The 142,037-nt window shown below is 50.2% G+C and overlaps 1 protein-coding gene across 1 annotated transcript; it reads left to right on the top strand.

Annotated features, from left to right (window-relative positions):
* The first annotated feature begins 45,639 nt into the window (after positions 1-45,639).
* Positions 45,640-114,460, top strand: ADCY5 (adenylate cyclase 5). The gene is made up of 20 exons (XM_027106594.1): positions 45,640-45,787; positions 49,667-49,788; positions 63,949-64,060; positions 65,580-65,707; positions 67,729-67,887; positions 68,763-68,904; positions 70,848-70,988; positions 77,605-77,627; positions 78,601-78,745; positions 80,030-80,127; positions 83,585-83,672; positions 94,843-94,959; positions 95,396-95,560; positions 98,309-98,484; positions 100,581-100,610; positions 101,625-101,757; positions 107,986-108,249; positions 109,307-109,511; positions 112,359-112,483; positions 114,163-114,460. Exons 2-20 carry the CDS (start codon positions 49,706-49,708, stop codon positions 114,289-114,291), a joined length of 2,463 nt encoding a protein of 820 aa, XP_026962395.1. The 5' UTR covers positions 45,640-45,787; positions 49,667-49,705; the 3' UTR covers positions 114,292-114,460.
* Positions 114,461-142,037: the final 27,577 nt, after the last annotated feature.

The raw sequence follows: 142,037 nt of genomic DNA, 5'->3' as shown, positions 1-142,037 counted from the left end.
TGCATTATGGTGAATTTCCTTTGAGTTTTTGTGAACATATAGGTGTTGCACCCCCCATATAGGGGTGCAGAACTTCTTTTTTATTTCATTTATTTTTTATTTGTTTGTTTATTTATTTATTTTTGCGGTACGCGGACCTCTCACTGTTGTGGCCTCTCCCGCTGCGGAGCACAGGCTCCGGACACTCAGGCTCAGCGGCCATGGCTCATGGGCCCAGCCGCTCCACGGCATGTGGGATCCTCCTGGACCGGGGCACAAACCTGCATCCCCTGCATCGGCAGGCGGACTCTCAACCACTGCCCCACCAGGGGAGCCCAAAACTTCTTTTTTTAAAAAATTTAATTACAGTTATACAGTACCAGCCTTTTAATATCCGGTTTTTTTTTTCATGTGGCCAAAAGCACAGTCTATGTCAGTGCTCTGTTTTTTCAAATAACTGCATAATATTTCATTAAATGAAATGGCCATATCATAGTTTAGACATTCTCCTACTATTAGACTCTAGCTCATTATTAGTATTTTAGTGTCAGAAGTAGCGCTGAGATGAAAGTCCTTGCACATAAAGCTTTTTGCTTATTTAGGATTATTTCCTTAGGGTTCTCGGAAGTGGAATTACTGGGTCAAAGAGTTTGAACACTTCTAAGGCTCTTGACACATATTGCCAAATTGCTGTACAAAAGGATTGAGCTGGTTTGCATTCCCAATAGCAGGGTAAGCGGGTGCCTATCCAGCTGCTTCTCAAAGCATCCAGCTCCTATGTTACCGATGAGGAAACTGAAGTGCAGAGATGTGAGAAGAGTGGTGATCCAGGGGCGCACAGTTCCTTGAGCGCAGAGGTGATTCTGGAATCAAGGCCCATAGACTCCCACTTTAGACCTCTTAACTGTCCTCACTGCCTACTCCTGTTTTAATAATGTTTCCTTTCCTTTTATTGAGTTATGTCCTAGTCTTTCCTGTGGAAACAGGAGAGCATATAGTTCTGCTGCTTATGAACCATGTCTACTGCCCTTCCTGCATGTGTGCACTGGAAGGCGTCCAGGTGTCAAGGGTTTGGGTCCTAGTCCTGACACCACCTTTGCACACACCTGACTTAACCCCCCCTGACCTCTGTCCCCTTACCTCTTTTCCGAGGCTGTCAGTGCCTGACCTGCCTGCTTCACAGGGTCAGTGTGCAGAAAGCACCACAATACAGTAAGGAACAATCCAAACGAAACATGCTGTTACGATTATGGTTATTCTGAAAGTATTCCTGGGATGGGAGATTCAGCATTAGGACACTAAAGGTCTAACTTAATTAACTCATTTATAATACCAGTTTGTTCCAGAGAGAATATGAAGCATCTATCAGAGAGGGTATACATGAAGATAAATAAAACTAAGAAAAGTGATGCTGTATAACAAAGTGCATAAAGTTAACAGTGCGGTACCGTAGACATAAAATTTTGTTTAAAAAGGTAATTTCATGTTATGTGGTTTTTACCACATTAAGCAATATGGAGAGGGAGAAAAAAAAGTGAGACATGGGGACAGTTCGAAAGGAACACTCATTATACCCTTCAGAGGTCAACGAGAGACTATTTTATGTGAATTTCTTTTTGCTGCGGACGCGGAGGCCCAGCGGCCATGGCTCACGGGCCCAGCCCGCGGCATGTGGGATCTTCCTGGACCGGGGCTCAAACCCGTGTCCCCTGCATTGGCAGGCGGACTCTCAACCACCGCGCCACCAGGGAAGCCCCGAAGAGACTATTTTAACTAAAAGGTACAGACCAGTAAACACACCCAGAGCTCCCTAGACTGCCACTGTCCAGTAGGAACATAACATTAACCACATGTGTAATTAAAAATTTTTCCAGTAGCCACATTTTTAAAAAATGAAAAGAAACAGGGAATTCCCCAGCAGTCCAGTGGTTACGACTCGGCGCTTTCACTGCTGAGGGCCTGGGTTCAGTCCCTGGTCGGGGAACTAAGATCCCACAGGCCATACGACGCGGCCACAAAAAAAAAGAGAAGAAAAGAAACAGGTGGATTTATACTAGCACTATATTTGATGTAACCCAACATATCCAAAGTATTATCATTTTAATATGTAGCCAATATAGAAAATTATCAATGAGATGTTTTGCATCTTTACTAAGTCTTTGAAATTGGTGTCTGTATTATACTTACAGTACATCTCATTTTAGACTCATCGCATGTCAAGTGCTCAGTACCCACGTGCGACTGTTGAGCAGCTCAGCTACAGAATGTTTGCAGTGCTGCTGGAAGTTCCAGTGAATAGCACTGCTCTACACTTTCACCCCTCGCCTTGCTTTGGAAGCTATGGCTGCGATATAGAGAAGCCCACGAGGGGCTGAGGCCTGGGGGAGGCGGAGAGGGGGCTCCCCAAGCCCTGTCCCTGGGGAATGCTAATGGGATAGTTGCAGTGCTTGTCTAGTGAGTGCCCAGTCTAATGGAGGAAGCTCTGTGTGTCCTCTGGGAGCCCCTAGTCTAACAGGGGGATCTCGCAGCCTAATGAAAGAGGAAGATCCCCCCATGAGTTTGCAGTGAAGTTAGAAATTTGGAACCCACGATCAAATGGTCATTTATAGCAACATCAAGGTAGATGCAAGTATCTATAGTGACAGGATACAGCATGGCTTGTTGACGGAGAGGAATGTGAGCCAGGATGCAAGGACATGGCAGGAGGGGGATAATGGCATGAGCAAAGAGAACATGGCAGGAACAAGGAAATTGAGACAGAGAAGAGATGGGTGTGGCTGGAAAGGCAAGGCCCTGGGTTTGGGATTGGAGTGTGGGGGTGTGTACGTAGTGTAAAGGTTTAGATATGATCTGATAAGCTGGGGCAGGCTATTTTAGGCGCTTGAGCTGAGGAGTGATTGGGTAAAAAGGGTACTTGAAGAAGATTATCCTGGTGGTGGTGGCTGTGAGCGCGATGGTTTAGAACACCGGAGACTGGCCTGGAATCTGGACCAGAGGTGATGAGGGCGGTAGACGGTGTGGTGATGATGGATGGTAAGGTACATTTGGATCCATCCTTGCAAACTCTCAGAGAACTGAGCACCTCCCAGTATCCCCTCAGCCTGGGGATCCCTGAGACAGGCCCCCTAGACCATGTGGTGGCCTGTACGAATGTCCTGAGTGAGGGTGCACGCTGGCCTCTCTCATCACTGTGTAGCTGGGGTGTGTGGGTCCCAGCTGAGGGGCAGGTAAAGCCCTTGGTTTTAGAGGGAAGGGGGCTTTGCTAGAGGTCAACTGGGGGCCTTTTCGCTGATGAGCCCCGCTCTCCAGGTGCTGGGAGAGCTGGTTGCCATGGCAATGGGCACAGGTTGGCAATGCTCTGAGGAGGAGGGCAGCAGACGGCTGCTTGGGTGCTACAAGGCTGAGGAGGGGGGGAACCCAGATGAGGAGGTGTCTGAACCCCAAGATACCTGTGAGCAGCTTTGTTGGTGCCCAACAGTCAGCTAGACTTTGCAACAGGAGGGTTAACCCTTAAGCTTTCCTTCTTACTTTCTCCTGTCCCCTCTTTGCTCTCCACAGTGGCGTCTCTGTGCCGGGTCTCCCCTACGTACCCCCTTCACTGTTTTAGTTTGAGCCAGAGATACCCTTAACTAAGGCCCCCTTTTCCTCATCCCTCTTCATCTCTGGTTTGAAAAGCCCACCACTTAAGATCAGAGGGCAAAAAAAAATGGTTGAGAGTGGGCAAGAAGATCCTTCCCACAGAACAGAAGAAGAGGTTTAAGCTAGATGTCGGGAAGACCTTCCAGACCTGACGATTAGGTGCTGGAATGGGTGAGTCAGTTGTTCCTTTTCTCAGCAGTCTCTGAGCACCAGGGAGACGCCTGCCTGGTCAAGTAGGAGAAAAGAGGGGCTGCGTGATTCTGGATGTTTCTGTGCTTATGCCCCCACTATGCCACAGCAAAGAGTAAGGAAAAAGTCAGTTAGGCAAGGCACAGAGGAAATTGTTGGCAGGACCTCCTTCCCTTCCACCTAGTTCCACCCATTCTCAGGAACACCAGGACAGAGACAAATTTAGCCCTTCTATTTTTCAGAGTTTATGGAGAAAAAAATTAGCATAAAATCCTTCTTGGGCAAGAGGGAATTCCTTCCCAGCTGGACCTCCTGTCATCCTTTCCCAATTCCAGGAGATCACATCCTCCGTGAGTTTCCCCAAAGTGGTGGGAAGGCATGTGTGTGAGGGTGCCTGTAGGCATGCACACCCGTGTGTGCTCCAGAAAGCAGGGCCCCTGATCTGCTGTGGTGTGGACACGGGTCTTCACATCTGACAAAAGTTTACTGAACGCCCATGAGGCGCTGAGCATGCTGTCAGCTGTGGGGACCCAAACAGGCTGCGTGCTGTCTGCACACAGCTTACCGTCAAGCCGAGCAGGGGAGGCGGGTGTGCAGGCAGCGCCAGTCAACACAGGATGGAAAGGAGCTCGAGGGGAGGCCCAGGCCAGGGCATGTGAGGAGGATTTGCAGAGCAGGTGGGACTTTGATGGGGAGAGCAGTGGCAGGCTCTGTGAGGGAACACCGTGGGCAAACGCAGCCGGCAGCGTGAGGGTGTGTGGGCATGGTCAGGGGAGAGCAGGCAGACTGGGGTTGGAGCGTGGGTACGGTAGGCCCTCCTGGGGCCTCAGCGGACCCCAGTTTGGGGATGTTGCATAGACTGAGATTCCGCCTGGACATTGGGCACTGGCCGGATGGGCCCTTTGAGTGGGGAGTAGTCTATGTTATGGCCTTGAGAGCTGGGGCGCCCCTCTCCTCATCGCACAAGGCTGCTCAAAGTGGGGAGAGTCTGAGGGGCAATTCACTTAAGAAATGAAGTTGGCACGGTAACCCCCTTTTCTCCAGAACCCTTGGGGAGTACGCCATTCCGTGTGGCCTGCTTTTCCAGGTAATTAAGTATTTATGCTGCATTTATTATTATAACTATTTCTGATGGAAGTCTTCCTAAAATATGTACTTTGTCCACTCCTTAAATAGTTACTGATACAATGTAACCTTTTCTGGGTAACTCCAGCCATCACTGTGTCAGTTACTGTCTTCTGCTATAATACAGGGCAGACATGCTTGGGGGTTGCAGGGGTGTTTGCTCCTACATGAAATAGTCCAAGTACTGGGTTTTTTGGATAACTTACTCATACTTAAAAAAAATCATTTTCTGTCTTCTTCCTTGGTTAATAGACTGTCACTTGTCACTTCTCAAAGTTATCACAGCGCCTGCCCAAGCAGCTCTTCACCTCTCCCACCCCTATCCCACCACCAGTTCTAATTTGCTATTTCTAAACTGCATGAGCTTGGCAACTATATTATTAGAATTTGTGGAAACTAACAGTTATCAGGTACTTAGAGATAACCTGAGATGATCACTCATGGGTAAACTTTATGAATGTGAGCGCATAGTCTAAGTGCATTTGTTTTGTCCCATATAGGGTATCTTTTTGGCTATTTCTGGGTTCTCAGCTGTGCTATAGAAGGCTAGCGTAAATACGCATTCTTTTTTATTCATTCAAAAACGGTCAGGTCCCTGGAAGGGAAGAGAAAACAGTTGATTGGTTAAGTATTGGAGGCAACATCCTTTATTATTTATAATTCGGGTGAGAAAAAAATATTTTTTAATCAAATTAAGAGGATAAAGACAAGGTAAATACTTTTTAAAGTTAGAAAAGTAAATTTAAAATGTTACTATCTTAAAATTAGTTGTTGTTGTTGTACATAGTCCCTGAGGGTCCTCAGCAGCTGGCGCTGGAGGGAAGGAGGGAGGACTGGGAATGGGCCGGCCCGGGCCTGCGGCTGGTATGGGGGTGGAAGGTGGGTCTGCAGAAGGCCCAAGTTCATGACAACAGTAGCTGCCAGTTAGTGAGCACCTGGCCAGGCCAACTCGAATGGGCACTTGGCTCACGTTATCTAGTTCTCATGTGATACCACGCCCCTAGGAGCAAAAGTTCTCGTCCTCATTTTGCATGGGGTTTCAGAGAAGAGGACTAACATGCCCACAGCCGCAGAGCTCAGCTCCGAGTGAAACAGCTTGAACCAAGGCCCGTGTCGGTACGGTGGGGTGGGGGGCGATTCAGGCAGAAGGTGCGTGGATTTCTGTGCCTGGCTACTCGCTTGTCTGCCTGGTATGTGGCCTGATTTACAGGGACTGAAGTCCTGAGTCTTCCTACTGGGGGCCATTGTCTAGGCCCAGTGCATTTAGAGTCACATGTCCCTTGAGCCACCTGGGGTAGGGGAGACTGGTGGCCTCCCACAAACACGAAAAAAGAGCTTGTTCTATTGGGGGAGTGGGATAGGTAAGGGCTGTGTGTGTGTGTGTGTGTGTGTGTGTGTGTGGTGTGTGTGTGTGTGTGTGTGTGTGTGAAACAGAGACAGAGAGATGCAGAGCAGGGTAACAACAATGTTCTCTGCCTGGGGGTTGAGAGCCCTGGGTTCAGACTCCACTTGGCCGCTAACTCCTGGCTAACCGACTTGAGGCCAGCCTCGTGCCCTCTGGGCCTCGGGCAACCCGTCATAAGCTGAGTGAGCTGGAAATGGTTTCCTTGGTCTCTCTAACTCTGTGGTGTATGAGAATCTCAAGGAACGCGCCCTCACCTGTGATACCTGCAGACAGCAGCCCGTCTTCACCGCTCCTCAGACTTTCTACAAACCCGACAGATTTTGTCGTACCTGGAACTCACAGAATTTTCCACTCAAGGTTTCTCTGAGGAATAAAATCTTTACTGCACGCATAGCTTTCTTTCTCTGATCATAAAAGCTATATATATCCTTTGAAGAAATCTGGAAGATTAAAAAAAAGTCTAAAGGAGAAAATGGAAAATCACCCTTAATTCTACGCATTTTGATACTTCCTTCTAATCATTTAAAACTGAAATTAGTATAATACAGGATATTCTGTTCTGTAACTTGCTTCCCCCATGCCTGCCACGACATAGTGCATCTTTCTTAATAATGTGAAGCAAATTGGACCTGAGGAAGAGGTGGAGCTGGCTGCCCTTCAGCGGCCTGTGTCAGCAGCTGCGCTTCTGAGGCCTCTGGAAACCTGTGGCCCTGCCCTTAGCCTCGGAGTCCTGGTCTGCCAGGACTGACCGTGACAGAGGTGCCATGGCAGGGACCGCAGGGGCACCTGGCCACCCGTTTGCCTGCAGGGCTATGGGGCAAAGCCCTGTAGCTGCAGAGGGAGCTGTTCACACATAATCTGCATTGAGTGGCGCCCCCTGGAGTTGTGCAATGAGAGGTTGTACCAAAGCCCGAGGGACTGCCCGTGTCACTCCTGTGAGTTAAGAGGAGCCCTGGGCCCTGGCAATGGCTCAGCACATCTCACAGGGCAAGGTTATTTCGGTTGTGCTTCCATCCTGTGGTCTTTGGACCTTGGGAAGGGGAGCTGGGGGGTGGGAGCTGGGCTGGAAGAAGGAGACCAGGGATAGCCCCGGTGGGGTTGTTCGGGGGCGTTGCTGCTTCTCAGCCTCCTGGGCTGGGTGGAGGCTGCCTCCTCTCAGGAAGGACATACCCATCTTCCGCCCTCAGGCCTCAGCCCTGGGGTCTCTCCCTCCTGGGTGGGAAGTCAAAATTGTCATTTATAGTCTCTCTTTCCCAAGAGATGATCTTTCACTTTGTTTTGTCTGAGCTGCACTTGCTGTCCCCTGTAAGGCCCTCAAGGACATCTGGAAGTGTTTAGACAGTCTGTGGTCCTCACGCAGTGGCCCCACGAACTGACCGGCAAGGGTGGGTTGGGCCTAGTTTAGTGGCCCAGCGGCCCCAGGGGTGGCACATGCTTTGAAATTCTGAGAATGTAGCTCGCTTTTCTCATCTCAGACCTACATACTTTGGCTTCCTTTCCCATCCATATCCTCCCATCTCACCCACCTGGAGGGATCAGTGTGCCTGTACATCCTTCAAGCTTCCGCGCACCCCGGCCAGTCTGTTTGGGCAGCTGGTCCTTGTGTGCAGGTGCACGGGGCGGCCCCCAAGCCCCTGGAGGGGCGAATGGGAGGTGCACTGGCCCCTACCCACAGCTGGATCAGCGCAAAGTGCTTTAGTGTTTGCTTCTGCTTTTCCAAAGTCATTCCAGGGAGGAGAGGCAGCTCGAAATGCCCCCTTCATGCCCCAAGTCTCTGTAGCACGGTTGAAGGTTGAACAAATACTCTCTTCTCAGGTAGAGATTTTAGGGGACAGACCACAGAAGTGAACCTTCGTGGATGCAAACTCCAGCCTGCTGTCCTGAGCAGGTGAAGGGGAGAGAAGGAACAGGACAAGTCCATTCCAAGGATGTGGCTGGGTGGCCTCACCTTGATGGCCCAGGACCACCAGGGGATTATGAGGAGGGTGCTCTACCCACATCCACAGGAGTCCAGGACCAGCCCTCGTTCCGTGCTCCACAGCACCTCTTAATTCTCTAAAGCAACTTTGTATCCTCCTTTGTGTCTCAGCCCCTCGGAAAAATCTAGGGAAGGCTATTAACCCTCCCTGCAGGGAAATGTACCATTTTAGGGAGACCTGGGCTCCTGAAGACCACCTATACAAGCCTCAGGTAGAGCCCCTGCTAACCAGATCTCACAGAGAGGCTGGCCCTCCGTGGCCCATTCCACTAGCATGCACGTGGGAAACAGGCTTGAAGATGCAGTGGGAGACCTCGCGAGTAAGCACTAGACGGATGCCCAACTGGGTGGTCAAGCAGATTCTGAAGGCTCCTCTGCTTCTGCCACAATGACAGCATTCAGGGACCACCAGCTCCCTCTTCTTTCCCCCTTTTTCTAAGCAGCATAAAAGTCAGGCTTGGCTGTGAGCTGTGTCTGCTGGGGATGAGCAGTAGGGGACGGGTTCTGTTTTCTGAGCCGATGGTTCAAACTGTCTGTCCAGCTTCCCAGCCTGAGACTGAAGCTGGAAGCTCGATGGCCCAGGGATTGGCAGCCACCCTAACCCCCATCACCCAGGGCCACCTGCTCTGTCCCAGTGTCCAGACGTCTGTAGGACGACTCCCCAGGCCCCTCCCCTGGCTCTGCCCCCATTGTACACTCCCCCACCCTGGCCCGCTCTTGGGGAAGGACGCAGGCCATTTTGGACATCTGTGTACCCTCCATGCAATTAGGTTCCGGTCGTATTCACTTCACACTGGAGTTTATCCTGCTCCGAGCCACGGACTGAGAAGCACTTATTCTGGGAGGGTTGATTGACCCTGTGGTCAGCGAGGGGGAAAGTTATAGGTTTTTCTAACCTCAGGGTTAGTGTCCCTCTCATCTGTTTGTCACATGCCTCTCTACATGTGGTGCTGTGCTGGGGGCGTCACCAAGAGCAAGAAACAGATGTGGGCCTGTGCTGGACTGGAGTCCTGGCTGTGGTGTGCAGGGAGTGTGTGTGTGTGTGGGGGGCGGCTAGCTGTCTTTTGTTTGCTTGTTTTTAAGATTTAATTTTCTTTATTTTTGGCTGCGTTGGGTCTTCGTTGCTCTGTGCGGGCTTTCTGTAGTTGCGGCGAGCGGGGGCTACTCTTCGTTGCGGTGCGCAGGCTTCTCATTGCAGTGGCTTCTCTTGTTGCGGAACACGGGCTCTAGGTGGAGGGGCTTCAGTAGTTGTGGCTCACAGGCTCTAGAGCACAGGCTCAGGAGTTGTGGCGCATGGGCTTAGTTGCTCTGCAGCATGTGGGATCTTCCTGGACCAGGGATCAAACCCGTGTCCCCTGCATTGGCAGGCGGATTCTTAACCACTGTGCCACCAGGGAAGTCCCCAGTTAGCTGTCTTTTATGAAAGCTCTCCATGTGCAAAAGGACCCTACTTGTATTGGGGAAAAGGGACTGAAAGGCTTAGGGACAAGACTATAAATCTTAGCCCAGAGGAAACTCTTTAAGTTGTGTTCCTAATTTTTCTGAACCAGTTCCCTTCCCCTCCAGGGCCATTATTTCTTGCAAGGATTTGCTAATGAGGTTCACAGTTTTATCCATATCCTCCTCCCCAGAGTAGCCAGCTGGAGCCCTCCCCACTGTCTCTCTCTGGCTTCCAGTTCTGTGTCACCACTGAGCCCTCATTGTTTGCAGATGAATTTCCTGCCTCCCTGAGGACCCCTCAACCCCTGTGCCTCTCTGTCTCAACTACCTCCTGGGTGCCCTTCCCAGCCCCGACCTTCTCCTGCCTGGGGTGCTCCCTCCACTGGCCTGGCCTCTGTTCTGCTCTTTCTCCATCATTTCTAGTGTCATTCAGCCTCTGCTCCCTCAGATGCTGAGTGAGGACACAGGTTCTCCCGTATCAAACCCACCCTCAGTCTCTTTCAGGCCTCCACCTCTCACGTTCTCTCTCTTCTCTGTTACCACCAGCCCTCTCAACGGGGGAGCTTTCCCTAAACTCAGCAATGCCCCCCCCACGATGAAGGAAGCCCTTGCTTCACATATTGGGGTCTTCTGGCTACCATGTGGTCGAGCCCCCTCAGCTGCTGGTCTCCTGCCTCTTGTCAGCCCGGCCCCGCCTCCTTCCTGACACTGCTGGTTCTCATTCCATCTTCTATCTGGACCTGCGGTCCTCTCCTTCCTCCTTAACACTGAGGTGTTTCCCAGGCTCCGTAGCGGGCCCGCTTCCGGCTGATCTTGCCAGCCTCTGTGATTCAGTTAGTTGTCCCTCATATCTGTCCCTTTGGCCCTGATTTCTCTGGAGATCCACTCGCAGATCTCAAGCTGTCTGTTGCTCCCAGGCTGTTCTCAAATACCTATCGTGGTACTGCCTGATGCATCCACCCCACTTTCCCGACAAGGCCAGCTTCTCTTCTGCATCTTGTTTTCTGGCATCACCCTCCCCTGGTGCCCAGTTGAAAACTGGGAGTCATCCTTGACCACGCCCTCTCCTTGCCTCCCACTTTCACCTGGTCATCTGGTGCTGATGGTTGGGACTCTGAAAACCCTCTCGCCCTTCCTGCACCTCCCACATCGCCTCCGAGCCTGCCCTGCTTAGCCCTCATCATCTCTCATCTACCCCACTGCAACAGCCTTTTAACGGGGTACCCTGACTTGGCTGTTTCCCTCTTTGGCGCACCTTCCACACAGCTGTATTACGCTGCATTTCCATAACTCAGGACTGAGCACATCACTTCCGGGCCATTATGGCTCTGCATGTTGGCTCCCCCCCCAGCCCCCATCTGCCATGCATAGCTCCCTCTCCAAGCTTTCTTGGAAGGCTTTCAGTCCCTCCAACTGCTTCTTGTTCAGCCACTACTCATCTGCATTCCAGAATCCAAGTCAAACTTCACCTCCTCCAGGAAGCCTTCCTGGGCCATACCCCAAGTTGCAGGGTTAGGCTTTTTCCTTCCTTCCTTGGGACCCCTCTCTGACCACATTCACCCAGCTGTTGTGCCCTCCTGGTTCTATTTCTCTTTCTCCCCCTAGACTAGGTGTGTCTCAAGATCTGAGATCGGGCTTTATTTATTGCTGATTTCTCCAGCCCTAGCAGAGTGCCCGGCCTGCCATTGGCCTCAGAACATGTTTGTCTAATTAATGTTGTATGAAGATAAATTCTCACTTGCATCTGCTGATAGACCTTTTTAAAGGAGGTTACTATGTCACTTGGTTTGAATGCCCCATATTTGTGACTGGGCTGGGCTGAGGTCAATGTCCTCCTCAGCTTCCCTCAGGCTTCCTCAGCTGTCCTCAGGCTTCACTCTGCAGGCTGTTGGATTTGCATGTTCTTTTATTCTCGCCTTCGGTTTGCATTTGGTTTACCCCCAGCCTCCTGCATGCTGGTCACATCCTGGGCAATTAATCCATACTTCCAGATTGATAAAGTTGGCCAAATTGATTTTTTTTCCCCTGGCTAACTTCCTCAAGCCCAGGCATTTTCTGAGAATGTAGAAGAGGTCTCGGAATCCAGGCTCATTTGAATAACAATGTACTATCAAATGGGCTAAAACATCATCAAGGAGGAAAAGTATTGAAAAAAAAATATCACCTAATGCATTTCAAAGCCTGATTCCAGTGATTTTCAGATTCCCGGGATAGCTCACAACTCACAAGCACAAATAACTAAATCTCTATATGCATATGTGTGTGTACCTCCATCCTAATTCTATAGGTTGTGTATATACTTTAATTTTGTGGGTTCTGGTTCCACTGACTATAGGACACAGCCTTGAGCCTGGTTGATGTTTTTTTTTTTTTTTTTTTTTTTTGCTGTACGCGGGCCTCTCACTGTTGTGGCCTCTCCCGTTGCGGAGCACAGGCTCCGGACGCGCAGGCCCAGCGGCCATGGCTCACGGGCCCAGCTGCTCCGCGGCATGTGGGATCTTCCCGGACCGGGACACGAACCCGTATCCCCCGCATTGGCAAGCGGACTCTCAACCACTGCGCCACCAGGGAAGCCCCTGGTTGATGTTTAATCAATTTTTGTTGAATGAATGAACAAACAAACAGACTAGAGCTTGAGGGAGTATCTGTTTCTCTCCTTGAAGATACGGTGATTTCTCAAGGATCCTAGCGCGTCCACGAGCAGTGCTGGGTGATACTTCTGGCCGCCTCCTTTCTTCTGGAGTGGCCATTTTCCATTTCCTGCTGGCTTATGACCTTCGGTCACTTATCTGGTGTTGAGAAGGCCCAGCTGGGCCCCTTCTAGAAGTCACAGGCATGGGTGGCTGGCAGGCAGTGTGGGAAGAAAGTTTCTATAGCCTGGAAAATCAAGGAAGCTGGTCAGGGGCATTTCTTAAAGGTCCTTGGAACTGCCCAAGGACGGTGGGCTGCCCCCCTTAAGGGCAGATTTAGGCCCAGGGCTCTGGAGCTGTGCCTGGGGAGTCAGAGTATGGTGTCCATATAATTTAGCATCAAAACCAGGACCCTTTTGGCAGTTAAAGGGGAGGGAACACTGAATAATTGCTCCAGAACATTAGGCATAAACCAGGACTGTCCTGGGCAAATCAGAACAGAGGGCCTCCTGAATGGAAGACAGGCCTGCTCTGAGAGCTCTTCAGTTCCATCCAGAGGACACCCCAGGCAGACTGGGGCATCACGGGCAGTGTGGCGGGAAGCTGAGAAGCTGGCGTGCGAGCTGGAAGCCTGTGGGCGTCCTTCTCCCTGGAACTCAGGGTTCTGACAGAACGCTAGCAGGTCTCCCCTCCCACCCTGTGCACACCTCTGTCTCAGCAGCTAGGTCTCCAGAAAGTAGAGGAGTCGTGATTTCTGGCACTGACACTGCATGTCTGGCTGGGGCTAAGTGGGACTTATTTATAAAAGGTTTTAATAAAATAAGCCTTTTGGCTCTATTGACATTCCCTCTCCTTTCTCCACTGCTCCCCCACCCCTGCCTCTCTCTCTCACACATACACACACACACACAGACACATACACAGATTATAACCCTGGTCGTGAGCGTGTGTGTGTGTGTGTACGTCTGCGACGGACATTTTTTGCCCCTAGAAGGACGTGCTCTCGAGTGGAGTGCAGCGCAGGCTCCAGGGTGACCTCTGCGGGAGGGGCAGCTAGCTTGGCTCCAGCGTCTTGCTTGTTTGTTTGTTTACCGGGGCTGTGGGGGGGGTGCGGAGTATAAGGAGAGGGACCTGTGTTCACATTGTTCAGAGGCATCTGCTGTTTGCTGTAACTTGCCAGCCAGGCGGAGCTGCTGGATGGCTGGCTTTGCAGTGTTCCCTGTAAATATTATGACTTGGAGGAGGGGGCGGGGTCCCAGGGACTTCAAGGAGACTGAAGGGCTGGTCCTGCACTTGGTGGCCGCGTCTCTGAAGTCCTATTTTCCACTCCTTCTTCTGAGCTGAGGGTCACAGAAGGAGTGGTGCCTTTAGGAGCAGCAGGGGGGCCAAGATGGTTATTGGTGGCCTCTCTGCTCCTTAAATTAGAAAAGGTGGGGCTCACAGCTTGTCCCAGAGCCGAGCACCAGAGCGGGAGGTTGGGAGAGAAGAGGTGCCCTTGGGCTTTGGGCCAGTTCCTGTGGCTTTAATGGGGAGGGGCAAAGAAGGAGCAATTTCTTGGGCAGCGAATTTACATGGCCCCTGGAGCTTGGTTCTGGGGTCAGAGAAAGGGCAGTGCGTGTGACAGTGGGCAGGCTTTACAAGGACACACCTGGCTTCAAGTCCCAGCTCTGGCCCTTATGCACTGTGTGCCCTGAGGCAAGGCTCTCAGCATCTCTGAGGTAATGTATGGAAAGGGCACAGCCAGTGATGGCGCAGATACAGCTGGTGTGGTCAAGGGCTCCAAAGGCCATCTACGCCACCCCTCGTCCACAGGTGGGCCACACTTGACCCTGCCCAAGGGAAGAGGCAGCCTTCTGTGAGGCACTCATGCTCCGGGACCAGACTCCGTGACTCAGTGTTTTAGATTTCCCTTGGTTGGACGGCTCATCCTCAAGTCCAACCAAATTCCTTGATAATATGTACTGTTGAGCCGTCCTGCTCTGTTCTCAGCGGGGACAGCTGGTCCCATCTGCAGCTGCGGTCTAAAGGCTGTTTATTATTAAATCTCCCTCAGGGTCTTTTCTTGGGACCTAGACACCTCTGACCCGGGAGTCATATGGTCACGTGGTTAATACTATGTAGTGGGGCCTTACTGGGTTCAGAACTGCAGGGAGTAAAGGATTGACAGATTCCCTTCCTCTCACAGGGCGGGAAGGAGAATTCATGAGGCCCACGGGGAGGAAGGGTGTGCGTGTGCACACGTGCATGTGCACGGGCGCCTGTGCGTGTACATGGTTGTATGTGCACGTGCATGGGTGCATGCATGCATGTGTGTATTTTCTTGCCCTTCTGTGTGGCCCCATAGTGTAAACCTCCCTAGCTGACTTTAACAGGAGCCTTTGCACAGGGAGCTGTCCCTGCTGCTGTGGAGCCTAAAATTAGCCCCGTGGGCAGGCACTTTTCCATCTGGCTTTCCTCTCCCTAAAGAGCTTGTCCATCTCCAGAAGGTGGGAGCCTGGAGCTCAGCTGGGCAACCCCATCCCACCCTGGTTTTGGGGCAGAGCTGTGAGCATCGCAAACTTCCCTGGAGACCAGAAGAATCTGTCTCCCCCCTCTCATCCTTGACCGATGGCTGGTAAAGCCAAAGGGGGAGCCGAGAGTGGGCCTGAGAGCTTGCCGAGTGCAAGGGTCGCGCCGACCCACTTCACATCCCTGCAGCAGCAGCGGGCTGGGCTGCGGAGGGGACGGAGGGCTCCTCCCTTCCTTCTGTCACACACTGTGGCCATGCGTGCCCCTGACTTGGCTTTGCTGAAGCCCACAGTCCTGGAGGCAGAATCAGAGGCCCCCAGATGCCTCACCAGCGACTGCCTTTCCCTTTGCACTTTCCACCCATTCACAAAGCCCCATTTCCTGGGCAAGAGACTTCCCGTGTATCTGTGCCTGAGCGAATGCGGCAGACTAGGGAATGCGGCAGACCCGGAGAACCCCCTTCCCTCTCCAGAGCGGGGCAGCACTCGGCCACCCACTGTGCATGATGGTCAGTGTCACCTGGTAGCAGCATCAGACCCTGGGGCGGGTGTGGAGGAGGCCGAGGGGGTCAGGAGGGAGGGCAAGGTCCAGAATGGTTCCGTGTGCAATTGAGTCTTTTAACCTCATGATTGTTCCTCGACTTTTTGTTATCATGGCAAAATATAAATAACATAAAATTTGTCACTCTAACCGTTTTTAAGTGTACAATTCGATGGCATTAAACACATTCACCATGTTGTACAGCCATCACCCCCTTCCATTTCCATACCTTTTTCTATACTAAACAGAAGCTATATGCCTGTTAAACAATAACTCCCCATTCCTCCCTTCTCCAGCCCCTGGTAACCATTATTCTACTTTCTGCCTTTATGAATTCTACTGATTTTAGGTACCTCGTGTAAGTTGAATCATACAATACCTGTACTTTTGTGTCTGCCCTAGTTCACTTAGCATAGTGTTCTCAGAGTTCATCCACACTGTAGCATGTGTCAGAATTTCATTCCTTTTTAAGGCTGAATAATATTACATTATGTATATAGCACATTTTGTTTATCCATTCATCCATCCATGGGCGTTTGAGTTGTTTCCACCTTTTGGCTATTGTGAATAATGCCACTGTGAACATGGGTGTACAAATACCTGTTTTGAGTCCCTGCTTTCAATTTTTTTGGGTATATACCCAGAGGTTGAATTGCTGGATCAGGTGGTAATTCTATGTTTAATTTTTTGGGGAACTGCCACACTCTTTTCCACAGGGGCTGCACTATTTTACATTCCCACCAGCAATACACAAGGGTTGCAGTTTCTCCACATCCTTACCAACACTCTATGCTTTTTAAAGTCTGGATTAAGTGCAGTCCAGCTTAGGGACAAAGGGATAGGTATGATTTTAGAGGACTTTTCTGACTTGAAAGGGATGTTTGGTCCTCTGTTTGGGGAAGGATATCGGGGTAAGGGTGTCCCGTGCAGAGGTAACAGCCAGAGCAAAGGCCCTGGGGTTAGAATGTGCCTGGTCAGTGAGGGAAGGAGAAGGGTGTAGACTGTGAAAGGCCTCAAGACCACTGTCATGACTTGGCCCTTCCTTTTACTCTGAGTTGGATGAGAGCTACATTTATTAGCACTGTTAGCACTTTATAATACAGTAACTCGTTTAATCCTCATGCTAACCTAGAAGGTGTCCCCATTTCACAGGAGACGAGACTGAGGCACAGTCAGGTTCTTCCCTTGGGTAGAGATGAAGCACCACGGGAGGGGCACCATGCTGTTTGCACTTCTCATGGGGGAAGGATGGGATATGAGGAGGGCCCGTGGTGGTGACCCCATGCCTGGCACTGTGGGTATGTGCCCACCCTAACTTTAGGGAGTCGGGCCCCTGTGGGGCATCCTGACTCCAAGAAAGGGAGCCAGCAATGCTCGTGTTTATAAAGAGGGCAGGTGGGGGGCAGTTTGCAGCACGTGGTTTTGGTTGGTAAGTGAACTGACAAAGCTAACCTAGGTCTCCCCTCTTCTCTCTGCACTCCCCACTCTGGGGCCCAGGATTCACAGTCCCCCAAATGCTGCTCAGACCTTGGCTTTGCTTGACAGGACCAGAATCCTGTTGAGGGCAGAGGGTAGTATAGTCATTTTCCCACCCACCACTAAGCTTGTTCCCCATTTACCTGGCTCCCTGTAAATGTTTGTGGTTGGTAATTATACCAAGGCATTGGTCGTTGTAACCGGGACTTATCTGGCTTATTTTTTCCTGGGAAACCGAAATGTACTCAAGCCTGGATTCACTCTTTCTGAGAAGAGAGGCGAGGGAAGTCCCCTAATTTCTTCTAATTCGGGAATTAGTCCTAACTAGGAGAGTCTGGCCTATTGATGGGTGAGGAAATTCAGACCCAGATGTCTGGCTGTGTCCTTTGGGCTAAAAGGACCTGGACTTGAATTCTCACCCTGCATTTAATATTTTATCTGCGTGTCCTTGGGTTGAGTTGGTTTCTCCTTTGAGTCTCGGTTTCCTCTTCTGCAAAAATTAGGGTAATCTGTTCAAGTTGCTGTAGAGACCTGGGGTAAGATACGTGACAGGAAGGAGAAATGCAGTTCTAGGAACGCTTTTAGCCCGGAGTCTCTCTGCTGTTCAGACAAGGTCTGATCAGAAGTTGGCGGAGACCTGGGGCCTCAGGTTGGGCTTCTCAACTTTGCCGTTGCCGCTCCGCCCCACCCCCCGCCCCGCTCTGAAGTCCCCATGTCTCTGAGCCCCCGTGAGGCGACCCTACCCTCACCCACACACCCTTCCCACACTCTGTGCTGTCACAGAGCTGTTCCTGACAGCCTCCATTGTCTGCCTCGCCCACTCTCTTCTCACACCTTCTCCCCCCACCTGCCCCATTCCCATTGCCCCCACTTCCAAGCAACCCCCCCCCACCTCGCCCCCCAACAGTAATTGCTGTCCTGGAGTCTCCCAGAGTTCCTGCAAACCCACCTGCTCTGTGGGCCTGCAGCCTCTCCCCTCCTGCCCTGTGTCAGTTCCTTTCTTACCTCATAAGACTCCCCCTTCCCAGAGCGGAGAGACTCAGTGCTATTTCAAACAGGCAGAGAGAATTGCCTCAGAAGTCCTCCGTGAGGGGAGCTGATGGGAGGTCTCGACCCAGGGAAGCCAAAGCGTGCCCCAGGCTCAGCCTCCTGGGGGTCTCGAACATTCCCCACCGCACCCCTCGTCCTCTCTATCAGCCCTGCCCTCCAACACCGGAACTTCTGCCAGCAAGAGACCTGACCTTCTGCCAGCACTACGGTCAAGTGCTACGAGTGGTCCTGTGTCCCTCGGCTGGAGGTGGTGGAACCTGTCTGTGAGAGGGTGGGCGAGTGAAGCATGTAGGAAAGTAAACATTTGCGCCTGATGCTCTTTCCAAGGACCATAGGACAATAGCCAGTACCAGGAATTCATTTCACCTGGAGAAGTTCAGCCTGAGTTCCTGGAAACCGGGGACGTGTACCCTGAAAACGAGAGTGTGGGACAGGGCATTGACAACATGGGCCTTTTTGCAGAGTCAGAGGATGGCCAAAGAGAAGGAGCGGCCTTGGAGCTTTAGAGGACTTTCTCTGTTGATAGTAACTGATGTCGTGTTCATCTGAACATTATTCCTCCCCCTCCTCTTGAATCCACACACTAACCCTCGGCCAGTGGAGGATAGGGTGGAGTTGGTGCTGGGCATCTCCAGTTTACCTTTGGGGAAACAAAGGCACGAAGAGACACAACTAAAGACATTTGGCCAGTCAGAGCAGCCCTCGGCATCTCTGGCAGATGACAGGGATAAGAGCCTCCCGTTTCAACACGGTAGTGGGGCTTCCCTAGGACAGTGTCATGCTGCCCTCCTGCAGGATGGGACCAGCTGGACCTTCCGAGGAGTGAGGTCAGGGTGATTGGAGCAGGAGGGCGTGGTCTCCCCACCACCTCAGTCCTTCCGTAGCGACTCCCACACCAGTCGGGAGGACCACATGCTGATCTCTGCCTGGGGCGCTGTGCTCTGGGAAATTGGGCTCCTAGTCAGCGTGTCATCTTGGGATAGGAGGCTTTGTCCTCCCAGTGGGGACATGGGGCCACTAGGTCAGTGGAGGCTGCAGGGCTCTTCAGGACTCTGGACAGAATTAGCCCTAGTTGGGGCCACACAGCAGTGTGGAGATGTGCTCTCCACGTCATTCTCTTTTTGTGGGTACTTGGGAAGACTGTGTTCCTGAGCCTCCCTCACAATTAATTTGGGGCGACGTGACTGAGTGGTAGCCAGTGGAATGTGGGCGAAAGCCATGTACAGCTCGATGTGTACCACCTCTGGGCCTGGTCTATGAAAATACCCAGTGCCTTCTCTTTGCCCCTTCCACAGGGACCTGACATGGACCTTCCACATGGTCCAAATGTGGCCTGTATCACATTTTTTATGAGCCAGAACTCAACTTGTACGGAGCCAAGTGCTGGAGTTGCCGGGGTGTATTTGTTCCTGTAGCATAGCCTTGCCTGTTCTGACTAACACAGCAGCATATTAGAATCAAGGGGCCTGATGTAGTCCTGCTGTCCTGCTGCCTGAAAGTGTGATCTGAGGCGCTGAACCCATCTCCTCATCTGAAAAAGTAGAGCGTCAAGCCCTCTCAGGGTCTGAAATTTGGAGAGGCTGTGAAGATCAGAGTTGAGTAAACATGCTGGAGAAGGAAGGTTTCCTGGGCTCAGGGTGAAAAGAGGCAGGGCAGGTGGCTGCTATGCCCAAGCTGTTTCTCAGCTTCATCCTCAGGTGGAATTATGGATGGCTCTAGCTTTGGAGAATGCCCAGCTCGTAAGTGATTTGATTTTCTTGTCCATTCATTCATTCATCCACTCATTCATTCATGCACAGTTTCTTGAGCATTTATTACATGCCGGGCACCATGCTAGGTGCTGATGTTTCGCTGGTGAGCAGACAGGTCCTACCCTTATGGGGCTCTCACTCTAGTGGGAAAGTTGTACACTGATGAGAAATCACACTGGTAATGGTAAAATTCCAGCCGTACTCGACACAAAAGGGAGAGAGACATGGGCTTTGGTAGCTGTTGGGGGAACGTCACTTTGGGAGGTCAGAAAAGGCTTTTCAGAGGAATTGGATATTTGGCTGCAATCTAAAAGAAGAGTAGGAGGGGGAACTTCCCCGGTGGTCCAGTAGGTAAGACTCCGAGCTCCCAATGCAGGGGCCTGGGTTCTATCCCTGATTGGGGAACCAGATCCCTCATGCATGCTGCAACTAAGAAGTCTGCGTGCCACAACCAAGAAGCCCACATGCCACAACTAAGAGCCGGCGTGCTGCAGCAAAGATCCCGTGTGCCACAACTAAGAGCCAGCACAGCCAAAACAAATAAATAAATGAATATTTTAAAAACTAAAAGAGCAGTAGGAGGTAACTAGGTAGAGAGGGGTGGGAATGGGGTTTTCTTGGGAGAGGGACCAGCATATGCAGAAGCCCTGTGGCCAGATGGAGTGGAATTGAACTTAAGGTAGTGATGGCAAGAGGTGATGTGAGATGAGGCTGGAGATGCAGAAGGAGGCAGATGACACGAGCCCAGGGAGCTGAGTTAGGAGACTGGATTTTATTCCAAGGGACTTGGACGTTATCAGAGTTTGAAGTGGGAGAGGATGTGTAGTTTACACGATCAAATTTGTGTTTTGAAAAGATCACCTTGGCTGCTGTGTACAACTCCAGTTCTTGTGTGTTCTGCCCTCGTCAACTGCAGGTGGACAGGTTATGTGTGGAGGGCGGAACATACGTATGATTTTAGAAAGCCTTCAATCCAAGGCTGCCTGCTTCTTGGTGGTGCACATCTCACCCTGGACTACCTCAGCACAGATTAGACGTGTTCCATGCTTGAAACACCAGAGGATGAAACTTCCCCAGGGAATGACGGGAATTCACCAGAAGCAGATCCTAATTCTGCGAAGAATGCTGGTGGAGAAAGGAACTATTGTCTAAAATTAGGCTTTGGGAATATTTGAGTGAAACTTCTTCCTGACCTTTCCTTGCTGAGGGCTTGGTGCTGGTTCCTCCCTCCTGCCTGCCCAGACCTCTCTTTTCCAGCCTCTCCTCATCCTCTTAGCTCACCCGGCCCCCTCTGCTCTGGAACTAAGGATGAGGGGTTTATTGTTACTTATTTTTTTGTTTTTTATTTTTTTTGCTGCACTGCGCGGCTTGCGGGATCTTAGTCCCCCAACTGGAGATTGAACCTGGGCCCCGCCGAGTCCTAACCACTGGACCACCAGAGGAGTCCCCATTGTTACCTATTTTAGACCTCCCTGGGCATCCAAATAGTGGGCAGACTGGCTATGGGCTGATCGTGATTTTCACTTAGCAGGTTATGTCCTGAGGCCTCGAGTAGAGGAAAGGCCTCTAGGAACAAGTGTTCCCTCCTCCTAATGAGACATTTCTCAAAAACATACAGCCTGGACTGGGAAGCCCCAGGCAGGAAGGACTTACAGTCCTCAGAAGAAATTCTGATTTCTCTTCTGGAAGTGCCAAGGTCCAGAGCCTGCCCCTGGACCCCTTAGCTTAACTGTGACCCCCTGTGCCACACTCTTGGCATTTGCTTGCTCTTCTATCCTGTGGGCCCCCAAACCAAAGACCACCTTAGCCACAGTCCTGCTGAGACAAGCAGAACTGCCAAGCAGTCCTTGAGTCTCCCCTCACCCCACTGTAGCCCCTTGCCCTGGAGAGCAGGCAGATTGAGGAATTCCAGGTCTGCAGCACACATGCCCCCCAACAGCCATGAAGGAAATCAACTTTCGGCTTAAAACCCCTGTACCACTATCACCATCATGACTCCCACCACCATTCTGAAGGCTTTGCATGGAGCCCAGCTGTGGGGCTCTGCTAGGCTTCCTCACTGCGTGTGCCTAAGAATCGCCAGGACAGACGCTGATGTGGATAGGTGAGCAAGGTGTTCGCTTCTTGGGTTTAAACAAGGCCTTTGAAGTCACCCTCCCAGCCTCCCAGCTGTCCCCTGCTGTGTGAGTGCCCTGTCCAGCTTCCCCAGATGCCAGAGTGCCCGGCACACAGGGACCCCTCAGTTAACACTGAAGGATGAAACCAGCTCTTAGAATGGCTGGCCTGCCAGAAGCCTCCTGTCCCTCTGACCCCTCATGCATTCTTGGGGCAAACCCTTAGCTGCAGACATTCTTTCTCAAGAAAGCAAGATGGCGCCTGCTGACCTTGGGTTGTAAATATCCTTCGTTCTCCAGATTTCTCTGAAAACTGGGAACAGAGGGGCCTGTCCCAGATGGGTGGCTGAGCCCAGAGGGGAGTAGGCTGGAATGGGGTGATGCCTTGACACTTGACCGTCAGGGCCCAGAGTCTTGAGGAAGGACACCCTATGCAGAGCCCTCTGGCTGAGATTACTGGCAGCAGGACCTGGGAAAGCTCAGTGCCTGGTTTCTCTCTGTTTGTCGTCCACTGAGGGAAAATGAGAGTGTGCTTCCTTCTTGGAGGCAGAGCTGTTTATATCTGCAGGATCTTGACACATATGTGCATGCTTTCACACGCACAGCCTTGGAAATAATAAGTCCCCCACTTTGGACTCCATGGCAGTGAACAGACACTAACCAGATCCTGTCCGTTTCCCCCGGGGATAGATGTGCTTCCCTGGAGAAGGGACTCTGGTAGAGGTGGACGTGTCATTGAGATGGGGCCTGTGGAAGGGATGAGGGAAGGTGGGAGCTTCGGTCCCCTGGAGGGTAACTTGTGAAAACCTGGGCTGCAGGTGAAGGTTAGGCTATGTGGGAGAAGAACTCAACGAGGAGAGAGACGGCAGTGTCCACTCTGTGGACAACTCACAACTCTTCAGACTGAACCCGTTATCTGCCCCATACTTGGTGCCTTTCTCAACTTCTCCATTCCTGTCAAGGGTCCCCTAAACATTTGAGTCTCCCTGAGGCTTGGTATGGGTTTGTCCCAAATTTTGCCAATACTTTCCTCATGGACTCTCCTGGATTCAGCTCTCCGCTCCAGCCCCATCCTGTTCTCGTCTCCCTGACGTAACAGTATTCCTGGCCTGCAGACACAGGTTCCCAGTGGATGCTGCGGCTCCTCCCTTTTGCCATATCCGTGCCTCTTTGCAACTGCCGACAATGTATTCTTCCTTCTTGGGGGCCAGGTAGCATAGTGGTTAGCCACGTCCTAGCTGTGTGGACTTGAGCACGTTGCTTAACTTGGCCATGCCTCACAAGTCTCCTTGTCTGTAAAATGGGAATTCTAATTGCACCCACCTCATAGGATTGTCCTGAGGATTATAGGAGGTTATATCTGCACATTGTAGTCATTCAATAGACAGTAGTTGGTATTAAAAATCATTTCATCGTGAAACTCCCCCCTCCCCCACCAACCTTCAGTGGCTCCTTATTGCTTGTGATCCCAAGACAAGCTTTCCATCCTGGTAGACCTTGGTTCACACCTGGGCCACAGCTGGGTGCAGCATTGTCACCGGTCACTCTCTGATCCTGCTGGGCAGTCTCTTCACCGCCCCAGCCATGCCAGGATTTTTCCAGGGCTGTCACTTTCATCTGAAAGTTTCCAGGGCTGTCACTTCATCCCCTCCCCATCCAAACCCTAGTCAGCTCCCCACCCAAACCTCGCCCCCCTCCCTGAAGCCTGTCTTGGCCTCTGTGGCCCACAGAGGTGTTTGCAGTCTAAACCCAGCCATCTTGCTCTCCATCATCTATTCCTGTGATTTCTCCCGTGTCATCCACCTAACTGTGAGCACCTTGAAGGCAGGGGCCACATCTTGAAGGTCTCCAGCCTGTCTCATGGGGCCAGCCACGGACTGATTTGACTCCCCTAATGTGGAGAGTTGGGAGTTGACCATAATGATCAGTAGAAACGTGTCCATCAAATATAGGGAAGTCCTGTCCAGATTTGATAGGGGCCAAAAGGTCAAGAAATGTATCCTAAAGTTCCCAAGTGACCATGCAGATGAAATGGGATTGGACTCCAGCCCAGGTCCTGTATTCCCTCAGCCCTGATCCCTTGTTACCTAGGGGCTCCTGGCTTCTTGGCCGAATTCCACAGCTCAGCAAGTGGCAGAGATGAAAGCAGGGACCAGCCCTGCAAGTGCCTGCAGTGGTTTGTTTTGACAGGGCGATTCAGCTCACTTGGCTTGTGCTAGCACTTGAGGTGCTCACCAGGACTCCTGCCCCAACTCCCTCCCCAGGGCCCTTCAGGGCAGGGGGGTCACTGCCGTGAGACCATGGGGTTGGGGTGGGGAGATCTTGTGCCCCCTCAGCCCTCATTCTCCCAGTCCCAGTCTGGCTGCTGGAGCAGCCCAGCTGAGACTGGTCAGCTCCGAGAGAGTCCTCTGTCCCTCTGAGTGTTCATCCAGTTAGCGCCATTAAGCTAGGAAGCCAGAGGCATGGATAATACCAAACAGCAGAGGATTTCTAAATGCATTTGATAGTTTGGAATGCACTGGATGATTTGTAGCAGACTTCCTCTCTTAATTATTTTGGGCTCATGCTGAGGTCAGATCAGTCTGTATTCCTTGTGTACATATCGCTGCCTGGAAATGGCTGTGGTGAGGACGAGCCAGTCATTCCTTGATGTGTTTTCCCATCCTCCTGCCCACCCAGCATTTATCAAGTACCTGTAGCATGCTAAGCACAGCGTGGGGCACTGAGGCTCTGCGAGATATGGTCCCTGTGCCCAGAGAGCAGCCTGGCTGACCCTGGCTCGTCATCTGCTGTAGATAATTCCCACAGTGGATGAGCACCTGAGCTCACCAGGAGAGAACAGGAGGCCGAGTGGTGCAGTGTCCACCTTTCTGAGCCCCTCTGCCCCAGCCTCTGCTTGTCAGGGTTCAAGCTGCTTGGGGTCCAAGGTGGCTTTGCCAGACTCTGCTTTCTGCTGTAGCTGTGGCCCTTTTTAAGAGAGCGCAGTTGACGAACATCCAGACTTGCAAAGCTGATTTATTAGGGGAGTGGCCCTTTGCTTCAGATAGGGTGCGCCTTAGGCTACCTTACCACGGCAGCTCCCTTGGTGCAGACGTTGAGCCACAGGGGACTGTCACATGGCTCTGTTGCCAGACACGAGCCTGGTTGGGCTTTCCTGCCCTCACTGCTGGCGTGGGGCAGGGCGGGGGGGTGGGGGTTGGTGGGGAGGCAGGCTGCTATGTTCTTCTCCTCTCTTGTTCTCACGCTCTGTCACTCCAGGCACATGCACGTGGCCGGAGAATGGAGAGCATCTGGTATTGCTGGCTCAGGTTCCACTCCAGAATCCTTTCCGAGGACTCGGGCTCTCTCCATCCACGTCTGAGCCCTGGGAAGGACTCTGCTTCCCCCAGATGAAGAGGAGAAAGGACTCTCCTGGCTCCTCTCACCCGGGGCCCTCTCAGAATGGGAGTACCGTTCGGGGGGTTGGTATCCTGCCCCACAGGGCATCGTGATGCTTTTCCAGATCCCGTGGTATTCCTGGGAAATGCCCTCTCTGCCTGTGTTCTGGGGGGCAGAGCAGAGTAGTGCTGCCCAGTCTTTGGGGAGAGGTGAGGAGGACCAGCCACGACGGGGCTGGGGCTGGAGCAGGTGTGAGCAGGTGGGACTGAGAAGGCTTGGTATTCTAGCAGGGAGCATGGGGGTAAACCGAGGCAAGAGAAGAGGCGTTGGACTGGCATGGCAGCTCACCTTTCAAGGCTCCTGGACGCACCCCAGGACAGAGAGGCAAAGTCTGCAGGATGGTCATCCGATGGTGCTGCTGGGGTATCAGGGACCCCTCCGGGACCGGGAGGGCGCTGAGCTTGAGTGCACTTTTCTCCACCAACTCAAATAATTTTTTGAAGAAAGAAAAGAGCTTGGATTGTAGAAGGGAGGGAGGAAAAGAATGTCTACGTGTGTATAATGGAGTCACTTTGCTGTACAGCAGAGGTTGGCACAGCATGGTAAATCAACTGTATTTTAATAAAAAAAATAAAATAAAGTAAAATTCAAAGAGAAGGAGGAAAAAGGGCTCAAAGATGAGAAGGGAACCACCGGGCCAGGGGTCCCAGGCCCTCTTTCTAGTCTCACTACAGACCTCAGAGACTTCGCTGCCCCACCCTCTCAAAAATCCCTCATTCTTCCCCAAGGCTGGCTGAGGAGCAGCCCAAGGCCCAGCTGCTCCCGAGGTGAGGCCCTCAGGCACCTTTTGCTTTCCTGTGCTTCACTGTGTGGAAATGCCGAGTGACCATGAGGCAGGAAGCTAAGGTTCAGACGCCTCTGCTGGTGCATGCCTGACAGTTTGCTGAGAGCCCCCTGAGAAGAGAAGCTTTGGTCTTTGCCTTTACTCCCACTCAAGGCCTGTCGTCGCCAGGCTAGAGCCTGCAGTGGCCACTGGACAGAGGAGAGGAGCTCCCTTCTCCAGCTCCTCTCATCCCCTGCCCCCAGGGCTATGGGAGTGACAGCCTTGCCCTAGCCCTTGCCTGGTCCTCCAAGCGTGGGTGAGAGAGGCCAGGCTGCCTGTGCACAGGGTCCTGAGGCTCCAGACTAGACTCTCGGGCGGTTGGCCACGTGTCCCTTTCCCTGGGAGATGCTCTGAGAAGCACTCCCAGCCCCGTTCCTGGTGCCTGACAAATACTGACCGATGTTCTTATCCTCCCCACTCCACTCCCCGCGCTGGGACTGGGCATAGATGGGTCGCGGTTCTCAGTTTCTCGCTTTCACTATAACTAAACCAGGTAGGCGGTGGGAGAATAACTGCTTTTCTGACATTTTATATTATTACCCTGTTTAGTTTATCGAGAAGTTTATTTAGTTTATTTAGTTTACTTGAGAAGTAGATAGTATCTCCCTATTTTCTAGGAGAAGAATCTGAGGCGTTCTAAGGTGAAATGACTCAGTCTGCACCACTCATCTCATAAGTAACTGAGCCAGGACCTGAACCCAGGTCTTCTGATACCAGGTGCCGTGTTCTTTCCCACACCATGCTTCATCTCCTTGAGATAACGCAGAGCCCGTTCCTTCTTTCCTCTGGGCCTCCGTTTCCCACCTTGTGGAGTACAGCCACTCTACTTCCTCCTGCCCTTGAGAATCCAGCCAGTCTGTCTGCTTTGTCTCTGGTCTGGTTTCTGGGCTCAGGCTCAGTTCTTGTCAGGACCACTGCCTCGGAAACCGTCCACTGGTTTTGAAGTGGGCTTCCCATTTTCACACCTCCCATCCCATCCTGCCTTCCCTCATCTTCTGTGCTCTGCGTGTTGTGGTTTCTCCCTTCTGCACTGGAGGAAGTGATGGGAGAGGAGGGGGAAGGACGGGATCAGGCTGTCATTGGACGCTCCAGTCTATGGACCTCTGCTGTTTGCAGGCATGTTAGTGTAACAAAGAGACACCAAGATACAGTCACTTTCAGAAGATGAGAGATTCTTCCTTTCTCAGGTAGTAGTCCCAAAGTGACCTGGTCTGGTCCCATGAGGTTGCTCCACCACTCAAAAGGCCATTATCCTCACTTATATCATCAAAGCTGCGTTTGGGGGCTATCCATGTTCCAGCCTAGAAGAAAGTGAAAAAAGGTGCTGGTCCAGGTAGGGCAAGGGGCTTGTCTGATGGTGGAGAGGGAGATGGCATAGAAGTTGCACACATCACTTCTGTTCACATCCCTTTGACCTGAACATAGTCACATGACCACACCTAGCTGCAACGCTGGCTGAAAAATACTCTAGCTGGGCAGCCATGTGTCCAGCTACGGTGTAATGTTTTGGAAGAAGGGGAGAATGAATTTAGGTGGACAACTAACAGACTCTGTCATGGCCCTTAAAATTATTATTTTTTTCAATTTAGTTCTTATTGGAGTATAGTTGATTTACAATGTTGTGTTAGTTTATGCTGTACAACAAAGTGAATCAGTTATACATATACATATATCTATTCTTTTGCGTTACGCGGGCCTCTCACTGTTGTGGCCTCTCCCGTTGCGGAGCACAGGCTCCGGATGTGCAGGCTCAGCGGTCATGGCTCACGGGCCCAGCCGCTCCGTGGCATGTGGGATCTTCCCAGACCGGGACACGAACTCGTGTCCCCTGCATCGGCAGGCGGACTCTCAACCACTGCGCCACCAGGGAAGCCCTATTCTTTATATAGGTCATTACAGAGTACTGAGAAGAGTTCCCTGTGCTATACAGTAGGTCCTTATTAGTTATCTATTTTATATATAGTGGTGTGTGTATGTCAGTCCCAGTCTCCCAATTTATCTCTCTCCCTGCCCTTTTCCCCCGGTAACCATAAGTTTGTTTTCTACATCTGTGACTATTTCTGTTTTGTAAATAAGTTCATTTGTACCATTTGTTTAGATTTCACATATAAGTGCTGTCATATGATATTTGTCTTTCTCTGTGGGACTTACTTCACTCAGTATGACAATCTCTAGGTCTATCCATGTTGTTGCAAATGTAAAATTAATTTTTAAGTAAAAGGGTTAATCCTAATTATCTACTCTAAAGGGACTTGGTGGGAGGTGGTAGTGTGATAATCTATAGTCCATCAGATGGCCCTCGAGCTGAAAGTACGTTTCTGGGGTTTCAGTTTGCAAATGAACATTTGCTGCACTCTTTCCACTAGGCGCTTTTTATAGACTTGCATCAGTAATGGTTGAGTTTAATGGCTCACCCTTTGGCACCCAGGTCATGTCTCGTGAGGAAGAAGACTTAACTCTTTTTAACTCTTTCGTCCCAAGAATTGGGCTCTTAGTCTCAGTGCCAGCCCCAGTCAACCTTTCTACCTCTCGTTAGCAGGACAGCTGGGAGTAAGTGGCGGCCAGGGCCAACTCTTGGTTTTCTCTCTGGGAGGCTGAGTCACATCACAGAGAAGGCCCCTCCCACCGAGTCCTAGGATGTCAGGGCCCTTGTGAAGCAGCTGAGAGACGTGGGATCGTGTTCTCCTGTTTTACATAAGAAGAAACCTCATGAGGCAGCCCAGCCTGTGCGGAGAAGGGCAGGCCCTGCAGTAATCCAGGTCCTTACGGTTTATCCAGCCTTTTCACAAGCTCATTTCCACATTATCTCATTTCTCCTCCCAGGTCCGGCCTCCAGGGATTTCCCAGTGATCTGCTCAAAGCCAGCCAGCTAGGCAGGGGCCCATCAAGACCACACGTGGGTCTCCCAGGTCCCAGCCCAGCAGAGCTGTGCACCCGCTCACAGGGACACACAGACGTGCTTCCTGGCTCATCTGTCTGGTAGAAACCGTCTCCAAGCCCTTAGCGGCCACGGCACGTAGTGCCACATTCATTTGTCCATCTTTCTCGGCCTTATCTGTGTTCTATTTGATTCTAACTCAGGCCTTTGAATTCCCATGGATGGGGTCCTGTAACCCCCTCTCCTGCCTTGTGCTTGGTGCTCAGCGCCAGAGGCAAAGATGGCTGGGGGTCTGGACTGTCTTCTGACGTGAGCTGGAATAGTCAAGGCCTTGAAAGTACCTTGTAGCCCTCAATGTCCTTCTCATCCATTTATTCGTTTAATAAGTGTTTATTGGTGCCTGATACGTATCAGCCTGTCCTGGAGGATGAGGATGGAATAGTGAGCAGAAGGAGGCGTGGCCAGCCCCTGGAGGGCTTTTATCTAGTTCTCACCCCTCCCAGCCACTCCGGGCATCGCTAGACCAACTTGTACTGCTTTACACCTGTGATGTGTTTGCATTGGCAAAGTCAGCAGGCATCCAAAGCTCCATTTCAGAGCTGGCTCTGGAGCTCATGTGATTTGCCCAAAGTCACAAGGCCAGCAAAGGTCAGTCCGGGTCCCCTGACTCCCAGCAAAGCACTCCTTCCATGGTATCTCCAGGCAACCTCTGGGGTAACGTCTGGAGCCCCCTGAATCCCTGCTGTGGTACCTGACGGAGCTGGGCAAGCCTGCCTTGTCCCGAGCAGCTGCAGGGTGACCCTCCATCCTGGGTCATTCACAGGGTGCCCAAGCCTGCCACACAGACAGACACAGCCCCATACATGTTCTGCGCTCAAGTAGAGGTTAGGTAAGCAGCGTGGCGGCAATTTTACTTTCTCTTTAGTGTTTCTTTCTTCCTTCCAAATTCAGCAGACCTAAAATGGGCCCCTGGAGGTGAGGACTGGAGGGAGGGAGGAGGTGTGGGTAGGGAAGGCACGAGGGAAAGCCGCGCTATACCTGTGTAGGGTGGAAAGCCGAATTCAGTGTTTGGGGAGGGGCTGCTCTGTTCCCTCCCGGCGGGATCTGATTCCAGCATTTTGTCAGCCCCTTCCCTCCACCTACACAGCCCAGCATCATCCTCAGCTGTCACCACTGCTCACCTAGAACAATGAAGGCTTGTCTGATTTTCCTGGAAGGGGGAGGAGGATGCTGAGGGTGGAGGAACCCGGGGAGGTGGGGCTGGATAATTGTTCTCCAGGATGGAGGAGAGGAACTTCATTTGCACTCAGATTATAAATAAACTTCTAGCCCACAGAAACTTCTTGCCAGGCCACAGAGCAAACTCTCCCTCACCGCAGAGGTCAGAGAACTGCGTGGGAAGCAGTTTATGGGTGGCGAAGCCCCATCCAGCTTCTCTAGAAAGCCTTACCAAGGCGCTCCCACTGAGCTAGCCTGTCCATCATCCCCGACCCCTCTGCCCCAACTCATAGCTTTGGTTTGTGTGGGAACGTATCTGCATTTCCACACTGCTTTGTACGTGTGATTCCCACACCTTGGGGGTGCGTGAGGGGGGTCGTTGCCTGGCATAGGTTTTGAAGGACTCCGGCATCCTCTGGGATTCCCCACAGATTCAGCATGGATCAGACGGGAGACTTTTGTATGACTTCCAGGTGTGACCAGCTGTCTTGAAGCTGCAGCTTATATGCTGAAACGTTGGGCATTTTATTGCATTTCAGAAGAACGTGGGACAGAATATTTGAAATCAGGTTTCCCAGAAAACCCTGTAATTGGTGTCCCCATTCATAGTGGTGTGCCCAGGGCGGTTGCGCTGCCAGAGCCCCAGGCCACGGCCACTCCATGGACTGTCCCAGGTGGCAGAGACCTTGGCCATCACCCACTGCCTCTCCGGTTTTATAGATGAGGAAGCTGAGGCCCATAGAGGAAAAGTGACTTGCTTAGAGCCAAAGTGCTATTTTTTTTTTTTTTTTTTTTTTTTTGCGGTACGCGGGCCTCTCACTGGTGTGGCTTCTCCCGTTGCGGAGCACAGGCTCCGGACGCACAGGCTCAGCAGCCATGGCTCACGGGCCCAGCCGCTCCGCGGCATGTGGGATCTTCCCGACCGGGGCACGAACCTGTGTCCCCTGCATCGGCAGGCGGACTCTCAACCACTGAGCCACTAGGGAAGCCCCCAAAGTGCTATTTTTTTTTTCTGTGGCAAATCCAGGATGAGAACTTAGCCTCCTAAGTCCCTAGTACTTTCTTTACACTGTGCTGCTTCCAGACATTTGTTCATTGCTCTCGGGCTGCCCCTTCTCCCCATGGTTTTAAATTCATATACTTTCCCAAAGCCCCCAAGTTTCATGACATGCTAGAAACGTTGACATCCTGTCTTAATACGGTCTTAATACCTCAGTCTATACCTGAGCCCCCCGTGAGAGACTTTCTGGTCCCTTGGGGTCTTATGGTTGAGCCTCAGCGCCCAGAGACCCCTGTCCCTTTTCTCCTGCACATTTCATGCTCCCAAAAGCCAGAGAGAGTGGCTGTCTTGGGGCACACCATCTGAAGTCTGCTCTGAGCCTAGTAGATGAAAGAATCTGAGTCTTTGGAAAATGACCCCCTAAAGGGCAGGGAGGGAGGCCAGTCCCTCTGTGGCCCAAAGGTGGGGCTCTAGGTCAATTCACTGAGTGTCAGCTTTTCAAAAACAGCAGTTTGATATTGTGCAAATCAGCTTGTGGTCTGTCCCCTGTCTACCATGTTCCCAGTCCCTCTTGCTTTGCCTCCCCTTTGTTCTACAGCTATGCTGTCCAACAGAAATATAATGAGAGCTACATACATAATTTTAACTTTTCCAGTAGCCAAAAAAGTTTTTAAAAATGGGTAAAATTTAGACTTCCCTGGTGGCGCAGTGTTTAAGAATCCGCTTGCCAGTGCAGGGGACACGGGTTCGAGCCCTGATCCGGGAAGACCCCACATGCCGCAGAGCAAATAAGCCCGTGCGTCACAACTGCTGAGCCTGCGCTCTAGAGCCCGCAAGCCACAACTACTGAGTTCATGTGCCACAACTACTGAAGCCTGTGCGCCTAGAGCCCATGCTCCGCAATGAGAAGCCACTGCAGTGAGAAGCCCGCGCAACGCAAACGAAGAGTAGCCCCTGCTCGCTGCAACTAGAGAAAGCCTGCGCACAGCAACAAAGACCCAACGTAGCAAGTAATTAATTAAAAAAAAATTTTTAACGGGTGAAATTAATTTTAATAGTGTATTTTTACTTCACCCAGTATCTTTAGTATATCATTTAAACAAGTAATTAAAAAATGATTTCAAACTCGGATGTGTATTTACACTTACAGCACACCGCAGTTCAGACTAGTCACATTTCAAGTGCTCACAGCTGCGTGCAGCTGGTGGCTGCCATTGTGGACAGTGCTGTCCTGCAGCTCAATAGACTTCTGTCCTCCTTTGCCCCTGTAGTCCTCCCCTGCCTCTGCCTTTGGATAAATCTGGTTCTCCCACCTTTCCCTTCATTCCACGCTCCCTCTCAAGCATCCTAAGAAAGAGTCACCTTCACAGCCCCTGTGACTTAATCCGTTGCAGTCTAGACCCCTCTTCTACCCAATCTCCCTCAGCGGTCACCTGTGGGAGGGCCCTAACAATCTTTGATTCATGGTACCTTGTCAGCCTCTTCCACAGACTTGACTCAGTTGGCCCTGCAACTCTTCCTTTAATCTCTCTCTTCCAGTTAGCTTTCGTGACACTGTCTCACTCATTCCACTCACCATGGAAACTTCCCTTCCCCTGGAGAGCTACTTCTGGCAAATGTCTTGCTTGGGACCTCCCAACACGGCTCCCCCTTCCCTTTGCAGGGCCCTAGCCCCCCTCAGGCCCTGGCCTTTCTCATCTGTGCCATTTCCCCACCTCTCCTTTTGGTTTCTCCATCTCTAGCACCTTCCTCTTGACTACCTCTTTCCCAGCTGTCGAATTAATCTTTCTGAAGTGCATCTCTGATCACATTTCCCTGTTGAAAGCCTGCAGCATTAGAAGTTGTAATAACAGGGGAACTTGCTTACACTACAGCGTTGAGTGAAAAAAGCAGGATACCAAATCATAGAAACAGTAAGATCCCAGCTTCACAAAAGCAAAAACAAAAAACTGTGAGTAGATTAGAGAGGAAGGAGGGAAGGAAGGAAGGAACCAGACAGCACTGGTTGTCTTTGGGGGGTAAATTGATTTTTTTTCTATGATTTTGAAATTTTCTCTAATGAAAGCACATTTTATAAGTTGAAAAATTAATATACTTTTTATTTTGGGAAATGCAGCCACCAAGAGGTTTTAATGCTTCCTGGGTCATGTGCCAGCTCCTTACCTGACAAGGATGTCCTTCGTGATCCAGCCACGAACCCCACCCTGTCTCTGCCCAGTTCCCCTTGCTGGCTCTGTCCCAGTCAGCGTTGACTTCCTCGCATTCCACAGGCAGCCTTGCACCTGTCTCCCTCCACCCCTTTATTCAGGTTGTTGCTGCCACCTGGACACCCCTCCCCTGTCACGCTGGCTGCCCGGATGCTGCCCACGCTGCAGGTTCCATCCCCAGACACTTCTAGCCTTCTTGGTCCCCACTGCCCAGACGTGATGTCTTTTTCTTGTTTGAATCTCTTTTCCCATTTGACTTATTCTGCCTGGTTTTGTAGGCATTTGAATTCTGATCTCTTCAATTAGGATAAGAAGTTCCTTCAGCCTGCCATGCTCAGAGTAAAAGCATGTAAGATTTTCCTCTTTTTAAAATAAATTCATCATTTTTCTCTTTTAAGATTCGTACGTATGGTAGAAAAGTAGGAAAGTATTCAGTGGTCTAAAGAAAAAAGGTAAAAATACTTGTAATGCTACCACCTAGAGACAGTCTACCACTGTTAACATACATCTACTTTTAGATTGGGATCATGCTGAATATGCAATTCTGTATTGTCTTTTTACCCCACTTGACATTATATTTTGCAGACTTCCCCATGATGTTGAATCTTCTTCAAATAAAACACTTGAAAGGCCTTGACATGTTCCAGGGTATTGAAGCACCGTAATTTATTTAACTATTCTCTAGTTGTTCAACATTTATCTGTTCCCCATTTTTAAGTTTTCTAATTCTCCTTGGATATAAAGCCCTGCCCAAGCTACTGAGTTTCTGTAGCACAGATTCCTGAGAGGAGACTGAATCTAGGTCAAAGAGTATAAACATTTTTAAAGCTCTTCATACACATGGCCAGATTGCTTTCCAGAAGGGTTGTGCCTTCACATCCCCACTGATGGTATGGTGCCTCTTCTGTTGCATTCTTGCCATCATTATTACCATGAAAAAAAGCTTTGCTAGTTTAATAGGCAAAATATTGTTTTCATTTGTATTTCTTTGCTTACTGGTGAGGTTCACATTTTTCATATCATGTGTTTATAAGTCATTTGTAATTTTACTTCTTTGAAAAGCTTCTTCATCTACGTTATCCATTTCTCTGTGAAATTTTACTTATTCCTTGTTAATGTATAAACCACTTCATATAATAACAGTATTATCTCCTCTGCCATATTTGTTGAGCGTTTGTGGAACTAACTTGGGATTAGCGACACTGCAAGGCCTGCAGAGTTGGTGTCCTCTCAGATGCTTCTGTGCATATGCCTTCCTCCACCACCAGACCTGGAGTCCTGGAGGGCAGGGGCTGAGTGGCCGGGGTTAAGGTTCCCCAGTGCCCCAGTATGGTGCTCTGCACTGGATGCTTAGTCAATGCTTTTTGAGCGAATTCAGAGGATGTCCTGTTCAAATAAGTACTGTTATATGAAAGCTGTTGTTTTTCTCTGGCTGTGTACACAAGGTCTGGAGCCTTCCTAGGAATAAGTGACCAAAGATGACAAAAATAAAGTGTACAGTGTGGCCATTTCTCTCTAAAGGCACAGCTGTTTAAGTTACAGAGTAGACGACCTCACATTTTCTTGTCACTATTTGCTTTAAATTGTAAGGGAATCAAAATCACAATGAGATACCACCTCACTCCCACTAGGATGGCTGTAATAGAAAAGACAGACAAAAAAAGTGTTGGGGAGGATTGTGGAGAGTCAGAACCCTCAGTCACGGCTGGTTGGAATATAAAAGGTGCAGCCACTCTGGAAAACACTTGGGCAGTTCCTCAAAATGTTTAACATAGTGTTACCATGTGACCAGCGTCTTAGTCCATCCAGTTTGCTCTAACAAAATACCATTGCCTGGGTGGCTTAAACAACATTTATTTCTCACATTCAGGAGGCTGGGAAATCAAGTTCAAGTCACCAGCAGATTTGGGTCTGGTGAGAGCCCACTTCCTGGTTCATAATTTTTCACTGTGTACACACTTAGATTAGAGAGTACTCACTTAATTAGAGATTAGAAAACTCTATGAGATCTCTTTTGTAAGGGTGCTAATCCCACTCATGAATGCTCCACCCTCATACCTAATCATCTTCCCAAAGCCCCACCTCCTAATACCATCACACTGGGGGTCAGGATTTTAACGTATGCGTTTAGGGGAAGAGGACACAAACATTCAATCCATAACATCTAGCAATTCCACTTCTAGGTATATACCCAAGAGAATTGAAAACAGATGTCTCTGAAAGAAGCTGTACATAAATGTTCATAGCAACATTATTCGTAACAGTCAAAAAGTAGATACAACCCAAATGTCTATAACTGATGGATGAATAAACAAAATGTGGTATATCTGTACTATGGAATGTTATTTGGCCATAAAAAGGAATGAAGTACTGATACATGCTAAACAGAGATGAATCTTGAAAATATTATGCTAAGTGAAAAGAGCTAGACATGGGAGGCTATTACATGATACCGTTTATATGAAATGTCTAGAACAGGCAAGTCCATCAAAACAGAAAGTAAATTAGTAGTTGACGGAGCTGGGAGTGGGGCTGCGGGGGGAAATAAGCGAGGATTAATGGGTGTGGGATTTCTTTGGGAGGATGTTAATAATGTTCTGGAGTCAGTGGTGAGGGTTGCACAACCTTGAGATTGCATTAAAAGCTACTGAATTGGGCTTCCCTGGTGGCGCAGTGGTTGAGAGTCCGCCTGCCGATGCAGGGGACACGGGTTCGTCCCCCGGTTCGGAAAGATCCCACATGCCGCGGGACGGCTGGGCCCGTGAGCCATGGCTGCTGGGCCTGCGCGTCCGGAGCCTGTGCTCTGCGACGGGAGAGGCCACAACAGTGAGAGGCCCGCGTACCGCAAAAAAAAAAAAAAAAAAAAAAAAAGCTACTGAATTGTATACTCTAAACGGATGAATTCTATGGTATGGTATATGAATTGTATCTCGCTGAAAACATAATTAAAGGACACTCTACGAGGGTAAGGCTTGGCCTCACAAGACAGGCAATAGGCCTTTCTCACCCGCAGGGGCGAGTTCCTGGGAGAGAGCTGGGCTGGAGGCAGCAGCTGGGAGGAGGGCCCTAATCAGCAGCATTTTATGTGACCAGGATCTATGAAGAAGGCCTGGGGCACTTAGGACGAGGGTGAAAGAAAGTCGAGTGTTTCTTTATTAAATAGAATAAAACAAAAGTGGACCTAAATTAAGTTGGGATAAATAACAGCTTTGTACAGTAGAGCAGGACAAGCTCTGAACTCAGAATGAAAATCCGATTGAGTTCTGCCGCCGTCTTGCTGTGTGACTGCCATTGAGGCTCCTGCCTCGAGCCTTAGTTCCTGCATCAGCAGGAGGGGGTGATGCCACCCAACTTGCTTATCTTAGAAGGATGCAATGAGGATGCAATGAAATATTACCTGTGAAGGTGTTTTGAAGGCTGTAAATTGCTGACCCCCATCATTCCTAGATACTTGTCTTTTTTCTACTTTAGTCTACGTTGTCTTTCCTAAATATGGATTAAGCAGATGCTAATTATTGATTTGTTTTTAGTAATAGTAAAATTGTATTAAATAAACATCGTACTTTTATAGATTACTTTTTTTAAAACCATTGAATTACACACTTTATTATTTTTTAAGAATTTTATTTATTTTTGGCTGTGTTGGGTCTTCATTGCTGTGCACGGGCTTTCTATAGTTGTGACGAGAGGGGGCTACTCTTCGTTGCGGTGCGCGGTCTTCTCATTGCAGTGGCTTCTCTTGTTGTGGAGCACGGACTCTAGGCGGGGGCTTCAGTAGTTGCAGCACTCAGGCTCAGTAGTTGCAGCTTGTGGGCCCTAGAGCACGCGGGCTACATTAGTTGCAGCACGTGGGCCTAGTTGCTCTGCAGCGTGTGGGATCTTCCTAGACCAGGGATCGAACCCTTGTTCCCTGCATTGGCAGGCAGATTTTTAACCACTGCACCACCAGGGAAGTCCCAAACATTGTACTTTTAGAATCATATTGTAGATTGGTATTTCCAGAGGCAGTGAGTAGCCCATATGGTTGGGGTAGTGAGGAGAAGGGGAACATGGCCCACAATGAGACTTGTAGAATCTAAATACCAGCACAGGAGTGTGGGCTTTATTTTACTGGTGGGCTTTTGAGCAGGAAAGTGTCATGATATAAGGGGATATGAGGATCACTGACATAGAGGATTCCAGTGCAGGAGACATTGACAAGCACTGAGCAGCTAGATCCTGGCTGGAATGGAGAGGAGGAGGGGGTGCCACCTGGGCAGAACCCTAGCAGGAATGAAGTGAGCGGAGACCCTGGTCTTGTTTGTCCAGAGCCATTGAGTTGGACCAGCCACCTCTATGAAAGAGGACCTCGTCACAGAAACCCTCAGGCAGAGATAATGTGGCTTTGATCACAAAAAAAGTACACAATCTTTATTCTCTGTAAAGGAAAAATTTTAAAAGAGGCATCACTATGATGAAAAAAAGTTAATATATGTAATATTTTTAAAAAACCATTTAGCACCTAATCGAGCATGGTACAATATACAAGAAACCCTGCTGATATGCCTTCTCAGTGTATAATTTAAGATTATCCTTCCCTGATTTATTTTACATCATAATGGGATTCCACTGAGGTCCCCCAAGCTTCCCACCAGCACCACGGAGGAGAAATGAAATCTGGGACAGGCAGAAGGAACCCTTGTCCTGCTTGTCAGCTCCTTTTATTTGGGACTCATTTGGTTGCTAGTTTTGTGTGTTTGTAAACAGAAAAAGGACTAAAACAGAAAGGGTTCTGCCTGTCTTTAAGGCTGGAGTCCCAGGTCACAGCTGCAGAGTACTGGGGAGCTGGTCCTCAGCCCCCAGGGCCCTGAGTTGGTCTAGCCCCCTGGGTCCAGGTGGGTGGATTTGGAAAATTAGATCTCAGCTTTGACTTGCACTTAAGTGGGGTGATTTCAGGCCCTGATGTGAAGAGGAATTACTGTAGTCTATCTGTGCAGGAGCCACTGAGAGTGGAAGAGGATCTGGAAGAGGAAGTGGGGCGGAGTGGGGGCTGGGTCACGCTTAGTGTGCTGGGGCTCAGCCAGGGGGGGCGGTGTCAGCTGGGGGAGGGCAGGTTTGAAAGGGCTCCCTGTTAGCGTTGTCAGTGAAAATACAGTCGCCCAGTTAAACTTGAATTTCAGATAAACAAATAATTTTGTCGTATATGTCCCCAATATTGCATGGGACATACTTATACTAAAAAAAATTGTTGTTTATATGAAATTCAAATATAACTGAACATCTTGCCCCCTCTCCCCAGTCACCAAATCTGGCTCCCTGGGGAATTCTCATTCCCCATCTCCTACCAGATCCACCCGGTGAACCAACTTGCAAGGGCAAGCTGGCTTGTCCAGAACAGAATTCGTGCAAAATAGCAGATTGAGAGGGGGTCTTCCCCAGCTTATTTCCTTCTATTCCAAACTGTTCATTCCTCATTCCTCTTTGCTGTGTGCCTTTCTCAAGACTGGTTAGTAGCAGGCCTATGGCAGCGGGCCCTTGGGTCCCCCCTGAAAACTCAGAGAGAAGAGGCAGCAAGGATGGCAGTGCCCAAGGCAAGCTGCTGGGAGTCCTTTCAACCTTTGCCATGGAGACACTGCGCACACTGAGGACTGTCTCTTCACTTGTGACCAAATGAAACCTGCAGCCTACACACAGCCAAAGATTGGGTTTCTGAAGTGCTGGGGTTTTAGAAATGCCAGCGGAGTTGTACATATGCCTAGGCATCTCCTCTGGGTTTCCACTAGGAGACCAGAATTCCAAACATTCTCCACTCACGGGGTTTCTCCTGGTGTGGTCCTGGGACCTCCCAGACCCAAACCATATGTAGGCCTGATTTTAAAAGCAAATGCTGAGGCCACTGCCAGGACTGAGGTTTGCTGTATTGTCAGGTGTCCCTGTTACTCCACCTGGTGTAACGTAGGTATCCCTTCACACACACACACACACACACACACACGCACGCACGCACGCGCGTGCGCGCCTCTTCCATGTGGTTGGACATGTCCTATGAGGTCGGCCGGCACAAGGAAAACCAACAAACCCTTAATTAGGCCTTGCTTACTTGTTGTGAATGATACCTGCTATTATTTACTAATTAAGTATTTTACATAAAGACATATGAAGGGGCTCAATATTTGATAATTATTTTTAGTAGAGAAGAAAGCTGGTCAGCATTTAGACCCTTGTGCCTGAGGTGTGAGATCATTTTTAAGCTACAAACTCCTTCCTGGAAGGCCGTAAGCAGAATTCCATCAGATTTTACTGACGTTTCCTCTCCATTCATAACCTTAGTGTCTGCACAGTGGCCTTAGCATCTATTAAAACCTGGCACACAGATTCCTGCTTTTTTGATGGGTGGCGTGTGTGGTGTGTGTGTTTGTTTGATATGTTCATCTCTTTTTCACTCTCAGGTCCAATTTGCTGAAATCACCCTTCCCAGTGGGGCCTTGCTCAAGACCCCTCTCTCATACCCAGCACTCTCTTCCTCCTCACCCCATTGTGTGTTTAGTGAATGGGAGAGGGGAACACTGAGGCGTGCTAAGCTTAGCCAAGCCATTTGGACCCTATTGGGTTACGGAGCATCATTTTACCTGGATTTGCACCGTCTGTTGCTATTGGCCTTCTGGCTGCAGGAGGAGTAAGGTTACAGCAGGAGAGGTCAGGAGGATTAGTACTGAGATACAGCATCGGCCAGTTGATAATTACTTCGGAGATCATGTCTCAGAAGAGAGTCTGGTCCCTCTTTCTGGCCTCAGAGAGAGGAAAGGCTGCCCTTTCCCCGTCCAGCCGGCTCCTCGTATTCTCTCTGCTAGTCCCACCTGGATCTTAGTCCTGTCCTTTCTTTATTAAAGTATAACTTACATACAGTAGAATTCAGCTTCTCTGGCGTGCAGTTCTGTGGATTTGGCAAAGGCATATAGATGTGTAACTACCAGCACAATCATGATATGGAACAGTTCCATCACCCTGAAGGATTTCCTCCTGCTGCCCCTTTTAGCCAACCTCTCCTCCTGCCTCCTGGCAACCACTGATCTGTTTTCAGTCCCTGCAGTTTTATCTTTGCCAGAATGCCACATAAATGGAATCATATAGTATGTAGCCTTTTGAGTGTGGCTTCTTTCACTCAGCATAGTGTATTTAAGACTCATTCGTGTTGTGTGTTATCACTAGATTGTTCCATTTTCTAGATGGGTAGTATTCCGTAAACATTCCTGCACAGATTTTTGTGTGAACATAACTTTCCATTTGATTTGGACAGATACCTAGGAGTGAGGTTGCTGGTCACATGGCAGGCATAAGTATGAGAAATGCCAGAATGTTTCCCAAGGTGGCTGTACCATTTTTCATTCCTACTAGCAAGGTATGAGAGTTCCAGTTGCTACACACTCTTACCTGTGCCAGTGTTGGCAGTTCTTTCTTCTTTTCTTTTCGCTTTCTATTTTATTTTAACCATTCTAATAGTGTTTAGTAGTATCTCATTGTTTTAAATTTGCATTTCCCTAATGGCTAATGATTTTGAGCATCTGTCTCTGTGCTTATTTGTCATCTTATATCTTCTTTGGTGAATTGTCTACTTAAATATTTTGCTCTTTTAAAAAGTGGGTTGTTGGTTTTCTTATTTTTGACTTGAGAGCTCTTTATGAATTTTGGGTACAAGTCTTTTTATTAGATATATGGTTTACAAATAATTGTTCCCATTCTGCTGCTTGTCTTTTCATTTTCTTAACAGTGTCTTTTGAAGGCAAATGTTCTTAATTTTGATGAAGTCTGATTTATCAATTTATCATTTCTTTTCTTTTATGGATCATGTTTTGCTGTGGTATATAAGAAATCTTTGCCTAACCCAAAGTCTTGTGTTTTCTTCTGGAAGTTTAATAGTTTTAGGTTTTACGTTCAGGCCTATGAACTGTTCTGAGTAAATTTTTGTATGTTTTGAGTTAATCATATGGGTATCCAATTTTTCTGGCACCGTTTGTTGAGAAGACTTTCCTTTCTCCATTTAGTTGCCTTTGTATATTTGTCAAAATAAAGGTGTGATAAATGATTTGCAGATATTTTCTCCCATTCTGTGGGTTGTCTTTTCACTTTCTTGATGATTCCTTTAGAAGCACAGGACTTCTTAAATTTGATGAAGGGCAGTTTATCTCTTTTTTTATCTTTTATCATTTGTGCTTTTGGTGTAATGTCTAAGAAATCATTGCCTAATCCTAGGTCATGAAAATTTATTCCTATATTTTCTTCTAAGAGTTTTATAACTGTAGCTCTCATGTTTAGGTCTCTGATCCACTTTGAGTTAATTTTGTATATGGTATCAGTTATGAGGTACAACTTCATTTTTTTGCATGTGGATATGAAGTTATCTCAGTATCATTTGCTAAAAAGACTATTCCTTTCCCATTGAATTGTCTTGGTACTCTTGTTAAAAATCAGCAAACCATAAATGTAAGGGTTTATTTCTGGACTCTCAATTCTACTCCATTGATCTATACTTCTATCCTTAGGCCAGTACTGCACTAGATTAATTACTGTACTTTTATAGTCAGTCTTAAAATTGAGTAGTATGAGTCTTCCAACTTGGTTCATCTTCTTTAAAATTGTTTTGGCTATGCTAGTTGTTTTGCTTTTCCATATAAATCTTAGAGTCAGCTTGTCAATTTCTTTTTAAAACCCTGGTTGGGTTTTGATTATGATTACATTGCATCTATACATCAATTTGGGGTGAATTGACATCTGAACAATACTGAGTTTTCCAATACATGCACATGGTATGTCTCTCCATTTATTTAGGTCTTTTAAAATTTCTTTCATTAGTGTTTTATAGTTTTCAGTGAACAGGTTTGCAATATTTTGTTAGATTTATGGATAAATATTTCATAGTTTTGGTGATATATAAATGGCACTTTAAAAAAATTTCGCTTCTGATTGTTGCTTGCCTGTAGAAATACAGTTGCTTTTTTGTATATTGACCTTGTTTCCTGTGATCATGTATCTTTGTATTCTAAACTTGCTTATTAATTCTGGTAGCTGTTTTGGAGATTCTTTGGGATTTTCTACACAGACAAACATGTCATCTGCAAATACAGACAGTTTTATTTCTTCCTTTCCAATCTGTATGCATTTTATTTTTTTCTCTTATCTTATTGCATGGCCTCGGACCTCCAATATGAAGTTGAATACATGTAATGAGAGAGGACAATCTCGCTTTGTTCCTGATCTTAGGGGAAAACATTCAGTCTTTCACCATTAAGTATGATGTTAGCTATAGGTTTTTGTATATGCCATTGATTGGCATATACCAAGATTGAGGAATTTCCCTTCTATTCCTAATTTGTTAGGAGTTAAAAAAAAAAAATCTTGTATAGGGACTTCCCTGGTGGTCCAGCAGTTAAGACTCCACGTTTCCAGTGCAGGGGACACTGGTTCGATCACTGGTGGGGGAACTAAGATCCCAATGCTGCACAGTGCGGCCAAAAAAATAAAAAAATAAAATTAAACTAAAAATCTTGCATAGATGTTAAGTTTTGTCAAATACTTCTTCAGTAACTATTGAAATAACCATATGGTTTTCTATTTAGTCAGTTAATGTGGTGAATTACATTGATTTTTGATGTTGAAACAGCCGTCCATTCGTGGCCATGTTGCATCATCATGCTGCATTATTCTGTCTGAGGGTAACTTTTCATATTCTCCTTTCCAGTTTCTCCTCACTCCTTTTTTTATCATCCGGCACCTTCCTCTCACCTTTCAAAAGATATCCCCTAAAGAGAACATTCTTCAGAATTCCCTGTAGTCTGCACCTTCACCTCCACCTCCTCATCTCCTTCTCTCTCCTTAGCCCTCTCTCAGTGGTCCTCAGCGACTTCCAGGAGGTGTGCCCTTGGGCTCTCCCTTCACAGTCATTGCATTGCTTCCTACTGCAGGCTGCAGTCTGTTTCTTCCCTGCCCTTGGGGGCTCTTCTTTCTGAGTCAGCTCTGCCTTGCCAGCCCCCAGCCTCATGTAGGTCTTTGTTCCCTCATGCTTTGGGCTTCAGTGGTAGCCTCCTGGCCCATCTCTCGACGCCCTGCATTCCTCTTGCCCCGATGAACCTTCCTGAAGCCGTGTGCTCATCCTGCCATTCTTTGCTTCAGCAGTGTTCGTGGCTCCTGTTGTAGGATTGTGGCAGCACTTGTCAGCCTAACATGCAGATGCCTCTTCATTCTGGCTCCAGTCTGCCTTTCCAGCTCCAGCTCCTCTCTGTGGACTTGCCCTCAGGATCAGAGAGCCTGGGTTGTTTACTCAAGGACCCTGAGTACCTCGCAAGCCTGAGCTTCCTGGATGCCCTCCCCAGGGACACCCTTTCTTACGTCTGCCAGCCTCGGCAAACATGCCCCTAACCGCAGGCCCAGGGAGCCCGGGCCTGCCCAGCGGTCTCTCCTCACTCTGTGCTCTCTTCCGCTCCCTCTTGCTTGGCATGAGTCAGCTTCTGCTTCCTGTTGCTGGTTCTCTGTCAGTCTTGACCGCTTATCTCCTCAACTGGACTGTAAGCTTCTGTAGAGCAGGGGTCTTCTTTGCTTGTGATAAATAGGTTGGGGTTTTTCTCTGCAGTACGTTTACATAAGATGACAGTGGTAGGATTCGGGGGTGGCTGAGGTTGGGGTGGGGGCGCTGGGACTGAGCAGCTGAGTTGGTGGAGCTGTGGAGCTGGTAATCTGAGTTTGCCCCTTCCCTGAAACGTCCTCAGGGAGGCATCTGGAGGGGGGCCAGGAGGTGCTTGAGGGGAGCCCACAGTGTCCTTCAGCCAGAAAATCAGAATTTTTTGTGTAGCCGAGGAGAGAGCAAGACTGAGACGGGAGAGGAGAAGTCTCTTTCTGTGCATGGACTGGGACAGACATGGTATAGGATGTCTCCAGGGAAAGACGGCAGCACATCTGGTATGGAGCCCACATGGCTCTGGGCCTGAGAGCCTGGGTGGAGGTCAGGGCCATCTCAGAGCTGGGCTGGGGAAAGCCTTCAGGTAGAATGCAGAGCAGAGCCAAGGACAGGACCTCTAGGTCCAGAGACACCCTGGAAGAAGAGTCGCTGCCAGGCAGCTGAAGTCCCAGAGGGAGGCCCTTTGGGATCCCAATAGACAAGTGGACTAGAGACCAGTGCAGGGCTCCTGGGGGCTGGAGGAGCCGCAGCGGGAGGCGCAGGGGTCGGCCTGGGCTCCCCTTCTGCAGTTGGGACTAAGAACTAAATGTTCGGAGGGAGTGATTGAGGTCTAGAAAGCTGAGCCTCTGTGTGGCTTCTGTCCGGTATGGCCTGAGGCAAGGGCAGGACCAGGATCTGTTTACCCAGATACCCCAGGAGCTGTACCTGCCAAGAGAAGTTCTGAGCAAACAGTACCTTTGCCAGGACCTGGAATGTGCTATGTCAACCCTGCTTTTGTGGGTTGAGTTGTGTTTTCCCTTAGCTTTTCAGTAAGTATTGCTTTCAAAAGAATTGCAGCCTTGTCTCTGACCCGAGGGACAGTGGTCTTTCTCCACACACATCTCTGTCTGCACCGAGGAGGGCATCCGTGAGGAGTGGGGGTAATGGTGGGTGCTTGCCAACAGGTGTGCTGGTGGGGTCGTCAGGAGGCCCTGGTGCTGGTGCAGAGAAAGAGATGAGACCTGTGTGGACACAGCCCTGCTGGTCAGGGACCTCATCCTTCCCTCAGTCCCCAGAGGACTTCACGCAGTGCTGGGTATCAGCAAGTATTTGCTTCTTGGAGCTGATTCCTGGGGAAGAGCCAGCTAAGGCCTCTCTGTGGAAGAGCAGCCCTTTGTCCTATGTGGACCCTGTCGCACTTTCAAACAATGAAACCCTGTCCCCCTCCAGGAGCCTTCCCTGCCGTGCCCTTGCCGCCCCCAACACACACAGCTCTGTCACAGCGTCCCCAAGACACCTAACCTTTTAGCCTTTGGTACCGTGGACGCGGCCAGTGCGAGTATTCAGTGACTCAGCATCCTTGGGGCCATATTCTGTCACAGGCCAGCCAAGCTTTAGCCTCTGAGGACATCAGAGAGCCTGACTGATGACACTTGGCTACTCCCAGCAGTTGGCTGCGGGTGGGTGCCCTTGGCATTTGTTTGCGGGCAGCTAGGTGTGTGTTTGCTACCGTGGGGCCGGGGGGGCTCCGAGCTCTGGGACTGGGAGGGTCATGGCTGAGGCTCCAGGGCCTGGTGCCTGCTCCAGGCCTGAGCTCCGTGTCCTCCTCTCTCCCTCTGCAGCTCGTCTCCAATGTCCTCATTTTCTCCTGCACCAACATCGTGGGCGTCTGCACCCACTACCCGGCTGAGGTCTCCCAGAGACAGGCCTTCCAGGAGACCCGGGAGTGCATCCAGGCTCGGCTGCACTCGCAGCGGGAGAACCAGCAGCAGGTGAGTGAGGCCCTCCTGCCCTGAGCACAGCTGGCAGGGGGCCTGCCTCGGCCCAGCTGCTGCCTGCCCACCAGCTGTGCTCAGGGCAGCTGTCCAGCCCCGCCTCCCTGGGGGGGTGCGCAGCCTATGGGGAACGTTTCCCCTGGAGGGAGCCCAGCGTTCCTGGCTCTGTGGGAATGCTCTAGGGGCGGCTCTGGAGCACCAGCTCTAGCCCTGCCCCTGCCTGTTGCGTCCTCAGTCTCCCTGGGGTTTGCAAGCAAACCAGGCAGCTCGGGCGGCAGGAAGCAGCCCTCCGCCTCTCCCCCGGGGCTGGTGAGTTGGGGTGGTGAGAGCATCAGCCTTCCCTCCTGGGATCAAGGTGCCCGCCAGGCGAGGGGGGAGGGGGGAGGAGAGGAGGCCAAGCTGCCAGCCCCTGTGGCACCCTCACTAGGCACTTCCTCTGTGATGATCTCTGGGGTTTGGTTAGTTCAGAGAAAGGAAGACGACTGTGTCTCACCCTAACCCTCACCCTCAGGAGACTCCTGGGCCGGGAGGCAGGCCATGCATGCAGCTCACAGACTCGGGGGCTTCTCCCCGTGAGCCCCGGGCAGAGGGACCTGCCCCTGTGTACTCCTCTGGCTGAGGCGGGGCAAGGACTGAGGACTTGTCAGGGTTCCCTACCTGGCATCCTGGGGGTGTCCTGTTTGGGGTTCAGGTCTGGCTGGCTCACCACTGTGCCTTCTCCTGTGTGTGAACCAGATAGAAGTTGGGATCTCTGAGACTGTGCATGGCTCCCAGACAGCAGGCCCGGAGGGAGACCCCGGGGGAGAGTGGGCAGGTCAGCAGGGTGCTGGGGCTCCCACTGGACTTGGACTCGTCCTGGCTCTCAGAGATAAGGTTACTCCAAAGCGGAGGGGCCTCCCTCTCTTCTTAGGTTCGTGTCTTGCCAAACCCTGCACGAACACTGGAGGAGGAGTCCTCTTCTGTGCTGCACACCGTGTCGGCCGACGACAGGTGTAAACACGGAGGTCTGCCTTCAATCGTGAGGACAGGGAACCGGAGGCCTGGACGGCAGTAGTCATCTGTGCCCTCCCGCCCAGCACGGCGTGTGCGCTGTGAACACCCCACGAGCACAGAGTTTGCCAAAGTGTGAGGGCCTCTCTGCCTCTGTCTGGATTCAGCCCACGGCTGGTGACATCCAGATGCCTAGCCGGGGGGAGAGCTCTGCTGAGCCTCTCCAGGCCCTCCCCCAGTCACCATCTGCCCCTGCTTCTCTTCCAGCCCCGCGCCCGGCCGCTGTGCCTGGCTAAGTCCCCAGCTCAGGCAGTCCAGTCTGAGGCCTGGCCTTCCCATGTGCTCTCTTAGCCCCATCTGGGCTCCAGGTCCAGCCTCTTGAATGAAACCTGTCCCCAGGGGTGTCCCTGAGTCTTCCCACTGTCTCTTCTTGACAAGCTTACCTCACCAGTCTGCACCCTGCTCACCCCCAAGCTCCTACCTGCCTCAAAAGCCCCCCTCTCATCCCTGTTCGAGACCCCAGCATCTCTCACGTGAGATCAGGATACCTTCCTTCCCCTCTGGATCAGGGAATGTTCCCCCTCACTCCTGGGTCCTGTCCCTTCTCCAGTAAAATTAGCATCTACAGGGCTTCCCTGGTGGCGCAGTGGTTGAGAGTCCGCCTGCGGATGCAGGGGACACGGGTTCGTGCCCCGGTCCGGGAAGATCCCACATGCCGCGGAGCGGCTGGGCCCGTGAGCCATGGCCGCTGAGCCCGTGCATCCGGAGCCTGTGCTCTGCAATGGGAGGGGCCACAACAGTGAGAGGCCCACATACCGCAAAAAAAAAAAAAAAAAAAAAAAAAAAATTAGCATTTACAGTGCCTCACAGTTTACTTGCACTGGCCCTGGCCAGGCTGGACATTCCAGAAATTCCACAGGGATCTGGGGGAGAAAATATGTTTGCCATACCATGTTTCAGGCCAAGGTACTGGGGAGGGGAGGCATGCTTCCAGGGGACAGGACTCCTCACCGAGCCGGGGCCCAGAGTCAGGCATCCCCTGCCCTCTGCAGGAAAGGATGCTCTTGGATCTGAGGATGCTCCCAGGTGCCACCTGACGAGGGGACTCAGCACTGTTCCCCAGCCAGCCCCTGCCCACTCGTCCTGGCCCTCAGCCCCAGAGCCAGTTATAAATGTAGGAAGGTCTCTCATGAATCTATACAATTTGTAGCACACTTTCTCCCAGTCATCCTGTATTTCCACAGAATTGTCCTTTAGCTTGTATTGATATTTTTATCACCAGCAGCTGTTCACTGAGAGTTCAGTAAATATGAAACGGCCTTTAATGGCCGTGTGCACTGATGTCTGGGGTGGCCAGACCAGCCCACAGAGAGCACCATTCCTCACTCGTCCACTAGAGTTTCCTAAGCATAGGCTGTCAGCTCTGGAGCTGAACAAGACGCAGTTCCCACCCTCAGGGAGACCCCAGTAACAGACCATTGACATTGAAATGCAGAGTGATCAGGGGGTCTGTAAGAAGGCCCAGGGTGGCAAGGGGATGCTGGAAGCTGGAGCCAGGACCCTCCTCCTGGGAGAGGGCTGAGCCCGAGGTAGGTTAGCAGCAGTACTTGAGGATGGTGATTCTAGTTGAGGAGCAAGGCCTTGACCTTCGTGATCAGGAGGACGGGGGTGCCATGGACAAAGGCAGGGAACTTGAGAAGAAGGACCATCGGGGGCATGGTGAGCATGGTGTGGGCATGATGTCATCTGCTGGTGGCAAGACATAAGGCGGGCAGCCGGCCGAGGCAGTGGGTGTGGGAGGTGAGCAGCGGAGGCGCTGATGGAAACCTTGCTCCCAGAGGCCAGGAGGAGGGAGGGGAGCAGCAGAAGAGTCTTAGGGCCACGTGAGAGAGTGGCCCAGCTTCCGGTGCTGAAGGAGTGGAGAGAATGAGGACAGCTGGAGACCGCCAGAGGAAAGGCTCCAGATGAGAGGATTCGTGAGCGAGCCTGGCAGAGCTCCTGGTGTGGGGAGGGGGCTACAGAGGGTGCAGGTAGAGGTTGGACCTCTTGGAGCAGGCAGGCCCCGGAGGAGAACACAGAAAGGGGGCCAAGTCCAGACCCCATCAAGGGCTGCCGTGACCCTACCCAACTTCACAGGGTGGCCCTGGCCCCTCTCCTGGCTTTTCTCCAACCTCCCCTTCAGCCGGTCTTAATTTCTTGGTTTCTCAAAGTCGGCAAGCTTTCCCATCCTCCTGGGCCACCACCCCTACGTCGAAATGGAGCCCCCTCCTTCATAGGTCATCCTCTGGTGCCCACGAAGCCTTCTGTGACCACCCTGCTTCTCCCCAGCCTGCGGCAGGTCACCCTGCTCAGTGCCCTGTAGTACCTGTAGCCCCACAAGACTGGGAATTTGTGAAGGAGGAACTTTGCCCGTCTTGTTCACGGTTATCACTCCTGGCACCCGGCATGACGCCAGGAACATGGGCGGTGCTCAGTGAATATTTGGTGACTGAACGAATCTCATCGAGAGCTCCCAACAACCCCATCCCTATTTATAGATAAGGAACTGGAGGCTCAGAGAAGTTCAGTCATTTGCCCAAAGTCTCAGGTGACACCCAGGATTCTGACCCCAGGTGCCTGGTACTACAGATTCACCAGGAGTACTTTTCCCCAGGTACGCGGAAGAACCAGGAGCTGTCCCAGGGAGATGGGGGCCAGGTAGCCCTGGGGCATGACTCCACACCCAGCACATACAAGCGTTAGCTCCATGAGTTTCCGGAGAGCCTGAAAAGTTTTCCAGGGCCCTGTGGGTGGGGGCTCAGGTGGGGAGGAGTGAAGCCTGGGGAGGGGAGGGGACTGCCAGGCAGGGGGAGGAGCTGTGATGAAAGCATCTGCTTCCCTCCCTAGGAGCGGCTCCTGCTGTCTGTCCTTCCCCGTCACGTTGCCATGGAGATGAAAGCAGACATCAATGCCAAACAGGAGGATATGATGTTCCATAAAATTTACATCCAGAAACATGACAACGTGAGGTAGGGGTGAGACTGGGGGGCAAAGGCAGGGTGGGAAGACTGAACCCCAAAAGAGGTGACATGTCCCTTCCCTCCCCTTCACGAGGGCACAGCCCAACGGGGTGGTCTGGTGGCTTTGGAACGTGTGTTGTCCGGGGCACCCCAGCCCTGCCCCTCTAGGTCTGTTAAGTGAATTAGTATCGGTGGGGAGGAGGTGAGGCTGCAGCAAGGAGGAGGAAGGAGAAAGCAACACCACCAGCTCTTGGGGAAACTCCTAGCCTAACAAGGGAGACAGAAAGTACAGACTTGGGACCCACATGTCACCATCATTGTCTCAATCTTCACCACCATCCAGCAGCCTCCATGCCTTCTAAGCCAGTGTGTGCCAGGCACTGTACCAGGCATTATCCACCTCGCTGCTAATCCTGTCAGGAGGCTGACAGCCCTGCAGGGTGGGGACCCTTATTAACATCCCTTGTTTAGAGATTGAGCTCAGAATGGCTAAGACCCCCGGCCAAGGTCACTCAGCCAGGAGTGGTAAAGCGGTGTGTGCCCAGGTCGGCCCACCTTGAAGCCCACGCTCCTTTTAGTGTGTGTTTGTGGCTTCCCTAGACGGAAGCTCTGACAGCAGGGGCGAGCAAACAGATGTAGATTAACAGAGTGCAAAATCTGCCTCTGTGTTCCACGGGGACATGAAGCGACGCAGTGGCCTTCATCCAGCATGGCTTCCTGGAGAGCCTGCTAATTCTCCCACATGCCCAGAAAAGGAGCTGCTGCGTTTGCCTTCGAGAGGGTTGCTTCCTCCCTGGGCGAGTTTTCCTAGGACCCATGAGTCCTCTAAGGTCGGTGTAAAGAGGACATTTTGGAGGTTTGGGCTGAATTTTCAAGTTTGGGTTAAAGAGAATAATACAAATTATTGTGCGTGGGTGCACGTGCCCGCACACACAAATACACACATTCGAGGTGAGGCTGATGGCAGCAGGAGTGGGGAGGGCATGTGTTGTCTTGCAGAGTGGACAGAGCTGCCCAGTCCCCAGGGTGCCCCGGAATCCGACACTGCCCATTCTGCCCGTGTGTCCTCCATCCAACTCCCAAGACAGATTTGAAGCCTTTGGGAGAAAATAGTACCTGGACAATATATTTGTCCTCAGTTTTCAGAGTATCCCAGCCCCATGACGCCCACCCACACTCCACTGTCAGGCAGGGAGAGTGTGGCCAGCAGCAGCCTCAGACTCTCAGGAAGAAAGCTGCCCTGGCCGAGTCTCCACGCCGAGGAGGTGTCCCGAGGGGCTGCGGGCTCACCTCAAGAGGGAGGTGGGGTCCAGGCCTCGGTAGGTGGTGCTGATGCGAGGTCTCCGTCCTCAGCTCGTCACATCTGCCTCTGTCCTCACATGGTGGAATAATCACTGGCAATAGTTAATGCTTGTATAGAGCTTTCTTTAACCCAAGCACTGTTCTAAGCGCTTTTGTATATTCGCTTAATCCCCACAACAAATATAAGAGGTTGGTACTATTGTTATCTCCTTTTAACAGGTGAATAAACAGGCACAGAGATTAACTTGTCCAAGATCCATAACTGGTTAAGTGAGGGAATCGCCCCGAAAGCTTTTTGGTATTGGAGTTTTTACCTGGTCTGACTACTTGACAGATTTATTTCATACGCCAGCAGAAGGGGTTTGTGGATGACTGTAGGAAGGAGGCTTGAGGAGCCCTCAGGGAAGAGGGGACTCAGAGGAGAGGAGGAGAGAGGTTTGGCTTCCCACCTGCGTGTGTGCGACTCAGGAGCCACGGGGCCTTTCCTGTCTGCTGGCTGCCCCTCAAATCTGGGGGGCCCCACCTTAGGACATGTAAAGAAACAGCCTTATTTATCTGAACAAGTCCCAGAGGTCCAAAGTTCAGGTGGGAAGGAGTGACCCGCCAAGTGGTCCCAACACATACAAACCCCTGAGCTCCGCCCTTTGTAATTTTCTCTCTTGGTCCCGTCTTCACCACGCCGCTGGCCCTGGCATGGCTCTGTTCCAGGCAGAGCATGGACAGAAGGTGCTTTCCTTGACTGCTCTTAGCACAGCAGAGCTTTCAGCAGATTTACTAAACTAAAAAGTGGAGCCCAAAGGAAATCCAGAAAATTCACCACTCAGGAACCGTCTGGCGTTCAAGGCACAGGTTCTCAGGCTGGCTTGGCTGGCACGGCTGCCACGTCTGGCTTCCTCTGCATCTCTGTCCAGTACCTTGCCCTCTCACCCCTCTGTCCTCCCAAATGGGGGGGCTTCGTCTCACTTCCCGTCCCTCTGGTGCTGGCTCTTGGACCCACAGCCCTCCAGCAAAAGGGTTTGGTCAGAGAGGCTGACTCAGGCCTCTTCCGCAGTGACTGCCCTACGGAGTGTCCCACGCTCTGGGTGACACCCCCTCCCCCCTCCACTCCCACAAAGGCTGTGACTTCGGGTCCATACAAGAATCACAAGAGTGGCTAGAGCATCGGCACGGCAAGAATCAGAATCAGACCCAGCCATGGGGGGTGGGGATTGTCTGTTCTAGAATGCGCTCAGGATCAATAAGAGCAATCAGGAAAGAGATGAAAGGACAGAAGAGCTAAGATGCCATCATTTTCACGGGGACAGACATAATTCTGGCTCTGAAATTGCCAGGACTAGGGGTGGCTGGTACACATCAGAGGCCAGCCGCAAGCAATCATATGCAAATATCCCGCTGGGGCCCCTTCCCTGTTTCATCAGCCTCCGCGTGCTGCTCTTGGTGGAAACACATTGCTTGCTCTGGTCTCTGGTTTTGGGCTGAACCTTTGGCTTGGGTTGGGGGTTGAGTAGTAGGTGGAGGGATGACATCACAGTGTAGAAATGCACTTTGGGGCTTGACTCAGGGTCCAGTGGTTAACCCTGGGGCCCTAGGCAAGGCGGCCCTTCATGTCATTCTGGCTCTGCTGTGTGGCCAGGGCAAGTTACAGGCATTGAGCCACTCTGAACCTGTTTCCTCATCTGCATAATAGGATAGGAAAAGTACCTACTTAACAGGGTTTGTTAAAGAGGAAATGAAGGGCTTCCCTGGTGGCGCAGTGGTTAAGAATCCGCCTGCCCATGCAGTGGACATACGTTCGAGCCCTGGTCCAGGAAGATCCCACATGCCACGCAGCAACTAAGCCCGTGCGCCACAACTACTGAGCCTGCGCTCTACAACCCGCGAGCCACAAGTACCGAAGCCTGTGCACCTAGAGCCTGTGCTTCTCAACAAAGAGTAGCCCCCACTTACCGCAACTAGAGAAAGCCCGTGCGCAGCAATGAAGACCCAACACAGCCAAAAATAAAATAAATCAATTTATTTAAAAAAAAAGAAAAACAGTAAATGAAATAATATGAGGAAAGCGCTTAGCACAATATCTGGCACAGAACAAGTGTTCACTAATTGGGAGCAGCTATTGTTACTGTTATTATTATGATTATTACCACACTCCTATCAGCAAAGAAAGGCCTGGGGATTCTCAGTGTGGAGTGGAAGGGTGATGAGTCACATTCGTCAATTCTCTGTGGAGTTGTAATATTTAGACAGGGTGATGACATGCTGTTCTCTAACCCCACTGAGAGCAAGGCCACAAGAAAAATAAATCAACTCTGAGGTGTGACAGTATGGGCCTGGATCTAAGGGAGAGAAGAGACTAATGGGTGGCCAGAGAGTTTGGCCTGGGCAGGGAAGGGGGACAGACAGGTGCCCATCACTTTCCGTGGCCTCATTCTCCCCAGGCCCCGAGGAGGATCATTGCACAGTATACAATTCTCAGGATTCCGGGGGGGCCTGTTGGATGCTCTGGTGCTGGGCCACCACTGGCTGTGGGTTGAGGCAGGCCAGAGGCCAAGGAACCCGCAAGACCCCCGTGGAGCCCCCCAGATGCCTCTCCTGTCTGATGTGTCGGGTGGAGATGTTTCAGCCCCCCTTGCTGGACAGCTCAGTTGGGGCTGGGGCCGTGGCTGGATTCAGACCTGTGACTTGAGAGCCCTCCTGCCTACCCTCCCCTCCCCCCAGACATCTGGCCCTGCTGCAGCCACAGCGCCAGGGTGAGAGGAGGGCTGTGCTGTCCCTACTCTTGGGACAAGGGCCTCCGGGACATGTCAGCGGAGGCTGTTCTGGGCTGGGGGCTCCTGGCGCTCTGCTCTGAGGGGAGGGAGATGGGGGTTGGAGGAAGGGACACCCAGAGGACGTACCACATGAGGGAGCAGAGTAAAGGTACTGATGCAGCCAGAACCCAGGTGCCACCGGGTTCCCCCTGCCAAGAGGTCACCATTGTGGAGGAAGATGAGTGTCTGTGTTGAGCAGGCTAGTTCACTCCCCGCTCTGCCACTTAGTAGCTGTGGGCACTTGGGCAGGTCACCTAGTCTAAGCCTCGGTTTCCTCATCTGTGACATGGGAATGGTGATGTCCTTCCATTCATCCATTCAGCAGAGGTTTCACCTCTACCTCCATCGCTGGGAATCACCAGCTGTGCTCTCAGACACTTAGCCAGAGGCAGGACCGTGCTGGCAATGGGAGGGGGGCCACTGTCTCTGTCATGGGGAAGCTCCTCTTCTGTTTGGGAGGACACACAAACAACAGGTTAATTAGTAAATTGGGGATGCATCACATGGGGAGTCGGGGTAGTGACCTGGCGACATGGACTTTGCATTCTGACAGAATACGGTGCTAGACAGCCCACCTCTCAGTCACTGAGGAGCAGAGCCTGTAGGAGGGGGGCCCTGGGGCTTCTTGCAGGGGTGCTGGAAGGGTAGGGCAGCTACAGTGTTCAGTGTGGGAAGCACCAGGCCCAGGAGGTGGCTGCACACTGTTTGTCCTGCGGAAGCCGAGCAGGCTTCTGGGCAGGCTACCAGGTGAGCGTCAAGGTCAGGTAACCCCAGAGGTTTCAGGAGGAAGGGAACACCCAGCCAGGCCTGAGAGGGTACTGAAGGGTCCCCTGCTTCCGCAAGGGTCCCTGCTGGATGAGAAAGACCTGTACGTGATTGGCCAGTACGCTGGAGCCCTTAGGTTTTACAGGTTGCATGGTGGGATCATTCCGGACTCTGCTCTCTGTGGGGGCGGAGAGAAGGCCACCTCCTCCAGGGGGCGCTGGTCCTCTGCTGAAGGAGTGCCGGGGCGGGGCGGGGTGCAGTCTTGACTCACTGGCTTGAATGAGAGCCTCATTCTCAGAGACCCAGGAGCCCTGTGGGGCTGGAGCTGGGGGCCTGGCAGAGGAGCTGCTGTCCCGGGGGTGGAAGTGAGGTTACACCTTCGCCCTACACAGGGTGGGTGTAGCAGGGTCTGGGGAGGGCTGCCCTTCCCCCGCCCTTCCCTTCTTTCCCTGTCTCTCCCCAACCTCCCCCTTTAAGGTTATCGGCTCCTCTCCTGTCTCCTTCAAGGGCTTGGCTGCGTCCCCAGGTCACTCCGGGCGTCTGGCTCAGCTACAGCATGGTTCTGAATTATAATGACCACTCCGCAACGTCTGCGATGCTCTGATACCCGTGGGCGATTGTGCACCCTGTGGGCAGAGACTGAAAATGTTTACCTCCCCATGTCCCCAGCCAGCGGATGGACGAGAGGCGTGGCCCACAAACATGCAGCTTTCCTGTCTCCAGCTTGATATTAAGAAAAGTATTCTTTTCTTGTCATCTTCTGTATCAATTATAGATATAAGTGGTCTTATATTATCCTCTCATTCATTCCACAAACATTGATTGAGCTGCTACTGTGTGCCAGACATGACTCAAGAGGAGATGGAAAAGACACCATGCTCGCCCCTTAAGGAATATCCAGCCCTCACCGGTGAGGTAGGGCTGAGCCGGGTGCTCTGGGAACATGGCTGACGACCCAGCTGGAGCCGCTGGGGTTGGGTCTTTTCTTTCAATCAGTCAATCAATTAATTAATTATTTTCGTTGTGGTAAAATATACATAGTATAAAATGTGCCATTTTAACCATTTTAAGGGTGCAGTTCAGTGGTATTAAGAACATTCACATTGTTGTGCAACCGTCACCACCATCCGTCTCCGGAAGTCTTTTCATCTTGCAGAACTGAAACTCTTTACTCGTTAAATACTAACTCCCCATTCCTCGACTCCCCCCAGCCCCTGGCAACCACCATTCCACTTTCTATGTATTTGGCGGCTTCCAGGTACCACATTTAAATGGGATCATCCAGTATGTGTCCTTTGGTGTCTTGCTTATTTCACTAAATGTCTTCAAGGTTCACTCATGTTATAGGATGTATCCTGTTTTCCTTACTTTTTTAAGGCTGAATACTATTCCACTGTATGTATTCACCACATTTTGTTTATCTGTGCATCCGTAGATGGACACTTGGGTTTCTTCCATCTCTTGGCTATTGTGAACGGTGCTGCTATGAACGTGGGTGTACAAATATCTCCTTGAGTCCCTGCTTTCAAACTTTTGGGTATATGCCTAGAAGTGAAATTGCTATATCATACGGTAATTCTATTTCTGACTTTTTGAAGAGCCCCATACTGTTTTCCGTAGTGGTTCACGATTTTACCTCTGCACCAGCAGTGCACAAAGGTTCCAGTTTCTTCGCAGCCTTGCCTGGGATTGGGTCTTGACAACAGACCTGAGTTTGTCCTGGGACACAGAATGGGGATCAGTGGGGAATGGAGCCAGCACTGCTCTGGACTCAAAATGGGGGGCCCTGGGGAAACTAGAAGAGAGAGAAGTTGGGGCACAGGGTCACTGACCAGTTAAACATGTCAGGCTATCTTGGAAACAGCTGGAATCAGTTGTGCTTTGTGATTCTGATTCTAATAAGAATTCAGACCTAAGAAGGCTGATTCTGGGCAGGGTGAGTCAAAGAAGGCATTGTGAAGGTGGAAGGGTTAGAATCTTCTTTCAGAAGGCCTGAAAGAAGAATGTGATTTATTTTCCATCTTTTAAAAATTAACACTTTTATTATACAAAGGATGTAGTTTCTTTATAGAAAAAGTGGAAAATAAGAGCAGCATGAGAAGAAAATCAAAAGCACCCATCTTCTCACCACTGAGAGGTCCCGACTGCGTCTTGGTTCTGGGGCAGTTCCCCTCCCTTCAGTGTTTCTCCTTTAGGAAGCATTTCCCCAGACTCTGGAAACAGAAAGCCTGCAAGTGCCATGAGGCTTCATTGTCTGGGTGGGGGGAGTAGGATTCGGTGGGCAGAAATAAGAGCGAGGCGCTGGGGCGTTGGAATGGGGTCGGCAGGAGGCCCTGAGGCCGGCAGTGGGGATCCCAGGACATACCTTGATCCCAGACCCCCTGGACCTGGTCCTGGTGGTCAGGCTTGTCACAGAACCCTCTGCTTCCTGAAGGAAGGTGTCCCGTCTCTGTGGGAGTGGAGAGGGCACGGCTGTCCCAGGGCAGATTCTCCCTGTAGGTGGATGTGTACCAACACCCAGTGTGTTCAGCGTCCTCTCGCTGGCTTTCCCCCTTTGCCTCTCGCAGCCTGTGTCCTCGGGCTGGTCCTCTGACTGCTCCCAGTTCAGATGCCCCGCTGATCGTTTTCCACCGCCCCTCAGAAAATGCCCAGTCATCTGGAACCCATTCTCAGCTGGGTGTTAATAGGACCACACCTGACTGTGTTGCTCACCTAGGGCACGGCAGAGGCCCATTGACCCTCCTTTATCTTACAAGGGGCCTGGACCTGGGTGGCTTTCTGGGTGGTAGGGCTTGGAGCAAATGGAGCGATGCTGAGGGGGCAGCCCTCTTGGTCCGGAAGAGACCCCTGGCTTGTGGCTGGGCTTCCCCGAGCTACACACTGGGGGCCTCCAGGGCACTTCCTGCCCTGCTTCCCCAGAACCTTCCGCTGCCTCTGGGCCCACAGTCCCAGGAGTTGGGCTGAGACCTTGCCATGCTCCCTTCCCGGCCCCCACCCCATGACCTCTGTTTCCCCAAGCCCCTGCTCTTCCTGGGCCCACCTGGACGGATGGCTTTCTTCTTGGCATTTCTCAAGTTCCCTCTCCGTGCCAGGTAGGGAGTGCTGGAGTTCAGACGGGTGGGTTCTCATGCTGCTGCCCGCCCAGGCCCCTAGCTCCTGGCTGTTCAGAGATGCTATGGAATGTGGCTTCTGCACAGGAACGGGATCAGATGCCGGCAGTTCCATAAGTCCTAGAGCCTGTTGGCAGTGAGAGGGAGCAACAGTGAGGAAAGGCACTTAACCAAAACTGCATGTGGGAAGGCTGAGCTGAAGCTGTGACAGAGCTGAAGGGCCTGTTGTGGTAATTGGGATGAAGAGCCTGCCCGCTCCTGCCTCTGGAACAGAATGCAGGCGACCATGAGTGATGGACGGCAGGCAATTAGGGAGGAGCGCACAGCCGGAGCGGGCCTACCCAGCTTCCGCAGACCCACCACGAGGGCCTGATCACGTTGCCAAGACGAGCTCTCAAGTGGGAGCTAATCGACGAATTAGTACCTTGCCACGTGTCTGGGCCCCGCGCTGTTGTAAAATGGCCTTCGGAATTACCAAGGAGCGGATCAGGCAATGTTGGCCAGCAGAACAGACAGCCTGCCGTTGGGTAAGCCTCGTAAAACAGAGGAGCCTCCAGAAGTGACAGACACGAAGCAGAATCCTCCCCCGAGGAGGCAGAGGAGTGTGACTTTGCCTGTGACAGGAGGTGGGGGAATGTGGAGGTGGCAGAGTCTCCACCAGCGTGGAGCAGAGGCTGCAGGGCTGAGACGTGGGACCTGTCCCAGCTCTGCACCAGCTAGAAGCCTTGCTTGGAGCAACCTGCTCCCTGGCTGCTGGTCGCTGTCACACCACCTGAAGGAAGGGAACCAGCAACCTGCCCCTCCCTGATTCCTCAGTAGCTGTCCAAAGAACTTCTTTTACGGAAGAATAGGTCCCAGCAGATTGGAGGGAGGGTCAGCCTTTCTTTTTGTTTTCTTTTTAAATTTTAATTAATTAATTTATTTTTTGGCTGCACTGGGTCTTCGTTGCTGTGCGCGGGCTTTCTCTAGTTGTGGCGAGCGGGAGCTACTCTCCATTGCAGTGCGTGAACTTCTCATTGCAGTGGCCTCTCTTGCTGTGGAGCATGGGCTCTAGGCGCGTGGGCTTCAGTGGTTGTGGCACGCAGGCTCAGTAGTTGTGGCTCACGCGCTCTAGAGCGCAGGCTCATTAGTTGTGGCCCACAGGCTTAGTTGCTCTGCGGCATGTGGGATCTTCCCGGACCAGGGTTCAAACCCGTGTCCCCTTCTTTGGCAGGCAGATTCTTAACCACTGCACCACCAGGGAAGTCCCGGAGGGTCAGGCTTTCTAAGGCACCTGGAGGTCCCGTCCACATGGATGTCATTTCCGATGTCCTCTGGCACAGACCAGGAAGATGCCTGGCCTCCATCACTATTCTACCGCTTGTTCCGTGAACACTGCTGGATATCTGCTGGGTGCCAGGCCCGGGGCTCCCCACACTCGTGTCTCAGATAACGTGCTTGGGACCTCAAGAGGCCCAGTGGGATAGAAGGAAGAGCTACTAGAGTTACTGGTCCTGCCTCTTCCTTGCTTTACACTATGAATATTCTCTTCCATTCAACAAATATATATTAGACACTGTGTGGGTTGAACTGTGCCCTCCTAAAAGATACGTTGAAGTGCTAACCCCTCGTATCTGTGAATGTGACCTTATTTGGAAATAGGGTCTTTGTGGATGAAATCAAGTTAAGATGAGGTCATGCTGGAGAGGGTGGGCCCCTGATCCAATATAAGTGGTGTCCTTATAGGAAGAGGAAAATGCCATGCAAAGACACAGATACGCATGGACAATGCCTTATGGGGACAGAGACAGGTTGGAGTGACACAGCTGCAAGGTGAGGAGCACCAGGATTGACAGCCACCACTGGAGGCAGGAAGAAGAAAGGAGGGGTTCTACCCAGAGTCGCAGAGGAGCCTGGCCCTGCCGACACCTTGACTTCAGACTTCCAGCCTCCAGGACTGGGACAGAATAAATTTCTGTTGTCTTAAGTGGCCCAGCTTGTGGTGCGTTGCTATAGCAGCCCTAGGAAACTAACAGGCACCTACTATGTCCTGTGTATTGAGCAGTTCCTCTGTGTGCCAGACACGGTACTAGGGGCCGGGATGTGGTATTGAAAGAAATAGACTAAATCCCTACTTCAGGACTTCCCTGGTGGCGCAGTGGTTAAGAATCTGCCTGCCAATGCAGGGGACACGGGTTCAAGCCCTGGTCCGGGAAGATCCCACATGCTGCGGAGCCACAACTACTGAACCTGCACTCTAGAGCCCGCAATCCACAACTGTTGAGCCCATATGCCACAACTACTTGAAGCCCGCGTGCCTAGAATCTGTGCTCCGCAACGAGAAGGCGCCGCGATGAGAAGCCTACGCACCGCAATGAAGAGTAAGTAGCACAACGAAGAGTAGCCTCCGCTCGCCGCAACTAGAGAAAGCCCGTGCACAGCAACGAAGACCCAATGCAGCCAAAAACAAAAGAACAACAAAAAATCCCTCCTTCAAAGACTACATTCTAGTGGGGAGAGGCAGACAGGAGCGTGATAATAAATAACAACAACACTAATAAATAATATATTAAATGGTGAAAAGTGCAGTGGAGAAAAATACAGTAGATAAGGGACTTAGACATATGGGAGGGGTTGTAGATTTAAATAGGGTGGAGGAAGCCTTGAGAAGGTGACGTTTAAACCAGTACCCTGGTTCTCAACCCTGGCTGCATATTAGAGTCACCAGGGAAGATTACAATAAAACAAAACAAAACAGAACAGAACAAAACCAATCAATAGCAGAGCCCCACCCCAGGCCGATGAAGTCCGAATCTCTGGGGATGGGGCTCCGGGACTTCTCCATATAAAAGCTCCAGGGGGATTCTGATGGACACCAGCTCTGAGAACCACTGGTCTAGCAGATGAACGCTGCAGTGGAGAAAGTGCTCTCCTAGGCCCAGCCAGGTCCCTGTGGAGAAGGAGAAGGGTTGCAGGTCTGCCCATGTGCACACGTGGCAGGCAGAGGCCATGCTGGCTGAGTGGCTAGGTGAGCTCAAGCAGCTGCAGGGCTCAGGGCTCAGTGAAGCGAGGCCCCCGAGCCCTGGTCCACACACGTCTGCCTAGTGCTTCTAGGGGCGGCCCGTGCTTTTCCTCCTTCCCTCTTCTCCCTGGCTTGGTGCTGCGGGTCACCCTGCCCAGTAGCGTTCCTGCCTCTGCCGGGTTTGGAGATTTTTTTTCCTTCCCACCATGGGGGAGGGTCTCATCAGCCCCCAAAGCCAGGCTTCTGCTCTGTAGCCTGGGACCCAGTGTGGAACAGCTGCTGGGCCTGGTGCCTGCGGCTTTGCATTCGAAATACTGACACTTATTAAAGGTGTTCTTGACTCCGGAGCAGCTGTCTTGACCCCAACTCCCCTTGGCTTTGATTATCTAAGTTAAAGAAGAATTTCCAGAACAACTGTGTCATGGTGCTTTCACGTAGACCAGGAGAGACCTTTCCCTTCTTCCCGGGTGGGGTGGGGCTTCTGAGAGACTGAGAGCCAGGGAGGTGGCTGGTGGGCTGGGCTAGGGGTCTAAACGTCCTTGGGGAGCCGGGGTCAGCGTCTGGAGCATGGCCGCTTCCCTTCACGTGCTTCTCTCTCACCAGTGTGGATGCCGGCAGACTCCCCCCGGGCGGGGTTCTGAGCCTGTCTGCCAGACACCAGGCCTCAAAGCCTGATGGGGGGTGGGGGGGCTTCCCTGGTGGCGCAGTGGTTGAGAGTCCGCCTGCCGATGCAGGGGACACGGGTTCGTGCCCCGGTCCAGGAGGATCCCACGTGCCGCGGAGCGGCTGGGCCCGTGAGCCATGGCCGCTGAGCCTGCGCGTCCGGAGCCTGTGCTCCGCAACGGGAGAGGCCACAACGGTGAGAGGCCCGCGTACCACAAAAAAAAAAAAAAAAAAGCCTGATGGGGGCTCCGGCTCCCTTTCATCTTCTGAGCCCCGGCCCCGTGGCTGCCACTCCGGAGCAGCTTGTCTGGTTTCTGAGTCCTGTGGGCTGACAGTCTCTCCTCTCTGCTCCTCCTCCTTACCTTTCCTTCCGTCCCCCTCACTTGTCTCCTCTCTTGCCAGCTCCCCCATTTCTCCCACCCTCTTTGGCTTTCCTCCTGCACTTGTCTGCTGGTCTGAACTGGGGTCAGGATGGCCAGAGGAGCCTCGGAGCCGGGAAACAGCACTGGGCTCGGGGCCTGGGGGCTGCCCTCCTGTACTTTTCTTGTACTTGCCTAGCCCAAGCCCCGAGATGCGCTCCCACTTCCCCTCGTGTAAGCTGGTGCAGAGCGTGTCCCCTCACGATGGAGTCCTGTACTTGCCCGCCTACGGCAGCCCACACCTGTCCCTCCCCCTCCCTCTGCCCCGTATACAATGCCAGACCAGTGAACTGTGCTTTTACTCATTTAAGATGACTATGGGGCCAACAGACAGCATAGTACTTATTGGCTTAACTCCTGGATTGTGGACCCACACGAGCCTGTGTGGCCTTGGGCAGGTGACTCGACCTCTCTGTGCCTCAGTTTTCTTACCTCGAAAAGGATTCCAACCTCAAAGGGTGGTTGTGAGGCTTAAATGAGTTCATACATGTAAAGTGCTTAGAACAATGTCCAACTATTTTAAAATGTAGGTGTTATTATTATCCAGGTATGGTGAGGCCAACAGATCAGGAGACGGCTGCCATTGAAAAGACAGTTTGTTACTCACAGGTCCCGAGGGGAGAGGACGCGTTACGCCATGGGCTGGGGGGCCATACAGGGAAGCACAGGGGTCAGTGAGGAGGCAGCGTGAGGGGAAACATGGGCTAGAGCCTCTGTTGTGGTTTCTGCAGGAAGGAATGGGTGAGGCAGGGTAAGCAGGCTTGGGATTGGCTAGTTTGAATAATGTCGGTGGGCTCTGAGGCATAGGACTGTCCGAGTTACCTGGCACTTGTCCCTCGGGTGAGTAGGGCAGGGGAGTGGTGGGCCAGGTGTGGGAACCTGACTGGGGTGGGAGGCTCTGGACTCCAAGGCGAGTGGTTGACCATCTCTAGGAACTGGCTGGCCTGGGAGAGGCAGGCTCCCCAGGTCAGGAAGACCCCGGATGTCAGATAGCAGAATGAAAAGATATGCTTAATGCATGAACACACATTTTCCAAATAAAATGACAAGGCATGTTTAGTTCTACACTCTAATTTGAAGCGAGACTGTCGGTCCGGAGCCTCGGGAGCCACGTGGATCAGAGGAGAGAGCAGAGGCCGTGGGGAAGAGCCCCCAAGCTACCGTCCGTGGCTCTTCCCCAAGGCTCCTCATCTTGGGATGGGCCCACCGGGCCCCCCTTCAGGGCTGCCTGGAGGGCTCAGTGAGGTGGCAGGTCGGAAACCCCAGTCCCCGGGCCCAGCCACCAGGAGCATCTCAGCCCACAAGAGTTAGTGCATTTCTGTGTCCATTTTAAGAAAAAACTCTTGGGGCCCTTACACATTCTGGCCCTGGGGCCTCACCTCTCGTAGTCTGTTTGGAAAGAAAAGGAAGACACGTTCAGTCTCGGGAACAGATGAAAGATCACAGCGTGCGATGCAGGGACCCGCGGGTACACCCGAGGGCCCCGGGGATGAGGCCGAAGGAGCCGGCAGGACAAGTTGGGGGGCTTCCAGAGACGCCTACTGGCTGTGTCTTCCTCTCCCTCCTCCCTGGGCCTCTTTATTCTGTCTCTTCTAGAGGACTCCCTCGGTATGGAGGGCCTGGGGTTGGATTCCCTGTGTGTGGGTTTGGGAAGTGAGACCTCTGTACGGCCGCCATTAGGGCCTGAAACACTTTCCAGACAAGATGAACCAGAGACCCTTCTCCTGGACCCAGCTACCTTGAGGGGGCTGCTCAGGGGTCAAACGGGGGGCAGGCCTGAGAGGTGGCTGAGGGTGAGGGGAGCAGGCCCTGTTTGCATGGCCTCAGGCAGACGTACGCCCCCCGGCCTCACGCGCCTCGGCCCCCCTTTCCTCCTGGGTGGGAGCGAGGGTGCAGGGAGTTACAGAAAGGAGGGCTGGCCTGGCATTTCCCTACCAGCTGAGAGAGACCACCAGCGTCAGCTCTCTCTCTCCCCTCCCCAGCAGCCGTTTGGAGCTCCCGGGACTCTTGCTGGCTGGCAGCCCTCCTAAGGCGGAGGGTGGCCCCAGCTGCGTCCCCCTGACCTTCCTTCCTCACGGGGGTCTTGCCCCCTGTCTCTCTAGCATCCTGTTTGCTGACATCGAGGGCTTCACCAGCCTGGCGTCCCAGTGCACTGCCCAGGAGCTCGTCATGACCCTCAACGAGCTCTTCGCCCGCTTCGACAAGCTGGCTGCAGTGAGTCACCTTTTGCCCACTGCCCTGGGGACCCTGTGTGCCCGAGCCGGGGCCGGAAGGGTGGCCTGATCTGGGCTGCCTGGGGTAGGGTGCTGCGGAGTCCGCCATCGGGGACTGGGGAGGCGGGGCCGTACAGGCTGTGGCTGCGTGTCCTCACGCCTCACGTCAGCCCCGCCGCACACTCAGAGATGCTCACAGTGTCACCGGTCGCAAGGGAGCAAGCCCTCCATCGGTGGAAAGGGGTGGTGAGGCCTGCAGGAAATGCTGCCCTGACCCCTGAATTTGTGGAATTTGTGTTTGGAGGAGCAAATTCGGTGCCACAGAGCCACGTTGCTGATGAGGGTGGCCAGAGTGATAAAAAAAATAATAAATGAGTCTGAATCTCAACTGGCCTGCAGACAGCTGTGTGTCACCCAAGAGACTTATGGAAAGAGGACTCTTCCACGTTGGGACAGATTGGAAGTGACCCCCTCCCCGGGCATGGAGTGGTGAGGGACACACGTTCGTTAGTCCCTGTTTATACTCTGCCGTCCTTTCCCAGCCTTTGTGGCTCGGAGCGATGCTCTGTGCCTTTGGAGAGTCCTGTGTCGGGGCCCACTTACTGCAGTGTCCACCGAGAGGTGGACACGTCCCCTGGGCCGTCACAGGACACCAGGCAGATCATGGATGAGAGACGGTGCCAAGGGCCTCCAAGGGCATTGATGGTGGGCCTCACACCTCACTGATTTTATCACCGAGTGTGGGCGAGGTGAACGGGGACATGCTCAGCCCTTGGGTTTTGGAAGGGCCTTAAAGGAGAGTCCAGGGCACACAGATACTTGGGTCCCAGCGTACCAGCTTCACGAAGTAACCTCTGGGAAGCAGACTTGGACAGCTCAGAATTGGTGATTAATGACAGTCCATCTCAATCCCAGTTATGCATCGGTTGCGGCCTGAGGGGTGACCTTGCAGCGGGCGGGTGCTTCCGCTCTATGGCTGTCTTAGCACGCACGTGCTTGCTGGCTTAGCAGAACTGTCTTGGATAAAAATCTCAGGCTGGGGGTCAGGCGAGCTTTGGTTATATCTCACTTCTGCTTCAGTCTTTTCATAAAAGGAGAGTCATAAAACTGTTAGTAGAACCGTAGACCAGGAGTCAGAGCGTGTCGCAGGGCTGGGAGTGGGATGGGCCCCTCACTCTCAGCTCGGGGCCTCTCACCCTGATGAGTCTGCCCCATTTGCTGCCACACTGGACCAGCTGTATTCTTCTTGGGCCTCAGCTGTGGCCAAAAGAGTGAGTTCCTGGGCCTGGGGTGGCTGGAATGCTTCTCGAGCGCGGCTCAGCCTGTCCTCCGTCCCCCACGGCTCCCGATAAGCCTGTCCCCAGGCTGGGGCCACACCTCATGCCGGCACTGGGTCTGTGCTCGCTGCCCTAAAAGGCAAGTTATTCCAGGCATGGGGTGAATCTGTTTGCTTCCTGTTTCTTTCCCTCCCACTTCTCTTTCCTACTATTTTTAATTTTTAAAATTAATTTGCTTTCCAGGAGAATCACTGTTTACGTATTAAGATCCTGGGAGATTGTTATTACTGCGTCTCAGGGCTGCCTGAAGCCAGGGCTGACCATGCCCACTGCTGCGTGGAGATGGGCATGGACATGATTGAGGCCATCTCGTAAGTGCCCGTCTCCAGGGTGACTGCCCGCCTGTGGGGACACTGTCCATCTCCAGTGGGACCGTCGGTCTGCAGGGGGACTGTCCCATATCCCGAGTAACTGACTCGTGTTGGACTGATGGAAGCAGGGAAATAGTGGGGCAAAGCCACCTCCCAAGGACCCTGGCCACACCGGAGGGTTGATTCACACCTCCAGGCTCTGAGCCTCCTCCCGGGCTCCTGTGCTCACAGCAGCCTGGGAAGCTCTGCACAGAGGGACATGTCCTGGAAGAAGGGAGGGCTTTGCAGACTCCAGGGCAGCAGGAGGTATGGAGTCACCCCTCCAGGAAAGGAGGACTGGCTGGCGGCTGTGCTGTACCCTGTGCCATGGCAGGGCCTTGCACCCCAGGCCTCATGTCTTCTCACAACCACCCAGCCAGGGGTAGAAGTCACCAGTCCCATGTCTTCACAGATGAGAAAGGTTGGGCTCACAGAGGCTAAACGGCTCCCCAGGGTAATACTGCTAGGCAGGTGGATGCAAACACAGGTGCTCCCGTTTAAGAAAGCCCATCCTCCCTGCAGGCAGTAGCAGCCAGGATCTTTGGCCGATGCTTGGTCACTGCTGACCACAGAAGGAGCCCCAGTCATTAGGCAACATGGACAAGCCCAGCTTACAGGTCAGCCAAGGGAGCAGGCCAGAGATTGCGTCCAGGTTCCAAAACTGGGAGCTTTAGAAGTAGACTGAGTGGGGCAAAGGAAAAGCCACAGTGGGCAAGGTCAGAGGTCAGAGTAACTGGCCCAGAAGGTGGCCGGGTCCATCCTGTTTGGCTCAGTTCCTTTCGGCAGTGTTTGCCGAGTGCCCCTGTGTGCCCGGGCTAGACAGGGGGTCCCTTGCCTGGAAGCACAGAGCCTGTTGAGGGGCCAGGACTCCCGTTGCTCTGATACCAGGCATGCCCAGTGGACACCATCAGGTAAGAGAGGCAAACTGCGGTGGGAGGGGCCGGGAGGGGGCAGTTGATTTCACTGGGAGGACCCAGAAAGGCTTCATGAAGAAGGTGGCCTTGGAGTGAAGCCAAAAAGGTAGAATGAGAGATATCAACCTAAGCCAGTGGCCAGAGGCCCTGTGGATGGAAGGCACAGCTCCAGCAGAGGTATTTGCAGAGTTGATCCCAGGACGAGAGAAATAGATGGATGACATAAATATTCCCTGTGGTAGGTGTCAGCCTCTCAGTGGTGGGGTGGGGTGAGAGCTGGAGCCCACACGGTGGTCCTGCCCACCAGGCCAAGTCAGACTGCCGGCCCCATGGCTGGCTGAGTGGGTCCATCCCCAGGGAGCCAAGGAAGGTCCAGGTCCCCAAGAAGTGCACATTGTGACCCTCCCCCCAGAGCACCGGCTCCCTTTTCCACAGACCCCGGGCCCCAGACGCATACCCAGAGCTGTAGAGCTTCCATCGCACTCCCCCTCCTATAGGCGGCCCGCCCCGAATACGTGCGTGGTACATGTGATGGGGTTGGCGCTGTCTTCTAGCACGTGGAGCACCCCTGGTCCCCCGCACCTGCCCCAGCTCCCCTATCTTTCCTGGGCAGGGCCTATGTTCTCTTTTTCTCCATTATCCTGCTAATGTCGAAGAAGCAGCAATGTGGGTAAATCCGAGAATTACATGAGTGGGGTTTGGAGTGACTATAACTTTCCTGTCGACTCAAATCGGCACTAACGTGCGCTTGCATTTTCAGAACAACTTAATTATTGACTGAGGGTAGCGCGGGCTCAGGTGCCCTCGCTGGGGAGAAGCAGTGGGCCTGGGGCGTAGTGTGAGGCACTGCGCCACCTTGCGGGCAAGCTGGGAAGCAGCGCCTCTCACAACCCTCAGCCCCTGGGCACCAGGGCCCAGCCCTGCCCTTCAGGATGCGCAGTCTCAGACTCTGGATTTGGGCTGGCCTGGAGAGAAATGACTCTTTGACCCCTGCACCTTCTCACGCACCCTGACCTCTCTGCGCATGGCCCTGACCCCCTCCCGGCCTTACCCCTACTCCATCCCTAGGCTGGTCCGGGAGGTGACAGGTGTCAACGTGAACATGCGTGTGGGAATCCACAGCGGGCGAGTGCACTGTGGCGTCCTTGGCCTCAGGAAGTGGCAGTTCGACGTCTGGTCTAACGACGTCACGCTGGCCAACCACATGGAGGCTGGAGGCAAGGCGGGGTGAGTGAGTGAGGGCAGCTTCCCGCCCGGCCCACCCAGGTGGCTGTCATGGGGAAAGGGCTAGGGTGGGCAGGACCGGGTAGCTGCAGCCCTGGGGTTGGCAGAATTTAAGTGGAATTCCTCTAGTAACCAAGCACTGACGCCACACATGGCAACTTGTAGGGAGCGTGGCCCCAACCTTCACCCAGTCTTCACCCAGAAAATATTTACATAGAACCTGGCGGCCTGTCGTGAGACGCAGGAGGTCAGGGTAGGCTTATAGAGGAGGGAGGACCCCTGGATAATTCCGGGGGTGGCCAGGAGGTGGAAGGTCAACTGGCCTGGCAGACGGGGCAGGATGGGGGCAGGTGAGGAAGGTGAGGGTCAGGGGAGCTGCCAGGCTGAGGACAGGCACAGGCAGAGGAAAACACAGTACTTCAGGGAATGCAAGTAGAGCAGATGGCCTTTTAGGAACCAGTGGGAGAAACAGTGCCTGTGTTAAGGACGTGCATGCCAGGCTGGGGAATTTGGACGCAGTCCTGCAGTCAGCAGGAGCCACTGCTGGCTCCTGAGCAGGTTTGCAAAGTTTGTGAGACCGGAGGCCGTGCTCTCCCGGCAGGCCGATGTGTTACATCCCTGTAATAACGTGATGCAGATGTGATGCGGTGTGGTCTCGGTGAACACGAGCTGGCGAGGAGCCCACCTTGCCATCTTGATGAGGTTGGAGGGATACAGTCCATTGAGAGATCCAGGTAGGGGTTAGCATTTGAGTCAGAGTTCGGGGCCCTGGGATTCGAATGCTGACTGAGTTGCTTACAGTTTGGTTCTGCATGGGAGCAGGGGTTCTGAATTCACGTCTGCTGCCCTCCTCTCCCTGCTTCCCCCCCTACCCGTAGACGCATCCACATCACCAAGGCCACACTCAACTACCTGAACGGCGACTACGAAGTGGAGCCGGGCGGTGGGGGCGAGCGCAACGCCTACCTCAAAGAGCACAGTATCGAGACCTTCCTCATCCTGCGCTGCACCCAGAAGCGGGTCCGGGGACCGAGGGCTGGGGTGGGGGGCGGGGGGGTGGGAGGGCTTCATTCTTTGGGGAGGAATGTTGCTTAGCCTGCTGCTTCCTTCTCCTCTTACTCTTTCGTTGAGGCAAGTCCTGAATTTCTTATGCAGTCGTGGTTCCCGCATCTCAGGAAGGACGTGAGAGCTACAGAGGCTTTGTAAAGGCTGGTGGCAAAGAGGGGAGGTTTTCATTTTGCTTCTGTTGCAGAAAAAGCAACAGACCTCAGATCGGTTAGTAACAATACAGCAGAAGGCCACGAGATGGAAAAGAAGCATCAGGGAACTCTGTGTATACCACGTCCTTTATTTCCATCTCGTTCCTTGTCTGTTACCTAAACCAGGTGGATCTCGCTCTCTCTCTGCCTGTCCTTATATACCTCTGTTTCTTGAAACTCTGTCTTTTCCCCTCTTGCACTTTCCAGTCTTTCTTCTTCCTTCTTTTGTCTCAGCCCACACTTGCCAAAATGTAAAACTGAATTATTAGCAGACTTCAGTGTTCTATTTTTAAGAGTGTCACGTTCCACGTTCTTAATTTTTAAAGCAAACGAGAACATTTTATATTTTACATTTTTCCTTAATTAAAATGCCTTTTACTTATAAATCTTTCAATTGAATTTATCTATTGGTCAGAGCCCTTTGATAGAGAAAAGCTTCCCTGTTTCTGTCCTAAGGAATTAGACTGAAGACAAAATTAAGCTGCGAGAAAAGCTCAGAGAAAGTCTTGGAGACAGCAAAAGTAGATTCTTCAAGGTGGGCAGAGCTCTTTGAGGCAGGTGTCCACCCTGCAGGGACATCAGAGGGACACCTCACCCTCCACACATCCCAGCACACAGGACCTGGCTACGGGGTGCCTCTGAGGGAGCGGTGTCAGGCCCTGCCACAGACATCCGGAAAGAGGGATGGGAGGATTTAGGGACTCTGGGGAAAGCACTTAGTGGCTTAATTGACTCATTTTAAAGCATTTGCTTGTTGTTTGGCTGGAGTATAAATGAACCGAAATCCTCCCAGGCCCCCTCCCACACTCCTCCTGTCTGCTGGGCCCATAGCGCCTCTAGCCTCACCTTCCTGCCCCGCCCAGGCTGAAGGGTTACCCTCTGCCCTGGGTCCTCTGGGTCTTGATTCTTCTAGCTTGACAAGTGGCTCAGAAAAGATGAAATGGAGACAGAAAAGGACACCCCCCACCCCTCCAGCCCCGACCCAGAGCAGTGTCTGCTGAAGCAGGCTGTGTCCCCTCCCCTCTGCCTCTGATCTGGCCCGCTCCCTTCCCAGACTCAGGGAGGGAGTTGAAGGGAAGGCCACCCAGGTCCCCCCAGGGCCTCTCCAACCCTCCACCTCGAGCTCATTTGGATGGATGGACAGATAGGTTGTGGTTGGCACATGGAGAGCTGGCTGAGGCCCCGTTGGTGTATTTGTGCAATGCGCGTCAGCCCTTGCATCTCACGTTTTAATGACCCAAACGTCCAGAAGCTGCAGGGCCTGTCCTACTACCCGCTCTGCTAGAACATGCCTGTTTTGGGGTGGAAATTGGAATCTCATGTTTCCTCTCCGTCCATCACCCCCCAAGCACTTTCAGACCCAGGCTCTGCCCACATCTAAAATTCTATGCCAGCAACAGATGTTCCCATGCCCCTTGGCTTTCTGACAAGACAAACCTCGTCATCCTGTTCTGCTGCTCCCACCTGAGGCTCCCAGCTCCCAGCCAGGGCTGGCGTTGGGGCGTTCGGAGGGATTTAGGACGATTTCTTGGGTGAGCTTTAGGATCTTGGCAGACCTCAGGGCTCCGGGCTGTGCAGAGAAGGGAGGGAGGTACTGCCTTGACCCCTGCCTGGCCAGGCACCTGGGAGGAATGAGAAACGCCCTACTTGGGCTCGCCTGATGGACCCTACCCACAGGCTGACGCATCTATGTTGCTCTCCCAGAAAGAAGAGAAGGCCATGATTGCCAAGATGAATCGCCAGAGAACCAACTCGATCGGGCACAACCCGCCACACTGGGGGGCCGAGCGCCCCTTCTACAACCACCTGGGTGGCAACCAGGTGTCCAAGGAGATGAAACGGATGGTGAGTAGCTGGCAGCGCAGTGTGTGGGCCGCACTGTCCAGGGCTAGGGCCTTCTGTGGGTGTGAGGACTGGGCCAGGCCCCTCCTGTTACCCAGGGAATCTGAGAGCCACAGAAGGAATCGTTGGAAGGGGGCTCACCCTGACTTTGGACCAGGAGACAGAGCGCCTGACTTCCGGCCCTGGGCCTTCTCTGTGGGCCCCACCATCTCTTGGCAGGCCGGATTTGGCTTTGGAGCAGAGCGGTGAAGCCCCTTCTTCCCTCCCCCGTGGCAGACCTTGCTGGTGTAGGCTGGAAGCAGACCCATCTGGCTGGACTCAAGGTCCAAACACAGCCTCCAGGGCCTCTTGGCCCTGTCTGGGGAGCCCCGGGGAGTTGGGTGGGCACAGGCTTGTCAGACACCTTCCAGCATCTGTTGCATTTCCCAGGCAGTTGAAACACATCTTCTGGCCCAGTCGCTCAGAAACCATCCCAGTGCTTTTTGGCAAGTGCCAGGTGATGGTCTTTTTGCCCTCTGTGCTGAGAACCGCCCTGCTAATTCCAGTCTTCCTGTGGGAGCACGCAGGCTGAGTGAGCAGAGGCCGTGGTAGGGGTGCTGCCTCCATCTCAAGGGACCCTGCCGGCCTCAGAGGACAGACACCCTCAGCCACCCCTGCGCACAGCAGGGACGGGCTAATTCAGGATGCCCTGCCTGTGTTCTATCAGTAATGCTAGAAAGAAGACTTCAGAGGGTGGGAAGAAGAGAATGAGGGATGACAAGAAGTCAGTTTGAAGCAGTTCTTTATTTTTATCTGAGATCTTGGCTTCTGCATCTGAGCGCACTCCTCAGGTCAAGGGCAGCCTGGTACCCAGGCAGGAGTTGCCCGCTCTGAGGGAGGGATGGGTGAGGAAGCCGTGTGTGTGTGTGTGTGTGTGTGTGTGTGTGTGTGCGCGCGCGCGCGCGCATGTCCACTGAGTTCCCACAGATCCAGGTAGAGGAATGGGGGGCCATGCCGACACTAGGATCCCCACGTTGGGGGCCTGTGGATCAGACTGGGTTTAAGCTGCAGCCGCAGGGATTAGAGAGAGACTCCATGGGAGTCCAGCTGAGTCGGCAGACATATCCAGGGGTCTGAGGGAGGGGACAGGCTAGGGACCAGTCATGCTCCTTGCCAGCTAGCAAATAGCAGATGACAAAGGTTTAAGGAAAATGTACAGAAGAAAAAAGTGAATTGAGTCAAGATCACCATTTTAACTTCTGCTGGTAAAGAAACAACTTGCAGGACACCAAGGTCCTAAGCGACGAAGAGTGGGAAAGGTCAGCCTTGCCCCAGGGCTTTGAACTTAGACGTCCCAGGCCTGGTCAGTGCCACCCAGGGCTCCAGGCCCCACTCCTGCTCCCTCCAGGCCCCTCCCCAAAGCAAAGAGCAGTTGCTGGATCCCCCCCTGTTCTCACCCCAGTTCTTGAATCATCTCCTGTGGACTCTCTACCCACTTGACCAGGACAGCCAAGAGGTGAGAGAGGGAGTGAGAGGAAAGGGGGAGACTGAGAGCAGAATGCAAGGAGGGAGGCTCTCATCCAGGTGGGAGGAAAGAGGAGGACAGGTCTCAGGAAGACCAGAGCGGGAGGACAGAGAGGGTAAGGGGGAGATGCAGGGCGGGGAGCAGGAGATGAGGGAGAGCAGGGAATAAAAAGATGGGACAGGACAGAGGTGGAGAGGAACCACCAGCAGGCAAGAAAGGTGCCTGCTGGTACGTTCTCCGTTTAAAATCTTCGGAAAGTTCTTTTCTTTAGCAATATTTGGTGTAGGTGGACTCTTTAGGTATTTCAGAGTCTCCAAGGGGGCAGTTTGGACTATAAGCACCAATTTGGCAGACATTAATCATTGTTAGGACAAGAAACCTTGGAAGAATTAGCAGAAGGGCTGTAACTGGGGAAACAGTCTCACGGGAGACTGGCTGTCAGAAAGGCTCCTCCGTGGTGTTGGTTGCTTCCCCCAGTGGGGAGGGAATGCAAAGTGATCAGAAAGCTCGGGGACACCCCTGTAGAGGGAGAGAAGAGGCTCCCCATCCCTGTCCTTGCTGGGCAGAGTCACCCGAGGGGCCAGCATCAAAGTACCATCCCCTGGGCCCCTGCCAGCCCAGTGTCTAGGCCAGGAATGGGATGGGATCTGGCAGCCGCCAGGCACACCATTGGCTTTTGGTGTTAAACTCGCCCAGAAACCCTTGGGAAAGATATGCAAAAAGAAAGCTTCTACCCTGACTTCCACTGAAGATGCGGTGGAGGGGAGGGGATTGGATTAAGCAGTGACTGAGAGCAGTTAGAGGGGAGTAACTCGTAGTCAGCAGTTTATTTCTTTAAATCTTGTTCCAACTTTTACTCAGCTTTTAAGATGTAGTAATGAGCTGTGCTGGTTTAGGCATGAGTGTTGTAAGGTCTCTAAGGTTCTTTTTTTTAAAATTATTTTTATTTTTATGTATTTATTTTTTAAATTTATTTATGTTTTGGTTGCGTTGGGTCTTCGTTGCTGCTGGCAGGCTTTCTCTAGTTGTAGCACACAGGGGCTACTCTTCGTTGCGGTGTGCAGGCTTCTCATTGCGGTGGCTTCTCTTGTTGCGGAGCACGGGCTCTAGGCGCGTGGGCTTCAGTAGTTGTGGCACACGGGCTCAGTAGTTGTGGCTCACGGGCTCTAGAGCGCAGGTTCAGTAGCTGTGGCTCACGGGCTTAGTTGCTCCGCGGCATGTGGGATCTTCACAGACCAGGGCTCGAACTCGTGTCCCCTGCATTGTCAGGCAGATTTTTTTTTTTTAACACCTTTATTGGAGTATAATTGCTTTACAATGGTGTGTTAGTTTCTGCTTTACAACAAAATGAATCAGTTATATATATACGTATGTTCCCATATCTCTTCCCTCTTGCGTCTCCCTCCCTCCCACCCTCCCCATCCCACCCCTCCAGGCAATCACAAAACACTGAGCTGATCTCCCTGTGCTATGTGGCTGCTTCCCACTAGCTATCTACCTTACGTTTGGTAGTGTATATATGTCCATGCCTCTCTCTCGCTTTGTCACAGCTTACCCTTCCCCCTCCCCATATCCTCAAGTCCATTCTCTAGTAGGTCTGTGTCTTTATTCCTGTCTTACCCCTAGATTCTTCATGACATTTTTTTCCCTTAAATTCCATATATATGTGTTAGCATATAGTATTTGTCTCTCTCTTTCTGACTTACTTCACTCTGTATGACAGACTCTAGGTCTATCCACCTCATTACAAATAGCTCAATTTCGTTTATTTTTATGGCTGAGTAATATTCCATTGTATATATGTGCCACATCTTCTTTATCCATTCATCCAATGATGGACACTTAGGTTGTTTCCATCTCCGGGCTATTGTAAATAGAGCTGCAATGAACATTTTGGTACATGACTCTTTTTGAATTATGGTTTTCTCAGGGTATATGCCCAGTAGTGGGATTGCTGGGTCATATGGTAGTTCTATTTGTAGTTTTTTAAGGAACCTCCATACTGTTCTCCACAGTGGCTGTATCAATTTACATTCCCACCAACAGTGCAAGAGGGTTCCCTTTTCTCCATACCCTCTCCAGCATTTATTGTTTCTAGATTTTTTGATGATGGCCATTCTGACCAGTGTGAGATGATATCTCATTGTAGTTTTGATTTGCATTTCTCTAATGATTAGTGATGTTGAGCATTCTTTCATGTGTTTGTTGGCAGTCTGTATATCTTCTTTGGAGAAATGTCTATTTAGGTCTTCTGCCCATTTTTGGATTGGGTTGTTTGTTTTTTGTTATTAAGCTGCATGAGCTGCTTATAAATTTTGTAGATTAATCCTTTGTCAGTTGCTTCATTTGCAAATATTTTCTCCCATTCTGAGGGTTGTCTTTTGGTCTTATTTATGGTTTCCTTTGCTGTGCAAAAGCTTTGAAGTTTCATGAGGTCCCATCTGTTTATTTTTGTTTTTATTTCCATTTCCCTAGGAGGTGGGTCAAAAAGGATCTTGCTGTGATTTATGTCATAGAGTGTTCTGCCTATGTTTTCCTCTAAGAGTTTGATAGTTTCTGGCCTTACATTTAGGTCTTTAATCCATTTTGAGCTTATTTTTGTGTATGGTGTTAGGGAGTGATCTAATCTCATACTTTTACATGTACCTGTCCAGTTTTCCCAGCACCACTTATTGAAGAGGCTGTCCTTTCTCCACTGTACATTCCTGCCTCCTTTATCAAAGATAAGGTGACCATATGTGCGTGGGTTTATCTCTGGGCTTTCTATCCTGTTCCATTGATCTGTCTTTCTGTTTTTGTGCCAGTACCATACTGTCTTGATTACTGTAGCTTTGTAGTATAGTCTGAAGTCAGGGAGCCTGATTCCTCCAGCTCCGTTTTTCATTCTCAAGATTGCTTTGCCTATTCGGGGTCTTTTGTGTTTCCATACAAATTGTGAACTTTTTTGTTCTAGTTCTATGAAAAAATTCTAGTGGTAGTTTGATAGGGATTGCATTGAATCTGTAGATTGCTTCGGGTAGTAAAGTCATTTTCAGGCAGATTCTTAACCACTGCGCCACCAGGGACGTTCTCTAAGGTTCTTTATTAATAAAAAGGTTGACGGGAGATCGTACGTGGACTCCTGCTCATCTAACCAGGCTCGGGTAAGCTGTGCATTCTTCAGAGGCGGCAGGCTGGGCCCAAGTGTTCCCCACAGCAGCTTTGCCAGGGCAGGCCTGCAAACCAGAGTCTGCACCTCAGTGTGGACGAGCAGAGGGGCCCACGGCCTCTGGTCTTGCTGTAGGTCAGAAGGAGAGGACTCGGGGACCAAACAGAAGCACTGAGCTGAGCTGCTCTCCAGAAGTGCGGAGGCACAATGGCAGGAACCCATCTGAGTGTCCTCCTTGCCGGCTGGGGACCGTTGTCCTAGGACTAGAAAGCAGGTCGGGGGACTGGAACCCAGTCTGCTGGCCTGTGTTCTTAAAGGCCCTTTGCCATGGTTTATCCACCAAAGTGTTCCCTGACTGCGGTCAGTTCACCACCCCAGCCTGGCACACAGGAAGCCTAGAGCGGACCTGGCCCCCAGTACCAGCCCCTGCATACCACCAAAGGAGCACTGGAGGAAGTCCGAGACACGTTCATTAGACACATTTCAGGTATAGTTCTGAGCTGTAGAGACCAGCATAGGCATAATGTGGCTTGGATGTCCTCCGAGTAAAATCGTTGCTGGCCCCTGGGGTGGAGATCAGCGGGCCAGCCCCTCACCATGGTCCACAGAGACTGGCCTGTCCAGACTCTCTGCCGCCCACTCGAGCTTGTGCCCTAGAGATCCTGCCTGCCCCCAGATGGGGCACTCACATGAGAGACCCCAACTCCTCTAGCCTCGAGTGGGGACAGTGAGGTGGGCGGGGCCCTGCAGCCTGGACCAAGGGCTTGGTGATTCTCAGAGGATGAGGAGAAAGGAAGACAGCCACTGGGCAGCCCGGGAGGAGCTCAGAGCCCACGGCTGGGCACTTGGATGTGGCACTAGGGGCTGCCAAGCCAAGGAGCCTTGAGCTGGTGAGGAGAATAGACAGCACCTCAGTGCCCACGGGCCCCACGTCTATTTCAGAGCCCGGCAGCTCCGGCTCGCGGAGAGCATCGTAAACCCCACTCCTCAGTGGGAATGAAGAGATCTGTGTTCATTTGGGGTTTGGGTTCCCCCGACATTTGCCAAGCCCCCTGGCTGCCCAGCAGCGTGTTCCATGCTGGGCCACAGGGACAAGAGGCCACCCTCTGTCCTTGTCTTGGCAACCTGAAGCCGCCTGTCCTGGGGTGCTTGTGCCTCCCCCACTGCCTCCCTGATCCCACCCCTTCCCATTTTAGGGGCCCCTCCCTCCATTCTGCCACAGTTGATCAGACCCTGACGCACTTCTGTCCTTTATAGATGAACTCTAGGTAGGGCCTTGAGTTTGGCAACCAGTAAGGGCCCTTCCCACCCTCACCCCTGCCCTGTGTGTGTGAACATCAGAACAGTAATCAAACCAGGGCAGGCAGGTTCCTCACCTCCTGGGTCCCCAGCCAGCTCCAGCCTTAGAAGAACACATTGGTTCTCCGATACCAGAAGAGCTGTTGCAGGTAACCAGAGTTTGGCTTTCTTAAGCTCAAAACTTGTGAAGTCCCAGGAGATTTTATGTGTGCTTGGCGGGAGTTGGGGGTGTGTGAGTGTGCATGAGCTGTGTGTGTGCACAGGTGTGCACGGGTGTGTGGGGATTGATCGGCCTGGCAGTTTCTCTTATTTACATCTGAGTAGGTGGCAGAATTGGGAGGGGACCCACCAAGCCCAGGGTCCAGGAGGAGGGTGAAGGAAGGTCTGGGGAATGACAAGGAATTGGGTATGGGGACACGAAGAGCTTAGACTCATGGACTTTGCCAGTGGATGAAGTAAAATCACAGTGCGCCCCCAGCGTCTAGCGTGGAGCCTGTCCCAAACCCAGCTGTATTTGCCAAATGAAGGAAGGAGGGGATGACTGAGTGACAGTGCTCTCTGTGTCCAAGCTCCTGGTGACCTGTGAGAGGGGATGCGCTGCGGCCTCCCCGTTTTCATCCCCTTGGTTCTCATCCTCCTCTCCTCCTCTCTCCGTCCCTCTCTTTTAGGGCTTTGAAGATCCCAAGGACAAGTGAGTAACCTGTCCTTCTTCACTTGAGCTCCCTCGGCCTGGGGGATGTCTCCAAATGTGCCTGGAGCTCAGTTTCCGTACTCCGTGGAGAAGGAGCCCAGGTCTCGCAGTCTTGGCTGGGAGTGAACAGAGCCCACTGCACCCGAGAGACGAGCAGCCCAGGAGCCCAGGCCCCCGGCGGAGAGGCTGGGCCTGGGCATCCCCCATTTATAATCTCCACTCCACACACACACACACGTATGCACACACAACTACACACAACACACTCAGCACACGCATGTACGCGCGCGCGCGCGCACACACACACACACACACACACACACACACACACACACACGGCTCCCAGGAAGATGCAGGCTTTGTACATTGGTCGCCAACACCTGGCCACGTCCCAGCACCCTGAAGGAATGTGCCTGTCTCTCTCCTCCACTCCCCAGTCTCAGGGGCTGTCAGAAATCCCACTCGAGGACTGGGCTCCACGCTACAAGTAGAGTGTTTAGTTCAGCACCCAAAGATTGTGAAACGTGCTTCCCAGAGAGTCCCCTGGGCCAGGCGAGAGGAGCCAGGTGGCTCCCAGGCCCTGCGGCAGAGGTCTTGCCTCCTGGTCTCAGCCTTCAATTCAGGATGACAGTACAGCTAGAGAGTGAAGAGCAGAGACTGTTACCTGTAGGGGAAAAACAAACCCTTGAGAATAATTCATATTATCATTATCATTTAATAATACATCAATAGGGTTAGAAAATCCTTATTGTCAGTGAGGCCCCCCCAGCCCGCGGGTCTGAGCCTTGGGCAGTGTTCTGCGCATGTGAGTACTCGGGCTTCTGGCCCGTCCTGGTGTCAATCCCAGCTTCCCCACCCCTTATTAGAGCTGATCAAGCCCCTCTGATGGGTCCGGGTGTGCGGGCTGAGCCGGCCCCCTAGCGGCGCCCCCTGGTGGTCAGCCTGTCTTGTGTCTGCGCCCCTTGCTCCCCAGGAACGCCCAGGAAAGTGCGAACCCCGAGGATGAAGTGGATGAATTTCTGGGCCGTGCCATTGACGCCAGGAGCATCGACAGGCTACGATCTGAGCATGTTCGCAAGTTCCTCTTGACCTTCAGGGAGCCTGACTTAGAGAAGAAGGTACAGCACTCTGGGGGGGGGGACCACCCCCCACCCCCACCCCCCTACCCTGGTGCAGAACCAGGACCAAGGGGAGGGAAAGGAGGCAACAGGACGGCTCCCTCCCCTGTCTCCGCCCTGGAAAGAGCTCCTTCTTGTCACTTCCATTTCCCAGCTCTGATGCTGCCCTACCCAGGAAATGGGGGTTTTAGGGAGACTTCCTTGGTGGAAAAGGATACATCTTAATTTCTTTGTGTCTCAGTTTCCTTATCTGGGAAATGGGGATTTTTAACATACCTACCTCATGGTGTCATAGTGAGGATTAAACATCCATATATGTAAAACACATGAAACAGTACCTGCCACATAGTAGATGTTCAATAAACACTGCTATTTGTATTATTTTATTGCTATTGTTATTATTATTATAGTTTCCAATGGACCATCCAGCTGCCTTTGGCACACTGGAAACTCAGAGTATTAGAGTTGGAAGGGGCAGTCAAGAGCTCTTTGTCCTGTCTCCTTAAATTGTGACTGAGAAAGTAAAGCTCAGAGTATCTGGGTGACTTGCTCTAGGCCACCCAGTGAAGTAGTGACAGAGCCAGAACAAGACCCTGGTCCGGGGTCTTTGCTACATGTCACAGGGTCTCCCTTGTGTTCCGTCAACATGGGCTCCTGTGAACTCATGCCGTGGTCAGATGAGGCACGCCTAATCAGGAGGGAAGAATTACGGGAAGGGAACTTAGTCTGTTTACCAGCATAAATGGAACTGACTCATGGATTACCCTCTCTGGGTGACTGCCAGCACGGCCATTTGTGCAGCTGGTTGGTGTTGTGGGGAGGGTGGGGGCTGGGAGTCAGGACCTTGGAGATGAGCTCTGTGACACTGGACAAGTTGAGTGACCTCTCTGATCCTCAGCTCGCTCATCTCTGAAGTAGAAACAGCAGCAATCCTGTGCCTATTTCCTGGGGCTCTTGTGAGGATGTGCAGTGATGGTTGCAAGCCCCAGCACGTGTTCTGGTGTGTAGTTGGTGCTCAGGAATGTGAGCCATGATCATTATGAGTTATTCTCATGGTGACCCACCCTGCAGAGTTTCTGGTTTAACATAATTCAATGGCCCTCCCCATAGGCACCACCATGTAGTGAGTGGACTGGTTTCTTGAGAGCTAAGGCCTGTGCTGGTTCTCGACTGGGTCTTCCAAGTCTTGGGAGTGTGCTGTCCCAGGTGTGTCTGGGGTGGAGGGGAGCTGGAGCAGACAGGGCCAGGTGCCTCCGCCCACTCACCCTGCCCATGTCCTCTCAGTACTCCAAGCAGGTGGATGACCGATTCGGTGCCTACGTGGCATGTGCCTCGCTCGTCTTCCTCTTCATCTGCTTTGTCCAGATCACCATTGTGCCCCAGTAAGTACCCCATCCCTCCCGGGCTCCCTCCTCTGGCTGCAGGGGCTCCAGGGGTGGGAGGGGAGGTCATGTAAGAGAGCAGAGGCGGGAGTCTGAGCTGAATTTGCTCAGGCAGGGAGAAAAGTTTACAGTCTTGTCCTCAGTGAGACCAGGAAGCCAAGAGTCTGCCTGCCCCATGATGGGTAGGCCATGTGCTCGTTGCAGGTGGAAAACTTCTGTCTGGGCACTGCCCAGCACACGGGAGACCCCTTCTCTCCACTTCATCCTCTCATCCCATTTTAACGCAGACCACTGTTGCCCACTGAGTCACCCAAAGTATTCACCAAGCTGGTTTCTGCATGACCTTTGGTTCTTGCAAAAAAACAGTATATCTTCAAAAAATAAGGGTTTTATGCTACTCCAGATATTTCAAAGAATGGATTTCAGATTCTGAAGACTTTTCTCTAAGAGGTGTTCCTGAAATCTTCTGAGGACTGGCTGTGTCACTGAGAGAGGCCTGTGGCTTCCAAGGGGACCACTCTGAAATGGGCTGTTGGACATGAAGTGTTTGTTAGGTAGTCATTCACAGTAGGGTCACAGCTAAGTGAGAAAGATAACCTCTCCATGTATGTATGTGTGTGTATATATATGTATATATGCGCATATATATATATATATATATACACACATATTTTTTTACTTTTTATTATGCAATATTTTAAAAATACAGAAACATAAAGTAATTAATATAATCAACACTCATCCCCTAGATAGAACAATTGTTCTTTTTTAAAATGATTTATTGATTTATTTATTTATTTTTGGCTGTGTTGGGTCTTCGTTGCTGCGTGCAGGGGGTTTTCTCCAGTTGCGGCGAGTGGGGGCTTCTCTTGTTGCAGAGCACGGGCTCCAGGTGCACGAGCTTCAGTAGTTGTGGCACGTGGGCTCAGTAGTTGTGGCTCACAGGTTCTAGAGCACAGGCTCAGTAGTTGTGGTGCACGGGCTTAGTTGCTCCACGGCATGTGGGATCTTCCCAGACCAGGGTTTGAATGTGTCCCCTGCATTGGCAGGTGGATTCTTAACCACTGCGCCACCAGGGAAGTCCCAGAACAATTGTTAATATTTTGAAAGGTTTTTTAATCTATCTTTTTCTGATTTTTTAAATTGAAGTATAGTTGCTTTAGAATGTTGTGTTAATTACAGGTATATTTCTGATTTTTTAAGGTAAATTTTAGATACAAGGACATTCTGCCCCTAAACACGTCAATAGACACCTGTTTTAATGGCATTTTGCTTCTTAACCACAATGCTTTATGTACCAAACTAAACTAACCCCAGTTCCTCTATAATCATCTAATACCGAGTCTGTATTCAAATCTCCCAAACTGTCCCCCTAAATGTCTTCTACTCTTAGTTTATTCACAGCCAGGATCTACTCAAGATCCACTGAATGCATTTGGTTATGTCTCATAAATCTAACTTAATCTGGAAGAGTCCCCTCACTCCAACACCTTCTGTTTCTCATTTTGAAATAATTATAGACTTAGAGAAAGGGCACAAAAGTACTACGGGGCGTTTCTGTACATCCTTCATCCAGTTTCCCGTGCTATTGACAACTTATATAACTGCAGTAGAGTAATCAAAATCAGGAAATAACACCGCAATGATATATGAACTAATCTGTAGGCTGTGTTCTGATTTCATCAGCATTTCCCCAAATGTCCTTTCTGTGTTCCAAGAGCTGGGCCAGGGCCCACATTGGATTTAGCTGCTGTAGCTCCTTAGTCCCCTCCCATCTGTGGTGCTTCCTTGGCCTTTACTTACCTCTCATGGCCTTGGCACTTCCGATAAGTACTGGCTAATTAAAGTGTAGACTCTCTCAAATTGGATTTGTCTGATGCTTTTTCATGATTGGATGGAGGTTATGTATTTTTCACAAGAATCCCACAGGAGTGGCGTGTCCTGCTCGGGGCATCACATCAGGAGGTGCGTGGTGTTGGCATGTCTTATCACTCAGTGCCTTTTATTTTTAATGGTACTTATCGTTGAAGAGATGGCCCTTGCGTTTGTGTCTGCTATGACCCTGTCAGGATACCACAGGTGAAAACCAGACACTGGCAGCCAGCTGCACCCTGGTTACGCAGTTAATGTCCGTTGCCCCCTGCACTGAAACCGTGCAGAGCTGGTGGGATTGTGGGTCTTTGCTGTCATAGGACTCATTTCCTGTATTGAAAGGGAGCTATAGGTATAATAAGCAACCTAGACTTTCCATCCCATTGCAGCTGAGAGTCCCCTTCACTTGGGGGCATAATCCTGCCTCTTTGCTGCTTCTGTCTTTCGGTAGCGTGGCTTGGGGCCGGGTTATACCAGATCCCTGCTCTGCCCGCAGTAGCTTCACTCCCTCCTCTGGCCACAGCTCCGAGCTGCTAAGGCATGGATGGAGGTCGTTCTCTGGCCGTCCTCTCTCCAGGGAAGCCTTAAAAGCTACTTTAAAGGTCTTTCTTTCCCTCTGAAGAGGGTTCTCTCCCCTGTTCTGTTTGTTTCAGGCAGCTAAGTGCTGGCTTCTGGGGGAGCCTGGAACAAAGATGCCTCCCTAGAGGCCTTCACCTGCCTTCTTGTGTCCTCCACTTGCCTTTAACCTGCTGACAACACCTGTCACGTCAGGCTGTCTCACTCCCTGGAAGGGAGAAGGGGTTTCTGGGGCCTCCTGTGGTTGGTAGGGAGTGCTGTGCCTCGACCAGCCCCTGCCCCAGGAGGGCCACGGCGGGCTCCGGATGGAAAGTCACTTGCAGTTCTTTCGCCCGAGGATACTAGCCCTTTGTGAACTTTGAGCTCACCTGTGATCTGCCTCTGTGAGGAGGGGCAGCAGGAGATCCTTGCAGTTTTTACGGTTGTTGTTGAGCTGGGTTGGGAATAGGGGAACAGAAGCTGAACAGGACTTGTGCGTCTGGCAAGTAGGAAGGGGACAGGGTTTAGGGACTCTGCCCTCCAAAGGGACATGTCACTGCTATTTCTCAGAGTAGCTGGTTGGGCTGTTGACAAATGCATTTCTATACAGGATGGCCATTTATCAAACCAGTGTTTAGCCTTCAGAGTTACTTGTCAGGCCATAAGTGACTACCTAGAGAGAACAGCCAGGTGATTTTTAAAATGGGTCCTTCCAGGCTAAATGAAGTGAGTCTATGGATAGCTAAGAATTAGGCAAAATATTGGGCCGGTGTCACCCCGTTCTTCGTTTGGCTCCTGTGTGGGCTATGCTCCCCCCAGGAAAGTGACAAGACCGGGAGGAAGGGCAGGAGCCAGACCGTTACGGAGGCAGGTTCCGAATTGGTTCACAAAGCTCAGTAATCCCTCCTCAGTGAGTCAGGGGCCAGGCACCCAAGACTGGGCAGGAGGTGCAGCAGAAATGGAGCAAATTCTGCTTCCTTCGCGGGGCGTCTCAGAGCCCCAGAATTCCCCACCTCCTCTCTCCTTCCAGCTCCGTGTTCATGTTGAGTTTCTACCTGACCTGTTTCCTGCTGCTGACCTTGGTGGTATTTGTGTCCGTGATCTACTCCTGCATGAAGGTGAGTCCAGCTTATACCTGAACCCCGGTTGCCTTCTTTCCTCCCTTCCCAGCCCACTGATAGGGCCCCTCCCAGGGGCTGGAGAGTCACACCCGGGATCCAGGTGCCTGATGCTGGATCACAGCTCTTGATTGGCATTCGCAGCAAGCCAGACTGCAGGGGGCGTAGTTTGTCCGAGGAGCCTTATTTGTACTGGCTGTTTCAGTTAGCCTTTGCAAATCTCTGCAAGAAGATACTGTTGCTGTCTCTTCTGTCTGTCCCCTGGGTATCAGGTAGGCCAAAGGAAGGGCACGTAGCACAATGCCTGGCACAGAGCAGTGGTCAATAAACATTTGCTGAAAGAATGAGTGTGAAAGGGATCGCTCTTGACACCCCTTCTCTGTTCCAATGTGCCCTGGAAATGGCCCTGGAGGGAGGCCATAGAGATGATGGCTTTTGAGCTGCCCATCATATAGATGAGAGGGAGACCCAGAGTGGTTCATTGTTTCAGACAGGGCCACACAGCTAGTAGCATGGGCGTGAGACCCTGTTCTGTGTTCTTCTCCCACACCACCTCTTAGGCATGCTGTGTCCTTCAAGGGGACCTGACCACAGGTCACTAGGGTCTGTTGTAGAAATCACTCAGGTTCCTGTTTGCCTTGCCCACCAAGCCTCTTCCTCAGTTCCTTCGCCACTGGTTTAAGAATTCCCATGGGCCTTCCCTGGCGGTCCAGTGGTGGGACTTTGCCTTCCAATGCCGGGCGTGGGGGGCGGGGGCAGGGGCGTGGGATGGTGCAGGTTCGATCCCTTTTCCGGGAGCTGAGATCCTACGTGCCTCACGGCCAAAGAACCAAAACAAAAAAACAGAAGCAATATTGTAACAAAAATTCAATAAAGACTTAAAAAATGGTCCACATCAAAAAAAAAAAAAAAAAAAAAAGAATTCCCTGATGGGGCCAGGCTGGTTCCAGAAACCTCTCTGTCCCAGCAGAGACAAGCTCTTTCTAGCTTCTGCTGTAACCATTTCTCTGCTCCTCCCTGACACTCACTTGGAGCCAAGCCCCTGGGGGGCCCAGGCCCTGCCAGCACTCCCTACACCCTCTGCGGTGGGCACCGTGTTCTCCTTCCTGGGGGATTGGACCTTTGTCGTCTCCAAAGTCCCCTTTCTCGCTCCATCCTCCAAACAGAGTCCTTCATTAGGCTGTAAACTGTTTAATCACCTGATGGTCAAGATCTTGGTGGACTGATTGTCAGAACTGGAAGGACCTTAGAAGCATCTGATGTGCTGCAGTGTGCCCCTGAGCAGGTGCAGAAGTGGATGCCCAGAGAGCGGCAGGACCGGCCGGGGTCACTCGGCAAGTTGAGCAGTGTGCTTAGCCAGTTCCTTCACTGCATCGTAGGGGTTAATCCTGGCTCCCTGCCTCTCCACCAGCTCCTTCCTCAAGGCTATGACCTCCCTCCTGCTCTGTGTTCAGTCTCTCATGCCTTTTGGTCTTGACGTTGTCAGGCACCCCAGCCTGCTTTTCCCCCAGTGGACAGTCCCACCTTCTTCCTCCCATGGCTATAAAAGCACGCCGTACATTCACAAGAGCCAAAAGGTGGAAAAGACCCAGGTGTCCATTAACAAAGGGGTCCCCACCCCCCGGGCCTCGGACTTCCACGGCCTGTTAGGAACCAGGCCGCACAGCAGGAGGTGAGTGGCTGGTGAGACAGCGAAGCTGCATCTGCGGCTCCCCATGGCTCGCAGTACCGCCTGAACCCTCGCTTGCATTAGCTCCTGAACAATCCCCCCCCAACCCCATCCGTGGAAGAATTGTCTTCCACGAAACCGGTCCCTGGTGCCAAAAAGGTTGGGGACCGCGGCATTAACAGATGAACGAATAAACAAAAGTGCTGTGTCTGTACAATGGAATATTGTTCTACCATAAAAAGGACTGAGATTCTGACACACACTCCGACATGGATGAACCTTGAAGACATTACGCTAAGTGAAAGAAGCCAGACACAAAAGGGCATATATTGTATGATTCCAGTTGTATGAAATATCTATTCTAGACAAATTCATAGGGACAAAAAGTAGACTACAGGGTAGCCTGGGTGGGGGGAGGGGGAGTGGAGAGTTATTGCTTCTTGGGTACAGAGCTTCCGTTCGGAGTGATGAAAGCGTTTTGGAAATAAATAGCAGTGATGGTTTCACAACACTGTGCAAGTAATTCACGCCACTGAATGGTACACTTAAAAATGGTTAAATTGGCACATTTATGTTATATATATCTTACCACAGTAAAACAACCTAACAAAAAGCGTACCATAGCTAAAAGGCCCTCTTAAACATGCTTTGACTGAACACTCAAAAAGAATCTTAAGTTATAAACTGAGTCAAAGTCATTGTTTTGTTTGTTCATCTGAGGCACTTAAGTAGGCTGTTCAAATCAGAATCAAAGCTATCTGTTGTTTACAAGCTGTAAACTGGAGCCGAGCTTCTCTCTTTTCTGTTAGCTGCTTTGGTGAACCTGAGCTTCATGGACTGCATTTGGTTTGTGTTGCCTGACTTGCGTGTGTATCTGCTGGTGGGAGAAGAGAAGGAAGCAGAGGGGGAGGAGGTGGGGAGGGGAGGGGACGGGCCCCGCCTGCACTGGCCATTTTAAGTTAGTTCCTGGGTCTAGTGAATTCTTTTTGCCACTGTTAGAGATTATTTATAAAAGTCATTCCTGCCTCCTTGTGTTTTATAGAATCGACCTATTTTGTAATCAGTGTCACAGTCAATAATCTTGTTCTCAATTCCTTCTTCCAGCCCAGTGATCTTTCTGATGGCTCTGAGGCCTCAGTTTCCCAAGGGGGGGGCCGGTGGATGGAACACTCCCCTCCCTGCCCTGACTCCATTCTGCCCACCTCCCCACACCCTTCCCACCAGAGGAGCCTGCTTCTTCCATCTTGCAGTTGTAGAGCTTCTGTAAGGAGTTTGTTTAGAAAAAAAGTGCTCTGTGACTTACCAAGCCTGAAACCTGCTCATCTGGACCAAAAGTTGAAGAGACACTAATACCCGTCTTGGGCTCCTAGCTGTGTGCTTCTCTCACAGTCTCTGAGAAGCCATTGTCTCAGCATTTATCCACTCTCTGGAAAGTAGACCCCGACCTGAGCAATTGTTTGTAGCGTGAACTCCTCTTCCAGTTAATAATCAGTCTTCTTTCCTCTTTGTGTTGTGGATTAACTGCATAGTAAGATGTGAAAGGGGTAAGTCTCCCTTTTGGCATCTCTGCAGCAGGGCGGCCTGGCCCCCCTTCCCCTGTCACACTGCCTGCAGGCCGACTGACTGAAAGTTGATTGTATCACCTTTTCAGGTACTGCTGTGAAGCTGACTGGACTGGAATTTTCAGTGTCATTCTGTTTCTCCCTGTGAAAAGATTTGCCAGAACTCAGACATTTTTCATCTGATTTCCACAATTTCTCAGAAGTCATGCCTAGTGGCTTTCCGATGAGATACAGCAGTTCCTAAATTACCCCTGCCTGCTATGGGCTCCGCAGGTCCAAAGCCAAACAGTTCTGTCAGACGTGGTCTCTTTCTCTGTTTCATTTACTTTTCCAGTTCCCCAGAACAACTTGGACTTACTTTCTTAAATCATCCATATTTTATCCTTTTCGAAGAGAGAAACATGAAGAAAGTGTGGTCTGAGTTAGTCAACGTAGTCGTCTTAGCTGTCTGTCAGGGAGCAATTCCTGGGTCCTTTCTGCTTTTCTGAAATGTACGGCTCACCGAAGGCTCTGATTGTTTTTTCCATCTTGGGCCTGTATGATCTTTTCCTGACACAGCTTGGCCCAGGTCACACACACACCCCTAGATTTCTCAGAGCATCAGCTGCCCTCTGGAGCCCCTCTGTCTCTGGGATGCCTTGTCCTAGGGATCCTCCCCTGAGCGTGTCCTTCTGGTGAAGCTGTCTTAGAGGGCCAGTCTGAACATCTGCACACACCACTCCTTCCTTCCCTTGGCATCGGTGCTCATCTGGGCTCCAGAGCTGCTTTCATCAGAGAAAACCATGCTAAATCCCTTCTTGCCGTCACATATGGTCCCCAAACTCAGAGAATCTCAAATTGGTAGGGGCCCGAACAGTGAGGCAGCCCAGACACGCTCCTGAGGCCGGAACCCCTTTGCATAACCCTGCAAGGGGGGGGCCAGCCTCTGCCGTGTCAGCTCACGTCTCCTGAGTGCAGCCCCTTCCCTCCTTGGCCAGCTCTGACTGCTCTGTCAGGCCCCCTGTGGCTTCTGCCCCCTCATCCTGTGAGGCAGCTCAGGCCTGCCCCTGACAGTGCCAGCACTTCTGCTGCCACCGCCCACGTAGGTGGAAGAGAGAGGCTCCCTTCTGTCCCCGCACTTGACTGGGCCCCCTTGCTCTCCAGTGGCTCATTAGCACGTTCTCACTCAGAAGGCCAAACTCTGCTTTCCTGCAGTTCGGGGGTTGGGTACAGACAGGCCCAGAAGGAGTACTCAGCTACAGGGCCGCGCATGTGTGTGTGTGCGCGTGTGTGTGCGTGTGTGCGTGTGTGTGTGCGTGTGCATGTTTAAATCTCTTTCATCTTCTAGGCTGCTGGCTCCCTCTTGGCTTGTCTCCCACTGACGACCTGGACCTGATTGTCTGATCTCCTGGAAACTGACCAGGGCTTCCTCTAGGCCCTTGTCTGCTCTGTGCAGTCACCTAAAAGCCTCCTCTCCTCTCCCCGAAGCCTGAAGCTAGCCAGGTCCCGCCTTGCCGGCTCTCCTTCCTACCACGCCCTCCTGACTCCCGTCCACAGCTTCTAAAACAGGGCCCTACTCCTCAACCAGTACCTCTCACCTCCCAGCTGCCTTCTGTCTTGTGACGACTTCAGAATCCCCACACTCCCCTTTCCAGAGACTCGGAGTCACACTTTGTCCACTTGAAGAGGATGTGTTGCTGTCAGGCACATGTTCGTTTGGGGGTGGAGAAGGCTTCATTTTCAGGAAGGAGATCTTAGGTTCCTCCCATGGCTTTTAAGTCAAGCCATCTTGGGTCCAGAGCCCAGCCATGCCACCTTGACCAGCGTTTCCCAAACCTTTAAGGTGGCTTTTATTATATCCACTTTGCAGATGAGGAAAATGAGGCTTCAAGTGGTTAGACAGCCTTCCCTAGGTCCCGAAGCTAAGAAGTGGTATCGCTGGGGTTTAAACCCAGATGGTTCTTGACTCCAGAGCCCACAGTCCTTCCCCTCCAGGACACTGCCTTTGTTAATATGTCCAGTTGACTGCTGAAAGGCCAGGTGATAAGAGCAGTAGTCAGCGTCTACCGTGGGCCAGCATCTGCCTGTCTTGTTCTGAAGTTTTCATATCTTTAAAAATATTTTTCTGAAGTAGGAGCCACTGCTTCATTTATTAACTCCTTGTCAGAAAGTCTGTTTTCTTACATTATTTTGCTGTCAGATTTCATCACCTTATTTCATTCGTGCAATACCCTGGTCCCACGTGACAGACAGGGAGCCAGGACCCCAGGGAGGTCATTGATTTGCCTGGAGACTTCCTGAGAGGCCAGGATCAAAACTGTCCCTCACCTCAGTCATGGTTTATTAATTGTGTCGCCATTCCCATTTTTCAAGTTGAATTGATTTGAATTAATCATATTGGGGTTGGAACTTTTTCTTTCAATTGATTCTTTTTCTGAGCTCTGATGGTGAACAGGCACTGAGCAATTGGTTTGCACAGACACAGTCATCCTCCCAGAAAAATGCTCTCCAGGATCTGTATGCAGCTGTAGAGCAGCCCTGCGAGGAGATTCTACTCCAGGTGAAGAATTTTATTGTCCACACCGGGATTAGTAAAGGTGGGATTTGGGGTCAACATACAGGTGAACTTTTTGTTACAGGAGATGAGATACTCTATAAACCAGTGCCAGGGCAGGATGTCAAATCTTCTGGAGACTTCAAAAAGGCAGCAATTCCTGGGTTCCTGCTGAGACTTTAAGTCAAGAGCAGGTCTTTTGAAAGGGTGACAAGGGAAAATGGCTTGTAAAAGGCAATGCATTGAGGTAATCCCTCATTAGATGTTAGAGCTGTAGCAGCGGTCCCCAACCTTTTTGGCACCAGGGACTGGTTTCGTTGAAGACAATTTTTCCACGGGCGGGATGGGGGTGGGAGGGGCTGGCTCAGGCGGTAATGCGAGCGATGGGGAGCCGCAGATGAAGCTTCACTCGCTGGCCTGCCGCTCACCTCCTGCTGTGCGGCCCGGTTCCTAACAGGCCGGGGGTTGGGGACCCCTGAGCTGTAGTATTCCAGGTTGGATTTTGTTTTAAAAGCCTGCAGTTCTTCTCTGGGTGGCCCCTGTGGGGCTCCTGGTCCCAGGTTCACCAGGAAGCCTGTGTGCATATACTGTTCCCCAACCACCTTCTATAAAGGCTTTACCATCTTCTAATAAGTTTTGTCTGAATCAAGTCATTACACTGGCAATGAGAGAAGCCGTTCAATTGATGGATAGGGTGATCAGGACTGAAATGGTTTAAGCAACACGGGGGATGGGGGGATGAAATGGCAAAATTTTAAGCAGGCAAAGATTAGAAGCCATCTGTCATACCATTTCAGAGTAAGATCCTCATGCTAGTGCCAAAACACTTTCTACAGCTGTGAAACCAAAAATTCCTTTACTGAGAAACAAGGACTTTTGTTCTTATCGGCAACATAGCTCTTTAAAATGCAAATATTAAGTAAATTTTCTATCGAATTTAACAGCTTTCAAAGCACTTTCAAATGCATCATTTCATAACCACCCTGGAAAATCTACCACCCTGGAAGGTAGATATTCCCTGTTTACCAATAAGGAAACTCAGAGCCCTTGATGACTTCCCCAGGATCACACAGTAAGAAGCTGAGCAGGATTTTTTTTAATAAGTGCTTTATTGAGATATAATTCACATACCATAAAATTCACCTTTATAAAGGTTATAAAATTATAATTCAGTAGTTTTTACTATATTCATAAAGTTCTGCAACTATCACCACTAATTCCAGAACATTGTCATCATCCCCAGAAGAAGCCCCGTACCTTTCAGCAGTCACTCCTCATTCCCTGGTCCCTGTTCCCACAGCTCCTAGCAACCTCATATCTACTTCCTGTTACTGTGAATGTGCCTGTTCTGGACATTTTGTATAAATGGAATCATACACTATGTGGCCTTTTGAGATTGGCTTCTTTCACTTAGCATATTTCAAGGTTCGTTCATGATGTACTATCTGACAGCGCTTTATTCCTTTTTATGGCCAAGTAATATTCCATCGTGTAGATATACCACATTTTGTTTATTCCTTCATCAGTTGATGGATATTTGGGTAGTTTCCACTTTCAGGCTGTTATTAATAATGCTGCTATGAACATTTGTATACAAGGTTTTGTATGGACTTATGTTTTCAGTTCTCTTGGGTATGTACCTAAGAGTGTAATTGTTGGGTCATATTTTGAGGAACTGAAAAGCTGTTTTTCAAAGCAGCTGCACTATTTTACGTTCCCACCAGCAGTGTACAAGGGTTCCAATTTCTCTACATCCTCACTAGCACCTGTTATTATCTGACTTTTTGATTATAGCCATCCTGGTGGATGCGAAGTGGTTGCTTTTGTTTTTGGTTTGCATTTCCCTGATGCCTATTGATGTCAAATATCTTTTCATGTGCTTGTTGTCCATTTGTGTAGATTCTTTGGAGAAATGTCTATTCATAGTATTTGTGGGCTTTTTTTGTTTTGTTTTTGGCCACACCTCGTGGCTTGTGTGATCCCAGTTCCCTGACCAGGCCATGGCAGTGAAAGCCTGGAATCCTAACCACTAGGCCTGTTTGTCCATTTTTTAATTGGGTTATTTGTCTTTTCTTGTTGAGTTGTAAGAGTTCTGTGTATATTCTGGTTATAAGACCCTTATGAGATAATATGGTTTCAACAATTTTCTCCCATTCTGTGGGTTGTCTTTTCATTTTCCTTTTCATAATCACTTTTAATTTATGGTAAAATATACATAATATAAATTTTTTCTTTTAACTGTTTTTAAGTTTACAGTAGAGTGGCATTAAGTACATTCATATTGTCGTGCAACCATCACCACTATCCATCTCCAGGACTTTTTTATCTTTCCAAACTGAAACTTTATACTCATTAAACAATAACTTCCCATTCTGCCCTCTTCCCTGGCAACCACCATTCTGCTTTCTGTCTCTATGAGTTTGACTGCTCTGGGTACCTCAGAAAAGTGGAATCATATAGTATTTGTCTTTTTGTGACTGGCTTCTTTCATAGTGTCTTCGAGGTGCCGTCCATGCTGTAGCATGTTTCAGAATTTCATTTCTTTTCAAGGCTGGGTAATATTCCATTGTGTATGTATACCACATTTTGTTTACCCATTCATCCATAGCTGGACACTAGAGTTGCTTTAACCTTTTGGCTATTGAAAATAATGCTGCTATAAACATGAGTGTGCCAATATCTGTATAAGCCCCTGCTTTCTATTCTTCTGGGTATATACTCAGAAATGGAATTGCTGGATCATATGATAATTCTGTGTTTAATTTTTTAAGGAATCGTCATACTGTTTTCTACAGCAACTATATCATTTTACATAACTACCAGCGACAAACAAAGGTCCCAATTTCTCCACATCCTCACCAACACCTTTTTTACTTTCTTGATGGTGTTATTTGAAGGAAAATTTTTCAAATTTTTTTTTTTTTTTTTTTGGCTGTGTTGGGTCTTCGTTTCTGTGCGAGGGCTTTCTCTAGTTGTGGCGAGCGGGGGCCACTCTTCATCGTGGTGCGTGGGCCTCTCACTATCGCGGCCTCTCTTGTTGCGGAGCACAGGCTCCAGACGCGCAGGCTCAGTAGTTGTGGCTCACGGGCCTAGTTGCTCCGCGGCACGTGGGATCTTCCCAGACCAGGGCTCGAACCCGTGTCCCCTGCATTGGCAGGCAGATTCTCAACCACTGCGCCACCAGGGAAGCCCAAATTTTCAAAATTTTGATGAAGTCCAACTTATCTGTTTTTTCCTTTTTGCTTGTGCTTTTGGTGTCATATCTAAGAAACCATTGCCTAATCCAGTCACAGAGATTTACTTATGTATTTTCTTTTAAGACTTTTATAGTTTTAGCTCCTACCTTTAGGTTTCTGATCCATTTCAAGTTAATTTTTGTATGTGGCGTGAGGTAAGCTCCAAATTCATTCTTTTGCATGTGGCGATACAGTTGTCTTAGTGCCATTTGTTGAAAAGACTATTCTTTCCCCATTCAGTTTTCTTGGCTACCTTGTCAAAATCAATCAATCGTAAAGGTAAGGGTTTATTTCTGGACTCTCACTCTATTCCATTGATCTCTATGTCTATTAAAGCAATATTTTAATCCAAGCTTATGTTCTCCAAATCACACATGTCTTTTCTTCTGCCATGTTAGAGGGTTCAGTCAGAGTGCCTCCTTTATTACCCCAGAAGGAAGTGTTTTTTCAGAAGAATGCCACAGACTTGATGATCCATGAACACATCTGAGAGGCACCCCTGCTGGGGACATGGAGGTCCAAGGCCTTCACCACTCAGCCTAGAGCCTGAATGGCTTGCAGGCCTCTGCCACTGCTGCATTCCTTCTCTGTGGTCCCTTCTTTCCCTCTGCTGAATAGGAAGTGGCCTTGTTGGAAGGGTGGAGGAGGATTTGGGGTGGAAAGATATACTGCTTCCCTACATGCACGCCCAGCCCAAAGCCCAAGACTGAGGGGGTAAGCAGGGCACTTTCTTGGTGTCAAGAAGTATGAAGGGTCTGAGATTTGGTTTTACCCTAATGACAAGCTAATAAATTAGCTTGTTGCTCTTTCATGGATACTGGCAGACGTCACGAGACCCCTGGGTCAGAGACAAGAGACTTTATTACTCACAGCATAGCAAGCAGCACAAGCATCAGCATATTTGTGTTGGTTTCCCAAAGGCCCATGAGGGCAACCTGATGGGCCCATGTAGACGCCCTGCATGTAGTGAGTTTGGGTCACAGCTGAGGGACACTGGACCAAGGGCCCGGCACTTGCTGGCCTTAAACATTGTAGCACACAAGCCAGTCCTCTCCGCACTGGGAACGAGCAGTCACACCGTGGTCCCAGTGTGTCCCCTTGCCTGCTTAGCTGTCTGTGTGACCAGCTACAGAAACGCTCGGTATCAGAGGGTGGATAAACCTTGCAGTCTGGCACTCTCAGCCAGAATGCGCAGGTGTGCTCAGGGGTCACACAGGAAAAGCCACGCCTAGAACCCGGGCCTCCAGGCTCTGGTGAGTGCTTTTTCCACCACCTTCGTCCGCCCTTAGGGGTTTCCAAAGGACGCATGGCATGCTTGCAGATCAGCCTTACCAGGAGGCATTAAGGTAGGTAGGATGGGGGAAGCACGAATCCACTCCTTCACTTTTCTGGGGTCTGTCAACTTCTTTTGTAGTCTAGGTTGCTTGGGAGATGAAGGGCACATGGGGGCCAAGGCCAAGTATATCAGATTTGGTAGACCCAATCATTTAATTACCAAAACCGCAGTGGGTCTTGAGTGGACATACAGTTTGTCTAGCTGAAGGAAATACAGGGAGGATTAGGTGAGGGAAATGGCAGATCCATGGGCATCCTGCTGAAGAAAAGCTCACTTAATTCACACGACTGGGGCCCCGCTGTCCGCTTACACGCTGCTCTGCCCCCTTCTCACGTGCCCATCCCTTTCCTCCAGACCCTAGGTTCTCTCCAAGCCCTCAGACCCACAGCTCCCTACTTCTTCCCTGAAGCCTTCTGACCCTCCCTGGAAACGTTCTGGGCACCTCAATGTCTCCTTCACTCCCACCTCCTGCCCCTCCCTGATTGTAACTCCAAGCGGCCCAGCATTCACACAGCGGGTACATGTGCTTTTTTCTCTGCTTCCCCATTGGGGTGAAGGTAGCATCTTTCCTTTCGTCCTACCTCTCTTACCTGTGAGCTCCCCAGGTGGACCCCCTTCTGGCCAGCTGCAGAATCTGTGCTGTGGTTGGCCTGGAAGCGGGGGTGCAATGGTGCGAGGCTGGAGGCTCGCCCACAGGGAGGGGGTCAGGAAAGCCCCTGTGGTTCTGTTGGCGAGAGACAAAGGTGGGGAGGGCGTCCACCGAGCTCCTCTGTGGCGATGTGCGGAGTCTACTGAATTCTGTTCCACGTCTGTCCTCCCTCTACCCCGCGACAGCTCTTCCCGGCCCCGCTGCAGAGGCTCTCCAGGAAGATCGTGCGGTCCAAGATGAACAGCACCCTGGTGGGAGTGTTCACCATCACCCTGGTGTTCCTGTCGGCTTTTGTCAACGTGGTGGGTGGCTCCACCTCCCCAGCACTTCCTCAGCCCATTGGGTGAAACCCAGTGGAGCCCTGTACCTCACAAGCATGGGCCGGGAGGAGACTTTCCCCCAGGCCCTGGCGTTCTCCCCCCTGGAGGTTCTTATTTGGGTCTCACCTTGGGTCTGGGATCAGATTTAGCTCCTAAAGCCTCTTACACAGCCTTATGTCCTCACTCTCGAGGCTGGAGGAGCCAGAGACTCAGGGAAGTATGCCCCAAGGGAGGTTTACAAGCCCTGCCCCGGGTAGCTGGGCAAATCCTGCCCGTTCCTCGGCCTCTTCCAGGCTCCTCTCCTGTCGCGGCCAGTGTCAGGCTGCACCTGAGGCGAGGCGGGATGGGCACCTGCTGCCTGTGGAGATGAGCTACCCTGGCCTGGTCCCCACAGGCTGACCCTCTCCTCCCCCACCAGTTCACGTGCAACTCCAAGGACCTGATTGGCTGCCTGGCGGACGAACACAACATCAGTGCCAGCCAGGTCAGCGCGTGCCACGTGGTGGAGTCAGCCGGCAACTACAGCCTGGGTGATGAGCGGGGCTTCTGCGGCAGCCCCTGGCCCAACTGCAACTTCCCCGAGGTACTGGGCAGGGAGGGACTGGACACGGATGGGGACTTGCCACCCCAGCCCTCTCTACCCTTGGCTACTCTGATGGACAGTCAGGGGCCCTCTGCCATTACAGAGACCTCCTTACCCCTCAGTCTCTCTCACTCTTTGTGCCAGACACCAGTGAACAAGGCCGACCTCCTCAGTATAGCAAAAACGACAATAATAGCATAGCTATTGTTTATATGGTATTTACCATGTGCCAGACACTGTGCTAAGGGTTTCACATTTACTCATTTAATCCTCACAGCAACCCTATGACAAAGATACTATTTTATACAGATGACATTGAGGCACAGAGAGGTTAAGTAACTTGCCTAAGGTCACACAGCTAGTAAGTGGCAGAGCCAGAGCTCCCACCCAGGTCACCTAGCTTCAGAATTCTTGCTCTTAACCTGAAGGCAGAGCTGTTTTTCAGCCTCAGCAGCATTCCTGATATGGCCTCAGGAGGACCTGTCTGACCCCTCTGCCGTGGGTCAGAGCAGAGCGGAGCAAAGGGAACCCAATCCCAAACCAGTACTACCACCAAGTTCACGCATTCAAAGTATAATTCAGTAGCTTTTAGTATATTCACAAACTTGTGCAGCCATCATCATAATCTAATCTTAGAACATTTTTGTCACCCCAGAAAGAAATCACGTACCTACAGGCTATTGGGTTTGAAAAATGGCGAGAACCTTTCGAGAGCAGCGTGCATTAAGCGCCCACTGTATGCGAGGTGCTTTGTTCACCCTGCCGTGCTTCCTCAGGGAGCCGTTTTGCAGCGAGCAGCAGGGCCAGGCTTCCAGCCCAGGGTATTTGCTCCAAGCTTTGGGTGATTCCCACAACCCGGCTCCCTGACGGGGCTCACGTGAAACCTGTAAGATGGTGGCAGCTTTTGCCCTTTTCTGGGGAGAAAGCCCGTGCTTTCATCCAATTCCCAAAGGGCCCATGACTCATAACAAGGGTTCAGAACCGCAGTGAGGGCCCCGTGGGCTGTCACAGTGCTGGCCTCCCTCCCCCGCCCCAGGGAATGGACCCGATCCTACTCCCCTGTACACATGGGCAAGGAAACTCAGTGAGGGGTAGGGCTCACCCTCACCGGTGCTCACCTAGACCAGTTGTCCCTGGGCCCCCGCCAAGCCCTCCCTCTGCCCAGGCAGCCATGCTCCAGCACCCGCCCTCTGCTCCCCACCTCTCTTCCCTCTCACATCTGGCCGACAGCCCACAGGAGCTGCTGCTTGAGGGCTGTTTGCTGAGAAGCAGAGGCTGGTTTTGGTCTTGGCACATGCCCCTTGGTGGTTGCTCCGTGGGAGAATGGGGGAACAAAGCAGTGGTGTCAGGGCCTGTTCTGGCTCCTCGTTTGTGGCAGATGGTTGGCTGGTCACCGACTTCAGCTCTCACCAGCCCGATCAATTTCAGGCCTTCAGATCCCAGGCCCTACCAGCTACAGACCCCTCGGGCTGACCCCATCCCACAAGTGTTGTTCTTTTTCAGCAGCTCCTCACAGACCCTGAGGTGCACCTCAGTATTATGCCTTGGCCTCCTGGATGTCTGGGCCCAGGGTCTGAATAGGAATCCAGGCTGGCGCTTGGGTTCCCCTCCCCATCCCGCGAGGACAGGACTATTATCCTTAGGGCTGATGTATCGGGTTGTGCCTTCCCTACTCCTTCCTCTGCCCCTTTCCTGCTGGTGACTTGAGGCTGGTCCCTCCCCCTCCCAACCACCAGGGGCCTCTGCAGTCCCTCTCTGGGTTCCTGAAGGCCTAGGCAGAAGGGACTGCCCCACTGCCAGCCACCAAATTTGGCCCCCAGCCCAAGGCGGAGGCAGCGAACAGTGAGTCGCTCTGCCTGATGCAGAAATAACAAGGCTAAAGCTAAAAGAGAAAAATAATAGTTGCTGACCTGACTAGGACTAGTGTCAGGGGACAACAGAGCAGAAGTCGACCTCTGAGATCACCCGGTTTGGCCCCTTGGTTGTCTGAGAAAGAAACTGAGGTTCAGAGACCAGGATTTCCCCAAAGTACGGGGAAGAGCACAGTCCCTCATCTGAAGCCTTTTGGGTCAGATATGTCTTGGACTTGGGAATTTTTCAGGTTTTAAAATGTTACCTCACACCCCAGTGCAGTATGGGCAGCACCTGATAATGAAACACAGAAATATTTCTGCAGCAAAATGTATGAATAGTCACAGGAAGCAGGACAAAGGTGATAATTTGCATCGCATCAGTAGGTCAGTTTGGCCACCAAATAAGGTCAGTTCAGATGTTGCCACCACATGTTATGTTGCAGATCAGGGGCTGAGGCCTGCGGTCGCACAGTAATGGAGGGCACCATGCACTGTGCCAGGGGCTTCCTATTGTGTAATCATCACTGTAAGCCCATGAGATAGAAGGTTTTGCATATGGGGAAATGAGGCTTAGGTTGAATAAATGGCTTAAGTCACACAAACAGTCCATAATGAATCAGGGCTGAAACTCAAGTCTGCCTGAGCCTGGAGCCCTGCTCTAACCATTGGGCAACACTGCTGGTAGTGGTCCTCCTCAGCCTGGAGCCCCACCTCCTGGTTCCTACCCAGGGCCACTCACACCACAGTACAAGTTTGCATCAGCAGAAGCATCCCCAGATCCTCGGTTTCACCTGAGGACAGCCCAAGACTGGAGGGATGCTGGGGGGCGGGGCCGGGGGCGGGGCCGGGGGAGGGCGGGGCCCGGGGCGCTGAAGCCGCTGCCCTCTCTCCACAGTACTTCACCTACAGCGTGCTGCTCAGCCTGCTGGCCTGCTCCGTGTTCCTGCAGATCAGCTGCATCGGGAAGCTGGTGCTCATGCTGGCCATCGAGCTCATCTACGTGCTTGTCGTTGAGGTGCCCGGTGTCACGCTCTTTGACAATGCCGACCTACTGGTCACAGCCAACGCCATGTAGGTGGCACCCGCCTCGCGCTCTGCACGGGGTCTGGGGCATTGCAGAGAGGCAGGAAGAGCGGGAGGCTGGGTTCCTGGGCTGCAGGGGACTTGCCAGGGGAGTGCTCTGTTGCTCCCAGCTCTGACCACCGGGGCAAAGCAACACAGTGTCTTGTTTCTTTCCCTCCATCCCTCCCCCAGTGGTGAGGGTGGCCGCAGAGCTACTAGGTCCCCTGTCCCTCTGCCTCCAGCCTCCTACTCAGTCCTGACCTCAGGCTTCAGTGAATTGTTCCTCTGTCCAGGGCAGCCTTTGATGACCTATTTCCACCTAACTGCCCTTGCGCCTCAGGCCCAGAGGGGTCAAGGTCCAACAGAGCTGGAAAGCAAGGTGTGTGCAAGCAAAAGAACAACCTTTGCTGTTCATAGGCACTTGTCCTGCCTCGAACCAGACAGTTGGACATACATTATCCCTTTCATCCTCATAGCAACTCAGCAAAGTAGGCAGGGCCACCCTGGACGGTTGGGTAGTTTGTGCACTGCTCAAAGGCTCCTGGCTGTGATGGTGAGCAGTTAAATCCTACAGCCCAGAGGTGGCATGTATGGGGGTTGTGCCCCAGGCTATCTAGCTGGCAGTCAGCCTGGTCATATAGTGACAGATGTCAGATTTCCAGGGGAGGTAGCTCCGTGAAGGGAAAGAGCTCTGATCTTGGGTCAAATTGAGTTTGAATCTCAGCCTCAGACACACATTTGGCTATTTTTCCTGAACCTCATTATTTTTTCCCAGTAAACTGGGAATAGTAATACCTACAGTAGTAAGATGTATATAAAGTGCCTGATATGTAGTACCTTTCTCTTCCCATTACCATCCCCCCCACACGCACATACATCAGGAAGAGCAAAACACGTGAGTGACAGGTCTGTGTCCCCTGAGAAAATGCAGTGAACTGTACTTTCTCTGAGTTAGAGGAAGGAATCCATTCATCCATCTATCCATTCACTGAAAAATATTTATTGAGGGCCCACCCTGTTCCAGGCACTGAGCTTGGCAGTGAAGGTACAGTCATGGATAAAATAGGCAATAACTCCAGGGTCAGAAATGTTACCTTCTTGTGCAGAGTATCGCCTGAGAAAAGGAAGATGTTGTGAAGGATCTAAGTCAGATGCAAGGAAGAACTTCTCCACAGCTGTGCAGGGCTGTGGGCAGATGACAGGGAGACGCTGTAGCATCATGAGCGGTGCAGGCTGCAGTCCCTTGGGGACAGGAGAGGGAGGAGGTCGACCCTTCTCCCTGTGGATCAGGGCGGGAGCTGGGAACTTTGCCTCCTCTTTCTCTCCTGCCCCACCCCTCCCCAGAGCCCCTCCACTCTTCCTGCTGAAGCAGTCACAGAGAATGGAGGTCCTTTCTGGGTTGGGCGACCCTGGTGTGGCTCTAGGGCAGCACTGTCCACTAGATAAATCATGCAAGCCACAGATGTAATTTAAAATTTTCTAGTAGCTATATTAAAAAGGCAAAACAAGCAATTTTAATAATGTATTTATTTAACCAATATATTCAGAGTATTATTTTCATATATAGTCAGTTTAAAATGATTAATGGAATATTTGACATTTTTCCACACTAATTCTTTAAAACCTGGTATCTATTTTACACTTACAGGACATTTTAACCTGTACTAGCCACATTTTAAGCTCAGTAGCCACATGTAGCTAGTGGCTACCATACTGGACAGTGCAGGTGTAGTGTTTCTCCTCCTCCGGGTGGCAGCGACTGGCTGGGGTGGGAGAGGGGACAGGCTTCAGCCCAGGTGGATGTGCTGGGGGGGCCCCAGGCTCCCAGGTAAGGGCTGGGTGATTTGTGGTCATGGTGACCAGATGCTAATTGGGGCTGGCCTTTCTGCAAGCCTCCCATACTGAAAGTGACCTTGGATTGGGAAGAGGGGTGCTGTGGGGGGGGGTGGCAAAGGAGCAGCAGTGGTGGGGGCAGAAGTAGGAGGCGTGGGGAAGCAGAGCTGGGTGTAGAGGGGCACAGCAGGGCTGGGGGGCAGCAGAGCAGGCATGGAGGCTGCTGATGCAGGGAGCAGCCCTGAACAGCCCTCCCCAACTCCTGTTCACAGAGACTTCAACAACAACGGGACCTCCCAGTGGTGAGTTGAAGCTGTTTCTCCGAGTTCCCTGATACAACCCCTGCCTGCCCTTGGCACCGAGCAGCCAGAGGCCACCAGCGGTACCCAGGTGGGAGGGGGCCTTGGTGGCAAGGTGGGTGATGAAGGAGGAGGCCCTCCCCTCCCTTGGTACCAAGGGGGCCTCACTGGGTAGGTGCCCTTCTTTTATGATCTCTCTACCACCCCAAGATGATTTATAGACTCAGTGACCAAGGTCATCAGGATCCACAGGTCATTTCACAGGCCTCAAGCTCTCCCCAGGGGCATGCACGAGATCCTGGGTGCAGGAGAACAGGTGCCCCTTCTGCCACCAGAGGAGAGGAGCAGAGGAGAGGCCTGCAGGGTGTGTAGGTTAGGCCCTGCCTCGGGGCTGCTCCTGGGCAGGGAGTCTACACAGCCTTCAAGGTTTGGGCTCTCTGCTGGGACAGGAGCAGGGTCAGGGACAGCTGTTTTTATTGGGAGGATTAATAATGTTAACAGAAATATAGTCAGACAATAATAGCTACCAGTTTTGGATTTTCTACTGCTTGTCAGACACTGTACAAGGAGTTTGCATACAGTGTCTGTAATTCTTGCCACAATCTTGAAATATGGGTGTTATCCCATTTTACAAATTAGGAAACTAAGGTTCAGAGAAGTTAAGAGGACTTGCCCAAGGTTGCCCCAAGATGGTCAGTATGGCCTGCCTGGCTCCCCTGTTACAACCCCTGAGATGTACATGCTGCCTTTTACAAGGGCCTCGTTCATCCCCTGATGTAACCAGAGGGAAGCGCCCCAGTGATGGGGGAGAGGGAGCCATCAGGAGAAGAGTGCTGGCTGCTGAGCTGCAGACTGAGCAGGGGCTGCCCACTGAGAAGGCTTCCTGGAGGAGGCACACCTCAGGCAGTTAGAGAAGGAGGGTGAGGATAGGGGGCCTGGAGTGGGAGGTAGAAACAAAGGCCTGAGGGGCCTCAGAGCCCGGCCTGAAGCGCCAGGACATCTATCTCCCGCCTGCAGCCCTGAGCACGCGACCAAGGTGGCGCTGAAGGTGGTGACGCCCATCATCATCTCCGTCTTTGTGCTGGCCCTGTACCTGCACGCCCAGCAGGTGGAGTCCACCGCCCGCCTCGACTTCCTCTGGAAACTGCAGGTGGGTGGTCCCGGGCTTGGGGGTCGGGGGTGGGGTTGGGGGGGCGGGACCCCCAGGCCTCATGGCACTTTGTGAGTGAGCAGTTCATCCTCTGGGCTGGGCTGGGCCTGGGTTCTGCACTGACAAGGCGTCCTGCTCACCAGCTGACCGGTGCCCCGCGTCCCAGCGAGTCTGCTCCCTGCTCTCTGGGGCCAAGAGGCAAAACCCTGGAGCTCCAGACAAACCCACCCTTGACAGTACCTGGTACCGCGACTCTGATGGGCCTGGGAGAGAGGCTCTTCAGCCACAAAGACAGTGGGCATCCAGATGCTGGGACAGAGGGGAGGCATGGACAGGCCCAGTTTGTGGCAGAGGCAGCAAGGAGTCAGGAGGGCAGGGGGAAAACAGTGGCAGGAGGAGAGGAGAGAAGTAGGGGGAGTGCAGTCCTGGGGCCGCGGAGGCCTTAGTGCAGGAGTTGGTGCCAGAGGCTTCTGAGCAGGGCTCGATGTGACCTAAACTGGGCTTGAAGACCCCTCCAGGGGAAGATGGCTGGAAGGGGCATCAAAGATCGTCGACAGGAAGTCCAGCCAGGTGGCTGTGCCCTGGCCTTGATGAGAGGTGGCTCAGGCAGGGGCAGAGGTGCTGGGTGCTGAGTGCCCCGGTGGGGCTGGAACCCAGCCAGCACTCTGCCCTCCAGGCTCTGTGCCCTGTGCCGTGATTGTGTCCACCTGCGGGAGGGGTGCTGCTGGGCCATGCACAGGGTACTCCAGGTGCTACAGCAGCAGCCCCTATGGCCCCTTCCGACCTGCTGGACCACCTCAAAAGATGCAGGAGAGGGCACCCAAGGGCCCATGAGAAAGCCTGGTCTTACCTTTTATATATATATATGTTTATTTTATTTATTTTTGGCTGTGTTGGGTCTCCGTTGCTGTGCACGGGCTTTCTCTATTTGCGGCGAGCGCGGGCCGCTCTTCGTTACGGTGCGCGGGCTTCTCATTGTGGTGGCTTCTCTCGTTGCGGAGCACGGGCTCTGGGTATGTGGGCTTCAGTAGTTGCGGCACACGGGCTCAGTAGTTGTGGCTCGCGGGCTCTAGAGCGCAGGCTCAGTAGTTGTGGCGCACGGGCTTAGTTGCTCTGCGGCATGTGGGATCTTGCCGGACCAGGGCTCGAACCCATGTACCCTGCATTGGCAGGTGGATTCTTAACCACTGTGCCACCAGGGAAGCCCCAAGAGAAAGCCTGGTCTTAGATGGGAGTGAAGGTGGGGTTCAGACCTGTTATTCTAGCCCAGCCGCCTGCAAGGCCTAGCTTAGCCCGGCTTTTTTTGCCTCCCCTGGCCTGGCCCCTGTGTGCAGACCACTTCTTCAGCTCATCTGCAACTCGCTTAGGCCTCCTCCATCCTCTGCTTCCTAGTAATGTTGAGATTAAAGTCTTCGGGCCGGGGCAGGAGGCCCTGGATTTTCACTGGATGCTGAGTGAAGACGGGGGCATCTGGCTGCCCCTGCTATTGGGTGTCTCTGGTGGGGATGCCCTGAGGCTGGGGGAGCATGTTTTCCATGCGGAATGCCCTGGGTTGGGAGGGGCCTCGGGGTTACCCAGTGTGAGGCTGCACCTTCTCTTCTCAGAGAGCAGCCTCCCAGCCTCCTCCTGACTTGCTCACGCCTCTCTTCTTGGGGAAGCTCCCAGGAGGTCCCCAGGTCTCTCCTGGGGGCTGACCAGGCTTTGTGGGTTCCAGGGCCAACGCCCCTCCACTCCTCTGCTCACACCCCCGCCTCCCCCAGGAGCCCCTCCCAAGGTGGTTGCTGTTGGGTGACCCTGTTGTGTTACAAAGGCCCCGAGAAAGGGGCGGAGCCCAGGGAGGGTGAGCCTGCCACTCCGCATCTTTGTGACCAGCTGCCCCTTGACCCGCATCTCGGGGCCTTGTCCAGCTCTTGAGGGCACAGGGTCAAACCGAGGCCGCCTGCCTGTTGAGCAGAGTAGCCTGGAGCTTCCCCGGAGCCCCTACCTCTGGCTCCCCGGTGCCCAGGCAATAGCAGCTTTCTTGTAGCCCCGGAAGACCTGGAGGAGCCATGAGGCGGGGTGCCTGTCTCTCCCAGAGAGCTGAAGCCTTCCAGCTTTCAGCCAGGGTGAACCTCCCTGAACCAAAAAAGCCAGGGAAAAAGGGGTGTGTTGTGGACAAGACTTCCTCCAGTCCCCTTGGTCTGAGGCCCCAACATCTGCCCAAAGCACGCCCGTTGCCTCCTGCGTCCCCGGCTGCAGCCCGCCCCCGTCCCTCCCCCCGCCGACCCCAGCTGTGCTGAGGGTTTGGGGAGGTTTGAAGGCCCAGCCGATGCCAGGCACTTGTATCGTTAGTGCTTCTCTCCACATGTGGCTGCAGAAACAGGTCATTTCCACTCTTTATCTTTCCTCCCTGACTTCCTACCCCACATCCATGCACCCCCCCCCCATTTTTATCTTCTTTTATGGAAGTTTTAAAAAATAACTTTAAACTTACAGAATAGTTAAAAGAACAGTATAAAGAACTCCACCAGTCCCTTCATCAGATTCCCCAGCCATTTGTCTACATTTGCTCCGTCACCCCCTCTCTCTCTTTTCTGAAACGATGCCCCATCAACCCCCTAAATTCTCCGTGTCTACCTCCCAAAAGCAGGGACACTCTCTGCATTATCCCTGTGCGAACTCCCAGTCAGGAAATCAACACCGTCCACCCACAATGCCATCCCACCCACAGAGCTGTTCACGTTGTGTCAACTGTCCCAGTTCTGGCCCTGGATCCCATCTGGTGTACCCTATGCATGTAGTTGTCATGTCTCCTGTCTTTCTTCTTCTCTCATGTTTGCCAGTCTTAAAGAGGTCCTTATTCTGTGACTCTCAGTCGAGCCCTTGATGTTTCCCATGTCCAGACTCAGGCCATGCCTTCTTGGAGGAAAACCGTGGAGACGACACTGTGCACTTCTCAGAGCATCACCCTGGGGACTCCTCTATGTTGGTCTGTCCCACCCCTGGTGACATTTACCTTGATCACCCACTCAAGTGGGCGTCTGCCAGATTTCTCCACTGTCAGGTCCCCATCTTCCCCTTTGTACTCAATTAGCATTTTGTGGAAAGATACTCTGGTATTACGCCAATATTCTGATCTTCAGCAAACCTCACCCACCAGCCTCTGCATCCATTGCTGACTCCTGCCTGCCAGTGATGACCTATGTCTGTCGTTCCTTCTGCATTTGTTAATCGGCATTCTCCGGTAAGGCAGAGCTCTCCTCCTCCCCCTCGCATTTACTTGGTCATTCACTTATCTACATCAGCACAGACTCCCGGATTCCTATCGGATTCAATGGGGTTTACTCTGCGCCTCTCATTATTTATTTTAATGCTTTAATTGTCCTGGCTCTGGTTGGTGTGTCTTCAGTTGGCTCTATCATTCGTTGAGCGTCTTCTTACTTTCTGGCACAAGAAGATGTCTGGGGCTCATCACGTACTTTCCCCTCAAAGTGCCCCAATTCTTTTTAGTGGAGAATGGTATTTAGAAACCCAGATCAGGGCACTCAGTGTGCTCACTGTTCTAGGTCCTCTCTGTGGACAAAGCCAGGAAATGTATGTAGGTATAGAGGAACATAGAAACAAACACACATACACGCATACATATAGATGGATACTACTCCAATATCTGTCTGTTGATATTTAAAACCGTGAGTTTACAGCAGCACCCCCATTGCCAATGCAACACCTCAGGCTTCTTTCTAGCCTTCTCCCTTCCACGCATGCAAATATCATCTCTGGCAGTGAGAACCTCCCCTTCCATTCCTTTCATCTATTTACTCATTTGCTCGGCAGAACCGACCTCCCACCCACCCCAGCCCCCTTCTCTGCTCTACCATGCCGTCTCCCCCTCACTGCCCTGCTTCCTTGCACACTGGACATACCACACGTGGCACCCCTTCCTCTGATCACTTCCTTCTTCAGGCACCGAGGGCTCTGCACGAGGGCGGGAAGGAAGGGAAAACTGGAAGGGAAGTGGCTGACCACTTCCCATTTTGAAAACAATTAAGAAGGCCATGCCCACTGTGTGTGTGTCTGCGGGCGGATGGTGAGCGTGTCTCTACCTGCTATAGGTGTGTCAGCCTCTCTCCACTCAAGCTCTCTGACAGGCTCATGATGCGTCCACCTCCCTCCATCTCCCCTTGTGCTCCAGGGCTTTGGGGCGGGATAAACAATAACCTGAACGCAGGTCCTTGGAATGGGTGAGTGATGGTCCAATCCGCACGCCCAGTCTTATGCAGCAGCCCATTTAGCTGTCGGGTCTGTGGTCATGATGGGTGGGTGCGGTGCTGACGGGGAGGTGGGGAGCCTGGGGTTCTTAGCTTCCCTGAAGCACCTGCACGAGGAACACACCCTAACCCGCAAGGCCCCCTCCACTCGGCCTCAGCTCTCGGGAGAGCCTATTCTTGTCCCCTCCCACAGCATTGAACTTACTAGGACCAGCAAGCGTCTGTGGACCCCTAAGCTATCCTGCCTGGGCAGAGCCCAGCCCTAGAAGCAGCTGGCTGTGCTGCATGTCTTGGGCAGAGTTCCCCAGATGTGGCAGCCATACCTGGCCAGGGCCTCTGCGCTTGGCGTGCGTCCCCAGCCGCGTCTCTGCTCCCTGAGTCCCCACCCACAGCCTCCACAGCCACCCTGCCTGCCATGTTGGGCAGAGGCTCTCTGGGAAGGCACGTGTCACATTTCTGCCACCTGCAGGCTGATCCGAGGAGCTGAGGCGCTCCAGCGTCCCCAGACATGTTGGGAGCAGGGGTGGGGGCAGTCAGGTGCATTTTCAGAGGCAGATGGACCAGCTGGGGCTCCTCCACGGGGCAGCAGGCGAGAAGCAGGGGATTCCCGCTCCAGCCTTCTCCCTCTGGCACACCCGTTCCCGAGCAGGAGAAGGTGGCCCTTATTTATGGGGAGGGGGGTGGTCAAACTGTCCCACCTCAAAGGAGCAGAGGTCACCTGGCAGGAGGACCGCCCCCAGGCACCTGAGGGTCCAGGAGCTTCCTCGGGTGTGATCCCCATCCTTGTGGCCACGTTTCCAGTGTCTCCAGGAATGAAGTGGGTCCTCTCACCTCAGAGGCAAGGCTTAGACCCTGAGCCTTAGGGTCCCTGAGCTTTCTCCTTCCCTGCTGGACCCAGTCCTGCAGGTGTGCCAGCTCCTTCCCTGTAGGCAGCCACTGCCTACCGGGAGATCCGGGGCCCTGAGAAATAGTCCTGGCCCTTTTGGATGTTCTAGTTGCAGTGAATAGAAGGGCCTCCCTGTGTAGTTAGGGAAGGCCCAGGCGGGCTGGCTGGATCCTTTAAACAGCCCTGCCAGTGATCCTTTGCCTGCCTGCCTGCCTGCCTTACCAACACGGCCACCCCCAGTTCAGGGGGCCATTTTGTTTGCCATCGAGGGGAGGAAGCCTGCAGACTCCAGTCTGTACCCCGTGTCCCTTGAACACTCTGGTCATCTGGCTCGTCGCATGCCGAGGTGCAGGACTACCTCTGTGCTTCAGCCTGTGGGCCACTGTTGGCCTCTTGACCCGAGGGCTCTGCACTGCCCCTTTATCCTGGAGAGTGAGCTTGTCCCAGACCCAGGACCCAAGCTAGGGGAGAACCAAAGTCATCAGTGATGTCCTTGTCCCGCCCAGGTGGGAACCTCGGGGTACCTGCACCTCCTGGCCCTGCGGGTTGCGTCTGGCCCTGGGATGAGTCAGCTCTCAGGGAACCAGGGAGAACGGGCAGTGCTTCGAGCCCTTTCCTCTGTGGTCAGTCTGCTAAAGTGATTTTTCTCAAACCGCCTTTCCGATCGCATTTCCCGATATGAAGGGGAAAATGGAAGGTCGAGGAGCCTTTGGGTGGCTGGAGAGCCATTTGGGTGTGGTTTTGGACCATCCCTTTACCCTCCTGCCTTCTCCTCATCTGGGGCAGACAGGATCCTTCCGGCCTCTCCTCCGGGACCTGTGTCCACTCAGGGTTCCCTCCTTCAGGATCAATGCTCTCATAGGCGTCGCTTTCCAAGAGGTAGGCAGGAAGAGTTAGCTACCTACAGATCTCTCTTTTCTGTTGGTCAAAGTAAGAGATGCTCTTCATAGAAAACCAGGAAGTAGAGACAGCAGCGAGGATGCAAAGTCAGCAGTTGCTGAAATCTTGGGCCTGCGTTGGCACGTGGGCGGATTGCACTGCCTTTTCTGAGCAGCACGATGCTTGCCCTCCCTCTGACCGAGTCCTCTGTCCCAGGCCACCGAGGAGAAGGAGGAGATGGAGGAGCTGCAGGCCTACAACCGGCGGCTGCTGCACAACATCCTGCCCAAGGACGTAGCCGCGCACTTCCTGGCCCGTGAGCGGCGCAATGATGAGCTCTACTATCAGTCGTGTGAGTGTGTGGCCGTCATGTTCGCCTCCATCGCCAACTTCTCCGAGTTCTATGTGGAGCTGGAGGCCAACAACGAGGGCGTCGAGTGCCTGAGGCTGCTCAACGAGATCATCGCCGACTTTGACGAGGTGCGGCCGGGCCCCGCCGCCCCCTTTCCCATCACCAGATGTGAGCAGAGGCGTCAGGCGCTCTGTGTCCCAGGCACTGTCACAGGCACCTGCATACATTTCCTCCCCATCACCACGTCACGATGGGGAGGACGTGGCCCCCGCACGTTAAGCGTCCTGCCTTGGGTCACCGCCTGCAAGCGGCAGAGCTGGAGTTCCAGCCCAGCTGTTTGAATTCGCAGTCTGTGCACGCTGGCTGCCCCATCGAAGCCCCGCCTGGCTGACTCGCCCCCATCACCCGCCATTCCTCTCATGCCAGCTAGGACTGGATGGGGCTCAGGCTGGGACTCAGCATTTGAGCGAGTCCGAGGGAGGCGGAGTTCCCAGGCTCCAGGAGGAGGCAGGACAAAGATGCAAAGCCCTGAACAGCAGAGGCAGAAACAAAGACATTTTCTTCTTGGTTTATTACTCCCTTGTTGAGCACCCAGTGTGCGCCACCTGGGGATGCTGTGACCAGTAGAGCAGTCTCGGGGCTGGGAGCTCACCGCCTAGTGAGCGTGAGAGGGACGAGCCCAGCGGGAATACAGGGGCTGGGGCGTGGAGTTGGGATCAGGCAGTGTCAGAAGCAGGCCCCGAGACTCCCGGGCGGCGGGGTAACTGGAGTTGGCTGCAATGGGTGTGGACAGGCTTCCGGCAGGTCCTGGAGACAGGAGGAGAGTGTCCTGCTGGACAATGGTGAGGAGGTCTCCCTGGGAGGGATGGAGACCTGAGTCGGGAAAGGGGAAGATGGCTGCCAGTCCCTGTCGGAGGACAGAGCCCCAGAGGTGACTAGTGACCTGGCCCCGGGGGCTCTTGTACGGGGCTGGGCTCACAGATAGCCCACAGCCACTAGACAGCCACAGGGTAAGTGCTGGAGAAGCCCAGACTGTTGGGGAGCACCAGGGCTTTGCACTGAGTTGGTGACGGAAATGGGCCCCCTGTGTGAACTGAGGCGACAAGAGGGGCCGTGCTGCTGCACTTCCCTGCAGACCTCAGTGCCCACCTTGGGGGTGACCCAGTTTGTCCTCCATCTGTCCAGATCATCAGTGAGGATCGGTTCAGGCAGCTGGAAAAGATCAAGACCATCGGCAGCACCTACATGGCCGCCTCGGGCCTCAACGACTCCACCTATGACAAGGTGGGCAAGACCCACATCAAAGCTCTGGCTGACTTCGCCATGAAGCTGATGGACCAGATGAAGTACATCAACGAGCACTCCTTCAACAACTTCCAGATGAAGATCGGTGAGCCCGGCCTGGAGTCCCGAGGGCTTGTTGGGACTCCCACCCACCATCCCCCCTGCCGCCACCATGACCCAGTCCAAGCAGAGGCTGACACTGCAGTGTGTCCCTGCCCGAGGGGTGGGGGTAGGCCCCCATCACACAGCAGAGTTCTCCCAGGGCCTGGAGGTGCCTCCTCTGCATGGTGGTAAGCACTGGACACCCTCTTTCCGAGTTCCTGCCTCTCCCACTCACTGTGCCTGCCAGAAAGGCTTTGTGGGGGGATGCTGTGCGCCAAGGGCAGAGGGGCCCCCAGTGGGAGAGGCGGGAACTCAGAGACAGGTTATCACTGAGCTCCAAGTGGTTTCTGTGCACACGTGAGCACGATCTTCTAGGTGCTGTGAAAGCTCTTCTGGTCTACGCGAACTGGGGAAAGAAATGGTGAGGATGTGGAGATAAGTCAAGTCCGCATATCTTCCCTGGATCCCTTCTTTGTCAAATGCCTTGGCCCTCGCTGTGTGGCTTTGAGGAGCTTCGTAGATGCTGTGGTGTCCTGGAGGCAGGGCTGCTGCGGGAGAGAGTGGGGAGCTCTGAGCAGAGGCCCTGGGTCAGTTTTAAAACAGGCAGAGCCATACTCTACTTGTTCAGAAAATCTTTGAACCAAAACCCTATATAATTTTTTTTCATTATTTGTATTAATTTTATTATTTTATTTCTTAATTGAAGTATAGTTGATTTACAATATTATATTAGTTGCGGGTGTACAACATAGTGATTCAATATTTTTATAGATTATACTCCATTTAAAGTTATTATAAAATATTGGCTATATTCCCTGTGCCATACACCTTTTGGTATTCAATTTTGTTGTTTTATTACCCCAACCTTTTATTCTGACACGTTTCAGCTCCACAGAAGAGCTGAAAGAATAGCGCAGAGAAAACCCACGTACATCAGCACACTTGCCTGTTCGCTCCCCTGCTATATCCACAAAATGATCTCAGAATCACAACTCTGTGTTGCTTGATAAGGTTCAAGGTGTCTCAGCAGTTTGTTTTTTTAGCATGTATCTTGCCAAGGATGCCCAGGCTTTCAGAGTAAGTGTTCCTTTTTCAGAAGAAACTGCTTTGTCGAGCATTGCTCTCTCCTCCTGCTGAGGATGGTGGAGGTAAAGAATGCTTTCCAAAAGGGCAGACCTTTGTTCTTGTCAAAATTTTACTGTATGATCGACCCCCCCTCCAAGAAATATCTCAGGCCAAAAATTATTCAGATTTCAAATTTTGTAAAAAAGGAACAGAGATTCACCAACAAAAATACTGGTGTTTCAGTTCTACAAATTAGCACATTAGACTGAAATATTGGATTCCTAAAAGTCAATATTGTGATCATGCATGTCCTCAGGAGACCTTTCGTTCCGGCCCGAGTGCTGGGAACTGGGCTTTCCCCGAGGAGCTGGCCGTGTGGGCCTGTGGACACATGCCTATGGACTGGACCAGGTTTTCGTTTTGCATCGGCTGCTGGAAAGCCAAACCAGATCCAGCTGGGGGCCTGCTTTAACCGACGGGCAGCCTGTGCTTCTGTGTTAATGTCACTCTTGGTTTCCTGGGATGTTGCCATTCTTATTTTCCTTTCACCCCATCTCCCTCATCCGCACTCTTCTGCACTTTTCTCCCAGTGTGTACTTATTTCTGTGAGCTGCCCCAGCTCCTTCATTGGACCAGGACTGGGGACTGAGTGGCAGGCAGATAAGTAGCTGGGCAGGCAGTTGGGAGCCTTGTGTGGCAGATCCCGTCCTACAGACTCAGGAACGTCTTCCCTGGGGAGCGTGGCTTTTGGCCAGTGAGGGCGACAGTCCAGCCTGGGAATAGCACATGAGGTAAAAAGCTACATGTGGTTTGATGGGACCAAAGAGGAGGGTCGTGGAGGAAACAGTTTTGAAAACTGATGACATTTCTGACTTAGTGAGTGGCCAAGGGGTGTATGTGGGAGCTTCTGCTGTGTTCGTGGTCCTGCTGCTCACACACAAGAGTTAAGCAACAGTGAGGCTTAATAAGGCACAGTGTGAGAGACAGTTTATGTAATAGGAGGGAGCACCCTGGGGCTTGGAGATGGGGCAGGAAATGTCTAGCGAATGCCGGTTGAGGCAGATGTGTCCAGGAAGGACTTCGCCAGGAGAGAAGGAGGAAGGACACTTGAGGTGGAGACCAGCACGGCAGAGGCTCAGGGGCAGGGCTGCTCAGTGTTGTCTTGGGCGGGACTGGGAAGGCGGACAGACCGGAGCAGAAGCGTAGGAGAGAGATGCAGAGGGAGAGCCCATGTGGACGGTGCGGCAGCATCACCGCCCTGGCTCAGAGGCCTGAGGGAGGATTACCTGGAGAGAGGAGACTCTGGGGGCAGGGAGGGGGGCTAGGAGGTAGGTTCTAAGAACGAGAATGGTGGCACCCCTGAAACAAACAGAGGAGCAAGGAAGAAGGAAATGGCGAGTCTGGTATATTGAGTCCGAGTTGAAGGTGAAAACTTAAATGCCACCGAGAGAGGGAGAATTAAGGAAAGGCAATCAGACAACGCAGAGGTTACTGGAAACTTTGAAGAGGGCAGTCTAGCGGTGGATTTGCAGGAGCTGAACGTTGCCTGGGTGGCGAGGACACAGGAGCAGCGCCTATGTGATTGGGTTCCTGTGGTCTCAAGATAGCAAGCATGCGATGGGAGCAGAGCAGTGGCAGCTGTGGGGTTAGGCACAGCCTCAGGGCGGGAGGACCCTGGGTGTCTTCAGGCCAAGAGTCAGGGGGGCGGGGGGGAACGGTAGTGAGGGCAGGCAGGGCAAGCGTCAGTCTGAACCCTGATGAGCACTCTCACTTCTGTCCCCTGCAGGGCTCAACATCGGCCCCGTAGTGGCTGGGGTGATTGGGGCCCGCAAACCTCAGTACGACATCTGGGGCAATACAGTGAACGTGGCCAGCCGCATGGACAGCACCGGCGTGCCCGACCGCATCCAGGTGAGTGCAGGAGCACCCCTGTGGGGACCTCTGTGTGATGCTAAGTGGTCTTCCAGCAGGCCGCCCGCTGCTCCCAGTCAGAATTTCCGCAGCCAGATTGGAGGGTGATGGGGCAGTTGGCGCTGGTATCTTGGAAGCTTGGAGAACACAATTGTGTTTTGGTCCGTCGGTACCTTGGACAGATCTTCTACCCTGTGCAAGCCCTCTACTGGCCACAGAAGGAACTGGGGGGGATGAGGGCAGCCAGCTGCAGATGCCAAGCCACCAGGCACGCAGAGCGGACACAAGGCGGCCACAACGAGCAGGTCTTGCCAGATGGAGCCCACAGCACTCAGGGCCTAGCTGTGAGAACCAGACGAGGCCACTGGTCCCGGGATGGCGCTCCCACCAGCCTCAACAGCCAAGGCGCCTGGCCAGAGACCTGGAGACGTTCTCCCCTCTTCATCCTTTGCGCTGGTGCTTGGGATTCCCAGGCCTGCTGCTCTTCAGCCTCTTTTCTTTGTTTTTCTCAGGCCTTCCTTGATTCTTTCTGCTCCAATCTGACACAGAGAGGCCCTGGACTGGGCTCTAGTCCGGCACCCCCGGGTCCCTGTGAGGCTGTGGCCGGTCATTTAGCCTCCCCGGCCTCGGGGGCCACTGTTAAGGTCCTTGCTCACACGGACGCTGCTTAACTGGCCCCTAACTTCTCTCCCCTGGGGGGCCTCTGAACAAAGGGGCTGGCCTGTGGGTGCTGCCTGAGGGCCCTGGCCAGATGGCCTTCTCTCACCTCCATCCCTGTGCCAAAGCGGGGGGCGGGGGAAGGGACAGCAGGATGGGAGTGGCGGTCCTCAAGGGAGATGGGGAGACAGGATGAGTGTTTACAGAGCCTCCAACCCCACCCACAGACAGGTGTGAGGGGCTCAGTCAGTAACCACAAGACAACCCAGCACCTCGCCTTTGCATGGGGCTTACCTTTCACGGAACATGCTGCCCCCTCCTCCCTGGTCCGACAGCAGGCGTGTGATGGGGGCGCTGGCGGGGGGCGGGTGCTGGCTATGCTCGGAAATGGCTCTTGGATCACCTTGGGGTGAGGCACTCGTCGTCCTGCTGCTCCTGTGCCCCCTGCTCTGGCCCTTCGCCCTGCAGTAGTGCTGTGTCATTACTGAAACCACCTGTGAGTTCTCCTCTTTGTTCCAAAAGCCAAAGCAGAGACGGGCATCTGAAGTGAATCCGGGCTCTAGCATTTATTAGCTACGTAACATCGGGCAAGTGCCTTAGATTTTATGAGCCTGAGATCATAGTTCTTACCTCACAGAAGGATGAAATGAGATCAGCAGTGGTTCTCCAACTGTCTTGGTGAAAAACTGGTTTCTAGAACTTTCTGATCACTCAGGAGTGAGACTTTGGTAAACCCTTGGGTACTGATTGTGGGGAGTCAGACGGCTGTGAGCTCCTGAGCGCCTCCCCTCAGCGTCTGCGTTTCTCCCACTGTGGACGATGACAGGCAGTTTGCGGGCCGCAGGCACACGCGAGGTGCTCGCCGCGCCACGCAGCAGGGGGGGTGCTGCCGTCCTTCCGGTTTCTGAGGCTCTTCGTTGGACGAGCCGCCCCGCAGGGGCACGCCGCCCATCCTTCCGAGTCGGAGGCAGTCAGGGCTCAGGTCATGAATGGCCTGTCGTCTCTCCTCCTTTGCCTCCTAGGTCACCACAGACATGTACCAGGTGCTGGCCGCCAACACGTACCAGCTGGAGTGCCGGGGTGTGGTCAAGGTCAAGGGCAAAGGCGAGATGATGACATACTTCCTCAACGGAGGGCCCCCGCCCAGTTAGCAGCCGCTGCGTACGCCAGGCAGCCTGGCCTCCAGAGAAACGGTGGAAGCCTCGCTCCAGCCCACGAAGCCGCCCTGAGATTTTCCACTTTGACTCCAGAAGCAGCTTCTGCCTTGGCGGGCGGGCGGTCTCCGTCCCAGGGCCCGGGGTGCCAGCGTCCTGCGAGCACCAAGCTGACCAAAGATGTCTCCCCCTGTAGTAGACGCCGCCAGACTCGGTCGGAATCTCGTTTTCTAACGGGGGCTGCGGCGCGTGCGCGGGCGGAGAGGCGCCGCTGGAGGGGCCTGGGCGCGCGGCAGCTCTGTGTGCGGCGCCGCGGGAGCACGGCTTCGGCGGGCGGGAGGCAGCGCCACCTGGCCTCGGGCCCTGGGGCTGCTTTTCTATGTGAGCCTTTAAACTTCAGACCGAGGCCGAGGCCCTGCTCCGTGGTGGAGGGGGCCCGGGTCAGGAATGCTGGCTTTGGAGGGACCGAGGCCTTCCTCGCGGGCTCCTCCCACACCGACACACACAGCCGGTGCCCCTGGAGGGGGCAGAACTGCGAGGGGGAGGCCAGAGGCCCCGGAGCAAGGAGTGGCGGTTCTGAGAAAAAGAAAATATTTATTAAATAAAACAAAACACGTTTCTGTGCCCTTCTTTAGACTATGCTAGTTGTATGCGTGTAAGAAACCCACAGGCAAAGCAGGATGCCACTGGGGAGGGAGGGCGGGGATCCCAACTTGTCTTTTTGTATTTTTTACTTTGTATTATTGAAAACCTTGGAGATCTAACAAATATACCAAATTCTATATTTTGTAAATTCTCTATATTAGAAAACAGCTGTGCACAGCAGGGCATTTGTGCTCATTTGTACTGTACGTATGTCAGTGTACTGGAGTGTGTGTGTGTGTGTGTGTTTATGCTGCGGAACTGGTCTCATTCAGGACACCTGTTTCCCTCACTTCAGATTTCCCCAGGTCCAACCAGAACAGTGAGCATGTCCTTTCGGGGTACCATAGGTAGGAAGATGCATGCACACATTACCCCACCTCTCTCTCTCTCTCTTTCTCACACACACACACACACACACACACACACACACACACACACACACATCACTTCCCGTAAGTAAAATGCAAACAAAATGAAAAGAAGACAAAAGCTTCTTTCCCATCTCAGGCCAAGTCGGAATCAAGGGAAGCAGCCTCAACCTGCCGTGGACAGCTCGGCCACCTTCCACCCTTCCACTCCCTGAGATGTCAGCGTTTGCTGCCTGCAGAGAGGCAGCTTCTGCAACTCTGAGAGCTCAGCTGGTGTTGGGGGTGTGAGGAAACCTCGCCTGCTTGGCTCCTCTGCTGGCCGAGGTGCAGGTGGCTCTCTCTGGAGATGATCCCTCAGACTTGGGGATGTAATGTGCAGCTCTCAGGCAAGGAAAGGGCGGTGGCCTTGCTCTCCACCTGCAAACCAGACAGAGGAAAGAGTAGAGGCCAGCTTCAGAGTCCATGGGGCAAAGCTAGCAGAAATTTCGTTATGTCTGAGTTTTGTTTTGGGGGGAGGGAGCAGTCAAATACACGAAGAAAAAGCTCTATTTTTTATATCCTATGAGGGAGGCATTTGGGAAATGATATACTATTATAGAGACATATTCAAACAGAATCCTTTGGTCCTGTGCCCAGATCTTCTCGTTGCTTCTCAGGGCAGCATTATTCTTACCTCCAACATGGGCTTGAAGGAGGTGAGGAGGCAGCTACATGCCAGCTGCAAAATGTTACTTTGATGCCCACCTGCACCACCTCTCACTGGACACTAGCACCACCCTCCCCTTTCCACACACTGTCTCCCACCCCAGTTTGAACACAGCTCTGAGAAGCAAAGCTTATGGACCTAAAACTGGCAGCCTTAGTCTCTCTGTGCTTTTGCTGCTCCAGCCTCTGAATTCTGCATCACGCCTCTTGCATCTGTCACGAGGGGCCGGCTCTCTCCCTGGTGTTGTATTCAAGTCCCTGACTCCTCCATATGGCCCGCCAGTGGTGCTGGGTTTTCATTTTGCTCCCAACCTGAGTAATACGTGTGCTGAGTTTCTCCGGTGTTTCCCCTGTTGGTCATGGCCTCCCTGGCCTTGTGGGGACCCATCCTCCCCATCCCGGCAGTGACTGGTGACAACGTGTAGTGCTAGCTCTTCATTCCCTCCAAGGGGTGTGCACACTTTTTATCCCTGCTCTTGCAAAAATGAATACAATTATGATTTCCCATGGAAATTGAAAAGTCTATTTAACTAATTTAACTATTAAACACTTTCACTGGTAACGTGTCCTGGTCTGATTTACATCTTGGGCCGTGGGCCTGGCTCCAGCTGGAAGAACAGTGCACTCAGCACAAGAGAGGCACTGCGGAGGAAGCCTCAGAGGGTGGAGAGCGCCCCTGAGTGGGCACAGCGCACTGCTGTGGCGAGAATGTCAGCTGAAGACTGCAGTCATTGTAGCAGCAGGCAGGAGAACGCTGGTGACCTTGGACTGGTGACCTTTGACATGCCAGGGTGCAGGAGGCTGAGGGATGGAGAGATGAGGAGAGGGGCCAGGGGTGAAGGGGACAAGGGATGGAGGATGGAACCAGAAAAGATCCAGGGTCAAGGGGAGGATGCTTTGAAACAGGTGAGCCAAACATGTTTCTTTGCTAAGTGAATGAAAATTGAAAATACAAGAGGGAACACAGATCATGGAAAGGACCCAAGTAGGTGGCAGTGGGGGAGATGTAGGCAGGAGGTGAACTGACTTGACCTGGATAGCTAAGAACAAGGGCTACCATTTATTAGGCACTCTGTGTGCCAGAGCATGGGATAAGCACCCTACAAACATGATGTCATTTAATCATCCTGGCCACTACATTTTACTGATGAAGAAACAGAGAGGTTGAGTTACTTGCCTAAGTCCACACAGCTGGTAATTAACAGATGAGATTAAAGCGGGCCTGTCTGGTAAGCCCACGCAGGGGAGTAAGTTCACGTGTGTCCAGGACTCCTCCTCCCCTGAGAGGAAGGGAAAGGGGGTAGGAAGCCAGGGGACACTTTTCAGCAATTCCCAGCTGCTGCACCCATCAAATGCAGGGTTATATTTGGGTTCAGGAAATAAAACCAGAGGGGCTTGGTCAAATTAAATTGAACACAAGTGAAAATGAAGGAACCGTTGAAAGACACTTCACTGGGGTTCATTGCAAAATGGCCACATGGGGACACAGATGTGGTAGTCCTGGTCCTAGGCAGGTCTCCTGCCCCAAAGAGAATAGGCATTAGGAATTCAAATGTGCGTGGTGAAGGATGTAATTGCATAGAGCTAAAGTTTAATTCGAAGATCTTTTCAGGCTGGAGTGAAACCATGCGTAATTGTTAGTCAATTCCATTTCACCTGTAACCTGCCTTCGCTAATCAAGGTCATTTTAATTGTTGCTACAGAAGACTTGCGTGTCCTCCAATCTGCACGTAGCCGAAACAATAACATATTGGCCCGAGTTGTTTTCCAGAAACTTAGAGTCAGCTGCTTCTGGTTCAAGCTGAGCTGGTTAAGACTCTTAACCACCAACCCTTCAACTAGGCATGCGCAAGTGACCTTTTGACCGAGCAAAGGCCTGTAGCTTAGTTACGCTTGCGCAGAACAAGGATTTTTGCACCTTTCTCCAATCACCTTTCCCCACACTCCCTGGTTCTCATACCGCCCTGCTTCTTTATTGGTTATCCTATATAAATAGCCCGAGCCCCTTGCCTTGGGGAGGTGGGTTTGAGGTGTGTTCTTCCCGTCTCCTCTCTTAGCTGCCTTGCAAATAAAGCCTCTGTTTGCTGCAAACCTTGGCGTCTCAGCGTTTCGGCTTCCTGTGCTTCGGTGAGCATGAACCTGGTTCCGTAACAGGTTTGGTGAGCCAGCCAGAAGGTAAGTCCAAACGGAGTTTTGCCCATGGTTCATCAGCCCTCTGGCAGTATTGAGAGCCTGTAGACAAGTCCAAGTAGCTGCCTGGGCCATTTGTTCCAGGGGCGACCTCTCCCACCCACTACCCCGGATTTACCCGGGGAGGCGCCGCTGACCTCCGGCGCTTAGTTTCGTTTTGGAGCGAAGGAACGGTTTGGAAGATGTCTTTTGGATGAGAAACCTTGTTAGAGAAACATACCTGTGCAAGCCTGACCAGATCATGGGCTGGAGGCCCACCTGGCGGGATTGTGGCAGATGAGGTAAAAGGTTACAGCTGCTGAGGGACCCTGAACCTGGGTTAAAGGCTTGGGACTCCCGCGGGTTTGGTTTGGTTTGGTTTTGTCTTGGTCTTGTTTGTCCATGTCTGTGTTGGGTTGTCTTACTTATTAAGAACTGGCTATTGGGGATGGAGCTTCTTGGTGACCATAGCAAGGACTGGTAGAAAGATTTTGTTGCTGTGAGCACCTGGCAGTAAAGCCCCTTCAAAATCGGAAATGTTAATTCAGTTCCCTCTTGCAGCCTTCTAGGCTGCGTTCTCCAAAACTGGGGAGATCTCAGTTATGAATCCATGGAAAAGAAAAAGATGCTATTTTTTGGTAACACTGCATGGCTTTAGGCCTAAGACCAAAATGGCCTGAAAATGGATCCTTAAATTATGATAGTTTTTTTTGACTCTTATTTTATTTTTTTATACAACAGGTTCTTATTAGTCATCCATTTTACACACATCAGTGTATACATGTCAATCCCAATCTCCCAATTCATCACTGGCCCCTAGCTTGACCATGTCCTAAAAGCTTAATAATAGGCCTGGCATTCTGTGTGCCCCCTCAGGATATGTCTTCTGTCTACACTTTGATTACCAATCTAGGGCCTATGAATGCCTTGACAGCTGACACGTAGGTGGTATTTGATTACTGGGATTGAGGAAAGGGAATGTCGCCTGCCATTCCAGTTCAAGAATCAAGCTCCCAGTCACGACAGCCACTGCCTGTTGCTCCCATGGTGTGCACTGAGGGGAATTCAGGATGGAAAAACAGGATGCATGTTGTGCCTTGGATGATGGCCCTATGTAGTAAAGATGCATAGCTAAGGGATAATCTGAATGAGCCCAGACTCCAAAGACCCCATATAGCCAAAACAATTTTTTTTGAATTTTATTTATTTTTTTTATACAGCAGGTTCTTATTAGTTATCCATTTTATACATATTAGTGTATACATGTCAATCCCAACTCCTAATTCATCTCACCACCACCAACACCCCCCCCACCACTTTCCCCCCTTGGTGTCCATACGTTTGTTCTCTACATCTGTGTCTCAATTTCTGCCCTGCAAACCAGTTCATCTGTACCATTTTTCTAAGTTCCCCATATATGCATGAATATACAATAATTGTTTTTCTCTTTCTGACTTACTTCACTCTGTATGATAGTCTCTAGATCCATCCACGTCTCTACAAATGACCCAATTCTGTTCATTTTTATGGCTGAGTAATATTCCACTGTATATATGCACCACATCTTCTTTATCCATTCGTCTGTCGATGGGCATTTAGGTTGCTTCCATGTCCTGGCTATTGTAAATAGTGCTGCAATGAACGTTGGGGTGCATGTGTCTTTTTGAATTACGGTTTTCTCTGGGTATATGCCCAGTAGTGGGATTGCTGGGTCATATGGTAATTCTATTTTTAGCTTTTTAAGGAACCTCCATCCTGTTCTCCATAGTGGCTGTATCAATTTACATTCCCACCAACACTGCAAGAGGGTTCCCTTTTCTCCACACCCTCTCCAGCATTTGATGTTTGTAGGTTTTCTGATGATGCCCATCCTAACTGGTGTGAGGTGATACCTCATTGTAGTTTTGATTTGCATTTCTCTAATAATTAGTGATGTTGAGCAGCTTTTCATGTGCTTCTTGGCCATCTGTATGTCTTCTTTGGAAAATGTCTATTTAGGTCTCCTGCCCATTTTTGGATTGGGTTGTTTGTTTTTTAATATTGAGCTGCATGAGCTGTTTATATATTTTGGAGATTAATCTTTTGTCTATTGATTCGTTTGCTAATAATTTCTCCCATTCTGAGGGTTGTCTTTTCATCTTGTTTGTACCTTCCTTTGCTGTGCAAAAGCTTTTAAGTATCATTAGGTCCCATTTGTTTATTTTTGGTTTTATTTCCATTACTCTAGGAGGTGGATCCAAAAAGATCTTGCTGTGATTAATGTCAAAGAGTGTTCTTCCTATGTTTTCCTCTAAGAGTTTTATAGTGTCCAGTCTTACATTTAGGTCTCTAATCCATGTTGTTTATTTTTGTGTATGGTGTTAGGGAGTGTTCTAATTTCATTCTTTTACATGTAGCTGTCCAGTTTTCCCAGCACCACTTATTGAAGAGACTGTCTTTTCTCCATTGTATATCCTTGCATCCTTTGTCATAGATTAGTTGACCATAGGTGTGTGGGTTTATCTCTGGGCTTTCTATCCTGTTCCACTCACCTATATATCTGTTTCTGTGCCAGTACCATATTGTCTTGATTACCGTAGCTTTGTACTATAGTATGAAGTCAGGGAGTCTGATTCCTCCAGCTCTGTTTTTTTCCCTCCAGACCGCTTTGGCTATTCAGGGTGTTTTGTGTCTCCATACAAATTTTAAGATTTTTTGTTCTAGTTCTGTAAAAAAAAAAAAAAAAAAATGCCATTGGTAATTTGATAGGGATTGTATTGAATCTGTAGATTGCTTTGGGTAGTATAATCATTTTTACAATATTGATTCTTCTAATCCAAGAACATGGTATATCTCTCTATGTGTATCATCTTTAATTTCTTTCATCAGTGTCTTATAGTTTTCTGCATATAGGTCTTTTGTATCCCTAGGTAGGTTTATGCCTAGGTATTTTATTCTTTTTGTTGCAATGGTAAATGGGAGTGTTTCCTTAATTTCTCTTTCAGATTTTTCATCATTAGTGTATAGGAATGCAAGAGATTTCTGTGCATTAATTTTGAATCCTGCGGCTTTACCAAATTCATTGATCAGCTCTAGTAGTTTTCTGGTGGCATCTTTAGCATTCTCTATGTATAGCATCATGTCATCTGCAAACAGTGACAGTTTGACTTCTTTTTTTCCAATTTGTATTCTTTTTATTTCTTTTTCTTCTCTGATTACCATGGTTAGGACTTCCAAAACTATGGTGAATAATAGTGATGAGAGTGGACATTCTTGTCTTGCTCCTGATCTTAGAGGAAATGCTTTCAGTTTTTCACATTTGAGAATGATGTTTGCTGTAGGTTTGTCATGTACGGGCTTTATTATGTTGAGGTAGGTTCCCTCTCTGCCCACCTTCTGGAGAGTTTTTATCATAAATGGGTGTTGAATTTTGTCAAAAGCTTTTTCCTGAATATTGAGATAATTATATGGTTTTTATTCTTCAGTTTGTTAACATGGTGTATCACATTGATTGATTTGCATATATTGAGGATCCTTGCATCCCTGGGATAAATTCCACTTGATCATGGTGTATGATCCTTTTAATGTGTTGTTGGATTCTGTTTGCTAGTTTTTGTTGAGGATTTTTGCATCTATATTCATCAGGGATATTGGTCTGTAATTTTCCTTTTTTGTAGTATCTTTGTCTAGTTTTGGTATCAGGGTTATGGTGGCCTCATAGAATGAGTTTGGGAGTGGTCCTTCCTCTGCAATTTTTTAGAAGAGTTTGAGAGGATGGGTGTTAGCTCTTCTCTAAATGTTTGTTAGAATTCACCTGTGAAGCCATCTGGTCCTGGACTTTTGCTTGTTGGAAGATTTTTAATCACAGTTTCAATTTCATTACTTGTGATTGGTCGGTTCATAGTTTCTATTTCTTCCTGGTTCAGTCTTGGAAGGTTATACCTTTCTAAGAATTTGTCCATTTCTTCCAGGTTGTCCATTTTATTGGCATAGAGTTGCTTGTAATAGTCTCTTAGGATGCTTTGTATTTCTGCATTGCTGTTGTAACTTTTCCTTTTTCCTTTCTAATTTTATTGATTTGATCTCCCTCTTTTTCTTGATGAGTCCGGCTAATGGTTTTTCCATTTAGTTTATCTCCTCAAAGAACCAGCTTTTAGTTTTATTGATCTTTGCTATTGTTTTCTTTGTTTCTATTTCATTTATTTCTGCTCTAATCTTTATGATTTCTTTCCTTCTACTAACTTTGGGTTTTGTTTGTTCTTCTTTCTCTAGTTCCTTTAGGTGTAAGGTTAGATTAGATTGTTTATTTGGGATGTTTCTTGTTTCTTGAGGTAGGGTTGTATTGCTATAAACTTCCCTCTTAGAACTGCTTTTGGTGCATCCCATAGGTTTTGGATCATCGTGTTTTCATTGTCATTTGTCTCTAGGTATTTTTTGATTTCCTCTTGGATTTCTTCAGTGATCTCTTGGTTATGTAGTAATGTATTGTTAGCCTCCATGTGTTTGTGTTTCTTACATTTTTTCCCCTGTAATTGATTTCTAATCTCATAGAGTTGTGGTCAGAAAAGATGCTTGATATGATTTCAATTTTCTTAAATTTACTGAGGCTTGATTTGTGACCCAAGATGTGATCTATCCTGGAGAATGTTCCGTGTGCACTTGAGAAGAAAGTGTAATCTGCTGGTTTTGGATGGAATATCCTGTAAATATCAATTAAATCTATCTGGTTTACTGTGTCCTTTAAAGCTTGTGTTTCCTTATTAATTTTCTGTTTGGATGATCTGTCTATTGGTGTAAGTGAGGTGTTAAAGTCCCCCACTATTATTGTGTTACTGTCGATTTCCTCTTTTATAGCTGTTAGCAGTTGTCTATGTATTGAGGTGCTCCTATGTTGGGTGCATATATATTTATAATAGTTATATCTTCTTCTTGGACTGATCCCTTGATCATTATGTAGTGTCCTTCCTTGTCTCTTGTAACATTCTTTATTTTAAAGTCTGTTTTATCTGATATGAGTATTGCTACTCCAGCTTTCTTTTTGTTTCCACTTGCATGGAATATCTTTTTCCATCCCGTCACTTTCATTCTGTATGTATCCCTAGGTCTGAAGTGGGTCTCTTGTAGACAGTATATGGGTCTTGTTTTGTATCCATTCAGTGAGCCTGTGTCTTTTGGTTGGAGCCTTTAATCCATTCACGTTTAAGGTAATTCTCAATATGTATGTTCCTATGACCATTTTCTTAATTGTTTTGGGTTTGTTTTTGTAGGTCCTTTTCTTCTCTTGTGTTTCCCACTTAGAGAAGTTCCTTTAGCATTTGTTTGTTTGTAAAGCTTTTGATTTCTCCATCGAATCTGAATGAGATCCTTGCTGGGTAGAGTAATCTTAGTTGTAGCTTCTTCCCTTTTCTCACTTTAAATATGTTATGCCACTCCCTTCTGGCTTGTAGAGTTTCTGCTGAGAAATCAGCTGTTAACCTTATGGGAGTTCCTTTGTATGTTACTTGTTGTTTTTCCCTTGATGCTTTCAGTAATTTTTCTTTGTCTTTAATTTTTGCCAATTTGATTACTATGTGTCTCAGCGTGTTTCTCCTTGGGTTTAAGCTGTATGGGACTCTCTGTGCTTCCTGGACTTGGGTGGCTATTTCCTTTCCCGTGTTAGGGAAGTTTTTGACTATAATCTCTTCAAATATTTTCTTGGGTCCTTTCTCTCTCTCTTCTTGTGGGACCCCTATAATGAGAATGTTTTTACATTTAATGTTGTCCCAGAGGTCTGTTAGGCTGTCTTCATTTCTTTTCATTCTTTTTTCTTTATTCTGCTCCACAGCAGTGAATTCCACCATTCTGTCTTCCAGGTCACTTATCTGGTGTTCTGTCCCAGTTTTTCTGCTATTGATTCCTTCTAGTGTATTTTTCATTTTAGTTATTGTATTGTTCATCTCTGTTTGTTCTTTAATTCTTCTAGGTCTTTGAACATTTCTTGCATCTTCTTTTTTTTTTTTTTTTTGCGGTACGCAGGCCGCTCACTGTTGTGGCCTCAGGCTCCGGACGCGCAGGCTCAGTGGCCATGGCTCACAGGCCCAGCCTCTCCACGGCATGTGGGGTCTTCCCGGACCGGGGCACGAACCCGTGTCCCCTGCATCGGCAGGCGGACTCTCAACCACTGCACCACCAGGGAAGCCCTTGCATCTTCTTGATCTTTGCCTCCATTGTTTTTCCGAGGTCCTGGATCATCTTCACTATCATTATTCTGAATTCTTTTTCTGGAAGGTTGCCTATCTCCACTTCATTTAGTTGTTTTTCTGGGGTTTTATCTTGTTCCTTCATCCGGTACATAGCCCTCTGCCTTTTCATCTTGTCTATCTTTCTGTCTAAATTATGCTACAATTTTGCAACTAGATTTATTTTGTAAATAGGAAGAAAAGTGGAATGAAATACCTTATATACAGTCTTTTATGTCATTGTATCAGAGTAAACCTGTACAAAGAAAATAAGATTACAATCCAATAGGAAGGGGAAGGCAAAGAAGCCTGTTTTACTTGATCCCAATGAAAAGGAGGACGACTTGCTGTTAATTCAGTGGAACACTCTGCCTGCTCCTCCTCCACCCCCATATGATAAGGCTGCTGCTCCTTCCCTGCCAGTGCCTGAGCCACAGTCTCAGGCCCCCTTCCCCCCTGTCTCTGAGGATCGAGAAATAGGAATGGTCTCCCCCTCTCATATCCACCAGGGAGCTACCCAAACTCTGGTAGGGCAATCCCACTGTCAAGGCAAATCCCCATTGGAGGTATAAATGCTGAGACTGAGCAGCCGATGGCATTGATCTGGGTCCACGCCCCCTTTTCAACTTCAGGTTTAATCGATTAGAAGAACAATATGCCAGGACTTTCCTGGCGATCCAGTGGTTAAGACCCCCGCTTCCACTGCAGGGGCCCGGGTTCGATCTCTGGTCAGAGAACTAAGATCCCACATGCCGCACAGTGCAGCCAAAACAAAACAAAAACAACAATATGCCAATTTATAGAGATGACCCCCTGAAAATGGAAAGTGTCCTTCTGATTTCTGAAACCCACAACCCGGGCAGTTGTTGAAAGTTTATTAAATTCCCTCCACACTTCAGAAGAACATAGAATGGTGCTGGATAAAGCTAGGGAGGAAATAGATGGGCTTCATACAGAAGCCCCTGGTAACCCAGTACAGGCTGCTGCAAGTGTAGCTAGCTATAGCAACAACGGACCCTAACTGGGACGAGAATGCTGAACATTATCGAGATTGCATTCTTGCAGGATTGCGAAGAGGGTGCCAAAACAAAGAAGCCTTAATCGAGTACGGGAGGTAAAACAGAAACCGAATGAGGATCCTTCAGAATTTCTAGAAAGGGTCTTTAAAGCCTATAGGCAACATGCAGATATAGACCCTAAGACCCAGGTGGGATTGCCCTACCTGAGTTTGGGTAGCTCCCTGGTGGATATGAGAATTGAAAAGATGTTTAATGACTTTTGGTGAGAGCAACCCTGATACACAGAAGAAACTGCAGAAGGTGGAAGGGGCTCTAGGGCTGCCTGTGTCTCATCTTGTTGAAATTGCCTTCAAAGATTTTCATGGCAAAAACCAGGTTCAGGAGAAAAGGGAACAGTGGAGAGCAAAATAGGCCGCTGCCTTAACACAGGGGAGAGCTAGATCAAATCGAGGACCCTCACAAGGGACTCGGCAAAAGGTAGGAGGCCTCAAGTCCCGAACTCCCACTCGAATGGGGCACTCAACAGTGGGACCCCGCCAATGTGCATGTTGCAAACAGGAGGGACACTGGAAAAGAGACTGTCACATCCTAAATAAGACTCTTTTTTTTTTTTTTTGCGGTACGCGGGCCTCTCACTGTTGTGGCCTCTCCCGCTGCGGAGCACAGGCTACGGACGCACAGGCCCAGCGGCCATGGCTCACGGGCCTAGCCGCTCCGCGACACGTGGGATCCTCCCGGACCGGGGCACGAACCCGTGTCCCCTGCATCGGCAGGTGGACTCCCAACCACTGCACCACCAGGGAAGCCCCCAAATAAGACTCTTGAAGGTAAACAGGAGGCAGATCAGATGTGCGAGCTGAGAATGACAGTGACTGAGAGTGACAGGGACCAGGGGCTCCTTTACATCCTGCATCCATCAATATGGAACCCCGGGTGGGAAGTCAACTTCTGGACTTTCTAATGGATACCGAGGCCACTTAAGTCTTAAATACCCAGCTTTCTAAACTGTCTTCTGAGACTAGGGTATCCGGAGAAACCTTGAAAAAGCCTTTTCTCCAGATGCTAGACAGTCAGATGGGGGACACCTATCTAAAGCATGGCTTTTTATACATGCCTGAAGTTCCCATCCCCTTCTGGGGTGAGATTTACTAAGTTAAATGCCAAAGGTACCTTTGCACCTAGATGAATGGACATTAAAATACCACCAGAGCAGGCTTACACATTGCAGGCTCTATTGCTCTGACCCTGAAGAGAACATCCAGTAACTGTCCGAGGAGAGATATGGCAGAAGGTAGGAGGCCCAGAGGTGTGGGTGGATGTGAGACGGGGGGAGAACAAAGACAGTTATACTATACAGGTTAGGCTTTGCCCTGGGGCAAAAATTCCAAACTTAAAAGCATTACCCATTAAAGAAACAGTGAAAGCATGGAAATCAACCCCTGCTAATGGCCTTCCTTGAATATGGTTTAATACACCCCTGCCTGTCACCTTCTAGTACTCTTAATTTTACCATCAGAAACCAGACACAGATGAATACTGGTTTGTGCACAAGACCAAAAACAATCAAACTGTAGAAGATATTCATCCAGTGCCTAACCCACACACTCTGCTCACTACTTTGGAGATTTTTGTTGGTTTACCATTTTGGATTTGAAAGATGCCATTTTGGGGTGTACCCTTGAGTTTTGAATCACAAGAGTTGTCTGCTTTCGAATGGGAAGATCTAGATACAAAAGTTAAACGGTACTGCTGGACAATACTTCCTCATGAAACCGTACAACTTGTCTTGGGACTCAGTAGAGCGTAAGTTGCTGAAAACTCAGAACTCATCTCAGGGCTTAATGAAGCACAGGTTCTTTTGTCTCGGCGCAGAAAGAATTCGGCGAGAGGCAAAGGGACAGGCAAGATGTGATTTATTAGTATAAGACGCTTGTGAGAGATACAAACAGGCAGGCAAGGGAGTGCCACCCCGAGAACTTAGTGGGCTATAGGTTATAATCAGGAAAAGTGGGGAGGGGGAGAAGACCACCTTCTTCCTCGTTCTGGAGTAGAGGTCAGACTTCCAGCATCAGCCCCTCCTCCACGTCGGGCAGGGGAGTCTTCTTGTCCCTACATAGTCAAACTGGCACTGTCAGGGCGCTAAGGAAATGAGCAAAAAGGCGGTAACATATATGAAAACATGGTAAATCATCTCAGGTTTCAGTATAATGTCACCTTTCACTTATATTTCTCCTCTTAGTACATGCAGAAAAAGCGCCTTCTCAACGTTCATTAACTTGCTGACTTCACTGGGCAGGATGTGGGTCTCATTCCACCATTGTTTTGTTTGGGGGCATGTCTCGTGTTTCTGTTGCCTGGTTTAGTTGTTAAGCAAGCTTCCTTTCTTGAGTGGTCATTAACTTACAGGGGTCTCCCATACTTTTTTCTCTACGCACAGTCCCCTAATGGAATTAACTGTTTGATCACCTACTCTGTCCCTATCACTCAGGAATTTTAAAATCCCCATGATATTTGGAGAAATCTTGGCAAAAGACTTGAGGGACTCTCAAATGAGGGAGCCCTGCTCCAGTGTGTAGATAATAGTCTGTTTTCTTATAAGACAAAGGACACCTCAGGCCAAAATACAGTTTTGACTTTGAACTTCTTGGTTGAACGAGGCTATGAGGTGTTTAATAAAAAGGCACAGATTTCTCAGCCTTCTGTTAAATATTTGGGTTTTGAACTTTCACAAGGACAGAGACTTAATCTTTGACAGAAGGGAAGATCTCGCCAGGGTTGCAGTTCACTAATAAGAGACAATTGTGGGGATTTCTATATATGGCCGGGTTCTGCATTTGGATCCCTAACTTTGCACTCATAGCAAAACCTTTTTAGGAAGCTCTTAAAGGAGTAGACAGTGAACCTCTAAACTGGACTGGGGATGCCGTAAGGCATTCCAGGTCAAGAAACTAACTGCCCTGGCTGTAGGTCTTCCAGATATCATAAAGCCCTTTGACTTATTATTGAGAAACAAGGAATCGGCCTTGGAGTCCTAACTCAGAACCTGGGCAGCATAAGGAGGCCTCTGCGTATTTCTCAAAGCATTTAGATACAGTCACTAAGGGACGGCCGGTTTGCCTTCTGGCCACAGCAGCTACCTATGAGCTTATATAAGAAGCAGAGAATTTTACACTAGGAGAACTTACCACTGTGCATGCCCCTCACTGTGTACTTCCCATCTTCCTGCTTAACTTCAGGAAGATGGGGAAAATATCAGGCCATATTATTGGGTAATCCTAATGTTTCTCTGAAAGCAGTCTCTACTCTGGACACAGAATGTCACCTGCTGTATCAGCAAAGAATGTTGCAGCCCTCAGCCACTGCAGCGGCCCCTGACAGTGCACCCTGAGGGGATTCAGGATGGAGAAAAATGGGATAGGTTGTTATGGTGCATATCAAAGGAATGATTTCAGTGAGCCCAGACTCTTGCATCTTCCCATACAAAGAAAAGCGCCAAATTCATTAACTTGAGATGTCTGTTGCTTTAATTAGCAGTAATGTTCGACTACCTGTTGTTTTTGATTTTTTCTGCAAAAACTCCTCTATATCCTAGCTCCTCCGTACCTCTTCAGTACAGTCCCTCAGAGCTATCCAAGAGGCTGTATCCTGGGCTTATATCCTCAGTAATGCCCCAAATAAGACATAATTCTCAACTTTCAGGTTGTGAATTTTTAAGTTGACAAGATGTTCATAGATGGAAGCAGCTTTAGGAACCAGGGTCAATGCAAAGCTGTGTACGTGGTACTGACTCATCAAAAGACACTGGAAGCTGAAGCCATTCCCCAGGCACCTCTGCACAAAAGGTGGAACTTAATAGCCCTGATGAGTCTTCCACCTAGGTAAGGATGAGAGAATAACTATTTTCACTGATTCCAAGTATGCTTTCTTGGTGGTCCATGCCCATGGGGCTGTTTGGAAAAAGGACAGTTAACTGCAGAAAAGAAGGAAACTAAACATGCCAAGAAACTTTAAACTTGTTGGAAGCTGTCATGGAGCCAAAAGAATTGGCTGTTGTCCACTGTGCAGGACGTCAGAAATCTGGTTGTCTGACTGCTTGAGGGAATAATCTAGCAGATCAAGTGGCAAAGCTAACAGTCAGGACTAAAACACCTGGGTTCCCAATTTGGCCCTTACCTCTGATATGGATTTGACAAAATGCTATCCAAAGTAGACTTCTGAAGACTTAGAAAGGGCCAGTGAATGGGGATTTGACTGGAGTCCTGTCCATTGTCAGGAGGCTGACTGTATAGGTACACCAAGGAAGGGTGGGTTTAGAATAGACAAGGCAAGGTGCTTGTACCTGAGTACCTTATGGAAGATCTAATAAATTATATACAGGGATTTTACATAAAATCCCTGCAGTGGATTCAGAAATTCACTATAGGACCAAACATGCAAAGGGCAATTCAAAAGGTGATACAGAAACGCATGGTATGTGCTAAAAATAACGCTAAACCTGGGCTACCACCAATCAAAGGAGTTGAGACTGTAGGTGCTAGACCCCGAGATTGGTAGACTGACTTCACTGTGATGCCAAGAGCCACTGGAAACCTTAGGTACTTACTAGTATTTGTGGACACTTTTACTGGCTGGTGAGAAGCATTTCCCTGTTGGTCTGAAAAAGCTTCTGAGGTTGTAAAAACCCTACTAAAAGAAATAATTCCTAGGTTTGGGTTAACTGTCCATTCAGAGTGACAGTGGAGGGGCCTTTATAGTAACTCAAGCATCTAGAGCTTGAAACCTTCGTTGGGGTTGCCACGAAGCATGTAATTTCTAATCTACTGGCAAAACAAAAGATGAATCATAATCTTAAAAAGACTAGTCTCTTGAGCTTCCCTGGTGGCGCAGTGGTTGAGAATCTGCCTGCCAATGCAGGGGACACGGGTTCGAGCCCTGGTCTGGGAGGATCCCACATGCCGCGGAGCAACTGGACCCGTGAACCACAACTACTGAGCCTGCGCGTCTGTCAATTTGTCAAAATTGTCAATTTTGTGACCATCCCTAACATCACTGTGACTTAGGATAAAAAGCCCTCAGATATAACCAGGTTAGGCTAATCAACAATTTCCTGCCCCGTTTTTTTCTTGACTAAGCCAAAATTTGGTCTTCTCCTGTCCTAAAAACAAACAAAAAAACCCCAAAAAAACCAACCCCCCCCCAAAACAAACAAAACCCTGGTGTCTACCTTTGTCAAAATTCTACTTGGTCAGGATATTGTAGAAACAGGACTGTTTTTCCCAGTCTATGTCCCTTCCATATATAATATCCGAGTGTTTCACCCAAACTGATAAAGACATTTCAATATATAAAAGGTAAAACAAGAAAAAACGTCCTCTTGAGGGCTGCACACACCTCTGCCTATTTGCTAATTAAATGATTCCTCGTGGATGTTGCCTTACATGGATCCCTGGCTTGACTGTGTCCTAGGTAAAATTCCTAAAAATAGCATACATTTTAACAATATACCTGGCATTCTGTGTCCCTTAGGCTACATCTTTGTCTGTGGTTTCCATTGCTAATCTTAGGCCTATGAATGCCTTGACAGCTGGTACGTAGGTAGTATTTGTTTATTGGGATACTTAGTCACCTCCTTTCTGTCCACAATCCAAATGAGACCCAACATTGGACCAGGTCTTTAAAATTGTTCTCTAGAATAAAAAGGACCACCTACTTGCTTGGGTATCAAGAAGATGAATTGCTCGTTAGAGCAATTTTGCCACGTTGGGGAGTCTCATCACATGATCAGAAACCTTACCCCTAGGCTAGCTGAAACAGCAAATGAAAATGCTTTAGCTGTGACTGGCCTACAAAGAGAGATTGACTCATCAGCCAAAGTAATCCTAGAGAACGGCATAGCTCTAGATTATATTCTGGCTCAAAAGAGTAGGATTTATGCTATTGGTGATACCTCCTGTGTATAAATTAATGATTCTGCTGAAACAGAAAACAGTATAGACAATTCAGCCCCTGGCTGTAAGTAACCCCAGAAGTATTGGGTCCAGACTGGTTTTCAGGACTATTGTCTTGGATTCTCCAAGAGCTTAGATCTGTATGTCAGAGACTATTAAAACTTGGTTTATTGATACTTCTCATCCTTTTATTTGGGTACTTAGCTATAAACTGTGCTCTTAAATGCTGTACCAAGACTTGTTAAGCTTGAAACCAGGAACAAGAGTATTTTCAATGAATGCTGAACAGTTTCATTCCTAAAGCCCTTGTTAGGGCTATGCTACTTAGCAGCAAGTAGCCCAGAGTGGTCATAACCCCTCTTCCCTCAGGATTGAAAAATAATCAAAAGATTCAGGGGACTGAAACAGTGGGTAAACATTAGTTAATTCCATTTCAGCTGTAATCTGCCTTTGTTAATCAAGGTCATTCTAATTGTTGCTACAAGACTTGCATATCCTCCAAGCCTCATGTAGCCTAAACAATAGGATGTTTGCCCGAGTTTTCCAGGAACTTGATTTAGCTGTGTCTAGCTCAGCTGAGCCAGAGTTAGCTGTGTCTAGATAGAGCTCAGCTGGTTAAGACTGGATGGGACCGCTAACCCTTCAACTGGGCATGTGCGAGCATCTTCTCGGTGACCTTTTGACATGAGGGCTAAAACTGCACCCTCAGAACTTGCAGAGGCCTGTAGCCTAGTTATACCTGCACAGAATGTGGATTACCACACCTTATTCCAATCACCTTTCCCCACACTCCCCATGCTTCAGACTGCCCTGCTTCTTTTTTCTTCATCCCATAAATACCCTGAACCCCTTGCCTTCCTGGAGGAAGATTTGAGATTTGTTCTCCCATCACCTCTCCTGACTGCCTTGTGAATCAACAAGGCTTGCAGTAAACAGTTCTCAGCATTTTGGCTTGCTGTGTGACAGGCAAAACAAACCTAGTTTGGTAACAAATTTGGCAAGCCAGCCAGGTTACCTCCAGATGGAGCTTTTGCCCATGGTTTGTTGGCCCCTTGCTGGTATTGAGAGCCTGTGGACAAGTCTCAGCAGTTCCCAGATTCTAGGGACCATCCCCTGGAATTCCCCAGGGAGGCACTGCAGACTTCTGGCACTTAATTTTCTTTTGCAGTGAAAAAACTGTTCGGGGTTTGGGTTGGAAGGTGTCTTTTGAGTGAGTAACCTCGTTAAAGAAATGTCCCTGTGCCAAGATTGTTTGGCAGTCCTGTCCAGGTCCTGGGTTGGAGGTCCGCCTGGTGAGAATTTGGCAGACAATATGAAAGGTTACAGCTGCTGAGGTACTCAGTACCTGGGTTAAAGGCTCGGGCCTCTGGATTGTTTTTTTTTTGTTTGCTTGTTTTGGTCTTGTTCATGTCCATCTATGTCAGATTGTCTTAGTTATTAATAGCTGTCTTGGGGCTTCCCTGGTTGCGCAGTGGTTAAGAATCTGCCTGCCAATGCAGGGGACACGGGTTCGAGCCCTGATCCGGGAAGATCCCACATGCTGCGGAGCAACGAAGCCCGTGCGCCACTACTACTGAGCCTGCGCTCTGGATCCTGTGAGCCACAACCACTGAAGCCTGTGCGCCTGGAGCCCGTGCTCTGCAGCAGGAGAAGCCACCACAATGAGAAGCTTGCGCACCGCAACGAAGAGTAGCCCCTGCTCGCTGCAACTAGAGAAAGCCCGCGCACAGCGATGGAGACCCAATGCAGCCAAAAATAAATAAATAATTAATTTTTTTAAAAAAAGTTGTCTAGCCAGAGGAAAGGTCATGTGAGCACTAAGTGGGCATTTTCAAGCCAAGAGAGAGATCTCAAAAGAAACCAAACCTGGTGACACTTTGATCTTGGATTTCCAGCCTCCAGGACGATGAGGAAATAAATTTCTGTTGTTTAAGTAAAAAAAAAAAAAGTCTGTTGGGGGGCTGAGTTCCTTTGCAACAGTAGCAAAACTTTGTTGCTGTGGCCACCTGGAGGAAAAACCTCTTCAAAATAAGAAATGTTGGGCTTCGCTGGTGGCGCAGTGGTTGAGAGTCCGCCTGCCGATGCGGGGGACACGGGTTCGTGCTCCGGTCCGGGAAGATCTCACATGCCGCGGAGCGACCGGGTCCGTGAGCCATGGCTGCTGATCCTGTGCGTCCGGAGCCTGTGCTCCGCAACGGGAGAGACCACAGCGGTGAGAGGCCCGCGTACCGCAAAAAAAAAAAAAAGGTTTAATTCGATTTTCTCCTTGGGGCATTCTCCACAATTGGGTGACTTTCAAAGGAAAAACTTTTTTGTAACAGTGCATGGCCACAATACTCCTTAGATTCCAGAGAAAAATGCCCAAGATGGGGCTCCTTTGAAAGTTCCAAAACTGGTTTTGTGTATGTGTTAGAGAAAGCTGGCTTGATTAAAACATTTTCAGAATTCTGACCCTAAGGAAAGAAGTCTTTTTAGGAAGATCTTGCATTTCTATCCCTGTGCCTTTGAGATGTCAGTGTTCAACCAGGACTCTCAGGAACTCCTATCTTACTCGTATTTAGACTATCTCTAAGTCCTGAGATGAGAGAAGAAAAAGAGGCCTTTTTAAACTCAAGGAGGAAAACTGAGATCTGTCTGTGTCTATAGGGATGTATGTATGTCTATGTGTACAATTATAAATAGGTCTCTACCTCTGGATTTTACCAAAATTAACTTGTAAATGAGCTCTATTTAATTGGCTTAAAGGAAATTAAAGTTTATATGAGTCCTAAAACACAAGAAACTAAGCTAAATTTTTAAAAGGATCACACGATCTAGGATTTCTTCAATGAATAACAAGTTTAAGTTGTTGATTTAATACAGACATATCTTTAAAGTCATTAAGTATAATACTTTCATTGTACCTAGATTTACTATGTCAAGTTCATATTTGTTACAAAATGTTTCAACAAGAAAATTAACTTGGTATGATAAAACTTAAGTAAATTAAATGTAAATGAGAAGAGGTTTTTAGGTGAACTCTTCAGGAATAACTATGTTTTTGGAATGTCTAAAAATAGTCTCTACAGATTTTGGTAACTTGAAGCTTCAGAGTTTTGCTAAATTAAGTTAAATAAATTCATTAAATATCCAGATTATTTCAAATAAGATACCGTTAGAACATTAATTGCTAAACAGGTCTGTTTACTTTTTGTCCTCTTACTAGAGAGGAACTCAAGGTGTTTGGGTTTACTAGACACACCTCTTATACCACATTGAGGAAAGAAATTATGCTGTGAGAAAATGTTTCTAGAGGCTATAGAATATGTTCATAAGTTGGTTAATCAGGAAATGCTGGTATGACAGTTCACAATTACTTCTTGTTTTTTGCTGGAGATGAAGGTTTTAAAGGGTTAAATTGTAACAAACTACTAGAAATATGGGAAATGGTTCAGTATGCAAGGAAAGTAGGATGTATGTGTTCAGTAAAAAGGTATGAGGAATGAAAATCTATTGTGTTAAGGGAAAAGAAAGTAATTTTGTCCTAAAGCTGGTTATTTCAAAATAGGGAAGAAAATAAGGGATTACCTAACAGATACAGAAATTTATGGGAAGTTTGTAGAAAAGGAACCTTGATGAGTTTTGTGCATGGTCAGGGCTGGTTAGATTGGATTGAATACAATGGTGAATGAATTTTTTTTAAAAACCGATGAGACTGGAGTTTGATTTCTCTCTCAGGAGAATAAAGTTTTTTTGGGAATACTGAGCTGCTATTGATAACAGATTTGATGTTTCTGTACCTTTTTTAAAGTGATCTGTTGTAACTTTCTGTATTGTCTTTGAAGTCTTTGAAATCTCTTACTGTCACTTAAGTGAATAAGTATAATTTCACAGTGAACTATGAGCCTATTTGACCGTTTTAAAGCTTTTTTCAGATATATTTTTAATAAACTTCCAAAGAATAAAATTCCAGTTGAAGTTTGTTTGACCTCTAGCAAAACTTTATTTAGCGTTTTCCAGAAGGTCCCTGGAACACCTCAAGAGATTTCTTTTCTCTCTGTAGCAAAGAAAGATATTGAACTAATTAGGATTATATGATATGTTAAATTACATGGGAAGCACTGTCAAATGAGTGGTAAACATTTAATTACATTTTATGGGTAAATGTCATTAATATAAATGTCTTATTATCTGAAATATTTTATGGCACAGAAATACCCAAATTCCCTTGATAGTTGCATTGTAATCAAGTCTTTAACTGTGTCAAGTCTTTTTTTAATTAATTTTTATTTTATAGTATAGTTGATGTACAATTTTCTGTTTCAGGTGTACAGCAAAATGATTCAGTTTTACATATATATATCCATTCTTTTTCACATTCTTTTCTCATATAGGTTATCACAGAGTACTGAGTAGAGTTCTCTGTGCTATACAGTATGTCCTTGCTGGTTATCTTATATATAGTAGTGTCTGTAGGTTAATCCCAAACTCCTGATTAATCTCTCCCCCACCCACGGTTCCCCTTTGGTAACCAAAAGTTTGTTTTCAATATCTGTACGTCTGTTTCTGTTTTGTAAGTAAGTTCATTTGAATCAGTTTTAAAAAATTAGATTCCACATATGAGTGATAGCATATGGTATTTGTCTTTCTGTCTGACTTCACTTAGTATGATGATCTCTAGGTCCATCCATGTTGCTGCAGATGGCATTATTTCATTCTTTTTTATGGCAGAGTAACATTCCATTGTATATACATACCACATCTTCTTTATTCATTCCTCTGTCTATGGACATTTAGGTTGTTTCCATGTCTTGGCTGTTGTAAATAGTGCTGCAGTGAACATTGGGGTGCATGTATCTTTTTGAATTATGGTTCTCTCAGGGCATATTTCCAGTCGTGGGATTGCTGGGTCATATGGTAGTTCTATTTCTTAATTTTTTAAGGAACCTCCATACTGTTCCCCATAGTGGTTGTACCGATTTACATTCCCACCAACAGTGCAAGAGGGTTCCCTTTTCTCCACACCCTCTCCAGCATTTATTGTTTGTAGACTTTTTGATAATGGCCATTCTGACCAGTGTGAGGTGATACCTCATTGTAGTTTTGATTTGCATTTCTCTGATAATTAGTGATGTTGAGCATCTTTTCATGTGCTGTTTGGCCACCTGTATGTCTTCTTTGGAGAAGTGTCTACTTAGGTCTTCTGCGCATTTTTTGATTGGGCTGTTTGGTTTTTTTGATATAGAGCTGCATGAGCTGTTGTATATTTTGGAGATTAATCCCTTGTCAGTTGCTTCATTTGCAAATATTTTCTCCCATTCTGTGGGTTCTCTTTTCATTTTGTTTATGGTTTCCTTGCTGTACAGAAACTTTTAAGTTTAATTAGGTCTCATTTGTCTGTTTTTTGTTTTCATTATTCTAGGAGGTGGGCCAAAAAAGATATTGCTGTGATTTATGTCAGAGAGTGTTCTGCTTATGTTTTCCTCTAAGAGTCTTATAGTATCCAGTCTTACATTTAGATCTTTAATCTATTGTGAGTTTATTTTGTGTATGGTGTTAGAGAATGTTCTAGTTTCATTCTTTAACACGTAGCTGTCCAGTTTTACACCACTTATTGAAGAGACTGTCTTTTCTCCACTGTATAGTCTTGCCTCCTTTTTTCATAGACTAATTGATCATGGGTTTATTTCTGGGCTTTCTATCCTGTTCCATTGATCTATATTTCTGTTGTTGTGCCAGTGCCATACTGTTCTGATGACTGTAGCTTTGTAGTATAATCTAAAGTCAGGGAACCTGATTCCTCCAGCTCCGTTTTCTTTCTCAGGATTGCTTTGGCTATTTAGGGTCTTTTGTGTTTCCATACAAATTTTAAAATTTATTGTAGTTCTGTGAAAAATGCCATTGGTAATTTGATAGGGATTGCATTGAACCTGTAGATTGCCTTGGGTAGTCTAGGATGGTCGTTTTAACAATACTGATTCTTCCAATCCAAGAACACAGTGTATCTTTCCATTTGTTTGTGTCATCTTCAATTTCTTTCATCAATATCTTATAGTTTTTGGAGCACAGGTCTTTTGCTTCCTTAGGTAGGTTTATTCCTAGGCATTTTATTCTTTTTGAAGTGATGGTGAATGGGATTGTTTCCCTAATTTCTCTTTCTGATCTTTTGTTGTTAGTGTATAGGAATGCAAGAGATTTCTGTGTATTAATTTTGTATCCTGCAACTTTACCAAATTCATTGATGAGCTCTAGTAGTTTTCAGGTAGCATCTTTAGGATTCTTTATGTTTAGTATCATGTCATCTGCAAACAGTGACAGTTTTATTTCTTTTCCAATTTGGATTCCTTTTCTTTTTCTTCTGTAATTGTTGTGGCTAGGACTTCCAAAACTATGTTGGATAAAAGTGGCAAGAGTGGGGCTTCCTTGGTGGTGCAATGGTTGAGAGTCCACCTGCCGATGCAGGCGATACGGGTTCGTGCCCCAGACCGGGAAGATCCCACATGCTGTGGAGCGGCTGGGCCCGTGAGCCATGGCCGCTGAGCCTTTGCGTCCGGAGCCTGTGCTCCGCAACGGGAGAGGCCACAACAGTGAGAGGCCTGCATACAGAAAAAAAAAAAAAAAAGTGGCAAGAGTGAACATCCTTGTCGTGTTCCTGATCTTAGAGGGATGCTTTCAGCTTTTCACCATTAAGTATGATATTAGCTGTGAGTGTGTCATATATGGCCTTTATTATGTTGAGTTAGTTTCCCTCTATGTCCACTATCTGGAGAGGTTTTTTTTTTTAAATCATAAGTTGGTGTTGAATTTCATCAAAAGCTTTTTCTGCATCTATTGAGATGATCTTATGGTTTTTATTCTTCAATTTGTTACTGTGGTATATCACATTGATATGCAAATATTGAAAAATCCTTGCATCCCTGTGATAAATCCCACTTGATCATGGTGTATGATCCTTTCAATGTATTGTTGGATTTGGTTTGCTAGTATTTTCTTGAGGATTTTTATGTCTATGTTCATCAGTGATGTTGGCCTGTCATTTTCTCTTTTTGTGGTATCTTTGTCTGGTTTTGCTGTCAGGGTGATGGTGGCCTCATAGAATGAGTTGGGGGGTGTTCTTTCCTCTGCAGTTTTTTTGGAAGAGTTTCAGAAGGATAGGTGTTAACTCTTCCCTAAATGTTTGATAGAATTCGCCTGTGAAGACATCTGGTCCTGGACTTTTGTTTGTTGGAAGTTTCCTAATCACAGTTTCAATTTCAGTACTTGTGATAGGTCTGTTCATATTTTTTGTTTCTTCTTAGTTCAGTCTTGGAGGATTGTACCTTTCTAAGAATTTGTCCATTTCTTCTAGGTTGTCCATTTTATTGGCATATAGTTGCTTGCAGTCATCTCTTATGATCCTTTGTATTTCTGTGGTGTCGGTTGTAACTTCTTTTTCATTTCTAATTTTATTGATTTGAGTTCTCTCCTTTTTTTCTTGATGAGTCAGCTAAAGGTTTATCAATTTTATCTTTTCAAAGAACCAGCTCTTAGTTTAATTGATCTTTTTGATTTTCTTCATCTGTCATTTATTAATATTTCTGCTCTGATCTTTATGATTCCTTCTGCTAACTTTAGGTTTTGTTTGTTCTTCATCCTCTAGTTGCTTTAGGTAAAAGGTTAGGTTGTTGACAGGAGATTTTTCTTGTTTCCTGAGTTAAGGTTGTATTGCTGTAAACCTCCCTCTTAGAACTGCTTTTGCTGCATCCCGTAGGTTTTGGATCATTGCGGTTTTTGTTTCCCTTTTAATAAACTTTTAAAATTCAAATATAACGTATTCCAAAAAGCATACAAATCATGAATGTACAAAGAACTTATACAAAGTTAACATACTCATGTAACTACCATCCTAGTCAAGTACAAGAAAACTCCAGAAATTGACCTCATATACCATCCCATCAACTAATCTCCCTCCCTAAAGGTAGCCACTCTACTGACTCCTTACTCATATATTAGTTTTGCTTGTTTTTTTATTGGAGTATAGTTGATTTCCAATGTTGTGTTACTTTCAGATGTAGAGCAAAGTGATTCAGTTATACATATTACATATATTCATTTGTTTTCAGATTTTCTCATATAGGTTATCACAGAATATTGAGTAGAATTCCCTGTGCTATAAAGTAGGGCCTTGCTGGTTATCTTATATGTAATAGTGTGTGTATGTTTATCCCAAGCTTCTGATTTATCTCTCATCCCTCCATGGTTCCCCTTAAGTTTGTTCTTGATATCTGTAAGTCTATTTCACTTTGGAAATAAGTTCATTTGTATCATTTAAAAAAAATTAGATTCCACATATGAGTGATATCATATGGAATTTGTCTGACTTACTTCACTTTAAATATATCGTGCCACTCCCTTCTGGCTTGCAGAGTTTCTGCAGAAAAATCAGCTCATATCCTTATGGGGATTCCCTTGTATATTATTTGTTGCTTTTCCCTTGTTGCTTTTAATATTTTCCCTTTGTCTTTAATTTTTGTCAGTTTGATTAACATGGCCTCAGTGTGGTCCTCCTTCAGTTTATCCTGTATGGGACTCTCTGCACTTCCTGGACCCGTTCCATACTTGCTGGATTGGACCTTATGAGGTGCCACTTGTGACCCATTCCTCAGTGAAGGGAATTAAGAACGGAATTAAGACATGGATTCATCACACTCACAGTAAGCTCATCTTGCAGAGATCAACAGAGCCACACATCTGTCTACAGGAAATGGAAACCATGTGGAAGGAGAGAACTTTGACAGATCATGCAAAACATGGCTGGTTTCAGACCCTGACACAGGCTTCTCCAAGTGGGCAAGTGAACCTCTAACAGTTCTTAAGTTGCTTTTCAGAAGGAAGCTGCAAGAAAGAAATTGAGGTGAACAGAATTGCTGCAGTGGTAACTTTGTAAAGTAAAACTTTTCAGAAGGCAATTTAAATACCAATAGCTTGTTAGTTACCAGAATGATTGTTTTCTTTTATTATGCTTCTGCTTTGTTTCTAACTTCCCAAGCTTGGAAGAACAATTCAATAATGAGGATTTCTCAGACTTCGGCAAAAGCAGGTAATCTCTCTAACTGTTGGATATGTCATCCAAAACTATTTTCTGTATTTGACATGCTGACCCCTGGGTTGTGCCTCTCATGAATTTTCAACCTTCCCTAACGTCACTGTGACTTACAAAAAAAGTCCTCGGTTGTAACATATCAGGTTAGGCTAATCAACAGAATTTCCTGTCCTCTGTTTTTTTGACTAAGTTGAAATTTGGCCCTCAGATTTAAAAAAAAGACCTTTGTGTACCTATATTTCCCAGCGTACGTCACTTCCATATTTAATATCAAACTGTTTGAGCCAAACTAAGAATGACTGAGAAAGTCCAATTTGTAAAGGTAAGACACTGGTCCCTAGCTTGACCATGTCCTAAAAGCTTAATAATAGGCCTGGCATTCTGTGTGCCCCCTCAGGATATGTCTTCTGTCTACACTTTGATTACCAATCTAGGGCCTATGAATGCCTTGACAGCTGACACGTAGGTGGTATTTGATTACTGGGATTGTGGAAAGGGAATGTCGCCTGCCATTCCAGTTCAAGAATCAAGCTCCCAGTCACGACAGCCACTGCCTGTTGCTCCCATGGTGTGCACTGAGGGGAATTCAGGATGGAAAAACAGGATGCATGTTGTGCCTTGGATGATGGCCCTATATAGTAAAGATGCATATCTAAGGGATAATCTGAATGAGCCCAGACTCCAAAGACCCCATATAGCCAAAACAATTTTTATTTTTTTTGAATTTTATTCTTTTTATACAGCAGGTTCTTATTAGTTATCCGTTTTATACATATTAGTGTATATATGTTAATCCCAATCTCCCAATTCATCACACCACCCCCCCACCCCCACCACTTTCCCCCCTTGGTGTCCATACGTTTGTTCTCTACATCTGTGTCTCAATTTCTGCCCTGCAAACCGGTTCATCTGTACCATTTTTCTAAGTTCCACATATGTGTCTGAATATACAGTATTTGTTTTTCTCTTTCTGACTTACTTCACTCTGTATGATAGTCTCTAGATCCATCCACGTCTCTACAAATGACCCAATTCTGTTCATTTTTATGGCTGAGTAATATTCCACTGTATATATGCACCACATCTTCTTTATCCATTCGTCTGTCTATGGGCATTTAGGTTGCTTCCATGTCCTGGCTATTGTAAATAGTGCTGCAATGAACATTGGGGTGCATGTGTCTTTTTGAATTACGGTTTTCTCTGGGTATATGCCCAGTAGTGGGATTGCTGGGTCATATGGTAATTCTATTTTTAGCTTTTTAAGGAACCTCCGTCCTGTTCTCCATAGTGGCTGTATCAATTTACATTCCCACCAACAGTGCAAGAAGGTTCCCTTTTCTCCACACCCTCTCCAGCATTTGATGTTTGTAGGTTTTCTGATGATGCCCATTCTAACTGGTGTGAGGTGATACCTCATTGTTGTTTTGATTTGTATTTCTCTAATAATTAGTGATGTTGAGCAGCTTTTCATGTGCTTCTTGGCCATCTGTATGTCTTCTTTGGAAAATGTCTATTTAGGTCTTCTGCCCATTTTTGGATTGGGTTGTTTGTTTTTCAATATTGAGCTGCATGAGCTGTTTATATATTTTGGAGATTAATCTTTTGTCTTTTGATCCGTTTGCTAATAATTT

This window comes from Aethalodelphis obliquidens, unplaced genomic scaffold (assembly GCF_003676395.1).
Source record: "Aethalodelphis obliquidens isolate GAN/ISIS:26980383/991018 unplaced genomic scaffold, ASM367639v1 scaffold1, whole genome shotgun sequence".
Lineage (NCBI taxonomy): Eukaryota > Metazoa > Chordata > Mammalia > Artiodactyla > Delphinidae > Aethalodelphis > Aethalodelphis obliquidens.
Note: the sequence above shows the minus strand (reverse complement) of the source record. Positions and strands in the feature narration are given on the sequence as shown.

Excerpts from the sequence above, each read along its gene's own strand:
- ADCY5 (XM_027106594.1), top strand. The coding sequence starts at position 49,706 with ATGGAGATGAAAGCAGACATCAATGCCAAACAGGAGGATATGATGTTC. Across the intron at positions 109,512-112,358 it reads CAACTTCCAGATGAAGATCG|GGCTCAACATCGGCCCCGTA; the intron begins GTGAGCCCGGCC and ends TGTCCCCTGCAG. Across the intron at positions 112,484-114,162 it reads GCGTGCCCGACCGCATCCAG|GTCACCACAGACATGTACCA; the intron begins GTGAGTGCAGGA and ends TTTGCCTCCTAG.